This window comes from Vulpes vulpes, chromosome 5 (assembly GCF_048418805.1).
Source record: "Vulpes vulpes isolate BD-2025 chromosome 5, VulVul3, whole genome shotgun sequence".
NCBI lineage: Eukaryota > Metazoa > Chordata > Mammalia > Carnivora > Canidae > Vulpes > Vulpes vulpes.
In genome coordinates, this window is record NC_132784.1 from 53,159,086 (window position 1) to 53,303,264 (window position 144,179).

Below are 144,179 nucleotides of genomic sequence, written 5' to 3' on the forward strand. Positions count from 1 at the left end.
GAAAGATCCTATGATTTGTACTTTCTAGAGTGTGATTGTGTTAAGCCCACTCACAGATGGATGAGGAAGACAGAATGATAAATTCAGAATTGAGCATTTTAGGGACCTCATGCTCATGCGTGGCCTTTACATGGAGGTGTGTGGTCCAAAAATCGTGTTCGTCGGTTCAAGAGAGATGAAGACCATAAATGGAAATTTGGAGATTGTATGTATTAAGATGCAAGATGAAACAATGAGGGTCATTCTGACAAGTAGTAGACATCAGGAAGAAAGTCAAAGAAGAGGGAAGTTTGGGATAAAATTGGCTTAGAAGAAGTTGAGGCAGAGAAGGAGAATGGGAACATCAGGGTGGGTGTTGGCATGTACAAAAAAGGATGTAATAGTGAAAATCACTGTGAGCAACTGTATTGAAGAGTTAGCTGCCATAGCGTTTGGGAATTAGGAAGTAATTGAAGTACTTTTCTCCCCCTAGCTTTATTGAGATATAATCCACGTGGCTTTATTGAGATATACCTGACATAACTTATGTAAGCTTAAGGTATCCAATGTGATGGTTCAATACTCATATGTTGCAAACTGTTTACCAATTGAGGTCACTTAGCATGTCATTTACATGATATAATTATAACCATGAGGTCCCTTGATCCTCAAAACTTACTAACCTTATAACTGGGAGTCTGTGCTTTTCGACAAATATCTCCTTATTTCTCATGCTCCCTCTCACCAGCTGATGGTAACCCCTGTTCTACTCTCTGTTTCTGAGGTTGATGTTTTTAGATTCCATATATAACATACAGTGTTCGTCTTTGTCTGACTTATTTCACTTGAAGTTCTGTGGCTGTGATAAATGTTGGTGCTTTTTCCCTACTCAGAATCGGTCCCCTTTCTTCAGGCACTACCTCGATGATGTTCCTTTAGATAAGCTTATTTCTAACTAATTATTGGTGATATTGCCAGTGGCAGTGTTGAATGCTGGACTCGTAACAAAAGCTAATCTATCAGAATTTCTCTGAAATGTGACTCCTGAGTGAGAGAGATTGCACATGATTGGAGATGATTCCTCCTTAGAAAGATCCCATGTTAAAAAAGAAGAAAGAAGAAGAAGAAGAAGAAGAAGAAGAAGAAGAAGAAGAAGAAGAAGAAGAAAGATCCTATGCTCAGAGTGTCTCTTAATTATTGCTGCTTAGTCCCCCAAATCACCCTTTTCTATCTTTTCTGACATGATAAGGCCAGTTACCTCATTTTCTTCCAGTGAAGTCTCTCGATAACTTTGTCAGGTTTCATTTCTGTTACTTACAGTCCTAAAATGCTAAGTGACATAGAAACTAATATAAGCTGGCTGATATGTAGCAGAACAGAGATGTTAAAACGTCTGAGCTGAGCTGGGTAAACAATAAATGAGGATGGTTCTGTGCTGATCTGAAGGCAAGACAGCCGCTGCCTTTTGTGTACTAAAAGGCTGTGCAACTACCAGGGTCTTAGACATGAAAATTCAACATGTGGAACTGGATGGGTTAAATACCTGAGCTCGAGAAAGGCCCAGCATCCAAGAGACAAGATGCTATTGAAGCTGGCCAGTCTGGTAACAAATACAAAAGTTTTTCTTTCTCTTTTTTTTTTTAAGATTTTATTCATTTATTTATTTAGAGCATGTGTGCTAGCGGGGGAAGGGATAAGGAAGAGGGAGCATCTCAAACATTCCCCTGCCAGGGCTTAATCTCACATCCCTGAGATCATGACCTGAGCAGAAATCAAGAGTTAGGCTCCCAACCAACTGAGCCACCCAGGTACCCCAGAAAGTACTTTTATTCAAAGTTAGGAATTTCTGCTTATGGTCAAAGATCCAAGATTCCTGGGCATCAGATATAAAAACTTAGAGAGTAGGAAAAATGACTTCTTTGTTCCAAGCTAAAGTTAGAGATAGAAAAGCAGGGATGCGGGACATAGGTGCCAAACCCCGACAGAGCCATTCCTGCTTGCACTCTGCTCTGGACATCTGTGCAGGTCAGGAAGAGATGACCTCACCGAGGTGCAGGTGTCCTGGAAGCGACACCATCTCTCTGCTTTCTGAGGAGCAAAAGGAATAGGTGTGAATGAAGAAGAAAAAAGTGAAGCTAGTGGTCCGCAAAGCCAGAAGTTCATGGGAACAGAAAGGGGAAGAGAAATGGGCTCATTAACTAAGTGTTTGCTGAGACCCAGAGGAATGTTCAGGTAGGTCGTGGGAGCTTCCCTCACCCTCTCTCATCATATGTGTCAGTGCCTAAAGCCAACCCTACTTAACACCATGCTTTATATTCTAGTGTCTCTCCTGGACAAGCTGATGGCTTTCTGCTTTCAAAAACACAATCCATTTAATCCTCCCTTATGCAGCAGTTCTGGAGCTTCTGCTACTGAGTGGCTGCTCTGGGGTCTCTTCAGGGAAGGCTCCACCTCTCCCCAGACCCCTGCCAACTGTGGGCCTGGGAGGGTGGTTGGTATGTGCACTCATGAGTGCAGAATCGTACTGCAGTATGATGTGGTCCGATATGTAACCCAGTCCTGGGGGAAATAAAAAATCTCTTGGAAAAAGTGACATCTGAGGTGAGATGTAAAGGACGCATTGGAATTGTTCAAGGAAGGGATTTAGGAGAAGAGGAACGTGTTGGAGGCAAAAGAATGGCAGGTACGCAATGGAAACTCATAAAGACCACGCTGAGAAAACCAGAACACACCTGTATGATGTAACAGCATGTGATCTAAATGTCAAAATAAAAAAAGAATCTGCTTTCCTAAGTATGGCAAGTTTATACGAGACTACCAAATAATGTAAGAAACATAATATGATCAAGTACAACAGTTCAACTGGAAAGTTTACCTTATTAGAAAATGTTAAATTATTTTTTGGGGGGCAGCCCAGGTGGCTCAGCGGTTTAGCGCCACCTTCAGCCCAGGGTGTGATCCTGGCGACCCAGGATGGAGTCCCACATCAGGCTCCCTGCATGGAGCCTGCTTCTCCCTCTTCCTGTGTCTCTGCCTCTCTCTCTCTCTCTCTCTCTCTCTCTCTCTCTCTCTCTCTGTGTGTGTGTATGTGTGTGTCTCATGAATTAATAAATAAAAATCTTTAAAAAAATAAATAAATCACTTTTTTTTAAAGTAACAAAATAAGTTATGTTTACCCTACAAGAAAGTGTTATTTAATTTTGTGTAAAGTAATACAATTCCCTCACTAGAGACAATTATTCTGTGACATAAAATGATAAAATTCTGTGTTCACATAGCTATTTATATTATTTTTCTTCTTGCCTATTTTACTTTATATTTTATATGTTCATTATTGTGTCTTACTCTTATATTTTATAGTAATGATCATGTGAACGGGATTTAGAATATAGACAGAAGTACAGTTTGCATTTTATTGTGCTAAAATAAAGGCATTTATCACTCATTGCTAGATTAGAATTCTACATTTTATTTAGGTACTAGTCATTCTTTTGTTTGGAAACTCTATTTATCAATACATTTCCTAGTGTGCTACTTCATTTTTGTTTTCCAGTCAGCCTTTAGTATTTTCAGTTTTTTTCTCTTTCAGATTCTTGGTGTCTCCTGAGTCTATGCACACATTGTATCTCCTTCGCCTTTCAGAGAGAATCTCTTGACTTCATGGAAAAGAGCAGCAACTTTGGAGCTAGAGAGACACAGGTCCCTTTTTGGTCTCCACCTTTTTTTGGGTGATCCTAGAGAATAACACTTCAGTTATCTCAAGTTTACTTTCCTCATTTCCCATAGGGAAATACTTTTCCCTTCACATAAGTGGACACCTTCTGCTGGGATTAAAAGTTTGTACACCCTATTGAGAAAATCAACTTTGGAGAAGATAACTCGCAGAAATAAAAGCACCAAGAGATCATAAGTATGTGAAAATAGATTTACTTCCAAATTTTGCAAATAACAAGAAACAGAAATAATGTAAATGTTTATCAATAGTGGAATGACTGAAAAATATATTTCATGTGCACGATGTAGTTGTCGTTACACATGCATGCTGTTAAAAGCAATTGGTCAGACTCATTGATGTAGAGGACAGTTTTAATAACACATTGAGGTGAAAACAGTAAAGGAAAGCCATTGTCAAATAATAGTTCATTAAAATAGCCACCAAAAAGGAATACATTCATGGACTGAGGTGTGTGTGCACAGCCTCTAGGAGCCAGACCCAGGAGGGGTCACAAGGGTCAGGGGCACGGTGGTCCTTCTCAGGGATGGGAGATGCGATTTCCCATAAGTGTGGTGGGATGGAGGAGAAATATGAAATATGAATCCACCACCCAGGGCAGTGATTCCTGAATATATGGATGGCATGTCCAGTCAAGTTTAGATGAATATTGCACATCATCACAAAATTTCGTTTTATTTTCAATGATCCTAGAGATAAAAACCACTCTGCAACCTCCTCTCACAGCAAAGCACACAAGAAATAATATTTTACTTCAAAATTAGCTAGAATCGTGGAATGCAGGGTGATCCTACAAATTGTATATTAAATATACTGTGTGAAAACTCACCTGTTTTGTTCTGATTTTTGTCTTTTGGACCCAGACTGGTGAGCACACTGTCATAACCCCAAGATTCCTTCCACCTTCAGTGTTTTATAACAACATGACTTATCTTATCTGCTCATAGTAGATTATTTGAACCAAAGGAGATAAGAGGAAGAATCCAGAAAATAAGCCCAGTTTCTGGAATCAGACTGAAATAATCAACAAAGCTATAGATTCTTAGCTGATCAATGAAATAGTCTATGTTCTTTATGTGACTCTAACCCAAAGAAAGACCCAGGGTCAGAGGATGATACAGGCTGAACTAAAAGGAGAGGAATTGCCTTAGCAGTAAAAATAATGCATCCAGGAACAAGAATGCAAGCAGGTTATTTTACTATAGCCCAATTCAAGCACTAAAACAAAATGAAACACCTCCCCCAGCACAACACATATCCAAGAGGACATAAAGCAGGTGTCCTTGCCTAAGGGCATAGTGCACACTGTATGAATGGGCCACATGGAAATCAGATGGCAATGAACACTTGACATTTGCTAAAAATAACCAAGAACAAGGTAATTAATTTTTCCTAAATTTAATTGTGAGCTGACTACTTTAGAGGGAAACACATTCTTCAAATACACTACTGCATCTCTGTTCATGATTTTGGGGATATTGTTAATAGTCTTTACTTTCTAATTAACTTCTGATTTGGTAGCTGAAAATGAAAATAATATATTGGTCTTTAGAATCTCAGGTCAGACTTGTTTTGATTTTATCTTTATCAATTTGTTTCCTTGATTTACCCTTTTCCTTGGGTAGTTGACACACTTGCTTTTACAATATCAACAATATTAAGAAGCAAGAAAGAATATTCTCTCTCTTTTCATAATTCAAGAGTATTTACTAGCTGTCATATTACCTTGGGCATCATAGCAAAATACTGCAGCCTGAGTGGCTTTAACAATGGATTTTTTGTCCACAATTCTAGTCTGTAACTCCAAGACAAAGATGCCAACATATTCTGTTTTTGATGAGGGATGTCTTCTTGGCTTGCAGATGGTCACCTTTCCCCTGCGTTCTCACAGGCTCCTGTGGAGAGAGAGTGCTGGTGTCTCTTCTTAGTAGGATACCAAGTCTATGGGATTGGAAACCTACACTTGTGATCTCATTTAACCTTAATTAACTCCATAAGGCCCAACTCTAAATACAGTGTCACTGGAACTTGGAGCTTAAACATATGAATCTTAGGGAGACATAACTCAGTCCACAACAACTCTGTAATGAGATATTTATGTTATTCAAACTTTTCAAAATTCAGTGAAAACTTGTGAGATCTCTGGTTTGGGCAAATGGGTTGAAAATTCCTAAGGCTAGAACTTTGGGTCCAAATCCCCTTATATTCAACCTATAAACCTGATGTGATATGTTGTATATTTGATGGCATTAAAATATTTTTTTAAAAAAAAAGCAAGCTAGTACAATCAATACATCCATCTTATACAATGACAGGATCATTCACCATAAAGAAGGAGAATACTGACTGTATGAATTTGGAATCAAATAACAGACAGATGTATACAATAGTTAGGTTAGTCCCTAAGAAGAGCCCTAAATGGCTTTGGTGAAGAGAAATGAAGAGCTGATTGAGCAGATAAAGTGAAAGTGAGGAGACCGACCACTACCACCACCCCGCCCCAGAGTCAACTTGGTCTCTTTACATAGTGAAAGAATAAAAAACAGGGGCACCTGGGTGGCTCAGTGGTGGAATGTCTGCCTTTGTTTCAGATCATGATCCCAGAATCCCGGGATCGAGTCTTGCATCATGGAGCTCCCTCCAAGGAGCCTACTTCTCCCTCTGCCTGTGTCTCTACCTCTCTGTGTGTCTCTCATGAGTAAATAAATAACAACAACAATAACAACAACAACAACAACAAAAGATTAGAAAACAGATCAGTGTAACAGAATGAGCACCCAGAAATAGGCTACTACAAATACAATCAACTGATCTTTAACAAAAGAACCAAGGCAATACAATGGAGCAAAGATAGTGGTTTCGACAACTGGTGTTGGAACAACTGGATATCCACATTCAATCCATCCATCCATCCATCCATCAATCAATCAATCAATCAATTGATGCAAATACAGACCTTATACCTTTCACAAAAATTAACTCCAATGGGTCATAGACTGAAATGTAAAACCCAAAACTAAAATTTCTAGAGGATAAGATAGGAGAAAACCTATATGACCTTGCATATGGTGGCTGACATTTTTACATACAACAAAGTCATGATTCATTAATGAAAGAAATCAAAAGTGGCATTTCATTAAAATAAAACTTCTGTTCTTTGAGGAAAAAAAAACTGAGAGAATGAGAAAACAAACCATCAATGGAGAGAAAATATTGCAAAAGACACATCTAATAGAAGTCTGTCATCTAAAATATATGATGAACTCTTAAAACTAAACAATAAGAAAACAAACAACTTGGTTAAGAAAATACACAAATGGCTTGAATAGACTCCTTACCAAAGATATTAGACGGGGAGGAAATATATGAAAAAATGCTCCATATCATATGTCATTATGGAATTACAAATTGAAGCAGCAATAAGATATCACTATATGCCTTAATTAGAATGACCAAATCTGGAACACTGACAACACCAAATGCTGGCCAATATGTAGAGCAACAGGAATTCTCATTTATTGCTGGTGGGGATATAAAAATGTACAGGCACCTTGGAGGACAGTTTGATAGTTTCTTACAAAACTGAATGTACTCTTACTATGAAATCCAGCAATCCTGCTCCTGGGTGTTTACCCAAATGAATTGAAAACTTATGTCTACACAAATACCTTCACACAGATGCTCAGAGCAGCTCTATTAATAATTGACAAAACTAAGACGAATGCAAGATGCCTTTCAGTAGGTGAATGGATAAACAGATTGTGGTCCATCCAGACAATGCAGTATTTTTAGCACTAAAAGGAAATGAGCCAGTAAGCTGTGAAAAGACATGAAGGAAGTTTATTATTTTTTTTACATTTTAAAAAATGTTATTTAAATTCAATTAAGTAACATAGAATGCATTATTGGTTTCAATAATAAAGAGATAAAGGTCAATGATTCATAGATCTTATATAATACCCAGTTCTCATTACATCATGTGCCCTCCTTAATGCCCATCACCCAGTTACCTCATCCCCCCAACTACCTCCCCCTCCAGCAACCCTCAGTTTGTTTCCTATGATTAACAGTCTCTTATGGTTTGTCTCCCTCTGATTTCATATTGTTTTATGTTTTCCTCTCTTCCCCTAAGACCTTCTGTTTTGTTTCTTAAATTCCACAGATGAGTGAGATCAGATGATAATTATCTTTCTCTGATTGACTTATTTTGGTTAGCATAGTACCTTCTAGTTCCATCCATGTCATTGCAAATGGCAAGATTTTTTTGATGGCTACATAGTATTCCAACTACTTTAATACAAATTATCACTAAGTAAAAGGAGCCAATCTGAAAAGGCTACCTCCTGTATAATTCCAACTCTATGACATTCTGCAAAAAGCAAAACTATTATTCATTCACATTTGGGGGCTTTTGGGATCACTTACCCTTAGTTTATGGAAGATGCCATTAGCTCTTTCTTTTTACTATATATTTTTTTTGTCTTGAATAACAAAAAAAGTAAAAAATATACATTAATGCTAAGATTTGTTGTTTAACGACTGCAGATCTCAGAAATGTCACACTTTTTCTGTAGCGTGTGACTCAGAGACAGAGGATGGCACTGTAGGCAAGGTCAGTAAGAAGGCTGGACTCCTGCCTCAGCCTCAGTATATTTTGCAAGGGCGTTCTTCCCAAATCAGCCCAGAATTCCCTTTTCTTGGAGCATTTCCTTTGGAAAATTTGAGATTGCACATTCTTTGCCCTCTTGAGATGTAAATCTTCTCCCAGCCTCTTATCATTTGTATAATCCAGGAATGTCATGCTCAAGGACCTGGGAGCAATCCTTTGAGATGAATTATTTTTCAAAATAATCCCTGATTTCCCAGTCTCAGTGGAAGGACAGGAAGCTGACTAGCCATGAGTACCAGTTAGCAGAGGCAGCTGCCAGCACCCTCCAGCCTCCCCTACAAGTTCTGCACTACTGTCCCCCTGGGGATCCTGAGCTTTCATGGACCCACTTTCTCCTTCAGGGGACTGGAGTTTAGTCTCTCTCCCCTGTTGTAGTAGACTTGAATAAAGTCTTCCTTGCCCATTTAACTTGTCCAGAACAATTTTCCTTTGACAAAGAAGATCTTTCACAGGTTTAAAAAGCATAACAAGGAAGAATTTTATCTCTGCCTGGCCCTAAAGGGATGATTTTTGCTTTCATGAATTTCTAATTCATAAGGTCATTTTAAAAAGATTAAAGAAAAGTTTTCCTTCCATTTGGGAGCTTGTATTTATATCCCTTGGATAAAGACCACACCAAAGTCCATTACATCTCAGACTCTTAAGTACATACTGTATCATGCTGAATCATGTGCCAAAGCAACTAAGAACTACACTAGATAGACCACAATTTCATATTTTTGAAAATGAAATATCTTAATGAGATTGAGTTGAACTATGGATCAGGAAACAAAGTGATTCAATAATCTAAATCGTTCTGCCCACACCTAGGAACCCTAGGAAGAATCCCTTTCATGTATGCCTCATATTCTTGATGCATTGACAGGATGAGCCAACAATACCATTGATAGTAAACGCGCACACACACACACACACACACACGCACACACACACACTAAAATAAAAAGACAAGTGTGCTTTCAGAGTTTCTAAGTTTTGGAAATCTTTTGTGAATACCAATCACAAGATCACACCTGGCAGGCAGTTTTATTTAAATTAACTTTCCAAGCCTATCTTAACTACCTCATAGCTTTAGAAGGAGATAGATTGCAATTTTTATTTTGATGTTGAAAATAATAGAAGCTCCATTTGGAAGGCAGGAGCTAGGTAAAGCAGGAAGTGATCTGATTTTCTCTTTTTCTTCTTACTTTCCAGAACCTTCTCGGCATAGCTACTTCGTTTTTCTACTACTCCATATATTTGGACAAGTGAGTTCTTTCAAATTGGGCGTGAGTGTATATGATTCCAGGGCCAACTTTGTACAGCAGCTAGAACTTCCCTCAATTTATTTATGATATGGTCAGACAATTGTTTCCTTTTAAATGGGAAGCAGTAGGGGTAATACAGCTAGCAGCTACTTTCATTTGGGGAATGTAATAAAAGAGACTGTAGAAGGGCTTTTGCATCTCATTATCAAACATTCTACTAAAGTACTTCTTTATAATGGAAAAAAAAGGAGTCTTTCTCCTGAGACTATCCAAAGCGCCATGCTGTTCATTAAAAGGGCTGAACAGAGAGGTCTCACATCTTCATTCAAAACCAACATTAGACAAGTCTTTAAAAAAATTATTAGAGCCCTCTTTGTTACCAGTGCTACCTCGTTTCTTTAACCTCGTCCTCTGGCTGTGCACAGATCCCTCCAAAGTGAGCACATTCAATTCCCTTTACTACAAATGAAGATGGACTTTCTACTGTGCCACATGAATATTAACCAGTCAGTGAGCCCTGGCAATCTGGAAGTGTATGCTGAGTTTATTTCTTTTCACTTCTAAAAGAAGTAAATCCATTAAAAAAAAAATCCAAACAAACCCAACCTTCTCGGCATAGCTAGACCGGGCATCTGGGCCCAGGAACACCAATTATGAGAGAATTGTAAAGAGAGAATTCAAATAAATTGAGGGGTGAAACATATTCTAATCCTGCCTGGCTGTGGTGAGAACAAGGTGGCAGGTGGCAGGACAGGTCAAGCCAAACCCATCACTCAGAACAAAGTAAGGCCGTTCTTTTTCAGTTCTGATGAGGAGACATTTTCTTCATAAACAGCTGAAACTAACAATGCCATTTTCAGACTCATTGGAGAGTGGATCATCAAGTTCATTTTCTCCCAGGTGAAGCACTCCCCCTGGCCTTTTCCCTTATGCCTAGCACAACAATCCATGCCCATGAATATAAAAGCAGCTGAAGATAACATATTTCATGTAATTACCATTGAAACTGCTGAAAACCCCACCTGGGAAAGGTTCTAAACCCATAAAAAGACTACAAAGTGTTCACATGCTGCTGGCAGCAATAATCTGAAGCTCTGCTATTAAATTTAGAGAATGCCCAGGCACAGGGTCCATGCATAATGAGAGAAAAATCTGACAAAAAGCTGGTTTGTTTTTAAAACTCCATGTTAATGTGGACACACATGGGGCAGGGATTTGTCTTTCAAATTCTGCTGGCTTGTAGGCTATGCACCAGGGTGGTACAGCACAGGCCCTAAAACACAGCATGCCCAGGATCAGAGCCTGACTACCACTGCCACCCCTACCCCCCAGCCCCATTCACTGAATAAACAACTTACTTAACCTTTCTATGAATCAGTTTCCCTGTCTAGAAGTGGGGCATGCTAACAGTTCGTGCCTCACAGGACTGCTGAGATAAAAGGAGTTCCCAAAAGATGCCTGAAACGTTTCAGCACTCCATAAACTGCAGATATTATTTCTATTAGCTTGGTTGCACAAGGGCACTTTTTCTTGCCCTCTTCTTTACTTTTTTATTCTATAATCACTGGAAAAATAAATAAATAGGGACACCCGGGTGGCTCAGCGGTTGGGTGCCTGCCTTTGGCCCTGGGCATGATCCTGGGGTCCTGGGATCAGGTCCCACATTGGGCTCCCTGCATGGAGCCTGCTTTTCTCTCTGCCTTTGTCTCTGCCTCTCTCTTTGTCTTTCTCATGAATGAATAAACCTATAAATAAATAAATAAATAAATAAATAAATAAATAAATAAATCATACATACATACATACATACATACCAGTGAGTAAAAAGAAAATAAAATCACCTGAGTTCTCACCAGCCAGAATAGACATTATTGTGAAATATCCCTGCCACCATATACTTTCATTGATTTGACATCTACTGGGGGAGGGGGAGGGGTATATATGCATCGTTCTACACGATGTTCTATGAAGGAAAGCAAGCAAATATCCTGCCTTCAAAGACTCCGAAATGTTAGTGGATAAGAAATACTGCTTACTGCATACTATACGTGTGAGCATGAATACATACATACATACAGGAAATATGAAGGAAGAGTGTCATGGAGAAAAACACCCAGAAAGTGAACAGCGAATGATGAGCAATGTTATCTTAGATAAGGTGATCAGGGAAATGCTCTCTGTGTTGATACTGGAATGCAGACCACAATGAAATGAGAAGAAACAACATGTGGACAATACAAAGAAATAATTCTCTAAGCAGACGAAGGTCAAGGTGGAAAAGTGTGTTTTCATGCTTTGATTTTGGGTGCGGCACTGGAATTCTGTGACAGGGTGAAAGGAGAGCTGCCCCTCAGAAGGGTTGGTTATCAGATCACGTATAGATTGCAGCCCTTTGTAGGGACGTTGAATTTTATTTAAGCAGAAGAGGTAGGATTGGAGGGTTTAGAATGGGAGAATATGAATATTTGTAAATATTTAAGAATAATATCCTGTATTGTCCTGTAACAGATACGTGCAATTTTGCAACTTCCTTTATTTTATGCTCTAATGGTGTGCATAAACACGCTCACCATCGTTGAAACTGAGGCAGTATTGAGAAAAGCAGTGCTCTTAGTAATTATCCTTGGACAAGGCATGAGGTGGAAGTTTCCTGAGCATAGAATTTCCTTTCTTGAACTTGTAACAATTGGAGTGAGAAGAAAGGCAATGTGGCCTGATAGGTATGTATTTTGTTTACTTGACTAAGCCTGAGGGAGAAGAGGTAGCAAGGGACTATGACCTGGAGGCCCTCCAGCACACAAGCTCAAGATATATATATAGACATAGAAATTTCACCCTTCAGGAAAAATGAGTCCATGTGTTGTCATTCTCTTCATGATTCCTTTTATTATATTATTATTTATTCACTATTTTGTTTGGTAAGCAACATAGTTTTGTTAATCTTACCAGGTTGCTTTGTTGCTCATAGAAGTCTACACTTATTATTGTGATAAACACTGCCAAGTTGATGATTTTCACTCCTACTTCATTTCCTACTCCTTCTATTGTAGATATTTTTGATTGTTACCAGTCAATGAGAAATATATTACATTTTTAATTACGCATTTCCCATTTATTTTAAGTTTTAGCCGAGTCAATGTGCCACTGGAGAATGTGTTTTTGTTCACTTCTGAAGGGTTTGTTCCTTTCCTATTGACATTTTAAAAATGTTGTTTACTTACTTCTTTTTGATTTCTCAGGGACCACTTGTTTCTTGTAGATAGTATTCTATATGTTCATGGCATTAATGTTGAATTATACTCAGAAAGCCTGCCCTCCATCTCAGGATGATACAAATACATATTCTTTCCTATCTTAAAATCTTTCTCTCAAGTTACCCTTGCATTTAGGTCTTGAACCTAAGTTCAAGTTGGAATTCTTTCATCATATGGTTTAATATTAGGATTTGGCTTTTTCTTAGTTAACATCTTAAAACGCCCGGTTTCCTGCGTTCATGGTGTTTCTGGGGCGTCCTCATGCCACCTCTCTGCAGTAACCCTCTCCAGGCAAGAGGAAGGGAAGCGGGCAACAGGGCTCCCCAGGTCCTTTGTCACCTGCCTTCCTCAAGGCTGTGTCCTCAGAGGCATAGGCAGGACGTAGAAGCTGGGAGATGGAAGAAGCCATGTGTTCTTCTGATCTGATTGAGTTGGAGACAAACAGGGACAGGCAGGGCTGGGTAGGAGGCCACGGAAGCAGGCTCACAGAAATCCCCAAAATGCTGAGGTGTGAGGAAACCGAAGATAAAGGAACAAGCCAGACCACCCTGCCCTAAGTGTGAGCAGGGACGGTGTCTTGTTAAAACAGCTACTTGTGACCAAAAGAAGTAAGCCGTTAAAGATGTTATCACTAGGGGAGCCCCGGTGGCCCAGCGATTTGGGGCCACCTTCCACCCACATCAGGCTGCATGGAGCCTGCTTCGCTCCCTCTCCCTCTGCCTGTGTCTCTGCCTCTCTCTGTCTGTCATAAATAATTAAAAGCTTAAAAAAAAAAAAGTTATCACTAGTCCTTACTCAAAGGTGCCGTCAATAGTCAATAGATAATGTTAAAAGGATTTAGGTTCCCTGATTAGGCTTTCAATAAAAGACCAACCCTACAAGCCCTTTGGGGAAACCCTGTGGGGACCCCTCTCTTTCCTGAGAGCTTTCTCTGCATCTTTACTTAATAAACTTCTTTCCCTTCACTCACAATCCTGCTTCTGCGAGATTCATTCCTCTACTTCGTGAGACAAGAATCAAGCTCTCCCGTATCATGGTCAGCTCCCCCCACCCCCCAGAGCAGCCACAGATCGGGGGGGAGGACTAAGAAAGTGTTTCTGAGGCCACATGGCTCCATAGGTGGAGCACAGTGACTTCCTGATCCATTTTGCTCCCCCAGTACCTCCTTGAAGCTCTTCCATCTGCACTAATAATAGCTTTTAATCAGTTTTTTATATTATATATATATATGTCCCAAATAGCCAAAGTGGTTTCTGTTTTCTTGCCTGGAAACTGATGAGTTCTGCCAATGATTTCCCAGGCTGCCATCTTGGTCTGGTACTGAGTCACCTCCACTCTCCCTTACAGCCCTTCCCAGAACTTCCAGCCTTTCAGTGTCCTGCTGTAAACAACCTCCGTCTCAAAACCTCTAAATGACCCTTCTGCAGCCAAAAGGATCTTTCTTCCCCAAGGATGAATCTCAAATTGTCATTCCCAGCTTTGCTGAAAGCTTTCAGTGAGTAACCATCTTTTTGGCAAGAAGACAAAGTCTTTGTCTACATGATGCTAAGGGATTGGCTGTTGTATTCCACTTCCTGGTTCATCAGGGTTCACACAAAGCAGAGCTCCTCCTTCTACTTTCAGGCTGCCCATTCCTCTCCACACCAGCACCTGGTTTGCTTGCTGTTTCCTGTCCCTTGAAATTTTTTTTTTCCCTTTGTTCTTTTTCACTGTCCTGCAAAATGCCTCACTTATTAAATCAAGACTCTAAAAAAAAAAAAAAAAAAAAAAAGACTGCTACCTCTCTGATTAGTCAAATCCCCTATTAGAGATCATACTGTGTGCATCTCCTACATTATACCTGGCAAAATTACAAATTTATATTTGCTGTGAATATTACCTGATTAATATCTGCTTTCCCTCAGTCAAACCAGATTCAAAACCCTATGCTTGGAAAAGTTGTCTGCTTCTGCTCATTCTTCGATCCCAGAAACTAGCACATTGCCTGGCCTAGTGAGTTCTATGATTACTTATTGTATGTTATTATTCCTAGATATGCTCCGGCCCTCAGGTGTTGTTCCCTCTCTACATGAAGATGCTTTTATATACTTAGAAGAGAATTATAACATCTTTGGCTACGTGGTACGGCAAGCCTTCCTACAATACTCCTCTTTTTCAGGATTTTATTGATCAGTCTTGCATAGTTTTTCCAGGTGAACTTTATAGTTTTTTTCTGGTAGGAAAACAAAAATTAAAGCAATAATCACATTGAGAGAAATGTTAATCATTAGGATTTGAGAGCTGAATTTCTTAGTATATTAATTTAGGAAAGACAATATTTTTAAATCATCCTTTAGTATTGGGCATTTGACGTGTTTGCAGTTATTAAATAACTGGTGTCCATACACATGCATTTTTGCAGCTTATATTTCTTAAAATTCCAAGAAGTCTAATTGCTAGTAAAATTTGAGGTTTTGTATTCAGATTACCAAAACTAGTAAAACAAGAGAATCTGAAATATAGTACTTCAACTAGGATGGTATATCCTAGACATAATGTAGTTTTTGAACAAGTATTTGAGTTACATCTTTCATTGTCATGTATTAATGAGGAATCTATTTCCCTAGTGGACATAAGAATTACCAGTGATGGGATGCCTGCATGGCTCAGTGGTTGAGCATCTGCCTTAGGCTCAGGGCATGATCCCAGGGTCCTGGGATCAAGTCCTGTATCAGGCTCCCTGCAGAGAGCCTGCTTCTCCCTCTGCTTATGTCTCTGCCTCTGTCTCTGTGTCTCTCATGAATAAATAAATAAAATCATTAAAAAAAAAGAATTACCAATGACATAACTTCTTTATATCTCTTCCTCTGAATGATATGACTATATCAATAAAATTTTAGAGCACCTGAAGGTCATGTCAGTGAATACAAATGTAATTCTATAGAGAGGGAGTGGCTATAAATCAGATTTTTGTACCTCATTCTTACTTGTTTTTTGCCACTTCTGAGAAATTGTACAACTGTTGTCATTATCAGTCCCATAGTTATGTGGAAAACAAGATCTTCTTTACTCTTCAGGGATTCATGATGATTTTACCAAATCTGTCTCTCTGTACTTGGTATGGTACTTTTGCATCATGTTCTTCCAATAAAGCTGCAAATTCCAAACTCCAATTCTAAGCCTAGCTTAAGTCTTCATACTGAAGAGTGCTCTTGAAGTTCAAGGAAAATCAGGGATACATCTGATGAGCCTCACTTCCCTGTCTTCCAACTGTCTGCATCTTTGTGGTTCTGGTGGTCAGTAGGCCTCTCTGCCCACAGCTCCCCGAGGGCCTTCATTCCCAGGTAATGGAGAATTTCATGGAATGTGCAACATCATTTGTATCCTACGCTAACCCTAGTCATCAAGTATTCACAAAATGCAGGTGATGATATCTCCAGTTTACTGATGAAGAAGCTGAGAGTCTGAATGTGCAAGAAACTTACCTAAGTTTTAAAAATAAATGTGGATCATTGTCTGGATTTGGAACCATATCTGTCTGGGTCAAAATTCTATACTCTTTTTTTTTTTTTTTTTTTACTGGATTACTCTGCTAATTCATTATCTGTAAATGGTCGTCTGGCACACTGCCCATTGCATCACCTAATGATACCTATGAGACCATGTGTGGCCAGCAAAAGGGCAGTGCTTCTGAAGAAACAAGCATGCTGTTTCCTTTCTGATGAGGTTTGGGCACCTTATGTAGCCTCTCTTTCTGATCTATCTGTTGAGGACCTTTGAGTCATATTTCATGTTTACCAGGGCAACTGAATTAACCTTTACTTGAAGCATATTTAGTTTCTCTTTCTTTCCTTGATTGAAATTTCTGTTTCCATTTAATTTTTAATATGTTAATGTTTATGCACAGGAGCTTTGCTCTGAATTACCTCCCTCTTGGAGAGTGGAATGATGGAAGTACCTTTGGTGAAGAAAGCAAACACTATTCATTTTTGTTTTTCTCAGAGTGCAATGCAACAACAACAAAACTCATACCAAGTCTCGTAATAAATCAGTAAGGCAAAGGAAATTAAAAATCTTCCTGCGTTAAAAATATAAAATTGTCATATGATAAATAGCAAATATGCTTTGCACTATATGCACAAGCTCAAAACAAAGGGGAAAAAGCATTTCTTGGAGTCAGACTGAAGAGAAAACACATAGAGAAAGAGGAAAACTGATGAAGTAGAAGCATGGGGCTGAGGAATACAGGGATGGGTGTACGTGCATGTGTGTGTGCACATGTACATGTGTGTGCACATGATGCATGTGTTTGTCTGTAGGTGTGTGTTTGCATGTTTGTACATGCATTTGTGTGTGTGCATGTGCATGTATTCATTCATGAGTGTGCACACATTTATACATGTGTGCATGTGTGTATACATGCATGTGTGCGTGCATGTCTGCACATTGGGTTTGTTCTTAGTTCTCTAGATCACTGATTGTTAATATTTGCTACAACACAAGAAGAGGTCTTGGATTCACATGAGGTCAGGATTTGAAATAAAACATTCAAAAACGTTTGTTTTCCATGAAGGTAAATATTGGAAAACCAGTGCAGTGATGTTTAACATATGTTCCAAGAAAGCCTGTGAGTAGATACTGGGGTTAGACAAGAAAATTAAGTATTGTTTTTTTAATGTAAACAAACACGAAGTGCACTTAAATTTGAGACTTTGACTAAACTATTAAATAGAACAAATTTTCTAGTTCACTAAATCTGAATTTTTAAAAAATTTGCTATTTTTAAAATTCATTACCAGTGTGATTACAGAAACCCTAAGCTGAGAAATTAACACAAAAATCAAGCTAATATTGATAATATCTCTGAAGTAATTAGATGAAACCAATTTGGTGGTACAGGCTTTCAGTCCATGCTGCTGAATGCTTCATGCATAAACCATGCTGACAATGAAGCTACAATCTAAATTATAATTCACATAAAGGGGCAATGCCCCAATAATTCTGAGCAGCAGGCACATTAAAAGGTAGAATCAAGGCCAAAGAATAAAAATCAATATCCAGATTATAAAAGGAGGTACTGCTAATAGAGACATACCCAGAAGTACTATTTGTTATAATCATATAGCAAAATATAATGCTGACAACAACTTGGTCCTATAAAGGGAAAAATAGTAAATATTTTAGATTTTGTAAGCCTTAAAGCTTCTCCCACAACTACCTGATTCTGCTTTGAGGAGCCTGCTTCTCCCTTTCCCTCTGTCTGTCCTTCCTCTGTTCATGCTATCTCTCTCTCTCTCTCTCTCTCTCTCTCTGTCTCTCTCATAAATATATAAAATCCTTAAACAAACAAACAATAAAAGAGTCCATCAATGGTAGGATGAGTAAACACAATGTGATACATTCATATCACAGAATTGCATTATCCAGTAAGAAGAAATAAACCACAACATGAATAAATGTCAAAATAATTTTGGTAAATAATAGAAGCCTCATAAAACTATGCTATGTATACCACATACTTTTGTTCATGTAAAGTTCTAGAATAAGCATCACTAACTTATGATAGACAAAGATGGGAGTCGTGGCTGTATCTGGTGGGTGAGTGTGGACATTGACGAGAAGTACCTTTCTAGGGTGATAGAGATGTTCTTTTTAAAATTTTTAAATGTATTTTGTCTTTTTTTCTTTATTAAAGATTTTATTTTTAAATATTCTCTACACCTAACATTGAGCTTGAAATTACAACCCTGAGATTAAGAGTAGCGTGCCCCACCTATTGAGCCAGCCAGGAACCCCTATAGGGAAGTTCTTTATCTGAATAGGGGTTTGGCCATATGATCCTCTCAATAGATGCAAAGAAAGCATTTGACAAAATACAGCATCTTTTCCTGATCAAAACTCTTCAGAGTGTAGGGATGGAGGGAACATTCCTCAGCATCTTAAAAGCCATCTACAAAAAGCCCACAGCAAATATCATTCTCAAAGGGGAAACACTGAGAGCCTTTCCCCTAAGATCAGGAACACCACAGGGATGTCCACTCTTACCACATAGTACTAGAAAAATATTCCGTGCTCATGGATTGGAAGAATTAATATTGTGAAAATGTCAATGCTGCCCAGGGCAACTTACACGTTCAATGCAATCCCTATCAAAATACCATGGACTTTCTTCAGAGAGTTGGAACAAATAATCTTAAGATTTGTGTGGAATCATAAAAGACCCCGAATAGCCAGGGGAATATTGAAAAAGAAAACGAGAGCTGAGGCATCACAATGCCAGATTTTAAGTTGTACTACAAATCTGTAGTACTGTCATCAAGACTGTGTGGTACGGCACAAAAACAGACACACAGATCAATAGAACATAATAGAGAACACAGAAATGGGTCCTCAACTTTATGGTCAACTAATATTTGACAAAGCAGGAAAGACTATCCACTGGAAAAAGGATAGTCTCTTCAATAAATGGTCCTGGGAAAATTAGCCACCTGCAGAAGAATGAAACTAGACCATTCTCTTACACCATACACAAAGATAAACTCAAAATGGATGAAAGGTCTAAATTTGAGACAAGAATCCATCAAAATCCTAGAGAAGAATACAGGCAACACCCTTTTTTGAACTTGGCCACAGTAACTTCTTGCAAGATACATCCATGAAGGCAAGAGAAACAAAAGCAAAAATGAACTATTGGGACTTCATCAAGATAAAAGCTTCTGCACAGCAAAGGATACAGTCAACAAAACTAAAAGACAACCTATAGAATGGGAGAAGAGATTTGCAAATGACATATCAGATAAAAGGCTAGTACCCAAGATCTATAAAGAACTTATTAAACTCAACAGTAAAGAAACACACAATCCAATCATGAAATTGGCAAAAGACATGAACAGAAATTTCACCAAAGAAGATATACACATGGCCAACAAGCACATGAGAAAATGCTCTGCATCGCTTGCCATCAGGGAAATACAAATCAAAACCACAACGAGATACCACCTCACACCAGTGAGAATGGTGAAAATTAACAAGACAGGAAACAACAAATGTTGGAGAGGATGCGGAGAAAAGGGAACCCTCCTGCACTGTTGGTGGGAATGTGAACTGGTGCAGCCACTCTGGAAAACTGTGTGGAGGTTCCTCAAAGAGTTAAAAATAGACCTGCCCTACGACCCAGCAATTGCACTGTTGGGGATTTACCTCAAAGATCCAGATCCAGTGAAAAACTGAGACACCTGCACCCCAATGTTTATAGCAGCAATGTCTACAATAGCCAAACTGTGGAAGGAGCCTCAGTGTCCACTGAAAGATGAATGGATAAAAAAGATGTGGTCTATATATACAATCGAATGTTACTCAGCCATTAGAAATGATGAATACCCACCATTGGCTTCAATGTGGATGGAACTGGAGGGTATTATGCTGAGTGAAGTAAGTCAATTGGAGAAGGACAGACATTATATGGTTTCATTCATTCAGGGAATATAAAAAAAATACTCAAAGGGATTAAAGGGGAAATGGGGGAAAAATACTCAAAGGAGATTAAAGAGAGAAAATGAGTGGGAAAAAACATGAGAGACTCCTAACTCTGAGAAACGAACAAGGGGTAGTGGAAGGGGAGGTGGGCGGGGGGATGGGGTGACTGGGTGACGGGCACTGAGGGTGGCACTTGACGGGATGCGCACTGAGTGTTATACTACATGTTGGCAAATTGAACTTCAATAAAAAGTATTTTAAAAAATACAAAAAAAATTAAAATAATAAAAATTAAAAATGATTTGAGTTACACAGATATATATATCATCAAAACTCATCAAAAGGCAAATTTAAACTTTGTGCATTTTATTGTTTTTCCCTTCAAAAGGATAAAAAAGTGTACATACATATTGAACCTAGATTATATGCTCGCTAAAAAGTATTTAAGGGGGTGTATCAAAGTCTGCAACTTACTTTGAAACACATCAGAAAATACAAAAAAGTCAATAATTGGGTAGAGGGATGTATAGTTGGATACATACATAATAAAGCAAGTTTTAGAAAAAGAGTTGTAAAATATAGATGGTTGGTATATGGGCATTCACTGTAAAATTATTGTAATGTTTTGTGCGTTTGAAATGTTCATAATAAAATATTAGATGAAAATAAATAAGAACTATGAATATCATATTCAAGATAATGGTATTTGTCATCATTATTTTGTTTCTGTTTCCTAAATTATAGTTTTGAGAAAGTTTTAACGAATCACAGTGAATTTATAGAGAAATGAAATAAGGGGTGCTTGGATGGCTCAGTTGGTTGAGCTTCTGCCCTCAGCTCAGGTCATGATCCCAGGATTCTGGGATTGAACTCCATGTCAGGCTCTCTGTTAGATGGGGAGCCTGCTTCTCCCTCTCCCTCTCCTGCCTGCCTTTCCTCCTGTTCCTGTGCTCACTCTCTCTCTCTTTCTGTCAAATAAATAAATAAAATCCTTAAAAAAAAAAAAAAGAAAAATGGACATGAAGCTATAATTATACATTTTGCTCAATTTCCATTAATATATTCAAATAAAACTTGCTTACTATTTATTTTCCACTGACTATCAATCTCTTATTCATGGGTTATTCATAGATCCCAGCAAGATTCTGTTAATTCATGTGTATTTTTAAGTATTTTCCTTAGTAAGTAAAAGCATTGTATATTTTCTTATAATCATTTATTCCTGTATTGACCTCCAACATAATTTGTTGCTTTACTATAGTAAATTTGCTCATGTTTTCCCTGTAAAGTATATAATAGATTCTACAATGGCCTTTAATAAATGCATTTATCCAAATATGACTTACTAAACCACTCACATAACTTTAGTAATCAAAGTTGTAATGTAAACATTTCTGGCAATAAGGTTGATATATGTTTAAAGCAATTGCAATCAATTACTTATAATTTGGGTAAACTATTCTCTCTTTTCCTTCTTTTTTTTCTTGATACTGAAATTCTCCATATTAGAAGCTCTAGAATTTAAAACTTCAAATTTTCTAACTTTAAATATATCTAGATCATTTTAAAATAACAGGAGAGGGACTGGTTTTATAACAACATACGGAAAGATCATTAATCTAACCTTAAATTAATGTTGTTTATTTTAATATTATCCATTAGTTTATGTTCTGGAGGTTTTTAAACTCTTCATGTAATATTGGAATTTGATAATTTTATAGTAATTACTATGTCTTTTCCACTGAATTAGTCCCCCTTCCAAAATCGTACGTTGAAGTCCTAACCCTGAGTTCTGACTATACTTGTAGTAGGGTTTCTAAACAAGGAATAAATTAAATGAGGTGATTCAGGTGGGCTCTGATGCCACTTGTGTCCTTATAGGAAGAGGAGCTTAGGACACAGGCACACAGCAAGAGAAGACCATGTACAGACAGAGGGAGAGAAGGGCCGACTAGCAACCAGAGAGAAGCCTGGGAAGAAACCAATCTTGACAACACCTTGATGTGAGACTTCCAGCCTCCAGAAGTGTGAGAAAATAAATTTCTGTTAACTCTCCCAGTCCACGGTACTTTGTTCTGACAGCCCTGGAAGACTAATATAATGATTAGCATTTCTTAAAGTATCCTGAAGAATGAAAAGTTCTTAAAATGCTTTAGATTTTTCCCAAATTTGCATATATATCTTTTATTTTGAAGAAGATGGAGCTACTATCTGGAGAAAATATATTTTTGAAATGGCATCAATATGAGGTCATTTCAGATGCTCACATAGGACTACTGATAGAATGAGTTAAAACAGGACAAAGAACCCCAATCTAGATTTTTTTTTATTCTTTGTATGACATTTCAGTGGTAAAATAGTAAAGATTAATTTTACAAATAGAACAGTAAGTAGCAATATTGTGTAAACTCCTACTATATTAGTGGGTGTTGTGTCTGGATGTCAAAATATCCAGCGACAACATCATGCACAAATTAGAAAAGTGCAGTAAATCAAACAACTTAGATAGGATGGAAGAAAATGTACTCTGAGAAAAAGGTGTTTAATTACTCCCAGTGATGCTATAGATGCAATGTGATAGCTTGCATAAAATTATTTTATGTTAAGAGTGGACATATGTTATATATTTAAATTAAAATTCCATTTACATAATATGATAATTAATACATATAACAAAATCAGTGAATCTTAAAATCAAACATTTTAACTATTTCATCTGCACCCTTAGAATTTAGATACCCAAGTTCACCAAAGACCTCCCATGTGTTAATGTATGTATGGTTCAAGCATTTGAAATAATGCCAAAAAACATATACATGTATATTTATGCTAAACATCTGTCATTCTAAATATCTGATGCATTCTTTTCATCTTTGTAACCAAGCAAATTGTTCTGGGTATTTTTAATAAGATATTTCAGGAAAAAATTTAAAAAGTGCTTAAAAACAGCTTAACTTGTGTTGTAAATCCTTGCCTCTGCATCATGTTTGCAATTCCCATGAGCTTTGCAGTAGCAACAAGCAGCGCTAGCTTTTCCCCTTGTGCCAGTCTAGACAGAAGTGACTTCACTTTCTGCTCCTCGCTTGCTAGTGTAGCACAAAGGTAATGGGAAGAATTAATGGATGGATAGTCTGTTGTTTCTGCAGTCTATTTGCTTTGCTCATCACACTTTTCCCTCCCCACCTAGACTTTGAAATCCGCTGACTCAGGAAAGAGAGGCATGGCAGGAATGAAACAGAAGTTAGTGCTCATTTTTAGATTTCAAAAGTCACAGACCTGACCTAAACAACAGCTCTGAGAGCCAACTATTTTAGACCCCTGGGCCCTTGCCTAACAAACAGGGGTAAGTGATCAAATGCTCTCTGCTGGGGAGAACAAGTGTGAATAGACATCAAAGAAGCCAAGGAGGTTGCTCCTCTGAGAAGGGAACTTGTGTCCTAAGTGTCATGCGTCGGGATGAGCTGAGAAGGAATGATGAAACTACCTGAGAAAGTTGGTAATCTAAGGTCACTGAAGATTTATCACTTTTCTTTGCTGACATTTGGTAGAGGGACTGTCCTTCACATCACCCCCGTATCCTGCAGCAATAGTGACATTCAAGGGGTATCCCTTGGCTATTGCCAGCAAGACTCCAAGAGTGACACAAGTCTGGCTTGGGTTCAAGGTAGAGCCCACATGGCCACGCAGGAGGCAGACACAGGCTCTATGGATCTGGCGGGGGAACAGAGGGCTAGCTGAGGACAAAGCACAAGCCCAGGGCAGCACATTAACAAGTTATCAAAACAGGTCGAGGGACATTCCTCTAGGGACTCAACTGCCTGGATGTTCATACTTTGCTAAGGGCAAAAGGCAATCTTAGCCCAATCCCCAGGACCCTGTGAGTCTGCTACATTAAAAAAAAATTCCTTTAGAAATGTCCTTTATCTCTAAACCCCCAAAATATATGTTGGCAATCATCACCCCCCCCCCCCCCCCAGCCTATGGCCCACCGATATACATCTGAAGGGTCTCATGACTCAGGTTTTATTAGACGGTAATAAGTGACCTTTTCCCAGCAATAGCTAGCCCCCTCAAGGTCCTGGGAACCTTGCTTCCAAAATTCCTTAAAGAGTACACTATCTCCAAGCCCCTCCCAACTCCCAGGTACATAATCAGACCACCCCTCACAGGCCCGGGGCACCTGCTCTTCCTGCCCACAGGTTCTGTCCCCGTGCTTTCATAAAACCATCATTTTGCACCAAAGATGTCTCAGGAATTCTTTCTTGGTCATCAGCTCTGCACCTCACCTATATTCCAAAAATTTATCAGATCCATGAGTGGAAAATTATGGGATGCAACAATGCTACAGGTGGAGTGGAGGAGAGAATTACCACCACAACAGCAAATGGACAGTAAGACAAACTCCAGTTTGGTCTGCCCAAAAGAAAGGAAAAACAGGTTGGACTTAAACCATAACACTGACCAAGCCGAGATCATGTGGAAGTTATCAGAACCAAGAACCACAGACCTAAGTGCCAGTCCATCATCACACCAGTCTTCTGGACTTCTTTTCCTCGACTAACTCCTTAGTAGCTGCACGCAGATGGTGTGGTGCAGGTGGGAGGGGCGTTCACACAGAACATCACCCGCAGGAAGTCACCACCAACTGGGACTCGTCCCTACTGAGACTTCCCTCAAGTCTGCTCTGATAATTTCTCATTGCTTAAGTCACACAGCTCTTGTTTAAGTGAAATATCAGAATTATTACTCTTATAGCAAAACTCTGAGTAAAATTGGATTGAGCAGTTGTTCAGATGCTAATGTTTGGTCTTAATTATTTAGCAGCCAGGCTACAAACAAAGGCAATTTATAAATGTACAAGTGTTAAGTAGCAAGGTTATGTATAAACTCAGTCCAGCTAAACACACATCAATCAGACAATTTATTAAAACAGCTATTTGGTAGACTTAAAAAGAAATCCATTTGTTAGTGAGCCAAATGTGTTTATGTTACAGATACAATAGGGATCCTATTCTGTCCTCCAAACATAACTTTCATCCTTTAAACTTATATGCAAACTTTTATGTAGTAGGAAAACCACATATGCTACTTATAAAAGTCATAAAAAAATCGTTTTCTTTTTATTTTATGACTAATGAACAGACTCCGGAGGCAGTTAAAACTGTAGAAGAAAAATTTGAACAGTGCTTCTTCCTACATATTCTCTCCCTAATGTACCAAATGGGCAAGATCCCAGAAGTATTTAAACAACAGATTAGAAATGCCCACCATGGCTACTAAGCCTCATGTGCTCTGCCTGTTACCCCTTGTCTGGCTGGTGTAGGAAAAGACGTTACGGGGTTTGAAACCGATGACCAAAGAAATTCTTGAGCTATCTTTTGTGCAAAAAGGTGATTTTATTAAAGCACAGGGACAGGACCCATGGGCAGAAGGAGTTGCACCAGGGTCAGGACTAGTGGCACATTATATACTGTCAAGTTGGGAACAGGTTAGGGATGGTATAAGTCTGTAAGGAAATTGGAAGCAAGGTTCCCAGGACCCTGAGGGGACTAGCTATTGTTGGGAAGAGGTCACTTATTACTGTCTAATAAAACCTTAGTTATGGGACCCTTCAGATGTATATCAGTGGGCCCTAGGCTGGGGGGATGATTGCCAACATATCTTGGGGGTTTAGAGATAAAGGAAATTTCTAAAGGAATTTTTATATGTTAAAGTAGACTTATAGGATCCTGGGGGTCAGGCTAGGAATGTCTTTTGCCCTCAGCAAAGTATTAACATCGAGGCATTTGAGTCCCTAGAAGAATGTCACTCTGCCTAATTCGAGGACGTGTCAGTGGGTTGCAGGTAGGAAAGAAATTTAATAATTTCTCTTCTTTCTTTGTTTCCCACATCATGGCTAAAGCTCAGACCACCTGCTCCCAGGTCCCTGTTCTTCCCAAAATATAGGCCTTTTTTTTTTTAAAGTTCCTCCCAAAATGCCATGTTCTCTCCCATTTGCATGTTTTTGCATGTGTTATTCTATCTACCAGAATCACTGAATCCTTTCCCACCTTCACAGCTGGCTCCTTTTCCTTTTGTAGATCCTAGATGAACCTCTCTTGTGTCTTCTCTTTGTTTCTCCATTTCCCCATCCCTGACTGACTCATGCTCCACTTCCATTTCACTCCTTCCCCAACAGCTGACCAATTCACTCATTCCCAGTATGTGTAATGTTCTTCTAGCACTTACCTGATTTTGAGATTATTGCGTTTGCAGAAAAATTATTTGTTTAATTAACATCTACTATCTTCCCCCTAATTTGTGAGATTCTTCATGGATCTTAGTGTATATTTTGTTATCATTGTGTCTAAGTATTGAACATATGGGAGATGCTCATCAAATATTTTTCTATATGGTCTTAGTTTGGGCTTCTATCATAAATTACCATAGACTAGGTAGTTTGAAAAACAAACACTTGCTTCTCACAGTTCTGGAGGCTGGAAGTCCAGACCCAGGTGCTGGCAAATCCATTGCCTGATGAGGGCTTTCTCCCTGGCATGTAGACAATCATCTTCTCCTTGTGCCCCCACCTAGTCAGGGTCAGAAAGAGACTGTCTCTCTCATGTCTCATCTTATAAGGGAACTATTCTTATACATGAGGGGTCTTTCCTCAGATTCTAATCACCTCTGAAAGTCCCCATCTCCAAAAACCACCTCATTAGGCATTTAGGCTTCAATATATGGATTTTGGAGGGACAACACAATACTCCAAAGCACATATCTTCAAACATGGTCAAATGGCAAATAATAATAATCTTAGATGATTCCATAAATCTCTGAGTTCATTATCACACCTTGGAAAGGCACCTTGGAAGGGCAACATAGATGATTATTCCAAAACCACTTTGAACTGTTAAAATCTGCCCAAGTAATTTGTGGAGACAACAAAGCATGAGTGGAAATTATAGGAGTTTCCCCCCTACAGTGTTGTGCCCAAGATTGCCAATCCCAAAAACCACCAAGGAGCTGACACTGAGGTAAGTACATGAGGGTTTATTAACAAGCTTCAGCTTGGATCCAAGTATACCCGACACAGCGGAGCTGGGACTTGGACCGCGAGGCTAAGAGGCGTAGCAGCTTTATAGGGGCCAGTGGCCAATGAGATTGTAACACACGCAGAAAGTTGCACAGTCATGTCGGTCCACACGCAGGTGGCCAATTGATTTACAATTTACCCTATAGTGACCGTTTGAACTAGCCTATCACTCTGGTCAGAATTGGCGTGCAGGTTTGGCGGGCAAAAGGCGGGCTTTACATTCTTTGGCAGGTAGGGGTTCCGCATTCCTACCTGAGCCGGTTTTCATGAGGGTGTGCCCGGGGCCTTGACTAGGGTGGGGCAGCGCCTTAAGCAATAAGCAGGTCATGTGGGGGTCATACATGAGTTGGCGGGTGTAGCACAAAAGGAGTTAGTCCTGCTCAGCTTGTCCTGGGGTAGGGGATTTTTTTTTTTTAAGATTTTTTATTTATTTATTTTTTATTTATTCATGATAGAGAGAGAGAAAGAGAGAGAGAGGCAGAGACACAGGTACAGGGAGAAGCAGGCTCCATGCCGGGAGTGTGGAGGCCGAGAAAAATTAAGGCCATTCCACCTCAAGTTTAGCATTAGCACAAGTACAGCCATCTTAGGCCCCTGTGAATAAGAGCTGAACTTTACAGGAAAGACTGCAGAATGTCCTCCGCAGGAAGCCCCATAGCAGAAAGACAACAGAGTCCACGACCGTGGTTGAAAGTCCCATATTAGAATGAGAACAGAGCTCAATGCCCTTGAAAGCCCCATATCAGAATGTAAACAGAACTTGAGAAATTCCTCCACCTCTTCTGAAAATCCCCTAGACCAGCCCATAAAAAAATCAGTTGTAACCCACTTCGGGGTCCAAGTGCCTGCTCCCCTGTGTCAGGTATACTTGGACCCAAGCTCGAGCTTGTAAATAAACCTTTTTGTGCTTGCGTCAGTGGCAGTTCCTTGGTGGCTTCTCGGATTCACAATCTTGGGCACAACAGGGAGCCGGATGGGGGACTTGATCCCTGGACTCCAGGATCGCACCCTGGGCCAAAGGCAGGCGCCAAACCACTGAACCACCCAGGGATATCCGGGGATTTTTGTTAAATTCCTTGGGTCCCACATGCAGGGCCTCTTAACTTCTCCAGGACTAAAAATTCTGGACAGTCAGAGAACCTGAACTCCCACCACCCAGGGTCAATGAAAGAGATAGTAGGTTTATCCTACCTTTGAGTATTGGGAAGGACGATGACTTTCATTTTTACCACGGGGAAACCCTAGCACTACAAAAAGACCTGAATCCCATACTCAGATGAGGAAAAGAGAAATATGTAACATTCTTGAAATGTTATTTAACATGAAGTCACTTGCCTTAGATCATCATAGGAAAGAACTACATTTTTACAATTTAAGTCTTAGAAATTCATTCTGTCATCTAATTTTTGCCAATTTTTTTTCCCTCAAAAACAAGGATCATTCTGTTCTTACTTTCTGAAGAGCTAACATTGTTCATGTGTTAATCCATGTTTACATGAGTTTTCCCTTCCTATAGTCCACTCTCAATCATCCACAGGATTGGCCTATCACATTAGGTTTATAGCTGCAGATAAATTGAAATAACGCTTTCAAAAAAAAAAAACAAAACAAAACAAAACCACACACACACACAAAACACAACACTGAAGCAGCAGATTGTGGTTTCATATCAAGGAACAATTTGCATTTTACCTCTCACCCATACCTTGCTCATTTTAAAGAAGTTGCAAGTGAAGGAGGGCCCAAAATAGGAGGGAAAAATGAGAAGAAACAACCTTCTGTGTTTAAAACAAACATATAAGCAATATATAGACAATGCATGGTTTTCTGTGACTCTATTTTGTGCTCTTTTTGCTTTTCCTTTTTAACAGTTTTAACATTGCTGTCTTTCATTTCAGAATGTTTTCCCTAGCCTTCATGACGATTCTTGCCACCCTATGGCCCAAGGTCACCTTTTCTGGAACTATAATCTAATGTTCTTAGTGTCTCATCAATTTATTAATTCACAGAAATCAGCCCAGCTTTCAGACCACCATTCTTGTAATAAGGCAATAGATCATTGTGTGCCAGGACGAGTTGTCCTATGATTCAACATCAAGGGCAGCAAGGAGAAGTCAAATTGGTGGGTGGCAAGATGACCCCCCGAGCACTTCAGCTAAATTCTCTCTCCTGGAAGGACACCCATTTCTGTTTAACAAAAGAGCATTTCTTAGGTCATAAGGATATTTAAAAGAAGTCCATTATCATCTTGTTTGTTGTTTATTTCACTTATAAATTGAGTCTCTGGAAGGGACTTACCTCAGAGGGTGTCATTGAGAGCATCATAGTCTGATGCATGCTAAAAGGATTTCTGAACACCTAACTGACTATAGAAATGTGGCCTATTATTCTTGTAAAGCCATTTCTCTTTTTCCACACTATCTGTAAAGGTAACCACGGAAGGCAGACTAATGCCACAGGACAAGATAAACAGCACTGGAACAGGCAAGAGTTTCTGCATGAAGGACAAATTGGAAAAGCCAACAAATCAAATACCCAGGCAGACAGGAGACAACCCAAGAAAGAGAAAAAGGGCCAGGAAGAGAGATTAAGAGATTAAGTCAAAGGGGAAAAATGGTTAAATGTTGCTCAGGGGAAAACCATCCACTCCCTTGTGTGTATGAGTGCCAAAAGGGTTTTTATATATAAGGGAATGGATAATTGGAGGCTTAGTTTTATGTGTCATTTGACTTAGTTTTGTGTGCCGCATGTTGGTTGGCATTGGTCCTTTGGGCCCATGGTCAAGAGGAACCACGCTGCCATGATCCAGTCAGGACCAGCCTAGACACTTGTGTGGCGTGTCTCTACATTTCTCCAAGAAAGAACACACAATTATTACTACCTTTACCTCCCAGAGATCTGGCGGGGGGTGAGAAGTGCCTTCTTCACACTTGGACTTAAACTCTTAGTGAAAATACCATCTCTTATGTTTTGAGCAGCCACATATACAATGGAACTTAGCAAATAATAACTAAAAATGAAATATGAACAATTCTGTTTGTGTTACACAGTGATAACAAAATGTGCCTGGAAAAAGAAAGTGGTAAATGCCTCATGACAGCAGAGCATTTCTTTGTAAACCTTGAATTGACTTTTTTTTTTTTTTTTGTCTCATTCCAAGAACGGGAAAAGTAAAAATGCTGTGATTAAGGGCTCAGCAGTGGGCGGTGGATAAATAACATCCAGAAGGATGTACTAATGATGGTGTCTTAAAATAAGTAAAGGCAATTTTTTTGTTGGCCACAAGCCATACCCTATAATTTATTACGTTCTATCAAAACACCGTGTGGCGTGATTCATTAAGAGCAGGGAGAGCAAGATGTGACGTCGGAAAGTATTCATGCTGAACATCAAACCTGAAGCTGAATATTTGACAGAAAAATCACTCAGGGAATAGCCCAACCTTTTCTATTTGAAGCCACTAATTAAATTCAGAGCAAAGCTTCTGTCATTTCCTTGCTCCTTAAATAGGAATAAAAAGACACATTCAAACATTAACTCTAGAAAACATTCTGTCACAATAAGTATGATTATCACACACACAGTTTCTGGTCATTAACTGTCAGATATTATGCTGACTTGTAAATGTAAGTTTTTTAAGGTTTTTTTTGTTTGTTTGTTTGTTTTTCCGTGTTAGTTGTGTAAAATGTCTTACACTGAAGTTTTAGAAAGACTGTAGGAGGACAACATATATATTTGTCTCAGCTGCATGTGGTGGCGGTGCCCTAATGTCACCGAATGCTCAACACTGAAATCCCAACTTGTTTTTTTACGTGTGTTCTCTTTCAATTTGCAATCAAGCTTATCAAATGCATACACTTATTTTTTCAGCATCCGTGTTCTAAATAAGAGACAACCCAAATATAAGTGTCTAAGAATATTACATGAATGTTAATACTATGATTACTGCTAATAATAAATAAATCATATTATTTTTGACTCAAATTTTAAAAATAATTTCAGCATTACCAAAGTAAAAGGGAGCTTTTCATCTTATCATTCCTGTTGACTAGGTACCCTAAGAATCGCATAAGGTGTTCTTGACCTTCCAGCTTTCAGAAATCCTTTCTTTTTAGTTCTTTTCTGGCAAAAGTAATCCCAATAAGTAAGGGACAGGTGGGGCTAGGTAGGAAGAAATAGATAGGGGGTCACAAGAATGAGGCTCACAAAAATCCTTAAAATGTGGATGCGAATGGAAACCTGAGATAAAGAAACAAACCAGACCATGCTGTCCTAGGTATCAGAGGTGGGCCCTTGTTATAACAGCTACTGATGGCCAACAAAGAATTACCAGACCCTAAAAAGGAAAAAAGCCATTGAAGTTGATATCACCAGTCCTTAAAGGTGATATCAATAGAGATATTAAAAAGATTTAGGTTCCCTGGTAAGCTATTTGTTTTCTTTCTTTCTTTTTTCTTAAGATTTTATTTACTTATTTGAGAGAGAGATAGAGCTTGAGCAGGAGGAGAGGGAGAAGAGACAGAGAGAGAGATAACAAGGAGGGGAGGTGGGGTAGAGGGAGAAGCAGACTCCTCAGGGAACCAGTTGTGGGGCTTGATCCCAAGACCTGGGGATCATGACCTGAGCTGAAGGCAGATGCTTTACCAACTGAGCCACACAGGCCACCCCCTGGTTAGCTTTCAATAAAAGACCGACCAACCCTACAAGCCCCCAGTGGCAACCCTGTTGGGACCCCTCTCACTCTTGAGAGCTTTTTCTGTGTCTTCACTTAGTAAAACTATTGGTCTTCTCACTCTCCTTTGTCCACGGGATTCATTCTTTGACCCCATGAGACAAGAACCTTGCTCTCCCACTTCACCTAGAGTTTTTATGGATTGGATAATCCTAGAAAACAGTTTTGCTTAGATTTGTCATCTTAGATATAAACAATATTTTCTTAGCACTGCTAACTGTGACTTCTCTATTCTTAAAAGTTTTCTACTTAGATATGTGAAATACACAGGGTAGAAAATGTTGTTTTGATAATATTTAATTCAGCCTGTCAGTCAACTGAGGTGCAGGTGGGAGCAGAGGCTGAGCAACTTCAGAATCTTTTGGAACGTGGACTGTTGATCATTCAGACCTAAATTATGAACATCGGTATCCATTCATTCATTCATTTAGAAACTATTTCTTGGGGGCCCAGGAATCATATCATTGTACAATGCACATAGACACAGACAATACCAAACTATTATTTTATTTATTTCCATCTTTCTTTATTGGGGCTACTATATGTTAGTTATTTTGTCTGAAATGACATGCTTAGAAATAGGCAAGATGAGGGGGATAGCATGGTTTATACAGGTAAAAATCATAACCAGTGGCTTTAACTGGTCTATAAAGGTTCTTAGGTGTTTAGGGGAAAAAAAAATCTCAATATGAGGAATAAAATAACAGATTTGAAGGAAATTCTCAATGTCTTACTTATAAAATGGCAATGATTATTTCACTAAAGTTTGACAGTCTTTTTTAAAGAAACATATCTTGAATGAAGTAATACCAGTTAGCAAAACAAAACAAAAAAATATTTGTACTATTTAGTACTTACTTATACTTGGTTGTAATAGTATAGTATAGTAATTTTGAAATAATTGAATTATTTTTCAACAGATCTTTTTATTAGATCCTGTACTGGAACATGTAAAAAATCAACTTAAAAATTCTCAGCTACCAAAAATACCTTGATTCTTTGTTAACTGCCTACTTAAAATATAACAGACTATTTGCAAATACTTTAAAGAAAGAAATTATATGTTCTGGGTAACATTTCTCCTGTTGTTAAATTTTCTGTTATTTTCTGGGAAGCACCAAACTCTATTTAAAGGAAGTAATTACAGCCTGTATTTTTTTAAAAAAAGGATTAGGGAATGTTTCAACTTATACTTTAAGATTTCAGAGTAATGTTCAAAAAGTGAGATTGGCCTATAAGCTTCATATGTCAAGTAATCTTAAGTCTGATGATGAAAATATGAAATCATTCACTCACAGCCACATCACATAAATGGAGCCTGGGCAAAATATAAAGAGAATGTGAGCAAAGAGTAAGACCTGTGCACATTGACAGCTGTGATTTGAGTCTTGATATGTATAGGAGGTGCTCACAGTGGATGAAAATCCATAATAAGAAAAAAAAATTGGAGTTTCTAAGCACCTTAGCATTGTTGACAGATGAGCTAGTTTGACTCATGACAGACATCATTACTGAAAAGTTATTATAGTGCTATGGTCTCCATGTTTGTGTCCCTTCCCTAATTCCTATGGTGAAAGCCTAAAGTAATGGTGTTGGGAGGTGGGGTCTTTGAGAGTCAGTTACACTGTGCTCAAGTAAAGCCACCATGGTGGGACTTTGTCCTTATGAAAAGAGAACGAGCCTTATGTGTCTTCCATGTAAGGACATGACTAGAAGATGGCCATCTGCAAACCAGAAACTGGCTCTCATCACACACAGAAGATGTCAACACCTTGATCTTAGACTTCTGAGCCTCCAGAACCATGAAAAATAAATGTTCATTGTTTAAGCTACCAAGTCTGTGGTATCTTGTTATAAGAGTCCAAACTAAGGCATGTAGTTTGGCCAAACTGTTCATATCATCAATTATTCTTATATCTCCATAACATTTAGCCTTCCTGTTCTTCTGATTCTGGGCAGACTTCAAGTGTCTCCTCTTACAGCTACACTGGATTCCTTTTGTGCCATAATCAGTGATTCCATTTTCTGAAATTTCTTAAGCTCTTTTTATTCAATAAAAAATTGTGAAGGGCTCCTGGGAGGTTCAGTTGGTTAATTGTCTGCCTTCGGTCCCAGGGTTATGGGATGGAGTCCCACATAGGGCTCCCCGCTCAGTAAGGAATTTGGTTTTCCCTCTCCCTCTGCTGCTCCCCTGCATGTGTGTTCTCTATGTCAAATAAATAAATAAAATCTTAAAAAAAAAAACAATATGTGAAATGGAGACTGAAACACTTTCATATTTCTGATATCAAGGACAATAAGAATAAAGGTATTTTTATAAGTCAGAGAAATTCTTAAGATGGGAAGTGTACCTATACTGAAAGGTTAATGCACTCTTACATAACTGGGATAAATTATGCTTAATTCATGAAAGATAAAAAGACTCACACTTTGTCCACATGAATTTAACACCATTGATTTATTTAGCACCTTTGTGAAAATCATTAGCCTTTCAATGAAAAGTCATGGAGTGTTTGTTTTATTCAGAGTAACAATTATGACAAAGAGAAGATTATTGTATCATTTTATAAATAAAAATATATAACTAATATAAATGTCATATATGTATTATATATATAAACTTATATGTTTTCTTTGTGTTACTTTTATTGTTATAATTTATATAAATCATATAATAATATGTATTATTATATAAATTACTATAGGTTTAACAAGGCCATTGGTGAGTGCTCAGCCAGTCCATTAGCAGTGGGTAGGCCTGGTAACCCTGCCAGGTTCAGTCACTGGCTGACAGCACATCTAGCACAGACATGGTGGCAGAAACGAAAGCACCAAAGGTGGCATTTGGTCAACTTAGCTGTCTGTCATTGGAGGTCTTGAGAAGTGCATTCTTATGTGTCATGTGTAAAATGATGTCATTGGAGGTCTTGAGAAGTGCATTCTTATGTCTCATGTGTAAAATGATATTACCATAGGTTTTCATTTGTCTAGCAATATATGAGGGCTCCAATTAATTTTCCCATATCCTCACTGCCCCCTGGTATGTTTGCCTTTTTAACTTTCCCCATTCTTACTGGTTTGTAGATAGAGGTGCCTGATTGTGGGTTTGATTTTCATTTCTCTAATTATTCCTTATGTTGGACATCTTTGCATAAGTTTCCTGGATAGTTGTATAACTTCTTCTATTAAGTGTCTGGCCAGTTTTTATTGGCATGCCTGTCATTGTTTTGGTAAGAATTTTTTTTTTTTTTTAGATTTAATGAAATTTAATAGAGTATAATAGTTTGCATATACAATGAAACCTCTTTCATAATTCATTAAAATAACTCACTGACATTTTATAAATTTGAATAAAATTCACAATCTGAGTCTTATATAACTATGGGAAAGCAAGAAGAGAAATTTTCTGTGGTTTTGCCTCACTATGATACATGACATGGCAGGGATTCCTATTTCCAGAATTTATAATAACCAAAAACAGGACCATCCTCGTAGTATCAACAGTGGGAATGAGTAGAAATAAAAATCTATCACACTTGAAGAATTCTTTGTATATTCTAGAAACACTCTATTGTCAGACAAATTTAAATGAATCACTAAACACATATTTTTAGAATTTCTATTTTACCAATATCAATAAATGTAAAACTCATTTGTATCACTATGATACTTTAGACTGTAAAGAAAAGTAGATCTCAAGGCAAAAATTTGAGACCCACCAAATTAAGCTGATGTGATAATTAGACATGTGAAGAAAAGTTGTAAGCTTCTGGGAGTATTTTCTAAAAATAGTTGATAGTTTTTTGTTTTTGTTTGTTTGTTTGTTTTACCTCTTAGATTGGGGATAGGAAAGAAGGAAAAGCCTTGAAGAATAACCCCATAAATTTGGTTGGAGTCATGAAAAAGGAGTGTGTCTTCCTAAGACTGTAGAACAAGTGGGGTCGATGTGTGTGAGAAGTATTGTTCTTTTTTGACATGTTAAATTTAAGAAAAATATTTGATATCCAAGTGGGGAATTTCAGTAAACATTTGGATATAATAGTCTGAAGTTCAGGGAAGTAATTTGTACTGACATATAATTTGAAAATTGTCAGCATATTGGCATTTAAATATAGAGTAACTTCATTCATTTTGGGGGATGTAGTTGAAATCCATAAGCACGGAAATACAGTCTCCCCACCTTCACATTGTGGATTGCTTACATATGCTTTGTCTACAACATTCCAGTGTCAAATTCTCTCTCTGTCTCTCTCCCTCTCTGAGATGCCATTAGTAGGAAACTAAAAGACTGTCTTAGAAAAACAGAAAACCCATTCTTTTTTTTTTTTTTTTAAGATTTTATTTATTTATTCATGAGAGACACAGAAAGAGGCAGAGACACAGGCAGAGGGAGAAGCAGACTCCCTGCAGGGATCCTGATGTGGGACCTGGTCCCAGGACTCAGGGATTATGCCCTGAGCCAAAGGCAGACACTCAACCACTGAGCCACCCGGGTGCCCTGAAAACCTGAGTTTTTCTATCATGATAACTCTTTGAAAACATAACCATTGAAAGTTAAGAGTCAAGGTTATTTTCATTTTTCCACAAGTGTCAAGTTCTGTTTTTCTGGCTTCTGGGTTCTAAGGCAAATCACAGAACTGGATCACATCTGTGGGTAAGCTCAGTCTTAGATTTTTATCAGAATAAGGTAATTATATACACATATATATTCACACAGATAACATATTAACATGTATATTTATTATATGAACAAACACACTGTATGTATTTGTAAAAACATATTTTATATGTATGTACATTTTTTAATGTAGCTGGTTAGCCACTAAAACTTCTAATTTACATGGAAGAGTTTGCATGAGAAGAAGAAAAGATTCTCTTTCTCTATGCTCCAATCTTTCCGTATAAATATACTTTTAATTATTCCAGGCATGAAATTTAAGGTTTTCAGAGGTGTTTAAGAAACATTTCTAAAACCCCTTCTAATGTTTAATGAAGTTCATTTTCTGCAGTCTTTAGACTTTGATTTAAGCTAATTTTCCCTTATTCTCTCAAAGAATATCAATAATGTTAAAACTGTTATTAACAAATATGTAATTATATTTAATAACCTTAAAATTGTACCTTTTTTTCATTTCTTATCTGGGCTGAATAGCTCTATTTTTTATTACTCTTCGTAAGTGTGATTCTAAGATAAGACTTTCTTCAGTGTCTCCTTGAAGCCTATCCATCTTCTTTAGTATATCTTTGTCTATAAAGTTCACAATTGCAGAGCTGCTATCTGCTGAGCCCAAAGAAATTGCATTTCTCCTACAGCAATAGGGATTCTTTACAATGTAATTTTCTGCTCATTGTAATTCACAAGGAATTCTGTAAATTTAAAACACTTAACGTCCTTTTGGAAATATGCAAGATTAGCACTATTGTAAGAGTTTCAGAATTAAAATATATATATATATATATATATATCATGAAACAAAATTCATGCTTAGTTAGGCTGGTCTTTCATGAGAAGTTGCTCTCCCACTTTTGTCCTAGACTAAAAACCATGAGGTTTTTTTTTTGTTTTTCAAGCAAAGGGGTTGGATTATAGACTTAAATGTGAGAAAGACCTGAAACTGTAAAAATCCTGCAAGAAAATATAGAGAAAAAGTTTCTTGACATTGGTCTCATCAATGATTTCTTGGATATGCCACAGAAAGCACAAACCATAGAAGCAAACATAGACAGTTGGGATTACTTCAAACTAAAAAACTTCTGCAAAAGAAAACAATTAACAACATGAAAAGGCAGCCCACAGAATGGTAGAGAATATTTGTAAACCATATATCAGATCAGATGGTTAACATCAAAACAACTTACTTACTGACTTTTTGTTACTTACAATTCAGTAGCCAAATAAATAAATAAATAAAGCAATTAAAAAATGTACAAAGTACTTGAATAGACACTTCTCCAAAGAAAAGATACAATGGCCAACAGATATATGAAAAGATAATCAACATCACTCATCATCAGAGAAATGCAAATCTAAGCCACAATGATAGATCACCTTACAGCTGTTAGAATGGCTATCATCAAGAAGACAAAAGATAAAAGCATCAGTAAGGTTGTGGAGAAATTGGATTCCTACACTGTTGGTAGAAATGTAAATTGAGGAAGCTACTGTCAAAATTGTATGGTGGTTCTTCAAGACATTAAAAGTATAACTACCATATAATCTAGCAATTCCCCTTCTGGGTACATAGCCCAAAGAATTGAAATCAGGATCTTGGAGAGTTATCTCTACTTCTGTGTTCATTGTAGCATTATTCATAATGGCCGCGTTATAATTAACCTGAATGCTCGCTGACAGGAAGGTAGATAAGGGAAACATGGTGTATACACACTACGGAATATCATTCAGCCTTTGAAGATAAGGAAATTCTGCTTGAGACAACACAGATGAACGTGGGGGACATTTCAGTAAATGAAATAAGCCAGTCACAGAAAGGCAAGTACTGCATGTTTCCACTTGTATAAGGTACTTAAAATAGTCAAACTCATGGAAGCCAAGAATGGAATGGTGGTTATTAGCAGAGGGTGAGAATAGGGGAAATGAAAAGTTGTTATTCAGTAGGTATAAAGTTTCAGTTATACAAGATGAATTAGTTCTAGAGATCTAATGAATAGCACAGCACCTTCCCTGAAAAATACTGTATTGTGCACTTCAAATTTTGTGAAGAGGGTAGATGCCATGTTACATGGTTTTAGCACAGACACAAAGAAGCAAGCAAACAAACAAAAGACCCCAGAGACACATGAGGAAGCTTTTGGCAGTGATGGATATGTCGATTACTTTGATAGAGATGATGATTTCACGAGTGTGTGCATGTGTCCAAACTCGTCAAGTTGTACACATTAAATATATGACTTTGCGTATCAATTATACTTCAGTAAAAAGGTCATTAACAGGGGCATCTGGGTGGTTCTGTCAGTTAAGTGTCCAACTTGTGATTTCGGCTCAGGTCATGATCTCAGGGTCATAAGATTGAGCCTTGCATTGGCTCCACACTGGGCATGGAGACTGCTTAAGATTCTTGCCCTCTCCCTCTGCTTCTCTTCCCCTCTAAAAAAAAAAAAGAAAAAAAAAAAAAAGATTACTAGCAACAACATACAAAAATCCAGAGTGTCAGTATACACAATTCACAATCCATTCTTTCTTCTTTATAATTTTGATATATATATTAGTAAATGAATTATATATACCTATGTAACTTTTTATTATTTTTTAAAATTTAATTTTTAGATTTTTTCAATGTTTTATTTAAATTCAATTTGCCAACATATAGTATAACACCCAGTGCTCATCCCATCAAGTGCCCACTTGGGTGCCCATCACCCAGTTACCCATCCCCCCCACCTCCCCTTCTGCAACTTTTGTTTGTTTCCCAGAGATAGGAGTCTCTCATGGTTTGTCTTCCTCTCTAATTTTTTGCCACTCAGTTTCTCTCCTTTCCCTTAAAGTCCATTTCACTATTTCTTATATTCCACATATAAGTGAAGCGATATGATAATTGCCTATCTCCAATTGACTTATTTTACTCAGCATAATACCCTCCAGTTTCATCCACATCAAAGCAAATGGTAGGTATTCATCCTTTCTGATGGTTGAGTAATATTCCATTTATATATATATGGTGTCTTCTTTATCCAGTCATTCTTTGGAGGATATTGTGGCTCCTTCCACAGTCTGGCTATTGTGGACATTGCTGTTACGAACATTCACTTTCCATTCTTAACAGAGCCACATCCTCCTCCATAGCTCTAAAACTCTTCAGGCTGACCATGCTGTATCCATGCCTCATTGGGCCCTCAGAAAACAAGACAACACTCTGACACTGTCCCAAGCTGGGGTCTGTATATAGGTGGCTGGTCTGGGGGTAGGTATAAGTCTCTTTGCCTAGCCCTTCCATAAAACAAACTACATGTAACCCACCTCCAGTAAATACAATCCAATTTAGATCTAGATGGTGATTTAAATGTTAATTAATTAATTAATTAATTAATTAATTTTACCATTTAGGTTTTATTTTTCTGTTGAAATACTGTTAAAGAAAATGATTGGCTCCCCCAACTAGAATAGAACAGTTACCATGTAACATATCCTTGTCAATCCTGATGACAATACCAGCTTGCCCGGCCCACATAGTTGAAGAGTAAAAAGGTAGAGCTTGCATCAAGGATTACTAAATCTATAAATGGTTTGAAGATTTGGAGTGCTCTTAAATTTTCCTCCCCATGCCAACACTAGTTTTATGATAGCTCCACACAATCTCCTAGTGTGATGTTTCTACGGGAAGAATGGATTCTTCTGTTGAGCCAGGTAGTCTTGTTGTCAGTGCTCAAGTGCCCTTATACTGTAAACCCACCCCAAGACCGAAGAATTCCAATGTTTAAATGTGATTTAGGCTAAGATTTCAAACTTCTCCCCTTAATGAGAACATATGCAGATACAAATTTTCTGCAAATCTTTAAAGGAAAGCATAGATAAAATGTACAGAAGTGACTGCTGACAGGTGGGGAGGCACCCAGATGCACCTACATATTCATAATATCGTGTCTTGGATTTGTTCCGATTCAATCCCACTGCATTTTATAACTTTTTTTTTTTGGAGTGGGGGGAGGGAATCTCAAACTGCTACCAGGCAGGGTTTCATAAGCAGTTTTGACTTGTTATTGGTTGTTATTCCTATCAACAACAGGCATCTCTTTTTCAAGACTCCCAATGTTCTTGGCTGTGGTTCATCTTTCTCACGGGACCCTAATCTTCCTGCCCTAGACACTGGAAAAAATAAAACCTGATGCCTGGCTTTGTTTACTTACAATTTCAGTTAGTTTAAAAAAAAAAAAGGAAGAAGAAGAGTGGAATCCTTTATGTTAATGCTCAGACTAATTATTTGACTCAAGGATTCAATGTGCATTTGCGGGTGAGGCTTTCAGAGATGTGAGCAGCTGCGAAAAAACTCAGGAGATTCCAAGTGGGAAAGGCAATTGGGGAATTTTCTCCCTTTAGGAGCTTTGGAATCAGCAAACGGGCCAGTCAAGTCCAACTGTGAACACACTGGATGTCGTTCTCTGGTCTTCTACACGTGTGAAACCCAGGCCCTGCTCAAGCATCAGCTGACGGCAACCAATGCGCTTTGATGCACCCCTGATGCAAAGACCCCTTATGCACAGATAACATGGCTTGAGTAAAATGTAAAATATCAAGCCGACTGCAGTAAAAAATAGACTTAGGTAAATTTTCAATAATGATAGATCCTTAAAATAATAAATTTTTTTTTTTTAGTTTAAATACTTTTCTTTTCTTCTAAAATGTATCTCGTGGATATTGCATACTCTATTACCCAGAGCATGTCCAGACTTTTTTCACTTTCTTGGCTTTCTGATATTTTCCCCTAGAGAGGTTTGTACAAACCTTTGTAATAAAAATAATCAATCAATTGTGGCCAAGGCAATTACAGAACATGGAGGAGATCGATCAAAAGCTTAGTAGCAGTGTGTGTGTGTGTGTGTGTGTGTGTTTTGTGCAAGCACAGATGCATGTTAATTAGCTAAATGGCTGTAGAGCTCAATGATAAAATGAAATGAGTGCCATTTAAATTTGGTGCGTTTCAAGGACAGGAGAGCCCTTATTTTCCCACACCCAACCCCAGCATCTTACCCACTGTAATACCTGTACCTCGATATCTGCCTGTTTTGCTGATATGATGGGAGGGTTCCTGCTCTCATCTTCAGCAAACCACTACTTCTGAGATCCGAATTCTATCTTTTCCTACTTTCTCAAGAATGTCTTCACCACCATTCTTTTCCTTCTCTTGGAACTTCACTATCTGCATGTGAAACATGCTCTAACATCTACTCTTTTAAAACTGCCCATCATGGGCAGCCCAGGTGGCTCAGTGGTTTAGTGCTGCCTTTAGCCCAGGGCCTGATCCTGGAGACCCAGGATCTAGTCCCACATCAGGCTCCCTGCATGGAGCCTGCTTCTCCCTCTGCCTGTGTCTGTGCCTGTCTCTCTCTCTCCCTCTCTCTCCCTCTCTCTCCCTCTTTCTCTCTCTCTCTCTCTCTCTCTCTGTGTCTCTCATGAATAAATGAATAAAATCTTAAAAAAAAAAACTGCCCATGACCCCACATTTCTCTCAACTCCTAACCTGTGTCTCTGCTCCCCTTACAGGAAAGTTTGTCCATACAGGCTGTGCTTCTTTCCATTCTCTCTCCAAACCTCTCAGATCTGGTAACTCACCTTTGAGTTGCACAGATACTCTGTCATCAGAGGCATAAGTTCCCTCCCTGCTGCCCATACCATGGCCCCTTGGTACTGGGTACTCCTCCTGTGTCAGACTCCCAGCATCTTCTCCTTGACCAGTTCCTCCTTCTTGAAATGTTTTTCCTTCTGAGAGAAGCATTACCTTTTACTGTGTTTCTTTTCCTTTTGAATTTTCTCTAGTACACTGCTTTTGGTCTCTTTGAAGACTTCCATCAATCCAGTTTAAGCAAACTCTAAATATTAGCATCTCCCCCACTTTTTCCTGAGGTTTTTCCTCTTTTCTACATTTTTTTTTTAAAGCAAGTGAGAGCATCAAGCTGCCTGGCTTTAAAGACTATGAGACTATGTGCTAAATATTCCCAAAATATCTACTTGGCATTTCCATTTCAGTGTAAAAAAGGAGTCTCACATTTAATCTATCCAAAACAGAACTCGTGGCGTCTACTCCTCTGAATCCCTGTACCCTCTTCTGCTCCAGGCACCCCCCATTTTAATGTGTCAGCACCATTCAGCTCATGCCCAGAACATGAATTTTTCCCTTCTTTTCCATTTCCCTTGTGGCCAACCAGGTAAGAATTTTACCCCATTTTCTCTGCTAACCACCATAGTGAGAGCTACCATGTTCCTCCTCAAGGACTGTTACATTATTACCTTTGCTGCCATTCTACCCATTTTAAACAATTCTCCACATAATAACCTGTAGACTTTGCTACTTGAACGTTTCCTGGAAACTCAGACTCCATTCCTAGCCTTTGCACGCCTCCCTCTGTTGTCACAATCTTGTTCTTTCCTTATTGTTCTCTAGACTCCAGCCACCCCTGGAAATCTTTTCATTCCTCAAAGAAACTAACATGTTTTTTTTTTTCTTTTCCTTACTCTGAGATTTTGCATTTGCTGTTGTTAGCTTTTTCCTTTTCCCCAAATCTTTCCGCAATCTGGTATTTGAATAGGTCTTACTTCCTCTTTTGTCTCTGGGTCCTGTGCAATCCTTTTCCTCAGATGCAGCTTCTCTTTGTCTGACAACATAGATTCCAAAGGACAAGTCATTCTGACCTGCAGACACCTGAGAGACAGTGGCAGAAAGCCAGGAGCACCATAATAAAAACTAGCTTTCAGAAGATGGAATATGCAGGTCACACATCAGTCCACAGCACCTGTCAAATCTCATTGGACTGATGTCTGGAAGACTCCCTGCCCCATTAGCCCATCTGTGCTCCTCATCAAAACTCCTTTCTTATTGTTTCCTGTGGTTCTGGCCATGCACACCAGCTGATTCTTCTTAGCCCATTGCTTCACTCAGCCCACAGCACAGGAGGGCACCCCTGAGGGTATTGTTTTGGGGCCCTGCTTGCCTTTGAGTCCTCTTGGTTCAGGTTTAGGGATTTGGGAATTATTTTAGGAATTAAGAGCCTCAAGCAGTCACAAAGCAGGCTTAGAGTTGCTTTGGCAAAACTCCTTCAAGAATTTAGTAGGCTTTGGTCTGATTGGTTTTAGCCCATTTCAGATACAATTAATTATAACAAAACATCTTCACTAGACCTGATGACTCAGGGCTTAAACTTGGCTTCTGAGGTCAGTTTTATCTCTGTCTCTCTGTTTCTGTCTCTGTCTCAAAGTTAAACTTGTTACTGATTGGGTAGTTAAACAATGGGTTTGAGTGCAAAGACAATACCCTTAATCTGAATTTTTTCGGAGACAAGCTTTCCGCTCTTACTACCTGTGACCACTTTATAGCCTGCTTTTATTGGGTGACTAAAACACATTTTTTCTTATAGTGTTCCAAGTTGTATGAACCTCAATCAACCTGTATTATTATGCGAAATAGTCCTTTGAAGGTAAATTTCATGAGTATAGGAAGTTTTTTTTTCCTGGTTTGCTTATTGTTTTATACCAACTACTTAGAATAACACCTGATACAAAGGAGACATACAATATATATGTTGACTAAAGGAGTGAAAAAATAAATAAAAATGTAATTTTTAATTTATTAAATTATATCATACAGTATACGGGTATATTTATGTGTAACAATGTTACAAAGTATATGCTGGAATAATAAGCAGCAGCTTCAGGAGTAATGACCACTTTGCAAGATGGGAGAATGGATCTAGGTCAGTAAGAGACAGGTGAGGCTAGGTTGGGGGAGATGGGTAGGGAGCTATGGGATCAGGCACAAAAATCCCAAAAATGTGGAAGTGTAAGGAAAGCAGAGATAAAGAAACCTGACCACTCAGTCCTGGGTGTAAGAGGTGAGGTTTCCTTCTAACAGCTATTTGTGACCAACAAAGAATTCCCAGACTAAATAGGAAGTAAGCCATTGAAGGTGTTAATCACCAGTCCTTAATCAAAGGTGATCTCAATAGAGATGTTAAACGGATTTAGGTTCCCTGGTTAGCTTTCAATGAGACCAACCTGAAGGCCCTCAGCAGCAACCCTGGTGGGACTCCTCTCACTCTGGAGAGCTTTTCTCTATCCTCATTTAATAAAACAGTGGCTTTTTTCACTTTCCTTCATTCTTCAACTCCTTAAGACAAAAACCTTGTTTTCCCACTTCCTAGGGAGATGGAATTTTAACTGTGTTTTATTATTTCCAATTTATTGAAAATCCCAGTTTCAAAGCTAATATTTCAATTTACTACAAAGCTAACATTTCAAGTTATTAAAATGCATTAAAGGAAACATGGCGAAATGTGAACATACTAATACCTGTAATGTGTAGAAACCTGGTTATTTCATGTATCATTTGCTTTCTTTTCCTTTTTTTTTTTTGAGATAGTCCCAATGTAATCGTTTTTAAGCCATGTTATTGAGAGTTAATGGACAGAACTGTACCTATTTAAAGTATACAACTTGATAAGCTTTGACTTAGGATTATACTTGTAAAACTATTACTGCAACCAAGATAATGAACATTTACATCAACTGCAAAAGTTAGCTCATGCCCTTTTTTAAATGTCATTTTCTATAATGTTAAAATAATTTGAAGCAGCAGAACAGAAGTCATAGGTAATATGAAATTAGTGCTGGAAACACACTTTACTGAACATCTGCACCACCTCAACAGCAATGAACAGAGCTGCTCAGGCTCACTGAGGACCTGAGAGGTGATGGAGGATTTGATGGGCCATGGGGGTGAGGATGTGGATCCTGAGAGCTTATTGGATCACTTTCTTCACTTCACTTAAATCTCTCACTGTTTTCTTTCTTCTGATCTGCTGCCTTCTGCAAATAGGAGGGACAGCTGCCCATCTATCACCCCATCTGGAGGAAACTACAGACCTGACCCTCCATACAAAACCCACTGTCTGCTCAGACCCTAGTATTCTGTATTTCAGCTTCATAAAATGTCATCACTTGTTTACTCTCTGAAATGTTTTAGGCATATATCACTTCTCCATTTGATATTTGCTTAGCTTGGTTTTCCTACAAGCGAAGCTGAGACACGTATGTTAGTAGGAAATGAGGCAGAGGGGAGTCAGGAAGGAGAGAGCCTATGCAGGTGCCGTTGAGCACAGGTTGGGGGCTCAGGGCTGCTGAGTTTCTGCTAAGCCCCCACAAGAGCTCACTCCCCCACTCCTAGAGGCATGCAATTGGCAACGTGGCTGAAATGCTGTTCCAGGCATCTCATCCAAACTAGTTGGAAGTAGAGAAGAGTTAGGTTAGAGACCAGGAGACATGCAATGCACTTGAACCAGGTGTCCTGGCAGCAATGGCCAGTAAAAAGGGTTGAGTGGGCTATAAACATTGTCTAGCAAGAGTTTTAAGCTCCCTTAAGAATATGGTTTTATTTAATTTATTCCATAAACAAATAAGGTTGGACATTTACTAAATGATGGTGTAGTCTTTTTTTATTGTCTTCTGGAAACTAGTATGTTATTTTGCTTCAAAGGCACTCAATATTAGATTCTAATCATTCCTTCTTACATGAAAATCATCATGTCTAGCTAATATAATTCTCCCTAATATGTGGTAAAATATCCATTTATTAAAATATTCATTTATTGGATAGTCTGATTAATTACAATTATATTGTCAACTGAGAAAAGAAGTTGAGCTAACATAAAAACAAGAGCATTTATTTGGATGTCAGAATTGCAATTTGAAGAACACAGATTTGAGCAGCAATCCAAACAGTACCCCTTCCCAGGAGCAAACTCAAAGCTTTGTGGGGTTTTTTTGTGTGTTTGTGTGTGTGTTTTTGTTTTTTAAAAAGATTTTATTTATTTATTTGACAGAGAGAGAGAGCATAAGCAGGGGGAGTAGCAGGCAGAGGGAGAAGGAAGCAGGCTCCCCAGTGAGCAGGGCTCAATCCCAGGACCCTGGAATCAAGACCTGAGCTGAAGACAGACATTTAACTGACTGAGCCACCCAGGCAGACCTCAAAGCTTTGTTTTTAAAGACAAAATGGTATGCTTTATATGCTGTTTTCAAAGAATTTTAATTGGAGTTGGTGACAGAGAACTAATCTTGACTGAATATAATTGGTTCTTAAGGCTGTCGCTTAACAGAGCCTCTTGCTGTAGCAAGCTGAGGATATTTGGGCTGAGTCCTCTGGGTATTTGAGGTTTGGCCCCATTGAAAAATTCATGGTTCCTCCTGGTGAATACATGCACAAGGCATACTCCCAATGGCCTCCTGGCACCATTTTAAAACTCTTTCACATACATGATCCCATTTTATTTCCCCTGTCACAATATTAATTAAAATATCTATAAAATATTAGTGACTAGAGATTCACTAGATAAAACATTTGGTAGTAATCACTCATCATCAATAAGGAACCATAGCAAAAAAGTAAATAGATTTTTCAAGAGACAGTAGTAATTACAACAATAACACTAATGTTGATGAACACCAATGCAACATTTAACCTGTGCTGTTATAAGAACTTTACATAGATTTAATTTAATACTAATAACAACATGAGCTAACTAGTGTTGGTATTACTATTTTAAGGATTAGTAAACTGAAGTATGGAAAGATTAGTAACTAACATTTCAGGAAAAATGAAATATTTTATAAACCATGACAGTATCTTTTTTCCTTTCTTTTTCTTGTGGGACAGCAGATCCTGGCGGTTAGAGGTATACACAGGAGCCCATCTGTCTAGTGGCTCAATTCATATCCTAACTCTGGCCCTTACTAGCTCTGCAACTTTGGACAAATTGCTATTGATTTCTTAAAAAGAAGTATTAAAAAATTGTGTGCGAATGAATAACATTTTATGAAAAATATTTCCCAAAACAAAGAAATTAGCAAGAAAATTGACATTATTTTGTAGTTTTTGCAAATATGCTTAATGTCAGCCTCAAAGAAGAAATCTGTAATCTTCTGTTGGCTCCTGTACCCAACTTGTTGTGATATTACATGTTACTGGCCTCTAGAAAAGGCCACTGTACGCACATGAAAGAATAAGGAGAACGACAACTGAAGTCTCATAGTAACCATAAAAATAACTTTGACTTTGTGAACCCCTAAGTGTCTCAGAGATCTCTTGGGGATCCTAAGGACCCACTCAGAATATTGCTGCTAAAACACACACACACACACGCATATATGATCAATTTAGACAATTTACTCCAAAGTAAGATTCCCCAGAGGAAAACCATCAAACACTCATAAGATATTATCTAGAACAAATCCAACAACTAATTGGCTACATTTTTCAATTTTCTAGTGACTCTTTCTTATTTATGCATATGTATTGAAATTTTTTATGAAGATAATATGGCCCATCTGGTTTTCAAAAATTAATCTGGAAGATTAGTAATATTTCTTTTTTTAAAAAAAGATTTTATTTATTTATTTGAGAGAGAGAGAGAACAGAGGGAGAGTGAGAGAAGCAGATGCCCTACAGATCAGGGAGCCAGATGTGGGGCTCGATGCCAGGACCCTGAGATCATGACCAGAACTGCTTAACTGGCTGAGCCACCCAGGGCCCCAGATTAGTAATATTACTAAAAGCAAATCATCTTCCCATGGGATACTGAGATACAAAACAAGACAGTTTCAAATACTTCTGAATTCTGTAATACTCAGCTTACCAAAAAAAAAAAAAAAAAGCAACTTATCTATTTCTCTTGCTGTGAAGCAGATGGGATGTGGGTGTCAGGATTCCATGTCTCATAATACTTGTGCAATAGTTCATTAGGTTGTACATATGAGAACCAATTAAATACTTATTATTAAAGGTCAACAGCCGGGTACAAGCTGCAGATTTGCCTTCCTGCTCTTCAGACAGAACATAAAGAGCGTCATTTATAAGCTCATATTATTATCCAAGTACCATATATTCTTTGAAAATCTAGTTTATTTTCTTTTAAAATAACAGATGATATCAATTCACCTTTTTTGTGTATATTTATTTCTCTTAGTATGTTTTAGATTTTAGAATAAAAACATTTCCCAAATGAGCCTACATAGAGGTCACAGTGTTTTGGGTTGATAGCAGTATCAATCCTCTCTCACCCTCAATTTTCAACTTCTGTGAATTCAGAGAAGTTAAACTTCTCTTACCATGTTTAATTCAATGGATTGATTATTAAATTGTATTAATTAATCAATTCCCGCTATTATTGCTGAACTTGTATTAGTTCTGAATCAGCTTAAGCCCAGAAACTGCTCTCCGTGCTGTGTTGCCTGCATTCTAAAAAAATGGAAGTCTTACTAGTTCTGCTTTCTACCATATTCATACCCTATAGAACCAATTACACATGGAAGCAAATTTTATTTTATTTTTTTTATTTTTTATTTTTTTAATTTTTATTTATTTATGATAGTCACAGAGAGACAGAGAGAGAGGCAGAGACATAGGCAGAGGGAGAAACAGGCTCCATGCACCGGGAGCCTGATGTGGGATTCGATCCCGGGTCTCCAGGATCACGCCCTAGGCCAAAGGCAAGTGCCAAACCACTGCCACCCAGGGATCCCTGGAAGCAAATTTTGATTGCAGTCTCATTTCCGCTGAAGATTCTTGCCATTTTTGTTATTTTTAAAAATATTTATTTATTTATTTTGGAGAGACAGAGAGAGAGAGAGAGAGCATGGGGTGGGGAGGGGCAGAGGGAGAGGGAGAGAGAGAATCTCAAGCAGACTCCCTGCTGAGCTGGGAGCCCGATGTACAGTTCGATCCCACAACCCTGAGATCATGACCTGAGCCAAAACCAAGAGTCAGATGCTTAACCAACTGAGCCACCCAGGGGCCCCTCATTTTTATTATTAATCTAACATCCTGCAAATCATAATTCTGGGGTACAGTCCTAGACCACTTCCCTTCTTTCTTTATCTCTCAGCTTCCTCTAAACATTCTTAAGCCATTCCATTGAAAAAAAGGTTGGAATGAATGTTCAAATGGGAAACATTTGACAAGCTGTCACATAGGCTGAACCATACCATATCTACTCTTGTCCTTCCTATCTCTTTGTATTCATATTCCAAATTGACAATAGTTTTCCAAGAAAAAAAAAACATTTTAAAACTATGATTAAAAAGTCAAAGTAAGAAAAGATTATAAATATAATTATGAGTTTTAAAAGATATGAGATGATTCACCATTGATTTCTCTAAGAATTGTAAATTTAAAATTGAAATATGAATTAGGAAACCTAAAAAACAAGTTGAAAATACTGTTAAATAATGACCACCAGTCAAGAAATAAGACAAATATAATTATATAGATAAGTTTTTTTCAACCTTTAGGAAATCGTAGTACCATCACTTTTCAGCTGTGCTTGAGTGTAGAAACTATTAATGTCTTCAAAATTTGCTGCTAGCATGAGGTCAACAGGAAAATCTTTATATCCTAGTAACATTAATAGGTTTTAAATCTATTTTTTTTAATTTTAAAAAGATTTTATTTATTTGACAGAGAATATGTGTTATTTATGTATTTGACAAATAGGGGATTATGGCAGAGGGAGAGGGAGAAGCAGACTCCTGCTGAGCAGGTAGCCTGACTCAAGGCTCAATCCCAGAACCCCAGGATCATGACATAAGCCGAAGGCAGATACATAGCTGACTGAGCCTCCCAGCACCCCCCTTAAGTCTCTTTTTAAAAGTAGATACAAAACCACCAAATCTATTACCATCAAATCAAAAACAGGACTGCCTTACAAGAACTTCTAGTTCAAAGACACCTTGAGTATCAGTGATGATAAAATTTTAAGAAATCTTTAAAGCATGAAAACTCTTTGATCCTAAGTAGAAGAAATGGAATTTAGTGAAATATAATATATATTACTGATGGAAATAAATATTTTAATAAAGTTGGAAGAAACACATTCTTCCTTAAGTCATAGTGCTATCTGGCTGAAACAAGCTGCCAGCATGATACCTCCTAGCAAAAAGCTAGCAGCAGTCTGGTCACGTTAAAAAAGAGATATCGTTGCTGGTATTATTTCTGCTACTATTCATAAATTATGAAAAATAATAATAGATATTAATATCCTTCTTGAAATTTCTATTTTACAGGCATCATGCTAAGCATTTCTGTAGATTCATTCAACGAATATTCATTATCACTGGTGCTGGTGCCGCGGATTCATCAGTTAAAAAGAGAGAAAAAAATCACAGCCCTGTGGAGTTGACAATAGGCCTATTAGAGAGTTATTATGCAGTGGCCACATTTTACAGATGAAGAGACAGTCTTGAAGAGGCTAATTAATTTTTCCAGTTACACAGTAAGTGGCAGGATAGATACTCAAACCCAAGGCTATTTCACTCCAGAGTCCAATCTCTTGTTTATCTCTCTTTATCCAGTTTCCTCCATTCTTTGCAAATTTCTAGTAAATTTGGCAATCAAAAGAAGAAAAGCATGCATAGACCTTATAAAGCAGTCTGTAAAAACAAGAATGTGACCTTTAATACTTCATATCCTCCCCTGGGAGAAAAGGAAAACAAAAAGATCCCGAATTTCACAGAGGGCCTGGCTGTAGAACAAAACATTTGCCCAGGGACACTTTTGAAGGAAAGACCACCACTCGTACCATCTCTGCTACTTTACTCCTGAGAAAGACTTCTAGATGGTCCTATATGACAATATATATTTTTAAAAGATTTTATTTATTTATTCATGAGAGACACACAGAGAGGCAGAGACATAGGCAGGGGGAGAAGCAGGCTCCTCACAGGGATCCTGACATGGGACTTGATCCCTAAACTGGGATATCGCCCTGAGCCAAAGGCAGATGCTCAACTGCTGAGCCACTCAGTTGTCCCAATCTGACAATATTTTTAAGGTCATAGTAATAGAATTTCTTTCTCAGGAAAGAGAGTAATTTATCTCCAGATCGCTGCTCTTCCCTCTCTTTGAACCCATTTCCTTTGAAGCAGATGTCAATGTGAACTTTATTTACCTTTGGCCAAGAAGGTCCAGGCCAACCTGATGATGAATGGACATATTTTCTCTAATGGTACCCAACCTCCACAGGTCAGTTTTAGGGCAAAGACTACTCCTGGTTTGAACTAAAGACTTAGGTAGGAGGCAGACGCTAGTCTGGACCACTAAGTTTCTATGTGATGGTCAAGTCCTAATAGCAAAGAAGAGTATGAGCTGGATCTTCTCATCTGCTTATATGGTTCATTTCCCGAACTTTCAGAGGTAAATAAAGAACTAAGGACAGGATTCTGATCTTGCTGAGGGTCTTGTTGAGATGAATATTATCATTATGTCAACTCATTTGTTTCCAAAAAAATAATAATGATCACATTCAGAAATTTGAATGTTTTAGATAAGACAATATTTCATTTGATTTGATTTGGATGTTTCAATTACCTTTGACTGAATCCAAAGTCAGCAACCAAACCTGTGCTTCTACCTCCACAAGCTCCCCAAGTGCCATATCTTCAATTACTTTATATTGACTACAGAATTGCTTTCCAAATCCTTAGTCTGATATTTGTGGCCATTCCCAATCTGGTTTTGACCCAGCTTTATTTCCTTCTGTAACTTTAATTCATCAAAAATAATTTCACTTCTGTTTCTTAACCATGTCTGATGTATACAGAACTTTGTTTCTTTGCTTAAATTGTTATCGTGATTTGGTGTGTTTGTTCTTCATTTCTTCTCTTCTCATTCTGCTCATACTCCAAGACTCAGTTTTAACACTCTGATAGTCAAACTAGAAAGCCTCATGCACTATTTCCCCAATTTTTAAAAACTTATTTGCTGTCTAACCATGCATTTTCTAGATCTACTTGTATTCCCTGAATGTGGGGTAGTGTTTTGACTATATTAGGGACTTATAATTTTTTAATTAAAAATAATAATTATATATATATGATATTATGTGAAATATGACATTGATAAATACAAAATGTAAATCAAATGTTTCTTCTAAATACCCAGAAACTGCTATTACACTTAGACAAAGAACAATTTATGGTGGTTTTAACAGTGGTTTCAGGGAAAGAGATTTCCATTCAAGTGATCCACATTGTCACAGAAAATTCATCTTGTAAAGACCAAAGTGATGAGATATCAAAAAAAACAAATGCCATTCGTCCAGAAGGTGACTGAATTTAAAAGTTTGGGTTGCCAAGCAGAATGTGGTATTTTCACAGAAATTTCACCAAGCATGTCCTTCATGATGCATGCCGCTAATTAGGCATCTGTGAGCACCTTATGGTTGATGAATTAAGCAAAAAACAACTTCTCCTTCATACGGAAAATACACCCACAACTTCCAAAGAAAAATGATCCACCTCTGAAGGTTTCAAGACTGTCCCCAGGAGTGAATTTTATTTCTTATATTTAAACTGCTAAAGATTGTCCATGTTTCTGTAAATGATTAAAACCCATTATAATAAGTAATGATACCTAACATGTACTGAATGCCTCGTATTGTTCTCAGCATGAGAACAAACTTTTCAAAAGCTTAGATGGATGAAGATATTAATTTTACAACGTGCCAAAGCTAGTAGTATATGACAGAGTTAGGGTTTGAACCCAGCAATCTATTTGCAGATTCTGTGTCTTCAGCATTGTATTATAATATTCAACATAAAGAGTCTATATTAATTCAATAGAGAATGTATAGCAGAGTGATGAATCACAGATCTGAACACTAAATTACCACGGACAATATAAAGAAAATGTATTAAAACCAGTAGGGCCCAATGAGCTGCAAACACTAAGTAGGTGACTAATAAAATTTGAGTAAGCAAGACAGCATTTTTCTTTATGTAGGAAGTATAATATTTTGTGAAAGATAGTAGTGAAATATTTGGAGTTCTCATATTTTATATTAGAAAATCATCATATAATAAAGCTGAAAATTTGAGACAACTGGAAGGATAACAAGGGTATTACATTTTATTGAGTACTTATATAGAACACCAAGCTAATTATTTTGTAGACAATTTTGCCTAATTCTTTCCAAACTTTAAGAGGTAGGTATGATGTTGAACGCATATTTTATGCAAATTTTATGTTTTTAAAAACTTTTCACTGAGTTAAAACACTTGACATGCAACAGCATTATGGTTGACAGCAACCATAATGTACACTTCAAAGATTTTGATAAAATGAATGCAACCCATGTAGCCAGAAGTGATACAAGGAAATGGAACATAAACCACCTATCATGAGACTATCCTGTGACCACACTTACTAAACATCTGCCTTTCAATGTAACTATGCTGTTTTTCAGCATCACAGGTGAGCTTTACCTGCTTTTTAATGTTATGTTATATCATTAGAATTATTTTGTATACTCATACATTATATATTTTGCTTACCATGAAGTTAAGCTCATCCATATTTCTAATGAGTAGTAGTATTTCACTGTTTCTCATTTTAGAATGTTTCACTTAATGAGTTCACTATACTCTCTTTCTTTCTGTCTTTCTTTCTTTCTTTCTTTCTTTCTTTCTTTTCTTTCTTTCTTTCTTTCTTTCTTTCTTTCTTTCTTTCTTTCTTTCTTTCTTTCTTTCTTTCTTTCTTTCTTTCTTTCTTTCTTTCTTTCTTTCTTTTTCTTTCTTCTTTCTTTTTCTTTTTTCTTTCTTTCAGATTTTACTTATTGGGACCCCTGGGTGGCTCCACGGTTGAGCATCTGCCTTTGGCTCAGGGTGTGATCCCAGGTCTGGGTTGAGTCCCACATCTGGCTCCTTGCAGGATGCCTGCTTCTCCCTCTGTCTCTGTCTCTGTCTCTGTCTCTCTCTCTCTCTCTCTCTGTCTCTCATGAATACATAAATTTAAAATATTTTTTTAAAAATATTTACTTATTTGACAGAGTGAGAGTGTACAAGCAGGGGGAGCAACAGACAGAGGCAGAGGGAAAAGCAGACTCTCCATTCAGCAGGGAGCCTGACTTGGGACTGGTTCCTATGACCCTGGGATTATGACCTGAGCTGAAGGCAGATGCTTAACCAACTGAGTTACCCAGGCACTGTTCATTCTAATCTTGATGATGTAGTTGTTTTTAGTTGGGGGCTATTATGAATAATGCTTCTGTGAGGTCTGTTGTTCATATCTTTTAGAGCACATATGTGAGCATTTATCAAGGATAGCATACACCTAGCCCCAGAACTGCTGACTTATGTGGCTTATGTCTGGCTCAGTTCTGGAGATTTTTGACAACTAGTCTACCAAAGTGACTGCATCAATTTACAGCCCCAACATCAGTGAATGGTACTTCACATGTTCTGTATCCTTGCCAAATGCTTACTACTTTCCATCTTGTTTTCAAGTACTGTGTCTCTTAAGTGCAGCATTCCTTGGTTTAGATTCAGATGTTGAGCGATAGCTTCTTTGAAGAACAGAGTTTCCATCAAGATTTTTCTACAGACTTTCCTTTGGCAGTATTTGTTGGGACCCACAGACCAGTAGGTGCATTCTTCAGGTCCCTTGTTCCCACAATTCAAATATCCTGCCAACCTGTTGCCAGACAAATCTCTTAGAGACAATGCAAGTTCTGCCTTATTGAATTGAATTCTAGTTTTTGAATTTATTTTATTATCTGGGAATTTGTTCATTGCACTCTTTGATTTGAAGGTGACCATGTAGTAAATACTCTTGCTGTTATCTCATTGAGCCTCTGTCATTCACTCTGTTCTTACTGTATGATTGTCTATTTTTATTGTCTGGTCTCATGTATTTTGTTTTCTCCTTGAAGGTCTTGAGTGTGTTGAATATATAAAGCAGTATTCCATAAGGAACAAATAGCAGCACGGGCTTCTAAATTTTCTATTCAAACCAACCCAAAGAATTATTTGGCCCATTAGGTAGACAATCAGATTATGCAGAGGTGATTGTTCAGAGATTGGGTTGGAACTCTCATATAATCTATGATTTTTTTTTTTTCCTTTTCTCTCTGGTTGCCTCTAAGATTTCCTCTTTATCATTGACTTGCAACATTTTGATTATGACATACGTTAATCAACTTAGATTTCTTAAAGCTCCTTTTAACTGCGGTTTGCTGTTTTTGCTACATTCAAAAATTATCACCTGTCACATCTTCAGATATGTCTTCTGATCCATTCCTTTTTTCTTCTCAGTTTTCGATTTATATGTATGTTTACTCATTTGATATTGTCTCATGGCTCATGAATACTCTGCCTTTCCCCCCTCTTATTCTCTTTTTAGTTTATTATTAGCTTTGGGTAATTTCTGTAGATCTATCTTTACCTTCACTCATCTTTTTCCTAATTGTGTCTTGTCTAATAATGTTAGACACATGGAGTAAATAATTCAAAAACATTTTTTTTGCTGTTACTGTATTTTTGAATTTTGTTTCTAGATTATCCATTTGGCTCTTCTTTTATCATTTCAGTACTTCTGCTGAAATCTGTTAATGCACGGTCCCATTTTCCACTATAGTGATTAACATACAATGCTTAAAAGCATAGTTATTTAAAATCTCTGTTTCCAAGACTTGAGTCATCACTCAGTCTAGTTTTGTTGATTGCTTTGTCTTATTACAGTGGTTGTTTTTGTTTTGTTTTTCCCTCTAAACTAGAATAGTATACTTGACCTGATTTAAGGCTAAGTGACAGTTTAGGTAATTTTAACTTAAGCTGAACTTACCTCTGTAGCAAAGGTGCACCCCACCAAGGAGTTGAGTTGAGTTTTCAATTCAGAGCCAGTTGTGATCAATATGGTCCCTATCTGTGCAGAGTTATGAGCACTAATCTTTTCCTTCTTGCCACAATTAGACTGATGAAAACTTCCCTCTGTACTTTAGGAGTTTTTGGCAGAACTCTTTGGGCTATCACCTCTGACAGCTTCAGAATTCAGTAAATTCTTGAAAGGTAAACTGATCATGTTTCTGGTGCCTCTTTTGCCATTCTGATATTTAAATATTGGAAACATTATGTGGGTTTCTCTGTCCTCCAGCAGCAGTTTTTTTCTCAAGTTGAGACAAGAATTGCAGCCACTTGCTCATGCCCAGAATTGTCAAATACCCACAAGGACAAATCAGTTGCAAGATGTCAGCTTAATCCTACCAATTCTCTCTTCTCTGGATTTTTGCATCTTCTTGCATTTGTTATTTTAGCTACTCTCTAATGCCTTTAAACAAAGAATTTGTGTTTTTTGCAAAGTTTTCAAGTTTTTGTTGGTGGAAACTTTGGTCTTCCATAAAGTACTCAATTCTCTCTTGAAGCAGAACACTATAGTGCTAGGTTGAAATAGGGTGGCATTAATGGTCTAATTTTTATGAGAAAATGGCTTTAATGATAATTTCATCTCCCAAATTGTAAAGTTTTAATAAATCATAATTTATAAGGTATGTCTTCCTTGGAAGTCATAATTTGTGTTTATATCTTTACAATATAATTGTGCTTCTTTAACTATTAGACGTAAATCATTTGGTGACCAGCTACTATTTGCTTCAAATCTTTTGTCAGGATTTTGGTTTTTATGACAACACGAGTATTTAAATTATTATAACTTGTATGAAATGTTATACAAATATTTTCATTGTTTATAATTCTAGTATAATTTATGCTCCAAAGTTGGCAACATTGAAGAAGAAACTGTACGTGATAAAATAAACAATATGGTCAAACAACCTCTGTATTATTTTTTACTATTGTTTTTTAAGAGTGAACTCAAAAATCTATTAAAGATAATGTCAAGAAAATAGAAAGCAGCATTAAAATAAGATATGTACCACTGATAGATTTTTGCACTCTGTTAATTTTCTTTTTTACAACAAACTCATTCCTTCTGAAAGACTGATAGAGAGCTACATGCAGTTTGAACTACATAATAGTTTTAGAAATGTGTACCTTGAAGAGATCAGTAACTTAGATATTTTCTTTCTTTTATAGGTAAGAAACATAATGTTCGTTGAAATTAAATAACTTGCCAAAAAATACCTAGCTATTAAATGAAAGATCTATTTGACTTCAATGTCCATGCTTTTAATCATTATGATGTTCATGGTTATGCATGCTCCCTTGGCATGTGCAGCAGAAATTTACTGAGCAGCTACAAAGTTCCAGAAGCTATGATATATCTGGGGATACAAAGATGACTAAGACACATTTTCTGCCTGTATTGAGCCAAGAGGCTATTAGAGAAATTCAAAGTCTAATAAGATGTCAAGATTTGATACTGCTCAAAGGACCATTAAATAAAAAGAGGGATAATTGGATTTTTTCCCAGAAATTATTCTTTGGGACTTGGAAATCGACCAACACTGCTGCAAAGGTGAAAGTTGTTACATTTATGTAATGATTAAAATTATTTAAAAGATTAAACATATCATTGCTCATTTTTAGCATTAAAATGGATTATTTTCCAGAATACAAATAAAAATATTTTCTACTTCAATTTAATTTTTTTTTATCACCCAAATCCAGGCTCTTTACATTGAATTCATGTCAAAATCTCTGGAGTTCATTCAGTATACTGACTTAATTCAAACTTCTGTGCACAAGTTCCTTCTTTTTCTTCCAGGAATGCATTTTATGTTTTGCGCATCTGTAAAATAGCTACCCATCTTTCAAGAATCAGCCCAAAGGTCATTTCCAGGAAGACCTTGACTCAATTTCATGTTATTGCCAATGAAACACAATTGAATCTTTGCTATTTTAGTATATCTACTACTTTATTGCACTAATTTGTTTTCAAGTTTCTGTGTATGAGTGTGCAAACTCCTTGAGGGAATGAGCAATAACTCTTCTGTTTGTATATTTCTCAACACATACTACAGTTACATTTCCCATATGAGGAAATTAATATTTTTTAAAAAGTAAATTATTTGTTTTCTAGGTATATATATTCTAGAATTCCTCTTTAATGTTTCTCCAAGTTTATTATGTTAAGAAGACCTTCACAGAAATGTTCCTAGTAGCATTGTATATGGCTTGAATGGAATCAGTATAAATTGATAGCAAGAGGAGAATTGATAAATAAATGTTGGTAGAATTGTACAACAGACTTCTATGTAGCACAAAGTAGAAATGGATTAGGTATAAATGAGTCAACAGGAATAAAAATAATAAACATAATGTTAAAAATCAAAAGCAAGTAACAGAAAACAAAAACCTGACAAGATCATATATCTGAAGTATAAATAGGTTTATACATATATGGTAGAAACATAAATGAGAGAATGATAAATCCCAACAATGGGGTAATAGTTGCCTCTTGGTGTTTCAAGGACAAGTGGATGAAGGTGACTGTGATATAAGAGGGAAAACAGAAGGATTCCATTAGCAGGTAGGTATGCAGAAATTTGTTATATTTTATAGTTTTACAATTTTTTTCATGAGTACTTTATATGATGTATTTTGCAGCAGATTCACTATTTATTATGAGCTTAACTAAGAAATCCAAAACTTACCAAGAATTAATTCTCCCTTTCCTTCTTTGGTCATCCATAATCAGCCATGAGACCAGAATTAAGAAAGTAGTACTAAGATGTATAGAAAAGCAGAAAGTTTAAAGACTGTACCTTCTGGTCTGGGTTTCTGGGCAACATAATTTGGGCTGAAGCCTGTGGAAGTTTTAAGGAGGGAAAAGATAAAAACACAGAAAAAACAGAGGTCAAAGCACTCAATTCCAGATATTCCTTTCCTAGGGTTTAAGCAGGAGATAAATATGCCCACCATACACAGTGAGGGAAACACTATCAGAATGATAAGTTGCCCCAAATCATTTTTAGGATTCTGGAAGTCTTTAAGACTGTCTACAATATTAATCTTTAGCCATTGGACTAAAAAAATATATGTATAGAATGGGATAATAAACCATAGAGAAAAATAGAAGGAATGAAGCATGCCCTTTCTGGTCTAGGGGGACCAGGTATGGACTTCAAATATTGATTTTAAGATAATTAAGATCTGTGCTATGTTGAGGTTTCCAATCCATGAACATGGTATGTCTCTACATTTATTTAGGTCTTTTTGATTCCATTCACCAGTGCTGTGCAGTTTTCAGCATATAAATCTAGAATAGATTTTATTGGTTTATGATCAAGTATTTCATTTTTTGAATGATTGAAAATGGTATTGTGGCTTTAATCTCAGTGTACATGTGTTCATTACTAGTTTAGAGAAATACATTTGATTTTTTTTTTTGTCTCTGAGTAAAGTAAGTTTCATTAAATAAATTGGGATGTGTTCTCTCTTCTATTTGAGGGGGAAGATATTGTGTGGAATTGGTATTAATCCTTCTTTAAATATTTGGTAAAATTCTACAGTGAAAGTATCTGAGCCTGAATATTTCTTTTGGGGGTTTTAAAATTATGAATTGAATTTCCTTAATAGCTTTGAGATGGTTAAGATGATCTACTTCATATTGGATGAACTGTGGTAGTTTGTGTTTTTTAAGGAACTGGTACCTTGAATATGAGTTGACAAATTTGTATGTGTATGAGTAGTTTTGCATAGCATTATTTTTTTTGCATTATTATTTTTTTTAATCCTTTTGATGACTGCAGGGTCTACAGTGATATCCATTCTTTTACTTCTGACATTGGAAATTGTGTTTTTTTTCTTCTTTTTTTCTTTTGTCTGTATTGTTAGAGGTTTACCAATCTGATTTATCTTTTCAAAGAACCAACTCTCTTTCACTGAATTTCTCTGTTATTTCTTTTTTTAGTTATATTGATTTTACTTATATATTTATTATTCTTTCCCTTTGCTTCCTTTGTGTTTATTTTTCTCTTCTTATTTTAGGTTCTTTTTTTTTTAATTTTTATTTATTTATGATAGTCACACAGAGAGAGAGAGAGAGAGGCAGAGATACAGGCAGAGGGAGAAGCAGGCTCCATGCACCGGGAGCCCGACGTGGGATTCGATCCCGGGTCTCCAGGATCGCGCCCTGGGCCAAAGGCAGGCGCTAAACCGCCGCGCCACCCAGGGATCCCTTATTTTAGGTTCTTGAGGTGAAAACTTAGATTACTGATTTGAGACTGTTTTCCTAATGTACTCATTTAGAGTTATAAATGTCCTTAGCACTACTTTGCCATACAGATTTTCATATACTACATTTTCTTTTTCATTTACTTCAATGTGTTTTTTTTCCTTGAGGTTTTCTCTTTGACCCATGGTATGCTTAGAAGTATATTATTTAGTTTCCAAGTACTCAAGCTTTTATGATACCTTTCTGTTATTGATTTTTAGATTGATTCCATCATGGTCAGAGAAAACAAATTGCATGATTTGTTTAAATTTAAATTTATTGAGGTTTGTATATATCCCAGGACATGGTCTGACTTGATACCTGACTCATAGGCACTTTAAAAGAATGTGTTTTCTGTTGATTTTTGATGGAGCTTTCTGAAAATGCTGATTAGATTCTGTTGGTTGATGGTGCTGTTGAGTTCATCTATATCCTTGCTGGTTTTCTCTCTAGTTTTCCTATCAATTGCTGAGAGATGGTTGTTTGTGTCATTCACTGTTATTGCAGGCTTGTGAGTTTTTTGGCACATACATACTTAGAATTACTATATCTTCTTGATGGGTCAATTGCTTTATAATTATTTATAACTTTATTTTTGGCCCTGAAATCTACTTTATCTGATTGATATAGCCACTTCCTTCTTTTTTTTATTTTAAATATTTTATTTATTTATTTATTTATTTATTTATTTATTTATTTATGAGAGAGAGAGAGAGAGAGAGAGGCAGAGACACAAGCAGAGAGAGAAGCAGGCTCCATGCAGGGAGCCCCATGTGGGACTCGATCCTGGGTCTCCAGGACAATGTCCTGGGCCAAAGGCAGACACTAAACTGCTGAGTGACCCAGGGATCTCCACCACTTCTTCCTTTTGATTAATATTTGCATGATGTAATTTTTCATCTTTCTCTGTTCAACTTACTTATATCTCCATTTTCCAAGTGATTTCTTATATACAGTATATTTTTGGGTTGTTTTCTTTATTCTATCCTGCCAATCTCTGTCATTTAATCTCTGCATTTGGATCATTTACCTTTAATGTGATTATTAATACACTAATGCTTAAGTCTATCATTTTATTTTATTTTTACTCTCTGTTTATTTCTTACTGTTTTCATTTTCTTTTTCCTGCCTTTCTGTTGGTTCCTTGAGTCATTTTTATAATTCCATCTTACTTTTTTATAGGTTTTGGAGTGTATTTTCCTTAAAAAGCTCATTTTGCAGTTGCCTTACGTATTGCATTATATACAAATAGCTTCTTACAGTCTATTGGAATCATTATTTTATAATACCGGTTCTAGAAGGGAAGTGTAAAAACTGTGGTGAGCAGAAATTATTTTAAAAATTAATGTTGAGAATTTGATAGAATTAAAGAAAGTTAAAGTTCCCATTTGGTTTACAGCAGTAAAACTAAAACTGCTACTGTCAGACACAATGGTAAAAATGCAAAGTATACAAAACAAACACGAAGTCTGAAAGGCATCTGAGTGAAAGGACCTCAGGGGTACAATATTTAGCTTGGTGGACATTTCATCAGCAGTGGCATATGCAATAAGAGGATGAAATACATAGATAAAATGCTGAGGAAACATAACTGTCAATCTAGAAATCAATATCCAGCCAAATTATAATTAAAGAGTAAGGGTGAGATAAGGACATTGAAAAGCATAGAGATGAAGAAAGGTCTGTGTGTTTAGGTTACAGTGATTACAGTTTAAATTGTGTAGAAGAAATTTCTGAGGGATGAAACTAGGAAGTATGGAAGTTAAATAAAAGCTTAGTTGTTTTAGATGATGTAAGATCTTTCAACTATCTTGTTGAAATACACATTAAAAAATTTGAAAAACATGTATCTCTTCACCTTTATTTAAGTTTCCATATAACCTTTCTGATCTTAAATTTAAATAATGGCAATGCATATTATTCATGGAGGACTGTATAGATTGTCATTTTAAAAACATTTTATTTATTTATTTGATAGAGGGTGTGCACCCAAACAGGAGAGAGAGGCAGAGGGGAAGGGAGAAACAGACTTCCTGCTGAGCATGGAGCCCAATGCAGGGCTTGATCCCAGGACTCTGAGAATATGACCTGAGTGAAAGGCAGACACTTTACCAACTGAGCCACCCAGGTGCCACTATATTGTTATTTTAAAGTGAAACTGTTATGATAGGATGGGAAATGATGCAATGTGTCCTTAATACCATGAGAATTTTAGAACTTTCAAGAACTGTGAAGAGTCTGCAGTTTTGCCATACTTTAAAGCTGACACATTAGCTCATTACTGTTTTGGGAATGCTGATGAAGATGTGGTGCTACTGATCAGAAACAAAGGGCTTTATAACTCACAGCAGGCACACAACATGAGCTTCGTGTTTGTATAAGTTTCCCTTGTCTCTCAAGTCCCAAGAAGTTGATGTAGAGGCAGGCTCAGCTGGGTAGCTCTATTGTAAGTGGCTATGTGTTACTGCTGAGGAACCCTAAAGTTAATATATCCTTTATCTTCTAAAGAAACTGCTGGTATTCCTGCTTAACCTTTGGCCTGAAGGGAGGCATTAGCTTTCCTGGTCAAGAATCTACCCTCTGTATTGGAGGGAGACAGTGTCTACCATCTAAGGCTATTTGCCATATGTATATTGAACAGATGATTTGGGACATGTATCTTCATGATAACGTATTTCCAATCTTTACCATCTGGTCCATGCCTACTTCTTCAGCTTCATCTCTAGTTGTTATTCAACATGCAGGTAATACATGCCTGCTTGAAATTCCTTAAATAAGCCATGCTCATGATAATAGAGAGTAGTTACTGAGTTTAAAGAATCTTAATAGTGCTTTCCATTCTCTGGTAATTTTCATAAAACTTAGTCAGGAGTCACTACCTTAAAAGACACTTGAGACAATTGTGACTTTAGGAAATCAAACTGCATCCTTAAATGGCTTGAGTAGGAGATTCTTTCTGCATAGAAGTCCCTACCCATTTCAACTCTCTCTTGACTCCTTTATTTAATTAATCTGTACTCTCACTTTAAGCCTCAGTTTGTATGTCATTTCCTTAGGGACTTTTTTTGAATATCTAGGCTAGTGAGGTATGCCTCTAATGAGCTCCCATCAAGCACTCTTACACTTATCACACTGTTTACATCTGTCGTAGCATTTGCCTGTTTTCTTCATTTTAATCTCCTCGGTGGCAGGAGAAATGTTTGGCTCATCTTTGTATACTTTGTATACTATGGCCTTATGTTCTACAGGCCATAGTAAGAATTTTATAATAGTTTGCTGGTTGAAGGTGCGTGTATCAGCCCACACTTATTTTTTGATGAGTCGTCAGTTCCCTTTTAGGGCAGAGGACTCTCAGTTTGTCCTTCTTTAAGGTAAGACATAACATAGTATAGAGGTTTTATAACAAAAACACCTATATAGATGTTCTGTGTAACACAAAATGAATTGAATGGCTTTGATCTGAACATATATTTGATCTCCTATTTGATGGTACTATTTGATCTCTAGTCTGAGGCTTTTTGAATAGAGAACCAGAATATGTTTAGCTCTGTATATATTTGTATCTAAATATAATCATCACATGATTTTTTTCATCATTAAATATGAAATCATTTGATTTTCTTGAAGTGTTATATCCCATTTAGTGTTTTTCCTTTTATTTCTTTAAGTCCATATATTATCTTTGGGATAGATCCAGGAAATACTAAATATTAAATAAAGCAAATCAAGACCCATGAATTTTATTTCTATTTTTTCACTTCCTATGCTACTGAACAGAACATTGATGCTTCTTTTCTCTTCTTATCTTCTTATTATAAAGCTATTTCTTCAGCTTTTGTAATTTGTGTTATGAAGAGAAGAACTATAGTTGCAGTTTCTATTAAGCCTGGTTTCAATAAAACTTGTAGAAATTCACTGCAGCACTGTCTCCAAATAGTGAAACATGCCTTTTGATGTTAATTTGGCACGATTTTCAGAAATACATTAACCATTCTTTGTCCTAAAGTTATGCTTTGTAGTTTAATTTTTCTTAATTGATATAATTATCCTTAAATAAAATTAAACTTAAATTAAATTTTATTTAAGGATTAGGAAATTGGTATAGCCTACAGACGCTGTCACACATCACCTTTCTTTTTTCTTTTTTTCCCTTCTTTAAGTATCCATGTGTCACAGGATGTGACATTAAAGTTGGTTAGAAAGTGTCAGTCAGCCTTGGTGGTGTGCATATGTGTGTGGGTATAATCAAGAGAAATAGTGTTTATTCTAAGTACACAGATCCTAGGGCCAGACCTCTTGGGTTCAGAACTGAGCTATGCCACCTACCTGCTGCTTGACTTTATAAAAATTGCTTTTATTTGTTTTAAGTGACTCAGCTTTTTTCTTTCTTAAATGGAAAATAAAATTAGTATTTGTCTTGAATACACATATATATACACATGTATGATGTATATACGGAAACCATACTCAGCACATTATCAATATTAGAAATATTATTTACTATCATTAAAACATACCATGACTATATACATCAAGAACACATAGAGAAAAATGAAATATGTCTTCGAGCTTTTCAACTAGCTTCTGTCCCCTTGTGTATCAACACAGGAAGTGTTCTCCATGTTATTTCCTGAAGCAAGCCTTCTCGCAGACCAACATTCTGTCCCATGACTGAAACTTTTAATGGAGGCATCAGACAGTGGGTTTATTATTGCAAGTTGGCATCCACCCTTTGGCTTAAGCAGAGAGCATAACCTGCACAGAAGAAGGGTCAGGTGGGCAACTGTAAAGAGAAACCCAAATCGAATAATGTTGTAGACTAAAAATCAGACATGAAGTGTATCCCAATCCACTTCATGTCCACTCTTGACATCCATCTTCCATGGCCATCTCCCACGTGTTTGGAAAGAGTCCCTAATGCTTTCCTTTTTCCATTAGGAGGTCCATCGGCACTTAACTGTCATCACATCTACATTAGTTCAGTGGTGCATTTTCAAAATGCTTAGTTAATAGATTCAACTCTCAGTACAGCTGAGATGTGTTAATTTGATTCTGGTGACTGCTGGTTGGCCCTCGTCTTTCCTTTGGCATTCAGGTTGCTCTCAGGTCATAGTCGGGATCTCCATCTCAGAAGAGTTCAATTTCTCATTTTGCAATCACTGCTGAAGTGATTCAGGGCCCTAACAATTTTCCTCTTTAGCATGAGGTACCATTAACAGAGGCACTCAGTTTGTTCTCTGCCAGGAACTGAGGGTAGGATTAGTTGTATAGTGTATTCTATATGGCTTATACTTCAGGCTTCCATGAAACAAAGTCACCACTCAACAGAACTTTAAATTAGCATACTCAGGAAATCGAGAGCTCCCAATGCAATTAGCATACAGCTGCTAATTATCAAGTGAAATGCTGCACTGAAGAGGGAAGGGAGTTTACTGTTGACTTGGGTGTTAACATGAAGACATAATTATTTCAAGCACTTTACTTCAACATTTTGGTTATTAAACGTATGTTTCTGATTTTCTAATGCAAAATTTTATTGGAAAGATATACAAGGCAACTATTTCTTAAAGTACATTTCAATAGTATTCAATACGTTCATTTGAATTGTGTACTGTGTTATATACCTACGCTTGCAGACAGAAATATGCAAAAATTGTTCTCTCATAAAAATTAATGATCACCTTTAACAGGTGCTTTATAAGTTACAAAATGCTTTACTATGTGTAGTAACACACATAAATAAATAACTCTAATGATAACTTTATAATAGAACCGGTTTCCCCAAATAGGTGGCCAAGATTTGTATCTATTTCTTTTTTCCTATTCATTACTGTGACACACATCACGTTTTGTCCTGGAACTTGGGTATTTCCCTTTGCAGTTCTCCTACCTGGCTCTTCCAAACAGCAAATGTTCAACTATTTCTAGGGCTTATTCTATGAAAAGGATGATAAACTAATTTCCAAATTACATTTTTCAGAAAACTTACAATTCTGATCAGTTGAGGGTTGCCTTTGATCCATCCTGCCCATTCTGTGGCTGTTGATGGTCCTCCATCACGTAACTTCCCACACTGCCTCTATGCCTTTTAGATTAGGCCCATCCCTGTGTGGGTTTCGGAGGTACTCCAAGCTTGGGTTCTAAGCCACACCTGTCTTTTTCATATTCACCTGCTCAGCCACTGTTTACAGAAGCATGATTCTCCAGATGGGGTGTTTGGAATATGAAAAATATGGGAAAAAGAAAGAATTGTCCATGTCAGGTATGGCAGAAATATAAAGTTTAAAAGTAAAGTTTATGAAAATCTATGAGTCTAAACATATGAACCTGTGAGGTTTTACTTTGTGACTAATTCTTTTAAGCCATGTATACAGTTTTGCATTTCTTTGAGTAAAAAGGGAAATTTGAAATGTTTTAAATAGTGGAGTGGCACTTTCAATTTTTACTTAATAAAATCAGTGCAAACTGCTGGGTGGAAAATAGATTACAAAAGGAGAGACTACAGTAAAAATTCCAGACAGGGAGCTATTGCAGTAATTCATATGGAAGGTAATGGTGGAGAAAGAGATGTGTTTGGGCAGATGGGTAAGTGCTGTTCACTGAAGTGGGGACCACAGGAGAAAGAGTAAGTTATTTTTCTCAATAAGTTAACCTACAGAATCCTTTCTTATTGAGTTATGGACAAGAAGGCAACAAATTCCATATTCATGCATAATCGTCTCATTTTTAGTCTAGCGTGATGAAGTAGCCTCTTTGCTATGCCAGTTTGGAGTACAATTGAATAATTATATTGAATATTTCAAGGGCTCCAATTATATTTTTGATCTTCAAAACAAGTCGATAAGGTCAACTGCACATTCTATTTGCATGTTTTACAAATATCTTTACTTTACCTGAGGCAGGTTAATTCACATGCTCCAAATCGTACCTCTAGTAAATACCAACATGCCAAAGCTGGGATTAGAACCCAAATTTTTGGACACAAATGATCCTATTCTTTTTGCTCCCTAATATCACATAGCATCTCAAGCAGAAAGCCTGCCCCAACATCACATATTTTGTGACTCCATCAAAGAATTAAACGGTTCTACTTAAAAGCTCACATTTGACATTGACATCAATCTAATGTTTTATTATCTTTTATTCCAAACCTTCTCTATATTTTAATCTTTATATGAAAATGTAACCTTATTAATATTAACATTTATTAACTTTTAATTGTACAGTTAATGTTAGTTATCGCTCTTATTCTAAGTTGGCAAGAGGAGAAAAGATAAATCTCAAAAGGTTTCAAAAATGGAGAAAAGAATAAGAGGTTATAGGGCTCAGGGACAGCACAAATAAAATTGATGGAGGAGAGATCAGAGTAAATATGAGTTCAATATTTCTTTAAAATTTTAAAATTTAAGTTCAATTTATTTAACATATAGTGTATTATTGGTTTCTGGGGTAGAATTTAGCAATTCATCAATTGCATATAACACCCAGTGCTCATTTTATCAATTCTTCTTAATGCCCATCATCCAGTTACTCCATCTCCCATCAATAATTTTAAAAACCACAAAGATGGCATGCCATTAACAAAAACAAGAGTACCAGAAGGACAGACTGCCTTCACAGTGAGACAGGGCATTTGATTTTATACCTGTGGAAATGAATAAAATCCAAAGTTGGGAAGAATCATCAAGTGGAAAGATCACTAGAATTAAAGACATTTGAGTCAACTGTTCAAAAAGGAAAGAAAGTTTAATTGAGTGACCCGATACCTGGTATTATACCAATTGCTCCATTTGACTTTATTCAAGTTTATTGTCACAAAAACCTTATAGATGGTTATTGCTACATCCCATTTTCAAAGGTAAACATAGTAAGGATAATAACAACAATGTGGATTATAGGTTACAATATTCTCAGCATTTTATGTTATTAATTCATTTAATACTTAAGAAAGCTTTAGAGATGGGTTAAATTATAATCTCACTTTATAGATGAGGACATTGAGGCACATAGACCCTAGTTCTTACCCAAGATTACCCACCAGGGATTGCTTGTCACAAGATTCAATTTTACATGATAAAGCCTCTTCACTTAACCAATGAGCTTAACTACCTTTTTATCATAAATGTACTAGAGTGATGATTGTAGTGGCTTCATGTTTAGTCAAAAATAAAGTATCTATGTACAGGAGAGTCAAGATCTAAAGCTAGTCTTCTTATATGTAAATTTCCTTGTTTTCATTCCTCCATATTTGCTCATAAGAACACTTTAAACTCAGAACATCAGTATGGTCATGTACATGGACATGTATTGAAAGCAAATACTATGGTAATAAGGGTAACACATTGTAGATATTTAAGATAAAGGAATAGGAGGATCACCAAAGGAAAAGAAAGAATAGCTAAGAAGTCATGAGAGATCAAGAAAGTAGCATCGACAAGAATTCATAAAGAAAGTCGCCTTGGGATGCCTGGGTGGCTCAGCATTTGAGCGGCTGCCTTTGGTTCAGGACGTGATCCCGGGGTTCCCAGATGGAGTCCCACATCAGCTCCTGCATGGAGCCTGCTTCTCCCTCTGCCTGTGTCTCTGCCTCTTTCTGTGTCTTTCATGAATAAATATATAAAATCTTAAAAAGAAAAGTCCCCTGCAGAGAGTAAATAGAAAACAGTTGACCATGTCAGAGAGACAGTACTACATCTCAGACTGGGCACCTGCAACGTGCTTCTATATCCTCGAGACAGTATCACTTTAGGAGGACCAAGCTTACATTAACATCAAACTACAACATAAAATGTAAGTATTTCCCACACTCAAGATCTTTCCAAGCTCCAAATACTATTTTTGGACAAAGATATCCTTGACTTCTAAAGTGTTTTTAATTATTCAGAAAACCAAAGGACCACAGAATTTAGAAACTTAATAAAATCAGCAGAAGCTGTGTTCTTTGTACACGTTTAATAGTTATACATTATTTTTACCAACAGCAAATAGAACTATTCTGTATAATAATATAACCACAGCTTTTAAAATCATACTTCTGATTACCCTATTTTTAGAATGAAGACCTTTAAGAACACTTTTTTTCCCTTTTATTCTAGCTCCTCCAATGTCACTACCAAAAGTAGCAATTACTGTCATCAGTTAATTGGATTAATCCAGTCACGGTGATAGAGCACACCCAGGAGAGGGCTGTATTGCCTGCCAACATGAGCCTCGTGGGTGGTGCCTCAAAGTGTTGGGTTGAGAAGGATTTCTGTAATCATCTTTCAGTTCAGAAAGAAGAAATTGTTAATTGGTTAGTGGCATCATCTGGAGGGAAGAAAGAGTGGAGACACATGGGTCATGAATTTACCATTCTAAGATTAGGTACTGCTATGCACTGAACATGTCGCCTTAAATTCATACATTGAAGCCCTACTCTCCAACATGATGGTATTTGGAGGTGGGATCTTTGAGAAGTGATCCCAGTTAGATTAGGTCATGAGAGCAGGCCCTCTTGGTGTGATTAATGCCTTTGTAAAAAGAAGAGACCCATAATATACCTCTCACATTCCCTCGCCATGCTCACACCAAGGGAGGGCCATGTGAGGATATAAGAAAAAGAAGGCTGATGTTGACTGCAAAGCAGAAAGAGGGCTCTCATCAGCATGAAATTTGCTGGCACCTTGATCTTGGGTTCCTTAGCCTACAGGCCCGCAAGAAATAAATGTTTGCTGTTGGGGTGTCTGGTGGCTCAGTCGGTCAAATGTCTGCCTTCCCCTCGTCATGACCCCAGGGTCCTAGAATCGAGCTCCACATCAGGCTCCCTGCTCAGCGGGGAGCCTACTTCTCCCTCGCCCTCTGCTGTTCCTCCTGCTTGTGCTCTCTCTCTGTCAAATAAATAAATAAAATCTTAAAAAAAATTAAACATTTGTTTTTATGTTGCCTAGTCTATGACATTTTGTTATAGCCCAAGCTGACTAAAATAGGTACTTAGGGCCTAAAATTTAATGACAATAGTTTCCTTCTAGGTCTAATTAAAGGCTTCTTCAATATAAAGTAAGTAGCAGAGGAAGGTCTGTAGTGCTTAGCCGAATGAGAACTGGTTGCATGCATGACCGACCCTATAATCACAGCAGATTTGAGGTGAAGGGTCTGGACAATGGACTTAGGATAAATCAGAGGCTTGTGAGAGTGGTAACATGTAATTAGAATTACTGAGCCATCCTGGAAAGTGAGCTGATTCCTGTGAGAAGGTGGAGATCTCCAGTCCCTTTAGTGGGGTGCTTGACACACAGGTTCACAGCAGGGAAGGGATTTTTTACAGATCAGAAAAGAAGCTTGAGTATGTGGTACATTCATAAAAGAGGATTAAATCCAAGCAATGGTGATAACTAATAGAAAATAACTGCAATGAAAACTATTATTATAAATATCAAGTCGAGCTAATATATATTGGTATTTATAGCATACCAGGTGTTGTGTTAAGTTTACGTATACCTGTTCATTTATTCATTTGACAATTACTCAACGCTTGCTATGTGCCCAGCACCACTGCAACTGACATTGGTTATTCAATGTTGACAGATAAGAACTACAGTTCCTCTACCTTTATCTGAGTCTACTTTGATGTTGTCTAAAAGAGCAATATAACTAGAAAGTTCACTCAACTTTCTTAGTGGAGCAACACAATTGCCTCAGGCCATGATGGAAATAATCCTATAATTTTCATGTTTTTCTGAAGTTGTAGGGATGCCAAATCCTATCAATATCTATGTGATATCCGTACTCTGGGACAGTTAGATCAGAAGGAAGGAAAGAGGGCATGTAAAGTGCTAAGTCAGTTTATGCTGCACAAAGTTTTCTAATTAGATTTGTTTTGGTTTTCCAGGCATCTTAAAAGGCAAAGTGTTTCTGAGCAGTTAACTTCAAGAGTAGGTTCTAAATATTACACAGTTTGAGTTCAAATAGAGAATCAAGAGACATTTAATTTTTATTTTTTTTAAAGATTTTATTTACTTGAGACCGAAATAGTGAGAGAGAGCATAAGAGTAGCACAGGAGGAGAGAGGCACAGGGAGAGGGAGATGCAGACTTCCCCTGAGTAGGGAGCCCGATGCAGGGCTTGATCCCAGGACCCTGGGGCATTTAATCTTTAAACAGTTCTTGATAATTTTAATTTTCTTCTTTATCTATTTAAAGCTCCTTCTTTCTATTGCACCATGCTATCTGAGAGTCAAAGACTGAAATGTACATTCAGTTTCCCTTAAAACTCATATTTGTGCTTTTGCAAAATATCTTGCAAGTTGAGCTAGAAACCACAGACAGAAATGAAATACGAGGAAGAAAGTAGCTGCTCTAATGAGCGTTGTTTTCACTTGCAATAGTTTATTTTGGTTTTGATAAAGTGAAAATGAAGTGGATCAACGGTCTAAAAAAGTTATTTACATTTTCTTTTGGAAAGGGGTAAAAATTTGTCTCTCATTCTCATTATTTAATATGTGAAAGAGGAGGAGGGTGAAAAGAGAAGGAGAAAGGACCATGTCTCGAAGGAAAGAGACAAAGCTTCTGCTGGTGACAGCCCACAAGGATGCATGCTGATGGGGGTGGGGAAAACAGTGCTGACCTACCTTTGGAAATGGATGGAGTCCGTGAGACTAGAGACAAAAGGAACTGCACAAAAACAATGCATTGTTGGGATGGTTGTTTCTGTGGGAATATAAACTAATAATTCTGAGTTCACTGTACCTGCATGCTGAAATTTTAACAATTCAGTAAACCAATAGCTGCAATGGGAGCTGGGTTTCTCACCACTGGAATAGGAATTATAGATAAGCAAACAAGGGAGGTTAGAGTGACCCATGAGATGATGAACTAGAGTTGGGGACATCGGCATGGACATGTGTGGAGCTAAAGAGACAGATGGTCACAAACAGAAATGCAGAAAGATGTGTGCATAGATAGGGCTTACTGCAAACACACATATATGTATTTTTTCTGCCATCTGACAGAGCCCAGAACCAATGATACGCTGTGACATAAATTATTTCTGACATCCCTTATCTCAGAATGTGCTGTATAATTTGCATACAATTTTTTTGTTTAATTTCCACGTAGAATCTATCTGAAAAAAATTACATCAACGCAGTTGATTTTTTGGATCATGAAAGACTTCTTATAATGTTACCATTCTTTTTCAGTGCCAAAATGTATATGAGGATTTAGGGAATTGTTTGAGATATAAATACGACTTCAGCATATTTGTGCACCATGAGTTAGAGGTGTGTGCGTGTATGAGTGAGTGTGTGTGTGACCTTAATGAGCTTGTTTGCATTTATAGGATTCAATCTTGTGAATGGCTCAATCCAGGAACTTTGATTACTCTTGGAAGGTTGATCGAAACATGAAACAATGTACAATAAAAGTCAACACCTCCTAGAGTCATTGTTCAGGGATGATTAAATCCTGAAAAAAATGTCAAAGTAAGCAGTAGTCTGTTTAATAAGTTATCATATCTATAAAACCTAAATAAAGGTTGAGGGAAATACGATTTCAATTGTAGCTGAACAGCTCTGGAAGCAATGGAATTGTCTTGTGATTGTGTAAATGTATGGGAGAGAGCCACTCTTATACCACCAGTGGTGGCCCAATATATGCAAAATGTTTTTCGAGAGCTATTCGATCCTGTTTCATGTAAGAAAAATATTTTAAGATAGAATTCAATATTGCCATGCCTTATATTTGTCACCTCCCCTTTGTATGCATTTACAAAAAATACCTCACGGGTATGTTGTCTTGCTTTAAAATGAGCACTGTACTCGTATTTCTTGTCTCAGTAGACTTCTCTTCAAGTCTGCAGCCCACTCCTAGGTAATTCTGCAATCGCAGCCCTCTGAGGTTTGCCCAATAGTGAGCATATACTCAAAATGTCAGCAATTTCCAGTCTGTAGACTGCAAATGTAATTATAATGTGGAAGATGGTCTGGAGTGGGACTTTTTTAAGGGGAATTATGGTATGAGAGAGAGGAGAATTTGGCTCCCTAATTAATTGGTCCTGTTTATAAGGCAGTGAGTTCAGAATGCCAGGAGACAGACAACTGTCAAGAAATATTTTCCATAAAAGCCTCTCCTTTTTTCCACTCAAGCTAATATTAAATAAGCAACTGCTAAGTACTTTGGTTTTGCAGGCCTCTGGGGTTCTTCGAAATATTTCAAAAGTACAAGCAAAGAGAGACTCCCCTATACTTTCCTCCATCTCTGTTTTAAGAAGTATATTTAAAGAAAAACCTCATTTCCAATCAAACTCTAGGTACCTGTCATAGCCACCCTTGCCACTAGAAGGTGGATAATCAGTCTCATCTTTAAAATAATTGTATTGATACTGACATATTATAATTCCAATGATTCCCGTCTCATTTTGGGGTTCTTTAGGGCACAGAATCTCTCCATTCACAGTCATAATGAAGATATGAATCAGCATGCACAATTTACCTAGGGATAAAGCATGCTATAAAGATGTTTGCACAACTACTCTTGTTTGTTTTTTTTTTTTCTTCTATAGCTTAAAACATTTTTTTCCCCTGGGTAATGGAAGAGTCTACATCCAACATGACTGTATAAATGTTTATCAAATCATCCCTTCCCCTAGATAAAGAACTGGTTGCCTACAGCATATACTAAAGAAACTGGCTTCCAAGGTAGAATTTTCCAGAAATCCCCTGGATAAGTATTTTAATTAATCCTGAAATCTATATAAAGCTAAATGAACATGCTAAAATGAAAAAAAAATGCTAAAACGGTCTCCCCCAATTTTAGCTACTTGTATTTTAAGACTTTATTTCCTTATGCCAATCCCCAAATCATATTTCATCATCCTCTCTAGAGCTAGTCACTTGTTTAAATTGCTACCAAGACATGATCACAAATGCCCACATACGGGGTTTTACAACAGTTAAAATTGATATTCCAACATTGCAAGGTCTGCTTTAGATATGTCTTTAATGGAGACAATAAACTTACAAGAATGCACTGTTCTCCTTGAAAGATATTAGCGAGTTGCATTCTTAATCAGAAGTAACTACCACACCAGACGTCACGGTTAAGAAAAATTATTTACACATTGAGAAATGAAAAGAGACAAATGTAAAGGGTTTTGACAGTATTAAAAATAGGCATAAAATTGTCATAATACAAAATTTCTCTTTCTTATCATTTTTGGGGGGTTGCAAATAAAAATTTCAAACTATGGCTTTATGATTTTGCAATAATATTATAAAAGCCCCTTCTATTTTCTGCTCCCTCTTTTCCTTAGAACAAAAGCTAAAATTCGTATTTATTGCTCCTTCTATACAAGACCATGTCATCTATCGATAAACATCCTATTCCATACAACATTGCCTGTAATGGAGGAATATATTCACAGGTCAAATAATAGCAATTCTTTGGGAATTAGCTTTAAAAGAACTTCAGCTCCATGCTACTCTCTCCAGGACCCAAGATAGACTCTTATTTTATTTTACTTTTATTTAAGAGTATTACCGAGGAGCAAGGCATGGCACTTGACGTTAAGATACCAACAAACTTCATTTTCCTTACTGACATGCAGCCGTTTTTCTTAAATCAATGTTCCCTGGGTTGCTGCAAGCCTTTAGTTAATTTCTGGAGTTCTAAAATAATTGATATTGACAACGTATGCCAGTTTTTCTTTGCCTTTATGGCAGTCAATGTTCAGAAGTCCATAATCTGTCCTTTGGCTGATGTTCCCTGGATGAAGTTCTTAGCACACAAGGAACCAGCTCCCATCTGGGGTGCGGTGGGAATAACAGCTTCCCACTTTGCTCGGTTTCCTAATGCTTCACTTTTTCATGATGGTTTTCTCAACCCAACACACACCTCTGTAAATAATCTCTTTTACAAATTGTTTTTACTTCAATCCTTTTGAATATGTCATCTCTTTGCTAACTGAATCATGGACTGATATAGTATAAAATTTCAAAGAATCCAAACATTTCAAATAACAACTATGTACAAGATAGAGTGCTAAATTCTAGAGTAATTTTAAAGAAGGTCACAAGAGATTTTCTATGATAATTTTGTAAATTCGCCTTCTTATAAAATATTTCCTTTAAATCCACTTTGCTTTGGAAATAATCCATTTAACAAACATTTACTTTCCCTTAAAATATTGTTACATATTTAAAAAATAAATATACCAAAACAAAGAAAAAAAGGATGATATGTATTTCTGTACTGATTATTGAGATTAATATTTTTCATTAATATTTTTTTAAAGATTTTCTTTATTTATTCATGAGAGACACAGAGAGAGAGAAAGAGGCAGAGGGAGAAGCAAGCTCCATGCAGGGAGCCTGATGCAGGAATCCATCCCAAGACTCCAGAATCATGCCCTGGGTGGAAAGCAGGCGCGAAATCACTGAGCCACTCAGGGATCCCCGTTTTCATTAGTATTTTGAAGGAAATGTCTATATTTACTTGGGAAATGCCAATTATAAGTGTTATTCTAATTTCCTCAAGCTCTTTTACTTTTGTGATACAAAATTTAGATAATAAATATTGTTTTATTTTTCTTAACTGAATACTGTTTATGTACAGAAACATTTTGTTTAGGGATTTAATTTAGATGAAATAAACTTTTTTGAAAGATGCAGAGATTCCCATGTAAACAAACTTGAAAGGATTTTTTAATTGCTACATTGTGTGTACATGACATTATATAATGGAAGTCTGGTTCTACAAGTACATAGAAATATATGGATCTTAATATGCCATTTAAATAAATTATTTTCACAATATAATAATTTAAACCTAATAGTATAACTATGTGGGATAATAATATGTAATTTTTCCTTTGGCAACTTTCATTAAGTCATTTAGTTTCACCATGCCTCAGTTTTTCATCTAAAGTAACAAGAAGCCATATACTGCATATATGCCATCCTAAAATAGGGTGTTGATTTTTCGAATATTTTGAAATGATTGTAGATTTACTGAAAGTTGCAAATACAGCGCAGAGATGTCCTTGTATCCTTAGAAAAGTTTCCTCAAATGGTTACATTTTTTTTCTTTTTAAAATATTTTATTTATTCACAAGAGACATACACAGAGGCAGAGACATAGGCATAGGGAGGAGAGGCATCACGCCCTGAGCCAAAGGCAGACACTCAGCCACTGAACCACCCCAGCATCCCAAATGGTTACGTCTAATATTAGTATAGTATCATATCAAAATCAGGCATTTTATGTAGTTACAATGCATGAGTAGAGTTGTATGCCACTTCATCACACAGGTAGATTTGTGTAACTACCACACACTCAAGATTTGGAACTCTCTTGTCACTATAAAGACCTCCCCTGCACTGTATCTTTCTTTTCTTTTTAAGTCAGATTTCTTTTTTTCTTTCTTTTCTTTTTTTTTCTTTTTCTTTTTTTTTTAGATTTTATTGATTGATTAGTGAGAGAGCATGAGCATAGTGAGAGGGGCATGGGGGGGTGCAGAAAAAGAGGGAGAAGCAGACTTCCTGCTGAGCAGAGAGCCCCATACAGGGCTCCATCCGAGGGCTCCAGAACCCCAGAATCATGACCAGAGCTGAAGGCAAATGCCCAACTAACTGAGCCACCCAGGTGCCCCCCTTGGACTGCATCTTTATGTCTCACTCACCTTTCCCTTCCCCTGCCCCCCACATTACCTAGCACTTGGCAAGGGCAAATATATTTTCCATGTCCTGTTATCCTTTTGAGAATAATATACAAATGGGATCATACTGTATATGATATTTTGAGATTGACAATTTTCACTCAGCGTGATACCCTAGACACCAATCCAGGTTGTGTGTTTCCATAGACAATTCTCTTTCATTGCTGAGTACTATTCCACAGTATGGATGCACCACAGTTTGTATAATTTACTTATTAAGTGACATTTTTGTTGTTTCTAGTTTTTGGCTATTGCAAATAAAACTGCTGATAAGCATTCATATGCAGGTTATTGTGCAAACATAAGTTTTCATTTCTTTGAGATAAATGTCCAAGAATGCAATAACTTGTATGATAAGTACATGTTTTGTTTTGTTTTAAACTTCCAAATTATTTTCCAGAACATTTGTATTATTTTACATTCCCACCAACAATATATAAGAGAGCCACTTTTCTCACATCATTACTAGTACTCGGTATTGTCACTATATTTTATATTTTATTTTAGATGTCCTAATAATTCTGCAGTGATGTTTCATTCTGGTCTTAATTTGCATGTTATTAATGGCTCATGATTTTTTAAAAGATTTTATATATGTATTCATGAGAGACACACAGAGAGAGGCAGAGACACAGTTCAGAGGGAAAAGCAGGCTCCCCACGGGGATCCTAATGTGGGGCTTGATCCCAGAACCCCGGGATCACAACCTGAGCCAAAGGCAGATGCTCAACCACTGAGCCACCCAGGTGCCTCTAATGGCTCATAATTTTGAACACTTTTACCTGCTTATTTTCTATCCATATATCCTTTCAACATAAATTCTGAATAATCTTGCCTATATTAATAAATATCATTCTAGGACTTTGGCAGAAATTGTATTAAATATGCATATCAATTTGAGAGCATTAGCATTTCACTGTTTAGTTTTCCAATCTATAAAACGCATATGTGCCATCTAAATCATTATGAATGCAACATTTGAAAATACATTCATTCCTTCATTTTCCAGATCACCATTTGACTTTTCCTGTTTGATTCCCTATGCCTCTTAAATCACTGCTATGATGACAATATAAATATAAACACAAAATGAAAAAGACTGAGGACCAGAAATCTAAGGAAGTTTGCAGATAAGATTTTACTTAGGAAAAGATTGGCACCTCACTTGGGATGTAGTAAAAAAAAAGTTTTCATGTGACTCAAATGGACACAAAATCCAAAGGAATCTCATAAAAACCCACAAATTACAAATGACAGTGATAGAGGTTGAGTCAGGGATAAATACAATCTGTCAGGAAGCAAAGGTCTTCAGCAAAAGCAATGAGTGCTTCTGGGCAAATCCTGAAGCTTGCAGTTTTTATTTGCAATTAGGAGTATTTTTTTTTCTTAACACTATATCCTATATTTGGCTTGTTATTAAAAAGTCATGAAAAAAGAAAATCTACATAGATCTATAGTTAGTAAAAGATTAAATCAATAATCTAAAACTCTTTTTTTTTTAAGATTTTATTTATTTATTCATGAGAGACACAGAGAGCGAAAGGTACAGACACAGGCAGAGGGAGAAGCAGGCTCCATGCAGGGAGCCTGACATGGGACTCGATCCCAGGTCTCCAGGATCACACCCTGTGCTGAAGGTGGTGCTAAACCACCGAGCCACCCAGGCTGCCCAGTAATCTAAAACTCTTGACAAAGAACCTGAACCTGTTGGCTTCCCTGGTGACTTCTATGAAATATTTAAAGAATGCATGCCAATTTTCTCAAGCTTTTCCAAAATTTGAACAGGAAGGACCTCTTCCTAATTTGTTTTGTGAGGTCAGCATTACCCTGAAACCAAAACCAGACAAAGACACTACAAGAAAAGAAAACTGCAGACCAATATCTCTTGGTGCAACATTGATGCAAAATCCTCAACAAAATACCAGCAAGTGGAATTCAATATCATATTATAAGGATTATACAATGTGACCAATGGAGATTATTCCTGGAATTAGGGTATTTTAACATAAGAAAATTAACCAGTGTAATACACCACATTATTATAGAATGAAGGACAAAACCCACACAATCATTTCAATGATGCATTAAAAAGTATTTGACAAATTTAATACTCTTTCATGATAAAAACACTCAACAAAGTAGAAGTAAAAGAAATCTCAACATAATAAGAACCATATATGAAGAATCCACAGCTAGCATAATCAGCGGTAAAACTAGAAGCTTTCTTCTAAGGTCAGGATTAAGGCAAAGGTAAGCACTTTATGACTTCTATTGAACATAGAACTGGAAGTTCTAATCAGCAATTAGGGCAAGAGAAAGACATAAAAGACATCCAAATTGGAAAGGAAGGAGTGCAATTATCTTTTTATAGATAATATTATCACACATGTAAAAAAAAAAAAAAACAACTTTGAAGAATCCACAAAAGGAATTGTTAGAACTAATAAATGCATCAGCAAGCAAAGCAATGGGATGTGAAGTCAATACCCCAAAATCAGTTGCACTTCCGTATTCTAACAACGAACAATCTGAAACAGGAATTACATAAGTAATTCCATTTATAATAGCATCAAAAAGAAAAAATACTTAGGAGGTAACCAAGAAAGTGAAAACTACAAAACACTGATGAATGAAATTAAGAAAGACGTAAATAAATAGAAACACATCTGATGATCACATATTGAAAGACTTAATATTGTTAAGATGTCAATAGTACTCAAAGATATCTATAGATTCAATAGAATCCTTATCAAATCCCACTGATATTTCAGAATTTAAAAATCCCATCCTTATTCACGAGGAATCTCACAGAACCCTTAGGCAGAACAAGTTTAAAAGAGAACAAAGCTAGAAGACTCACATGTTCTGATTTCAAAACTTAACACAAAGCTATAATATTCGAAAGAGTATGGTACTGGCATAAAGACAGACATACAGACCAATGGAATAGAATGGAGAACCCAGCAATAAACCCTGGCAGATATGGTCAAATGATTTTTGACAAGAACGTCAAGGCAATTCAATGGAGAAAGGACAGTCTTTACAACAAATGGTGCTGGGAACGCTGGATATCCACAAGTAAAATAATGAAGTTGCACTTTAATTTAGACTGTATACAAAAATCAACTCAAAAACAATGAAAGATCTAATTGTAAGGCCTAAAACAACAAAATTCTTAAAGGAAAACATAAGGCAAAAATTTTATGACATTGAGTTTGGCACTGGTTTCTTTTTTTTTAATTTTTTTATTTATTTATGATAGTCACAGAGAGAGAGAGGCAGAGACACAGGCAGAGGAAGAAGCAGGCTCCATGTACCGGGAGCCCGACATGGGATTCAATCCTGGGTCTCCAGGATGGCGCCCTGGGCCAAAGGCAGGTGCCAAACCGCTGTACCACCCAGGGATCCCGGCACTGGTTTCTTGAATATGACACCAAAGGTTCAGACAATAACTATAGAAATATAGATAATTGGCCTTCATGAAATAATTTTAAATGTTTGCATCAAAAGACAATATCAATGGAGTAAAAAAGTGAGCCAAAGAATGGGAGAAAATATTTGCAAATCATAAATCTGATAAGGGATTAATGTCCAGAATACATAGAGAACACTTTAAACTCAAGAAAAAACAAAACAAAGAACAACCTGACTCAAAAATGATCAAAGAACTTGAATAGAAATCTCTTCAAAGAAGATGTAAAACTGGCCAATAAACACATGAAAGATACACAACAGCATTAATCATTAGGGAAATGCAAATCAAAACTATAGTGAGATGCCACTTCTCACCGATTAGAATGGTTACTATTAAAGAAAAAGAATGTTGGTGAGGATGTAGAGAAATTGAAATGCTTGTGTATGCTTGGTGGGAATGGTAATGGTACAATTGCTATGGAAACAAGTTTGGTAGTTTTCCAGAAAATTAGAAATAGAATTACCATATGATCAAGCAATACCACTCCTAAGTATACATTCAAAAGAACTGAAAGTAGGATCTCAAAGAGATATCTGTACTCCTATGGTCATAGCAGTACATTTCCAATAGCTAAAATGTGGAAGCAAGATCTACTGAAATGTGAATGGATAAACAAAATGTATTTGGAATGGAATATTACTCAGCTTTAAAAGAAGGGAAATTTTGCTTCACCCTAGAAAAGCCTCGAGGACACTAGACAGAGTGAAATAAGCCAGTATCAAAAAGACAAACATTGATAATTCCACTTACATGAAGTACTTAAAAGAATCAAAATCATAGAGAGAGGAAGTAGAGTAATGGTGCCAATGGCAGAGGAGTTACTTTTTGGTGGTTATGAAATTTAGTTTTGTAAGATAAAGAGTTCAGGAGATGGGTAGTGTTGATGGTTGCACAACATACTAAATGCATTTAATACCCCTGACCTGTACATTTAAAAATGGTTAACATGGTAGATTTTATGTGTAGCTTACAATAATAAAAAAATAAAGGGAAATAATTCATTGGAAAACTGCATGAACAAAAAAGAATAAAATATTCAGAAAGGGAGATTTCCAATAAAAACTAAAATTATCAAAATATAAAATTTAGTAGAGGGATAAACTAATAGTCACTAAACTTATAATATAAAGATCAGCATAAGGAATTTTATGAGAACTACATGAAAATAAAGAGAAACAATACAATAGTGCTTCTTTATCTGTAGGAGACAAATTCTAAGGCCCACAGAGAGGGCTGAACCCTATATGTACTGTTTTTTCCTATACCTACATACCTATGATAAAGTTTAATTTATATTTTAGGCACATAATATATACAACAGCTAGTAATAAAAATAGAACACTTATAACAATATACTGTAATAAAGTTATATGAGCAAAGTCTCTTTCTCTATCAAAATATTTTGTACTATAGTCACCTTTCTTGTGATAAGGTGAGATGATAAGATGCTCACGTGATGAGATGAAGGGAGGGGGATGACGTAGGTGTTGTAGATGGAGTGTTAGCTACTACCATTCCTTCCTTCTCAAGGAATGTCAGAAGGAAGATCATCAGTTTCTGGAGGCAGCTGATTACAGATAACTGAAATAACAAAAAGCCAAACAATGGATGAAGGGGGCACTACAGTATAAGAAGTATGTATGTATTATAGATCCTCAAGGCTCAATTTGCCTATAATCAAAATACCATAAGGAAAATATGGAAACAAAAATCAAGGAAATTAAAGTAGATAATCTGAAGAATAACTTGACTCTTGCAATGCAAATGATTCACCAAATACCTGAGTAACATCTTATAAAATAGATTCACATGTAGACATTTTTAGTACCTTTTTAAAATTCAAGACTGTATCAGCAAAGAACATATATGTACAGATGAACAAAACATATACATACAAATAGACAAAAGGCTGCCTGCATTGGAAAAAGAAAAAGCTGGAATGTCATCTTCCCTTTAATTTCTGGATACCCCTTTATATCCTTCAAGAGATACATACAATCTCTGAATCTTACATACTGGACGTTCTTTCAGTACAATGTAGTGGCAAAATGCATGACTTGTGCATCAGACAGTCCTGCACTTGTTTCTAGTGTTGCTACTAATAGGGCCCTAGACAAGTTCTATATTCCTCAGGAGCTTCAGTTTGTTCACATCAAACTGTGTGGACAAATGGCTTAGATATCATCAAGTTGTTAACAAAATTAAATGAGATGACACATGTTAGGAGTTTAGATGAGCTGGAGATGGAGAGTTGAGCTGTCATGCATCAGAGTAACCCATTAAAACAACAAACCAAAAATGAAGTTAAGCCTTTAATTGATTATGGTAATAGTCTAAGCACACAAGAGGCAAAAACTAGAGAAAGTGCCTAATCCACCTATTCCATTTTCCTTCTCCTAATGATACACTGGTTGAAGGTCACATTGGGTGGATCAGCACCGACATGGAGGTTGATTTCACTGTTGAAGGAGCCTCAAACAAAAAAGTCTTTTGAAGTGTCATGGACTCTGGGTTTGGAGGGGAGGAAAGTTGGATGGCTATGAGTGGACAATACTGGTACCAGGTCAAAGTGAGGAAAAATGACTTCTGGTTATTTTTTTCAGAAAATTGATTCATAGTTTTGCCTTAACAAGCAGACCTCGTGTAGATGAACCTTATTAGTCAGGCTATCCAGAGAGCCTAGATGCCTTTCAAACCTTGGTGCTTTCCATTTCAATGTGGGTATTTTCTTAGTCACCTGAAATCAGGTGTAATGTAAATGTTTCTCCACTAGTTCATGGACTTCTCTTAGGGGGAACAGATCTGTGTGTAGCTGTATAGTTGGTCTGTGTGGGAAGAAGGAAAGTCAGGAGTTTCCTATTCCACCACTTGTTAATGTCACTCTGTCCCCCTCCTAAAAGCACCAACTGATTGGATAAGCCCCACCCACATTATGGAGGATTGTGTGTTTTACCCAAAGTCAGCTGATTTAAATGCTAATCATATCTAAAAAAATACTTTCACAGCACATCTCCTGGTATTTGACCAAATATCTGGGTACTGTGGCTTTAGCCAAGTTAACACTCAAAATCAAGCAGCACAGTGAGCAACTCTATATTGGAGCATTGCTTATTAGTAGAGAGTAATTATTACTCTCATTGCTTATTAGAGAGCAATATCTGTTATTTCTTAAATTTATTACATTTCCATCAACAAAGAAGTCTTACATACTGTCTGTTAAAGACATAGATGAAATTATCGGAATGTACATATTGATGAGAATGATGATACTATAAGGAGAAAATGTTTCTTGTAATAATAGGAAGGTAGCATCTTTATAGCTATATTGTTACTAAGTCAAATAACTGTGAGGTCATCTGTGAGCACCACTGGCAAGGAGTATTAACACATCGCAAATCATGCAAAATTGAGCACAAATTTTGAGGAAAAGAAGCAATTGAAATGCCAATTCTTTTTATCCCAAGTTTCTCAAGACTAAAATGTAGGATATTCTTTTGCCTTTGTTAATTCGAGTGACATGCATATATATAAGCCTTAGAAGTCGAGCAGCCCATATTAAATAGAATTTTAAGCTATTTCATGGTATTCGCCAGTTACAATTATTTTTCAATTTCTACATTGAAATCTACTTTGTAAAATAGGCTGGGACACCTGCAGTTACCAAATAGAAGCCTTTGCTTGGCTGATTTTAGGAACATCACAGTAAACTGGAGGTGGTACCTTTGCTTTTCTCCCCTCTCAACTCTAGCGTGGGTATGGAGTTACGATCAACTCTGTTTGGCTGTCACTTGGACAGGCTGTTGAACACTAGCAGCCCTCCTCTGGCAAGTGGCTCACAGGATGAGCTATACGGTATGCAGAGCCACAGGGGGAGGAAGCAAGGTCAGAGTTGTCCTGAGTCGACCCCAAACACTTTCAATGTCATAACCCAAATGATACTTTTTAACTCCTGCACTTCTTATTAAAAGACACTGAGCTCCTCTGGAAAGGATGGTTCCCATTCTGGTGTCTTTCTTGATGGGCTTTCTTGTCAGCCCGGGCTCATCCTCCTTCTAATTCTGCAGGAGACTTTTGAACACTGTAAACTGCTACTGGCTCCTTTGTTATATTCACATCACATTGTGGCTTTATTATGTCCTCTATCTTTGTTTCTTTTTTCTCTTTCTTTCTGTGTCCCTCATTCTACACACACACACACACACACACACACACACACACACACACACTTCAATGTGAGTTTTGTAAAGGAAAAAGGGACATAGTGCCAAGTTCTCAACCTGCTACCTCGAACCATGCAATTTTAGTTTTGACTTATTCAAATATATAACATAAAGATATATTCATTTCTTATTGACTAAATCAAAATCAATGTGCCAACCCTGTTTGCATTTCTTGACCTAAAAAAATTCTTTAGACACTGTTAACAAATTCTGGTCTCATTTATGTTAGAATGAGTCTATGTCACATGATGTGTACTTGGCTGGAATTGAACAATATCACCTAAACATGTTAATCAAAGCAGCAAGAGAGAGCAACAGAGGGAGAGGATGATTTTTGTAGTGTATATCAGTTGGCCTGCTCTGTTGATCCTAAATATTTCTCCATAGAGAATGATGGTCTCTAAGATCGAAACAGTCAAGGTTTTTTGGCAAAACCTAAGAAGGAAGTGTGAATAGTCTAAGAGCTTCTTGTTATTGGCAAGGAGATGAAGCATGCCATCAGGAGCGCAGATAAGTAGATAATACCAGCTTCAGCCTGGAAACCAAAGAAGCATCATAAATTTGAAGATTTTAATTGTAGTAGTCTTCTAAGGAATCACAAAATATACATTTCTTTGTATGTTGAATACTACATGTACATGTTTGCTATATTGGACTTACGTGGTCCAGTGAAGTGTATACTATACTTATGGGATAAAATGATAAGCATAATTTTAAACTCGTGCAGTTTTCCTGATATGTATATTTCAGCACCGGATCTAATGATGCCTTAACACTGTTCTAGCTCTGATGGCAGTGGTATTCTTAGGACCAATTGGTGAGGGGGAGATATTGATTTCTTCTGATTCTCATGATAATGAAAAATAAAAATTACTTTGAAGGAAGAGTTGATAATGGATGATAGCAATTCAGTTCTGTACCAAATGAGACATAACTACTAATAACCATAAATTAGAAACCTGTATCTTTGTTAATAATATTTCAAACCAAGGCTCTATCTGTCTCATGCCATGCTGTGATAAATTAAGCCAAGTAATTTATGTTAAACATTTTAATTAGTCAAATCATTCACAGATCAGTTCAACTGTAGTAGTTGATTTTGTGATTCCAAATGGAGAAAAAAAAATTAGCCTCCAAGAGGTTTCTTCAGTTTTTCTTACTGACATATTTAAATTTTGCATGATTTTTTTAAGGGAAGAGAAAAACCATTTTAGAAAATTAAAATAGTATTTTTTGACAGATGAAACTTTGGGTTTTTATATTTGTTCTATATCAATTACTCATCAACTAATTATGATCATTTTATAAAAGCACCATTAAATCAGTAGAGATTATAAATTGATATTTTACATAAATATTTCTATCAATAGTTAGCCACAATAAGTTCTTCTGACAGCTACATTCCCAATGTCATTCATTAGCACTTCTAAGTTGATTTATGTTGCTCTTTGGTGGGGGGGGGGGGACTTATTTCATTTTATTTTAAATGCCTCTAACCTTTGGGGCTCCTGGATGGCTTTGTCAGTTGAGCTTCCGAATCTTTGTTTCAGCTGTGGTCATGATCTCAGGGTGGTGGGATGAAGTTTCATGTTGGCCTCATGCTCACTGTGGAGTCTGCTTTAGTTTTCATGCTTTCCCTCTCCCCCTCTCCCCATTCATACTCTCTCTTACTATAAAGAAACAAACAAATAAATGAATGAATAAATTCTTTTAAAAAATAGCTCTAACCTTTTATTTAAATACCCTGAATATAGCAGAATAAGAATACAGATATAGAGTTTTGACCTAGTGCTCATTGGGGCCCATTGAAATGTGCATCCTCTAGGACCAGACAAATGTAAGTGTAATTAAATGTTATCCTAATTGATTTCTCTTTATTAAAGTCTTATACATAAAAGGGGGTTTTATAAATATTTTTCTCTCTTGGAAATGAATGATACTCTTATTAATAAGGATTGATGAGTTTTGTTGTTGTTTCTCCTCTGCCCATTTATTGTCAATTTCTTGGTAAGAGGATAATGAATGTGAATTTTTATTTTCTTCCATCAAATAACTAATTTTTCTGGGATTCATGAATCCAAAATGCCCTCATTGAAACTAATTACTGCCTAACAGATTTAAAATTTCAGAGTGATCATAAGGAGGGACTGAAAATGGGGGTGGAAGTCTGCTTTGAACTCTTTCCTCCTCCTGTTGTCTAAGTATGCAGACCCTGCTGAAATGAGGGGCCAGCCAGAAACCTAGAATGTCCAATTTAAACAGTGGTGCCCATATGCTAACTGGATGATCAGATCTGGGATCCATGGAGTTAGGGGTTAGTACTGATGTGTTAAATGCTACCTGGGAAATAATTAAAAATAAATCAATTCACATAATAACTCAATGTTTATCTGAAGATTGAGTCAGTCACTGTTTTCTCAATTTTATTACTGCATGAGTTCTTTTTAGTTTGATTTTACACATTCTGGTAAAGGGAATTGAAAGGATAATGAAAAATATACATTTAGGTACATATCAAAGAATAAGGTAGAAAAGGTCTGTAATGAATCATGTTTCTAGGGCTATGAAAATGTCTAATATTTTTAAAAAATAGGATCGAGCAGATATTCTGAAACTATATGCAAAGGAAAACTTTCATAAAAACAGAAGTGTGTTTAGAGCAGCTGGGTGGTACAGTTGGTTGGGCATTCTACTCTTGTTTTTGGCTCAGGTTGTGTTCTCAGGGTGGTGAAATCAAGCCTCTCAACGGGCTCTGTGCTCAGTGAGCAGTCTGCTTGAAGATTCTCTCCCTCTGCCCCTCCTGCTCATGCTTTCTCTAAAATAAATAAATAAAATCTTTAAAAAAAAAGAAGTGTGTTCAATGATACACATGCATTCATGAAATTTGTTTACTCCAGTGAACTTTGATATTGTACAGATGCATCAAATTTATAGATAATTGCCTTTTATATAGAATCCTCTAATTATTGCCTTTTTAAACTTAGTCCTGCAATCCAATCACTTCAGAATCTGTAAAGATATTAATTCCCCCCATTAATATGCAATCTATTGTGTATCCATTAAGTATACAGGTAAAAAAATCTTTAGTACAAAAAAAAAGTAGAAAATTCAGGCCAAACCATCTATATGGTTTGGAGCTTAATTATGTTCATGAAAGAAGAATCCTATACACAAATGCTGTCTTTCAGAAGTATTACAGTGAAAAAGCATTCTCAAAATTTTTAAGAGTTCATACACAACAAAAATAGGTTATATTTTTTCCCTTATAAAAAAGGCATCAGTACATATACCTCAAAAAACCAAAAGTTCATCTGATTTAAGAACAAAAGGGCAATGAAAACTGGAATTTAAATTAAATGATTAAATCTAAATGGATTTTTCCAAATTTGAGAAATACCCTGCAACAAGATAAAATTAATTTTTTTCTATTAAAAAAATAAAAAATGGCACCTGGATGGTTCAGTCAGTGGAGCATCTGCCTTCGGCTCAAGTCTTGATCTCGGGAGTCCTGGGATTGAGCCCTGTGGGGGGTTCTACATGCAGCAGGGAGTCTGCTTGTCCCTCTCCCTCTGGTCCTCCCTCCCACCCTCATCATGTTCTCTCTCTCAAATAAATAAAATTATTTTAAAATTTTTTTTAAAAATTCAAAAAAATAAGGAAAAAGGAGTATTTCCACAATATGAAAATCTTTAAAGAATGCAAACCCTACCTCAGTCCCTCTGCTCTGTTCTACTCTTTTCCTTCTTTTGGGAGCAGTGTATCCTTCTAGATCCTCTACTGTACATTTACACTCAGAGATGATAAGTTCAAAAATATGACTGAGATACTCTATAATTTTTTTCATTTGCATAAATAAAGTTACACCTTCAATGTATCTCTGAAACCCTCCATTCTTCACTTAATACATTTTGAAGATTTTTTTTTTTTTTTGGTCTGGTTAAAAGAACTCCATTCTTTTTAATCTCAGCAAAGTGACTTACCCATGATTTATAAAACTGTCCCTCTACTGATGGATATTTTTGCTATTGATGTTGCATCAGTAGAAAAATGCTGCAAATATCCCCATAATTATCTCAGCCTATACGTAAATTAATATTTCTATGATACCCCACACAGATGTGTAGTCGTTGAGCAAATTTTTATAAATACAACCAAATTGCTCTTCCAAAAGGCTTTGGCAATGTTCATTCCAAAATAATTTTTGAATATAGCCTTCTCCCACATTTTTTTCAACATTTTATAACATCAGTAGGATGGGTAAAATATGGCAAATTTAAATTTTTGTATTTCCTGGTTACTAGTGAGTGAACATCAAATTATGTGTTTCTTAGCCAACTGTGAATTTGGTGAATTGCCTGAAATTCATTCACTTTGTCTAGTTTTCCATTAGTTGGCATTTTTCCCCCCTGTGGTTAAATGTTGGAACTATTTACAAGTAAGGATGTTAAAATTTTGTCTGAAAAAACATTTTCATAGTCTGACAAGTGATTTGAATATTTATGTCATTAGATCTTCACTCTTTTTCGTTGCCTGATAGACTGTTTCCTAGCCTCCAGATTGGGCATGAAAAGTTCAACTTTTGTTGTTATAGAATAGTTTTTAGACCACATTTATGCTTAGGGAAGTGATGCAGACAGCCTGTCTGGAGTGGTTTTGAACCAGAATCTTCTCGGAAGGCAGCCCTGCCCTAATAGAACTTTGACTAACTTTCCCTTTGTAATCACAACTGGTTTATATTGAAGAACTTTCTGAGTACTCTATAAATGTAAGAGTCTGTATGTTGGTGTGGTATTTCAACTATATCATTAAAATATTTTCATTGACCAGTAAACTACATGATTTTCTACATTACTTCTGTAAGAAAATGAATTCTAAGTTCTGAGTAAACTCATTTTTAATGCATCCTAATTATTAATTAATACTTGGAAAGGTTAATGTAAATTAAATGCATTTTTTTCAATAAACAGCTTCATCGGCTATGCAATTTTATTTATGTGTTTTGTCTTAACAGGGACAATAAGGCTGTTGCAACTTTTTATCCCCATCTAGTGGTAGAGCATATACTCTTAGATGAAGACATAGAAAATTCAAACAATGGAAGTGGGGATTTCATAAGAGTCTGCTGTATCTTATTTGAAAGGAATTTTTCAAATATCAGACATATGTATGTTCAGAAATGGAAACTGGGGGTTGGTTATGCTTATGGTTTAGGCTTTTTTTTCAGCACTGAGAATAAAAAGCAGATCCCCCAAAAATGCATTCTGCTTAATTTATTTTACATTTACAATCCATAATACCTTAAGCTTCAACATCTAAAGGACTTTAAAAAAAATAATAATGCTCAGGGTGTCTGGGTGGCTCAGAACATTCTTGATTTGGCCACAGGTCATGATCTCAGGGTCATGAGATCCAACCCTCTGTGGGCTCTGTGCTCAGCTGGGAGTCTGCTTGAGATTCTTTCTCTCCCTTTCCCTCTAACTGCCCACCCCCACATTCTCTCTCTCTCTCTTTAAAATAAATAAATATAATTTAAAAAAGAAATGATAATGTTCTATGAACAGTTAAAAACTATTTGTACTATTTACTTGACTTTGGAATTCCTCAGATGACAATTTAAAACATTTTCTCTCGTGGAGTTATGCTAATCCAGTGTTTCCTTCCCAATAATATTGCTGGAAGCCTTAGAAGGAAAGAAAGTAAACATAATAAGCTGATCAGTTATACTCATAATTACATTTACAGTATATTTTAGGAATGAAGAGAAAAAAATTAAGTTTTAAATATAATTTTTTTCCCACAAAATACAACAGAATTATTTGAAAACTGATGTTCTCATGTTTGCTTCCAATTCTGGTGTCTGACATTCGCTCATGATCACATGCTAACCTCTTGATTCTCTTCTACCAACCTTGAGTTATCTCGCTATTTGATGAAAAATAGAGCAGATTTACCCAAGGTTTTTTTTTTTAATTTTTTTAAAATTTATTTATGATAGTCAGAGAGAGAGAGAGAGAGAGAGAGAGAGGCAGAGACATAGGCAGAGGGAGAAGCAGGCTCCATGCACTGGGAGCTTGATGTGGGATTTGATCCCGGGTCTCCAGGATCGCACCCTGGGCCAAAGGCAGGTGCTAAACTGCTGTGCCACCCAGGGATCCCCAGATTTACCCAAGGTTTATTTGTTTTGTTTGTTTTAATTTTGGGAACTCTCTCTGCAACGTATTATTTTATGGTTCATAGTGGCATCATAATGTGATTCTAGAAACATTCTGCTCTAGAGTTCCTTGGATGCCATCTTTCTTTCTTTCTTTCTTTCTTTCTTTCTTTCTTTCTTTCTTTCTTTTTTGTTTCTTTGTTTCTTTCTTCTTTCTTTCTTTTTTTAAAGATTTTATATATTTATTCATGAGAGACAGAGAGAGAGAGAGAGAAAGAGACAGAGACATAGGCAGAGGGAGTAGCAGGCTTCATGCAGGAAGCCTGATGTGGGACTCTATCCCAGAGTCCTGGGATTATGCCTTGAGCCAAAGGCAGATGCTCAAGTGTCCCCCTTTATTTCTTTCTTATGTGGGAAGTACAAGCTGCTAAAACAATGTCACCCAATATGCAACATGGAAAGCTCCTCTCTGGATGCAATGGGAAGTCCTCCTTGCAAAGGTGGCAGGGCAGTGACACATCCTGGAGCAAATTATTATAACATGAAAAAATTGGCAGGTTTGGAAAGCCTTCAAGGAGTGACATCAAATTAACGAAGCAATGTATGCTGTGATTTGCTAATGACTCCTTGCCGCGATAGACACTTTGAGGTGAAGCTCAAATAGCTATTTTGAAAGTGGAATTTTATTAAACAGACTTAAGTTGCAATTATGCTAACATTATAATTATTCTACTTGCTAATTCACTTTTGAATATAAATACAATATAATCATCTGTAAGAACCAGATTCAGAAATCATAGGACCCAGTAGGCTCCATAGACAAATGTGCACTTTAGTAAGAAAAATGCTCTGGAAGTAAAGTAACTTTTGTGGTGCAGCCAGTAAAGGAATGACAGACCTAGCTGAAAAAGGAGACTTGTCACAGCAAACTCTATAAAGACAATAGGAAAGCACTAGGCATAATAAGAGTATGAATTTGGAAGAAAAGTGAAATCCTAAGGCACGATCACTGCCTTGTCCTATAAAGTCTACAGGCAATACATCAGCAGACTAAAATCTATTGGATGGCCTTTTTTATATGCCTTCCTGCCTTGATAAAATATATTTAGGTATTATTTAAATAGCTATATTATTTTAATCTTATGGAAATAACTTGGCAAAACAGTATTTAAATATTAGCATAGTTTTTCTCATGTTCTTTACATGTTTGTTTTCTATTTTCTGATCAATTCTAATCTTTGTAATCATCATATTTGGATTATTTCATAAAATTAATATCAGTAGTATTTGAGTAGAATATTACCTATAATATGGTTCATGCACCATATATAAGTAATATATATACTCATAGTTATTTATTTAAATAAAATGTACTTTTAAACTTTTATTATATATGCATTAGAATTAGTACATGTTATTATAAGCACATGGGTACATAAATTATTATTGTTATTATTATTATTATTTTGAGAGAAAAAGCATGGGTGAGGGAAGGGGCAGGGTGTGGAGGGGTGGGAGAGACAGAATCTTAATCAGGCTTCACGCTGGGAGCCCAACACAGGGTTCGACCTCACAGCCGAACGAGATCATGACCTGAGCCGAAACCAAGAGTTGAAGGCTTAACTGACTAAGCCACCCATGTGCTCCTGGATGCATCAACTCTTTTGACAGCATTTTGTGTATTTATATATCTAATATATGAAAGGCGTGTTCTGAGTATTAGAGACCCAGTGGAAAATGAGATGAAGTTTCTGTCCTTAAATAATATATGTTTTGCTGTAACTAAGTAGATAATCCAGTTAGTTTCAGATTGTGATGGTAATAAGGAAAAGTTAAAGTGATATAAGATAGTAAGAATGCTGAGCAAAGTCCTTTCTCTTGTGGTGACCTTTGAGCTGATGGATGAAGACGAGATGGATGTCCTTGTGGGAGAAAGGACAGATCATAGACTGAGCCTGCTCTGTGGGAACTGGAAGGAGGATGGTGGTGGGCATAACATCCTATGAGTGATGAAGACACAGAGGCAGGTGTGAAGGAAGGCAGAGATCAGACTGGATATGCCAGTAGCTCTAAGTTTTGGTTTTGTTCCAAATGAAATGGAAAGGTATCATGGAAGCGTCTTAGGATGATGAGGAAAATAATTCCCATTGAATAAATGTTTTTTGAAGATGACTTTATGGTTTCACAGAAAAGGATGGTAGTGTATACCTGAAACCAAAACTGGCCCGAGGGAAATTTTAAGATTCTAGCCTTATGGGGATGACATTTCTTTTCTTTTTAAAGATTGTATTGATTTGGGAGAGAGAGAATGAGCAGTGGGGACAGAGGGAGAGAGAATGAGAAGCAGAGTCCCTGCTGAGGGGGAAGCCTGAGTCGGGGCTCAACTGCAGGATCCTGAGATCATGGCCTGAGCTGAAGGCAGATGCTTAACCAACTGAGCCACCCAGGTGCCCCAGGGATGCCATTTCTTTCTTGACTCAAAGCTGAGGAGAAATACGTGTTCTCTGTCAGGAGTGTTTAGGGTTAATCTTTTCACTGAAGGCAGAGTTCTTTATTAAGCAGATCAGCTCCAAATACCAACACATGGCGGCCTCAAGACCTTATCTCATGTCCCCTTGATACCATGACATCAAGTACCTTCGTTGTTTTAGTTATATATCTCTGTGTAACAAATTAGTCCAAATTTAGCAGCTTAAAACAATCACCATTATCTCACACTGTGTCTGAGTGTCAGGAATCTGGGAGCAGTTTAGCCGCATGTTCCTGGCTGGTCACCTGTGACATTGCAGTTGAGAAGTCAGAGGAGGCTACAGGAGCTGGGGAATGCGGAGAATGCCTCTCCTCACTGCACAGACCTCCCCTTTAGGGTTGCTTGAGTAACCTCATAACATGGTGGCTCCTTCTAGAGTGAGCAAGCCGAGAGAGATCAAGGAAAAAGCAATGGCTTTTATGACTTATGCTCACTTCCACCTTATTCTACTGACCAGAGGGAATGATGAAATTCAGCTCACAGTCCTGGGAAGACTTCTTGAAAAAAGCATCAAAGAATTTTTGGTCAAATTATAAATCACTGTAGTTAACAAGACTGGCAAAAGCCCCCATGGCAGCTAAAGTTTTAAAGGATATTATCCCACCAATTGTCAGCTTCCTTTTTATTTTTGGTTCCTTGCTAGCTCTCCTTTTTCTTAGGGCTTAGTCATATATTCACAGAATCAAAAAATAAAATCCTCATTGAACATCTCTTAGAATTTTTAATTAGAAGATTTTGTTTGTTTTAATCTAACAATGTGATGTTTTCAGAAATACTATGCAGTCTTGTAGTATTCTCTTCTTTGCTCCCCAAGGCTTTTCAAATGTACTCTTGAAATATTCAAATTTTACATGAGACTAAAAATAGAAGAAATTCATGAATTAAAATTATTTTAAATTAATTAATTAGATAAAACTTCTATTCGAATACCATTATAATGCCCATCTGTCCCAAAATTGAAATGTTCACAGAAATTTATAACTTTTTTTCTTTCATTCTATAAACTCAGTAAAGAAAGATTCTTTGCTTAGTAGAATTTTTATTGAATTAAATATCACTTAAACTGCTTTTACTCAATAGTAACACTGCGCATATAATTTATTCTCTGAACATTTGAGCATAATGAAAAAACATACAGTGCTCTCTTAAAGAGATTTGTATTGAGATTTTAAGATTTTACAAATGGTTCAATACAAAATAGTTTCTAAAGGAAACTACATATTTGTATTTTGCAATATTTAAATTCTCAGAATCAAAGACATCAGACTTTAGATTAAGAAATAAAGTCTAGGGACGCCTGGGTGGCTCAGCGGTTGAGTGTCTGCCTTTGGCTCAGGGCATGAGTCCCACATCAGGCTCCCTGTGAGGAGCCTGCTTCTCCCTCTACCTATGTCTCTGCCTTTCTCTGTGTCTCTCATGAATAAATAAATAAAATCTTAAAAAAAAAAAGAAAGTCTACGACTCATCATTTCTTAATAATCTATCATCTTATTATAAAGTAACAATGTTTTGCAACTGTTATCATTTTCATATTTAGGTTAGAATATGTTATAAAACTTATGATAGCCATTAATTTTGTTTTGTTTTTTAAAGATTTTATTTATTTATTAGAGACACACACACACAGAGACAGAGATAGATAGAGAAAGCAGGAGAGAAGCAGACTCCATGCAGGGAGCCCGACTTGGGACACCATCGTGGGTCTCTAGGGTCAGCCCTGAGCTGAAGGCAGCACTGAACCGCCGAGCCACCAGGGCTGCTCAACACAGCCATTAATTCTGAACTCTGTATTTGCACTCTCCAATCCTAATGGCTACTGACCAGTTGAAATAGAGCTAGGACAACCGAGGAGCTTATACTTTAACCTTACCTAAACTTAAATAAAAACCAAACCAAACCCTGATGCTTCTTTAAGTGTTTGGGAAACTCTTAAGTGTGTTTGGAACAAATTTGGTGTATAAATCAACTAATTTGACTAGAAATCTCACGAAATCCAAATATCTATCAAGTCTTTCTAGTGAATATTTAACATGTATGCAGTAAGTGTAAAATGCACTTTGGGCTTTGCAAACTTACCACGAAAAAAGTTAAATATCTCATCATTAATATGTTATATTAATTAAGTTTTAAATGGTAATAATTTTGGTATATTGGATTAAAAATATTGTTAAAATTAAGTTCACCTGTTACTTTTTATTTATTTATTTATTTTTCTCATTAAACTTTTGTTTTAATGGGTCTCAAAATTCTGTGACAGATTTTTGGTCAAGTTGTTTCCATTAAAAAGTACCTATTTTAAAAACTAATAACTTAAAACTGCCACACACGCACAAAAAAAAAAAAAATGGTCCTCCACAAAACATTCTCCTTTCCTTCTGAAGGTTTTACGATGCATTGTTATCATTTACCAGTCTTTTACTATTAAACTTAAATGGCCAATTGACACAAACAGTTCTGAGACGGTTCTTCCACCACTGATTAAGACTGGGGTGGCAGGTGTTGGGGATAATATTCATTTAGCCTTCTGAGCTTTCTGGGCAGACTTGGTGACTTTGCCAGCTCCAGCTGCCTTCTTGTCCACTGCTTTGATGACACCCACAGCAACCGTCTGTCTCATGTCATGAACAGAAAAACGACCCAGAGGAGGATAGTCAGAGAAGCTCTCAACACACATAGGTTTGCCAGGAACCATATCAACAATGGCAGCATCCCCAGATTTCAAGAACTTGGGACCATCTTCCAGCTTCTTTCCAGAACGACGATCTATCTTTTCCTTCAGCTCAGCAAACTTGCAAGCAGTGTGAGCTGTGTGACAATCCAGCACAGGTGCATATCCAGCACTGATTTGGCCTGGATGGTTCAGGATAATCACCTGAGCTGTGAAGCCAGCTGCTTCCATGGTGGGTCATTTTTGCTGTCAGCAGCCACGTTGCCACGACGAACATCTTTGACAGATACGTTCTTGACATTGAAGCCCACATTGTCCCCAGGAAGAGCCTCACTCAAAGCTTCATGGTGCATTTCAACAGACTTTACTTCATTTGTAACATTGACTGGAGCAAAGGTGACCATCATACCAGGCTTAAGAACACCAGTCTCCACTCGACCCACTGGGGCAGTACCAATACCACCAATTTTGTAGACGTCTTGGAGAGGCAGACGCAAGGGCTTATCAGTTGGACGAGTTGGTGGCAGAATGCAATCCAGGGCTTCAAGCAGTGTGGTTCCGCTGGCATTCCCATCTTTACGGGTGACTTTCCATCCCTTGAACCAAGGCATATTAGCACTTGGCTCCGGCATGTTGTCACCATTCCAACCAGAAATTGGCACAAATGCTACTGTGTCGGGGTTGTAGCCAATTTTCTTAATGTAGTGCTGACTTCCTTAACGATTTCCTCGTATCTCTTCTGGCTGTAGGGTGGTTCAGTGGAATCCATTTTGTTAACACCAACAATTAGTTGTTTTACACCCAGTGTGTAAGCCAGAAGGGCATGCTCACGGGTCTGCCCATTCTTGGAGATACCTGCTTCAAATTCACCAACACCAGCCGCAACCATCAGGACAGCACAGTCAGCCTGAGATGTGCCTATAATCATGTTTTTGATAAAGTCTCTGTGTCTTGGGGCATCAATGATGGTCACATAATACTTGCTGGTCTTGAATTTCCACAGGGAGATATCAATGGTGATACCACATTCACGTTCAGCTTTCAGTTTATCCAAGACCCAGGCATACTTGAAGCAGCCTTTTCCCATCTCAGTAGCCTCCTTCTCAAATTTCTCGATAGTTCTTTTGTCGATCCCACCACATTTGTAGATCAGATGGCCAGTAGTGGTAGACTTGCCCGAATCTACGTGTCCAATGACGTCGATGTTGATGTGAGTCTTCTCCTTTCCCATTTTGGTTTAGGTTTAGTGGTGGTTTTCATGACACCTGTGTTCTGGCGGCAAACCCGTTGCGGGGGGGGGGGGGGGGGGGAACAACTCACCTGTTACTTTTTAATGCTTAAAAGGGAAATTAGAAAGTTTCACATTATATATGTGACTCATATTGTATTTTCATCAGAGAGAGCTACTGTAAGTTATAATTTAGAAATTAAAGTATTTGGCAGATTCTTCTATTCTGTAGATATCTAAGTATAATTCTTCATGTTACTGACTTACAATGCTTTACATTATACTATTACATTTTGGAGTCCAAAAGCTGAAGTATTTTCCTTTTGCTTCTTCATGGAGAGACTTCCTTTATATATTTATCTTATGTTTTTCTCATGATTAAAATAGGAGTATGGCCTTAAGGAGGCAAGACCACAGAGGTAGTAGTGTTCCATTCATCCTGTCAAGGGTGCCTACGGTCATCATGACTTGTCACCATTGATGTTGACTCATCACCTAGCTAATTGTTTCCATGGTGAAGTTATCTTTTCCATGTTCCTAATTCCTTGAGAATAGAATATCTACATAAATTACCTGGAATTCTTCAACAAGGAGGATTTAATTCTTCTTCTTTATTCATTAATTCATCCAATCACTTATTTATAATCACTATGGACTCATGGGTATTTATTTTCTATATTGGGTACAGACAGCAATCCTGCATTTATTTATTAGATTGCTCAAATTTTATTCCAGTTTTAGCCAATGAAAGCTCTTACGGCTGGCTCCTGTGTGTCTTTGATGTATCCATTTCAATGCAGTATTTTTTTTATACTTTCTTTCTGGCACTACACTGCAATGCACCAGACTCATCTTTTCATATTTTTTGTCCCAGTCCTAGAATCAGCCATTTCTCCCAGGAGCTCTGATTCTTTGTGTTGAAAAATTGTTTGAAACTAAGATCTGGGCACTAGCTGTGCTTGTTGCTACTACAAATTTCTTGCTTCTATTCCCTCTCAGGTGGCAGAACAAGGAGAAATACCTGAATTTACAAACCCATGTAGACACATATATGTATAAATATTTTATATGTAACCACTTGTATCTGTGTTACGCCAACTTTGACTTCATAGTGATATCTCCAAGTATACATATCATGCTAAGCTCCTCACCATGGGAACACGTAAACTCCCACTCCTACGACAGGAAATCCAGCTTCCACCATCCCTGGTCTTTTAATTAATTGCTTAATTGTACTATATATGTGCAGCAGTGTTAGAATTGCTGACTCACACCCTCATAGGAGATCATGTTTTCAACCAGAATACAGCACTTATGTGCCATTCTTTGACTTTGGTCTTAAAGACTTCTCATTTCCAAAGTTAATTAGATAAGCACCTTTCTCTCCCCTGCCTTTGGGAAGCTTGTTTCATAAATTCATAATATGGTTACACTTGTAATACCATATACAGACTATAACCTGAAAGTTTACAAAAACATATATGTATATATGTATTTATACATATATACAATGTATTATTTATTAAAGTATTCCTGAACTACTGAATCCAGGCCAATTCAGTTTGTAGCTACTGAAATTTCTTTAACACATGGACAAAAATGTACGCCAATGCAGAAAACTGAAGCATTTAGATGAATTGATCACCAATTAATGAACTACTATAGACAATTACCACAACTCCCTGTATGGGATCTATTGACAGTGAAGTCATGATGGAAGAAACTGAAAGCGTTCTACAATAGAATGCTAACCCACTATCAAACTTTCATAATGTGTATTGGTTTGGCTACTACAGTATAATTGCAATACATATTTTAATCAAACTTGATTACATACAAATTATTTTATTTGAAGCCAGCCTTATAAAATCAATCTGCCAAGTAAATAAAACCAAATTAAAATCTAGAAGGAAGAAGAGATTTGACAGTGTGGCATCTCTTTTCATTTTGGACAAATATTGGGAGGAGAAAAAAAAGCGTTTGAGAAAATGACTAAAAATATAGTGTACCTTAGTCTTGTGCTCTCCTATCTTGCCTTTTTCCTATGGGCAGTGACCACAGTCCTTCAAGCAGAGATGTCTGAGAAACTAATTCCAATAATATAGGAATAATTATTGAGATTTCAAAGGGAACATAGTACTAGAGATAGTAAAACAGCAACAAAATTAATTTAATATGTTAGTAGTTATTTTATTCACTGGAAGCTCAAAGCAACTTCTTCAAGCTGATAAGCTACATTCTTGGTATTATTAAAATGCAAAACAATTCTCCTCTGATTGCATTTGCAACAGGAAATGCTGCATTCTTTTCACCCCATAGACAGGTGTGAAAAAAAAAAAAAACTTTGTAGCCCCAAATCCAAAGCCTGGGATATTGTCATGCCATGCTAAGCACACATTACATTTTTATTTAAAATGCCTCAGAGTCCAATGTGTGTTTTCCTTCCTTTTGCATTTCCTAAAATCTATAGAAGGAGTATTAACAAGTTAATCTCAAATTGTAATTGAAATACTTTTTAGAATAGATATATGACTGGATATGCAAGCACATTCACTTCCAAGATTTTGGGTGAGAAAGCTTTAAAATTTCATATCTTGAGCCTTTTGAAAATTTCCAACCCCAAACATACTTTCATCATACCAGTTCTTATTCATTATAGCAAAACTTCTTCACTATTTTGATGACAAGATCATCATCAAGGGCCTCGTTTATCACCAGTCAAACCTCAGTGAGCCAACCCTTTTTTAACTGACATTTTGGATCAATTGAGGCCTTCCTTTTTCAAATGCAGAACTCTCAAGATTCACAGAATTAACTCTAGAACACTGCACACCTCTGTTCCTAAAGATATATTAGCAGCTTACTAATGGCTGTTGTATTTGTTCCTCTAGCTGTCTATGCCAACTATACTTAGTATTTCAATTTTAATTGTTTTATGCAGTGATAAAATACAAGTGCCAAAAATTTGTTTTATCAAAATTAAGTTGGTCTGGAAAATACTTATGAAATCAAGTTGATCATTTTGTTTTTAAATTTACTGTAAAGAAAAAAAGGTATTCAGATTGTTTCATTAAAAAAACCCTGAAGTTCCCACTCCTCTTTGAATAAGCTGAAGTTAGAAATCACTGCTGATAATACTTTCTGCAAAAAATAAAAAAGAAAGAAAGAAAACAAACAAACAAAAAAACCAACAATCTAGAACTTGTGTTTACTAGTAAATAAAACCTCTAAAATTTTAACTTGATATATCCTACTTTTTATAACTTTACTTGGCATGCAATATCATTTATTTCTTTATATGTATATCTTTTATTTTCAACAATATTACTGATATTGATTACATTCTAGCAATTTTTCATGGTATTAGAACAAGTAAAGGTAAGTAAAAAATTCCTGATATCCAGGAGCTCAAAGTGACAGGAGATACAGACAATTCCATACACTGTCAGTTCTTCAATAGAAAATGAGTACGAGCTTTGGAAAAACAAAGAGAAAGCTATATAAACTCTCTTTGTTCTTTTTCTTGGTTTAAAACCACAGGGAGATAAGTCATCAGTATCTTTCGAACAATTGGTAAATTGTCATACAGCAAATGAATACTTAACAGCGTTTCATGCTTTAGGCATAATTTGAAGAATCACTGATTTCTGGAGAAGTATAATTGAGATATTATGCGTGGATCATTTCTAATTGTTACTAAATTATATACTAAAAGTGTTAGTATATAATCTAAGTAAACATGGCCTTGATATTTATTCCACAGACTGACTAAATGATGATGAGATGAGCTTTGCAATTTCTAAAAATAACACATTAGCAAAAAAAAGTTTGAACTTAGTGTGGGCATATTTTTAGGATTAATGAGATACATCCTTAGAAGCAGTTTGTAAAACAACAATGAGAAAAACTACATAAACAAAGTTGTCACTATTATTCTAAATCAAGCTATTTGATAAATCTGGAAGAGATTTAATTATGTAGTTGGCTCCTGCTTAGACATGGGATACTTCATTACTCACCACTGCATCAAAGGGATGAAATTGACTCCAAATGTTTCCCTTCAGGGCCTGGAGAGTAGCCAAAAATACACAGTCAGTCCTAAATGCAAAGCAGAGTTCATCACCCAAGGAATTTTCAAAAGAAGAAATAGCGAGGAGAAGAGAGCATGTGAATAACATCCGGGAACCTTTGATGGATGATCCCATGGCTTTTCCCCCCATGACACTTGTCATCTTCAGTCGTCCAGGTACAACAGGGAAGGTACAACACAGTAACAGTGGAGAGAACATAGGTCACAAATTCTCAGATTTTTTTGTTTGTTTGTTTGCTGATTCTTGTTTGTTTTTTTTATTTCAAAAGTTACAGTCTGATATAAGATACAAAGATTTGGGAGAATATATCGAAACCTGCTTTCCTCTCAGGGGATGATGTCCGAGTCTTCTATCTTCCTCACACTAGGCAAATACAGCTCAAGGACCAAACCCAGTGTGCAGACTGTTTCTGTAAATAAAGTTAGATTGAAAAACTTGTATTCCTTTATGAGTTGTCCATACAACTTTTTTGGTTGTGACAGGGACTGTATGACCCACAAGGCTGAAAATATTTACTAGCTGGCCTTTGACAGTAATATTTTGCCATCTGCTGAGCTAGATAGACTGAGATGGGCCTTTGAGAAATGTCTTGATGCCCTTTCTGCCCTTTGTGTGCCCTCTGCCAAATCCCAAAGGGAAGGCTGTGGGTGGAAGCCTCCAATGGGTTTGGAGAAATAAGAGTCAAGGCGCCAGAAGAGGTACACAATATCAGAAGAGGTTATACACATATGTATCTCCTTCATATACCTGGCTGTCTAGGTTGTTGGTCATGAAACTGACATTGAGATTTTGCCATCTGTAGCAAGTACAGGGATCTGTAGTAAATTTCCTGCACATGTACTAGCACTGTAAACATAGGAAACATGTCATGTTTCTCTGACATATAAAGTGTTACAGGAAAGCAGTTACTCATCTAAGAAGGATACAAATGTATTTAAGATGAAATCTTATTGGAGAGAAATAGAAAGAAAGGGCCAGTAAGTTGAATGTGTTTAAGACCAACATCCATTGGGTGTAGGTGTCCATATAATATAAATTCAAGCAGCTGACATCCAATGACCTCTTGTCTTGGTAATTGGACAGCTCTCATCTGTTCACACCCCCCCCCCCTTTCAGGGACCTTATATGCAAATGCAAGGGAATGTAAGACCCATAAGTGACTGAAGAGACCCTAACTAAGTTAGTTGAAATAACCAAGAAATATGCCTATCATTTAGGAGATAATTTAGTTTTAATCAAGGCTCAGTGGCACTTTCAGAGTTTGGGGAACTTTAAGTCATCTTAAAAATGGCTTCTGTATGTCTGTTCCAATTCTCAGGTTCATACTCTTTCTAAAGTTATGTCCTATTTTCATATGAGACCAAATAAAGCTGTGATGTGAACCTATACGGTAGCATGGCAACCCACAGGATGAACTTTTGTGTTTGATTATCTGCCATCCAAACTGTGTTCTAGAATGGATAGTTTGTTTAATACAAACATCCAGACATCATTGTTGTTTCCTCTGTGTGCCTTGAGCAAAGAAAAGGAATTTGAGCTTGTCATTCTTTTTCTTCAAGTTGTCCATTCAAAGTCAGAATTAACAAGGCAAGAAACCTTTAATACTCTAGTGATGAGTGCCTAACTACTGCACTAAGGCAGTACCACGGAGATGGAAAAGAAGAGAGATGAAAAAAAAATATTTTGAAGATAAAATCTATTAAACATGGGGATAATTGAAAGTATGAATGTGTGCTAGAGAAATTGTCCAGGACGGTGCCAAGGTTTCTCTGGCTTTGAGTCACCAGTGGCATGGTCTTCACATCAATGGAGACTCTGCAAAAGTAAATCAGCACTGAATGATGGTATACAAAAATGATTTCGGTTTTGGAAATGTTAAGAGAGGGAGTCTGTGAGACACACAGACAGAATTTGATTTATTCCTGTATATGTAGATGTGAACTTTAAGGCAACTCTTAAGTCTAGAGCTATAGATTTGGTAATTATCATTAAACTAGAAGCTAAGTCACTGTAATGAGAGATGAATCGATCTATAAAGTTCTGATGTTACCAATTGTGCACTGATTATTACTTTCACTCTTCATGGATAAACTTATCTCAGATTTCCTTTTTGGGCTCATTATTGCTCCCATGCTCTAATAGCAATGATGGATACCTCATTGAACACAGGTTATTTATGCTGTTATACCTTGTATGAATGGGTAATGGATCTTAAATGTGTCTCAATAAAAATGATTTTCAACAAATTTATGTAGTTTTAAATTCTCCTTAATCAGAGAGACAATGGGATAAAATGGAAAAGTCAAATAGATGGATTCAGAAATGAGGTAGATTAGTGATTTCTATTAATTTAGAGCCTTCTTCAATTTCTTGTAAATGGCTGGCAGGATGACTGTTCCTGCATACTGAAAGGACTTGAGAGAAAGAAATAAAGAATTGATAAGACTTCCCAAGCTATGACATCTTATAATAGTGAAGGCAGTATAATTATTCTAAACATGTCGGATCTCTGACATTTGGTATCTTTATTCATTTGGGCCATTCTAACAAAGTACCATGGTCTGTGACTTCTAAACATTTCTCACAGCCTAGAAGTTAGAAGTCTGAGATTGGGGGCTCAGTGTGGTCAGATGAGGAGTCTATTCCTGGTCCTAGCTTCACATGATGGAAAGGGGTCAGGAATATCTGTGGAGCCTCTTGCATAAGGGCACAAATCCCATTACTAGGGGCTCCACCCTCATGACCCAGTCACCTCCCAAAGACCCTACCCCCAATACTATCATCCTAGGCATTAAGATTTCAACATAATTTAAGGACACACATTCAGACTCTAGCATTTGGGTAACAATCTTATAATTTATATTTAGCAAATCTTACATCTTATAATTTAATATTTAGCAGAATACATCATTCTTCAAAGACTTAAGGGAAAGAACAAAGCAAGAGGTCTTTGGACATAGGCCAACATGTTCCCAGGTTTGCCACTCTATTGGGTATAAATAAAGAGTCGAAATACATAGCATTAATTGCAGTTTCATTATTAAAACATTTATATCTGGTTTGCTTTGTGATATTATAATAGCTTAAAACATTTTTACTTCTCGTTTCAATTCTGATACAACAACGTGTTTGTTCCTCACAAAGTAGTTATCTATAATAATGTTGGGAGTTTTGTTTGGTTTTATTATCAAAGCAATACGGAATCAAAATCATTAGTCTTGTTAATGTAAGTCAGGCATTCACATGCATAATCCTGATAGCACAGCTTAATATGACCATTCATTTCAACACAATGGGAGTGAGAGAAATAAAATGCCAGATGGATAAAAAGGCAGTAACAAATTAAATTTACAATAATTTGACAATGGTTTGAAGCAAGAGGGAAGAAAAATACATTTTTAACATAGCATATCTCAAAAAGTTATTCAGTTCTTATGGTATGTTAAACCAGTGTTTATGACCAGGGAAATTTAAATTCATCCTCTGTAACAAAATACATTTGTTAATGTATTTATGATGACAAAACTGCTACCAAAATAAAGTACTGCAAGGAACAGTAAAATGTTAAAATTAACATCTAAACTCAATTGAATATGTAATTTGTGCCAGGCACAATACTAAATGATTTACACGCATTATCTCACTTAATGCTATTAAAAACTCAGTATTGATGCTATTTTCATTTTAAAGATGAGGACCCCATGGCTCAGAAAGGTTGATTAACTTGCCAGAAGTCAAACAGCTATTACACAATGGATTCAGGATTCAAATCCCATCTGTGAGACTGTAGTCCCAGCTCTCGAAACACTGCTTTTCAAAATCTATAGAAAATTCTTCTTGCTTTCTTTTAAAAGTCATTTCTTAAATGTAAAGCACTACAGAAGCTTTACAGAGCAGAACATTAACATTGGACTGTATAAATATTGAAGACCACAAATACTTCATTGATTAGGATCTACCTTTGTGAGCAGAGACAGGTGATGGGATGGTCTCAGTATATATTTTGATCTATTGATGTGCATTTATTTCATTAATCAGTCCTTCACCATATATTTCTTCAGTGTTTGCTATAAAGCAAGCATTGCCCTTAGCAAATTTATTGAAACTGCTTTTGAATAACACTTGAAAATTCAGAAGAATTCCCTGGTAGGTCTAAACACTGATAATTTGGTTTTATTATCACAGGCAAAATATGTCCTTAATAGACAATAAGGCTTGGTATTTAATTATTGTCTCAAAAATGGCTTCATGTGAATTATTCTAAAACTAAAATTATCATCGTTGGCAGAAAAATAACAAAATGTAATTGGTTCCTATCAAATAATTCCATACAATATGCTAATTTGTTTAGGTATCTTTGGGGTATGCTTTGTTTCTAATGTCTCCTGGCAGGTTCACCAGGAAACCATGTTGATCTGTATTAGATGCTTCATGGGAAAATTAGTGAGGAATTTGACATCTGCTGTGATAATTTTCCAGGCTCAAGACTCTTCTACTTTACTCTATGGTAAAAAACTTCAGACATTCAAGCAAGCAGCTATTTTCATATTGGAACAACTCAGAATTATTCCAAAGCAAAATTCTAGTTTTAACCTGCAGGCAACATTCATGTAAATAGTGAGTTTCTGCCTTGTGTGATCCCTGAAAAAAAAAAAAAAAAAGAAAAAAAAGAAAAATAAACTAATGCACCTCTATTTAGTTTTAAATTTCCTTTATGATTTTCTTGAAATAGCAAACTCAAGCTGGTTAAAAGGAATACATTGCCTGCCTATGGTGATGTAGAAGAGAAAGTGGCATGAAATGATTATATCATGAATTTTCTCAAACATATTCAATGCATATTCTACTAAACTGGCATGTGGTACTTACTGATCTTCACAAGGCAAAATTCTTTATACATCTTTGAAAACATTTGTATATTTGTGCATTTGAAAATAAAACCACAATTTTGAATTCTGGAAGTGTAGATATTTAGCCTGACTTCTCGTGATTGAGAAATAAAGGAAGGAATCAAAATACAAAAGAGGAATAATAATAATTATAAAAATTAGATTCTGAAATGAAAGGATTTCATGTTTATGTAACTTCCAGATACCTTCTGATGACTTAATAATGTCAATTTGAAGCAGTATTGGGGAATGATGGATTTCCTTGGCCACTTGAAAGTCTCCTCCTAGGATGCAGTCTATTCCACCCAAATTGCATTTGACCAGGCCACTTTTTAAAATTAAAACATGTATAGAGCCTCCGTAGGGGATATCAGTAAATATAAGTGCCTAGTCTAGGGTTTAAAAAAATTCCCCCCTAAATTTACCTACTCATGTCATTTGTTTTCCTATACATACAAATATTTCAATATGGCAAATGTCACCTAACATCATTATCTCATTCCCATATTTAAGCCTAGCCAAGAAAATCTTCCCTTCCTTTGGAAAGTTCTATCTAATTCAGGTTTCTTACCTTCTTTCTGACCTCCCAAGTTTATATTTAAGGAAAGAAAGAACTTCTTTAAGAAAGCTTAAGAAAGCTTTTCTTTGCCAACACATGTGATTGCATTCTGCCTATTATTCCTTTTGTCTCTAGTTATCTTTACTTATCATGTGGAAATTAAAACCTATTTATCAGCTATATATTCTGTATGCATTTTTTTCCATGTATCTCCAGGTTATACACCTTATAAAAGTAGAGTCTAAATCTTGTGGATTTACACCACTGTTTGATGCCACCGTCATCAATGCACCTGCCTCTTGAGATACACAGCAGTGTGGTTACACGATTCCTGAATATCAAAGAGATTGTGAACAAAGAGTTTACATTTCAAGCTGAAGAGCATGGCCAACTATTATTTCTGTCAATTTATTTTTCAAAATGGTTCACTGAGATTTTAATGGTGACTTCAGTGCCTTAACCATCTCTTTTGTCAATCAAAGTGTGCAAACACCACCTGCTATTTTCTCTCGTTGTACCTGCCCCCCCCAACCTTCCTCTTGAGGGTTTTCTAAAAAAAAAAATAAAAACAGGTTAATTTACACAATTAATCAAGCAAGTGAATCATTAGAATGACAAATGTTTATAAAGTTTGAATTATAATTTTCAGTCATTGATTTTATTATCTTAAATAATTATGATCAAAAGTGAATTGAACTTATTAAAGAGATTTAATAATTAGAGAACCCTTTTACAGGTGTCCCAATATCCCAAACCATATTTCTAATCAAATGTTAACTTTACTCTTTGACATCTCTGGAAATGTAGCTCAAGTTTTTATTACTTTGTGTGACCTATTATATTTTATCTTGATTCTCTATTACAACTTTGCTTGATTCTCTATTGTTCCTTGAATAAGGAACATCCTTGAAATAATATCCTTGAAAGATTCCGCTACAAAAAAAGTAAATGATCATTTGTATCTTACGGAAAAAAAAATATGTAAAGGGCAGCTAATGACATATAGAAGAAATACATGAAACACATGAAAAGAAGGTTTGATGTATGCAGGGCTTGAAAAAAAGTTGAATTTAAGTGTGAGAAAACTGATATAGAAAAGGGAGTAATCAATTTTATCCTTTTCTGAAAATATTGAATGTCATTTTAGATAGTAACCTTAATCTCTTTGCCTCTTATCCCTGGACCTGGCTCATTGCCTTTATAGATATAATGTCAGCACCAAATTACTAATATTTTATGCTATATCATAACTGATACTAATAAAATGTCACTCTGTTTTTTTTTTTTGCATACAACACTAATGTTGTGTGTGCTTACCCTATTAAAAATGATCGTATTATTGTCATCCAGGTGTTTTCATATTAACCATTCTTATACTGGCATCTCTAAGTTGCAAAATCAAAGCCTCCTTACTTATAAAAGTTTTCCCTCAGCATAGCCTCTTAGAATAAATGTGTCAATCTAACAAATGTCTGCATTCATTGACGTAGTGTAAAGCATTCTGGAAAAAGAGGTGATCTCGGTGTGTTGGGTGTGCTATATCAATTAGTCAAAGCCACAGATTAGTCAATGTCACCATGTTTTCCACCCAGAGTTTACCCCAATCAGAAACCCGTCTTCTTGATAATGCAATTCTAATTGATGTCCCAGGCAAGACCATAAATATTAAGTAATCAATGTAGATAAAGGGGATATTTAGCATCTGTTACTAGCATCGTCCCACAGTTCAAATGACATCCCCTAATGCTGACAAGAATATGAGAAAGCAGTGTCAATAATGCTGCCAGAAACGACACTCTAACGTAACACTTTCTATTCATGATTTTGGGAGGTCTTGTACCCATAAACATTTGGCTCCTTTAATAAATATTGGCTATCTATATTGGTCCTTACTGATTCTGTGAGGTTCTCAACACTCTTTCAATTAGCCAAAGTATTTCTCTTGCTTACAACTAAGAAAGTGTCTAATATTAATACAATTATTAAATTGTGTTGGGGTCTTTAGTGAATACAAAAGAAGAGGGATATAAAGTAATAGATATAAGTATTGAAAATATTTATACATGACACATATATTTTAAAACTTATTTTTTAGGATGGTTTTAGCTTCACAGCAAAATTTAGAGGGAAGTACAGAGATTTTCCATATACTGCTAATCCCACACACGCCCCTCCTTAGGTCAACATTCTTCACCAGAGTGATACATTTATTATAACTGATGAAATTACATTGCCACATCATTACCAACCAAAGTCCATAGTTTATCTTAGAGTTCATTCATTCTATGGGTTAGACAAGTGTATAATGACGTCTATCCATCATTATGGTATCTTGAAGAATATTTTCACTGCCCTAAAAATCTTATGTTCTATGTATTCCTCCATCCCCTCCTCCAACCCCTGGCATCACTGATCTTTTTACTATGTCCATAGTTGTGCCTCTTCCACAATGTCATCTAATTGGAATTATGCAGTACATAGTCTTTTTATTTTTTAAGAGATTTTATTTATTTATTTTAGAGAGAGAGGGAGAAAGAGCACAAATGGTGGGAGGAGGAAGGACAAGAAGACTCCATGCTCAGCGCTGAGCCCAATGCAGGGCTCAATGTCATGACCCTGAGATCATAACCTGAACAGATATCAAGAGTCAGACTCTTAACTTACTGAGAGACCCAGGTGTCCCAGTGGTCATTTTTTTTTAAGATGTCATTTATCTATTTGACAGAGAACAAGAGAGGACAAGCAGGAGGAACAGCAGAGGGAGAGGGAGAAGAAGGCTCCCCACTGAGCAAGGAGGCTGATTAGAGGCTTCATCCCAGGACTCTGGGATCACAGGCTGAGGGCAGATGCTCAACCAACTGAGCCACACAGACGCCACCCACCTTGTAGTCTTTTTAGATCGACTTCTCAACAAGAGAACAAGGAACCTGATTTAAAAAATGGTCCAAAGACCTTAACAGACACCTCAGCAATGAAGGTATACAGATGGAAAGTAAGCATATGAAAAGATACTCCACACCATATGTCAGCAGGGAAATGCAAACTAAAACAACAGTGAGACACTGCTGCACCTTTATTAGAATGGTCAAAATCCAGAATACTGACCACACCAGATGCTGATGGGGATGTGGTGCAATAGGACCTCTCATTCTTCGTTGCAGGATGCAAAACAGTACAGCTGCTTCGCAAGACAGGCGGTTTCTTGCTAAACTTAACATGCTCTTCCAATAAAACCCAGTAATCCTGCTCCTTGGCATTTCCCAAAAGGACCTAAAAACTTATGTGCACACAAATACTTAGAGCACTTTTATTCATAATTGACAAAACTGGTAAGCAACCAAGATGTCCTTTGACAGGTGGGTGGATAAGTACAATGTCATACCTTAGACAACCGGATGTCACTCAATTCTAAAAAGAAATGAGCTATAAAACCATGAAGAGACATGGTCAAACATTAACTGCATATTGTTCTATGTTCTAAAATTAAAAACTCACGTCTCTAAAAATGCAATGAGGGCTTTCTGCTGTAATATGTGGAGACCTTGGAAATTGTTTTTCCTGCCCTCATCATGAAGCAAATAATACCTACATAAGTTGAAAATCAATGACTTTACTTATACCCATCAGACAATTGAGGTTAAAGAACAAAACATAACCCCCAAAAAGGGGAGAGACAGATTTCAAAGAATACAGATGGGTTTACATAAAGCAAGGAGCCATAAGAATCAGAAGCTGGTAGGAGCCCTTAGCAAATTGCTGGAGCCTGGTGTAGACTTGTTTGAGAATTATGGCTCCTGGGGAGCTCGGTACAAGCATCTCCCTCACCCTTTTTAGAAAGATGTGAGAGATACTCTTGCTTCACACAGAGATCTGAATAACTCTTTTCATGAGCAATGTTTACTATAAAAAGTTTACAAAATTTGTCTATGTGCCTACATGGACTGAGTTGATTCACTGGGTATTTGTAATCATTCAGATGATGGGGCTTCTGGAGGTTCATGATATGATTGTGTGGAACTTTAAGATGATGTAATTGCAAATATTACTCAGCCATCAAAAAGAATGAAACCTCACCATTTGCAATGGCATGGATGGACTAGAAGGTGTTATGCTAAGTGAAATAAGTCAGTCAGAGAAAGACAAATACCATATGATCTTAGTTATATGTGGAATTTAAGAAACAAAACAGATGAACATAGGGAAAGGGAAGGAAAAAATAAGATAAAAACAGAGGAGACAAACCATAGGAGACTCTGAAGTCTAGGAAACAAACTGAGGGTTGCTGGAGGGGAGATGGGTAGGGGTGGGGTAACTGAGTGATGGGCATTAAGGATGGCACTGATATAATGAGCACTGGGTGTTAAAATGCAAATGATGAATCACTAAATTTTAACCTTGAAACTAATAATAAAACAAACAAACAAACAAACAAACAAAAAATAAACCCTGGTCAGCATGTCACCAAAATGAAAATATCTAGCTGTTCTGTTAGTCTGATTGCGATATATACCAAGTTGCTTTCCAGAAATGGTACTATTTTCTGAACAAATTACCAGGCCTGTGTCTTGGAGGAACAAGGCTTGGACTGCCTAACAAGAATAAATGTCACATAAATTATCTTTATCTCTATCACCATGAAAAAATTTGATAAGATATGTCTTATAAAGCCTCAGGTAACAAAAAGATTCAAAAAGGAGAACTATAAAATGTTGGGTAGGAACATGATCCTAATTAGACATTGTCCCCATCCTAAGGCAACAATCTAAAATGGTTGAGACTTGGTGAATGAAAATCTCTAGGAAATATATAATTAAAAATAATTGGTAGCAGAGAAGGATTCTACAAATTTTAGAAATGTGGTTACTCTTCACTCCTTATGTGACTACAATTTCTTCTCAACCACCTACGCATCTATCGGTATCAGAAATGTTTTTTATTTATTCTAGGTAAATGTAACTTTAAAAATCATGTGAAATACTATAAAGGCAAGTGTATGAACCAACTATAGAGAACACCAGTGATAAAGACAGATGGCTACACTTTATTATCTTCAGGAGCAGAGCTTTCTAATGGTCTTTAAATTTTTCATTCATTTAACCAAGAGATTCTCATTCAACCTTGATTTTCTCCACATAGGCTTATTTTTTTATAAGGATACTTAAGTAATGAAGAGTCACCTCACATAAGAATACCAGTCATACAGCTGTTTTAGGGCCAGTAATTGAGTTGCTAATGACATCAGCTAAAATACAATCTTTCTATCCTTCTGCTTTGCCAGCCTCAGTACATTGTATCTCTGGCCAGAAGTCTTGCTTTCTCAGTCAGAATGTGATCACTACCCTCTCAAACGATATATACTCTCTTACAACTCCCCAAAATCAGAAAAGGGCATATCACCACTTTCTACCCATTATTTTTTAAAAAGTAAAATGCTACAGAATCAACCCTAAAATCCAATGGTCAGACATGTTTTTCTTCATGTAACATTCACCAAAACTGTGGCACAAGGTCATTCAAATGATCACTGGCAATGTGATTTCAATATCCACGGGTAGCTTAGGCTAATCAAGATTTATGCCACTGGGCTGAAGGAGGGTCTTAGGCTCTCTGGAAGCAGCTGGCCTTTTGAAACCAACACACTGAATCAGGATTGTTAGCAAGGGAACAAGAGGAGAGGCTGCTGCCACTTCTTGACAGACACAAGAAGCACCATGGTCATCGCCACTCACAAGCAAAATGGAGCCCATCATTTCTCAGTGCAGAAGACCACTCATCTTATTACCTGCTTGCATTAGAAAAATAATTTTATGAGTTAGTTATCTGCATAGACTATTGTGCTTATACTTTTAATAATGTATTTTTTTAAAGATTTTATTTATTTATTCATGAGAGGGAGAGAGAGAGAGAGAGGCAGAGACATAGGCAGAGGGAGAAGCAGGCTCCATGCAGGAAGTCCAATGTGGGACTCAATCCCAGAACCCCAGGATCACACCCTGAGCCAAAGGCAGACACTCAACCACTGAGCCACCCAGGTGTCCCAATAATATATATATTTTTAATGCTGCAGTCCCTTGTGCCTGAAACCTAGACGCCCTTTCCAGTGCAGCTAATGTCCTAAGTGCTAACAGAAATGGGAAGAGTAATAATGACAATACAATTGAGTCATCAAATAATATCACTGAGAGATAAATATATAACAATAACTGTGTTAGGTCCTTCATATTTATTATTTTATTTTATTTTATTTTCATGGTAACAGTATAATGTATGGAAAATTTTACAGAAGGTGGTAGGACTGAGGTTTAGGAATATTATCAAGTCTGTTGCTCCAGGCCCTACAATTTCTTCCCCTGAAAGACTGTCCTGGTCAATGTTGAAGCTTTGTGTGGAACACCTTGGAGTCTCTTTGTGCCAGCAGCCATTCTGCATACACACACATATATCACTTGGCTAGGGAGAAACTTTTAGAGGGGATACATATACTAATTATCTTGATTGAGTGATGGTTTCATGGGTGAATGCATTGTCTCTAAACTCATAAAATTTGATGTGTAGTGAATAAGTTCAGGTTTTTAAAATTTCAATTATACTTCAATTGAAGCTGTGTTTTAAAAAAACTACCATAACCAAGACAACATGATACTGTTAAAGGAAACAACAAATGGATCAATAGAGTAGAATATAGAGTCCAGAAAGAGGTCCATAAAAATAAGACAGATCTTGGGGCTCCTGGGTGGCTCAGTTTGTTAAGCAACAACTCATGATTTCAGCTCAGGTCATCATCTCTTGGGCTGTGCAATCAAGCCCCCCAGCCCTCTCTCTTGCCACCATTGAGCTCCATGCTCAGTGGGGCAGCTACTTGAGATTCTCTCTATCCTTCCCCCACACATGTGCTTGCTCTCTCTCTCTTTCTCTCTCTCCCTCTTAAATAAGTAAAATCTTTTAAAAAGTTAGATCAGTTTTTTACAAAGGTACATCTAAACAATATTTTTAAGTGGAGAAAGAATATAATTCAACGAATGATGTTGAAACATTTGGATATCCATATCTGCAATTTTTTTTTAAAAAGAACTTGACCTAAACGTTATATCATTACACAAAATTAACTCTAAACAGAGAATATATCTGAATTTAAATTGTAAAATTGTAATTTTTTAGAGGAAAGCATAGGGAAAGATCTTTGTGTTCTGGGTTTTGGCAGAAAAGTACTGAGACAAGACACTGAAAGCACAATCTTTAAAAAGAAAATGATAAATTGGATTTAAAATGTAAACATTTGGGATCCCTGGGTGGCACAGCGGTTTAGCGCCTGCCTTTGGCCCAGGGCGCGATCCTGGAGACCCGGGATCGAATCCCACGTCAGGCTCCAGGTGCATGGAGCCTGCTTCTCCCTCTGCCTATGTCTCTGCCTCTCTCTCTCTCTCTCTCTCTGTGACTTTCATAAATAAATAAAAATTAAAAAAATAATAATAAAATAAAATAAAATGTAAACATTTCAGGGGTTTTTTTTTCTATGTGAAAAACAGTGTTAAAATAATTAAAAGGCTCACTATAATAGATTGAGAAAAAATATTTGGAAATCATATATCTGCCAACAGATTTGTACCCAAAATATATAAATAACTCAACAGGAAAAAACAAATCTATTAACCAAGAAAAAGTTTAAACAAATAGTTCACCAAGGAGGATATATGAAAAACAAAAGAACACCTGAAAGGATGTTTAACATCATTAGCCGGTATGGATATACAAACTAAAATGAGGATCATATACAACCACATACCTATTAGAAGTGCTGAACAAAAAACACACAGACGATACCAAGTGCTCACAAGAACACAGATCTACTAGAACTCTCACACATTGTTGATGAAATGCAAATGTTTACAACGTGGAAAATAATTTTTCTGTTCTTATGAAGTTAAAAAGATCCTTATTATAGTCACCAAAATTTCCACTCCTGAGTATTTGCCCTAAAGAAATTTAAAAAAAAATATGTTCACACCAATACTTATCTTTTATAGAGCTTTGTTCATAATTGTCCAAACTGGAAACAACTTGGAATTTTTTTCTTTTAACTAGGCTTCATGTCCAGCATGGAGCCCAAAGCAGGGCTTGAACTCATGACCCCAAAATCAAGACATGAGCTAAGATCAAGAGTTGGGTGCTCAGTGGACTGCACCATCCAAGCGCCCCAACTTGGATGTATTTCAACAGGTGAATTGGTGCATAAACTATGGTACAGCTATACCCTGGATGACTAATCAAAAATGTAAAGGACTCTGGGGATACAGAACTTGGCTGGATCACTAAGATAATATTCCATGGTAAGGAAGCCAGTTTCAAATGTTTATCTATGTATACTTCTATTAGTACGATACACTCAGAGAGACAAAACTATAATTACAGAGAATATATCTCTGGTTGGCTGGGCTTGGGGGGAGGCTGTAGTCTGTGTGTAAAATTTAGGAAATGGATGGTAGATTTATAATCCAACCAATGCCCGGGTTTAAATAAACACATTCATATGATCTTACATCATTCACTTGATCCTGCTAACATGGACAGTGCAGGGAAGTACAAGACACACTGGAAACTGTTGATATGGAAGTCTTATTAAGATAAGGATATAGACATCAGGAGCTGCTTTGCGGTACATACAATTGAAGGGTGGGCAGAAACTTGCACAAATTTTATGTTCTACATGGAAAAAATTTTAAATCCATACAGTCTGCTCAACCTTTAAACATTCGCATCTTAGATATAGATGACATACTGTTATCTTGTTTATTTAGAGAATCTCAGTGTGCTTGCTGTATACACAAAGATAGTATTTTATGAAAATCAACCAGCTTGGCTAAGTTAGGTTTTTATGGCCCCGGATATTTGAAAATGATCTTAAAAGTTAAATAATGTACACAGTGTTGGGCTTGGAAATGTAAACAAGAAGATGGGAGACAGAGAGGACGCAGTCTTTGGCAAGAAAATATTCTAAGCATGAATTTGAAGTTTCATAGAATTACTTTAATTCATTTTCCAGTTATCTTTGAGGGAATTTTTAAGAATATTTATGCAGGTGGGCTGAATTCTGTGCCTTTACCAGATAAGCTATCATATTCTGAAAAAAAAAAAAGATGTCTTAATCACTGACTAAAATGAAAGATAGGTATTTGGATAACAATTTTAAAGAAATCAAGATGTAGCTATCGATTTGACTTAGGTCAGATCTTCCAGTTTGAAAGGAATATCTTATTTTAGTGGCAACATTAGCCATGTTATGAAAATATGAGAGATTTTAAATTGTTCAAATTGAAAAAAACAAGAGCTTTCTACAAATGAAACCGTTTTTATTTCTTCTCATAGAAAGATGCTTATTTGTGAATAGAGTAGAAAAGCGCACATATTACAAGAATTATAGTATTATGTGCGCTTGTTTTAAAAAAAAAAGCAAAACAGCTCTTTTGTGAAAATGTAAGTCTATGCAGCACTGAAAAAAAAAAGGAACAAAATGAAGTTTAAGTAATGGAGGGACCAGGGTCAGGCGAGAGTAAAACAGAAGGAACCCTGGGTATTGGGAATCAATTTTTATTAAGTGAATTTTGTTTCTCTGTCCTCACCATGAATATTTTATTATCTTTTCACTCCCTAATAATGGAAGCATATTCTTAGAATAACTGCATTGGCTTTGTTTCAAAAGTAAAATATACATTTATATTTTTAGTGGTGATCAGTGCTATCTTAGTACTGTTGAATCATTAAGATGAACGTACCATGTAAAGAGATACAGTCCCAACATATAGAAAGCAAATGCTATATATACGCATTTACTTAAATGTTATAACTAGATGCCTTCACACTGATATTTTTTAGCATCTTTAAACCCATATATGCACTGTATTCTCCCAAAGATTTTCTTGTGAGATAAAGTAAGTATATGTGATGTTAAAAGTAATGTTTATCAAGCATTTACTTTGCACCTCATACTTATATCAGCCCTTCATATGCCTTTAATGTTATAATAGCAGCCTTATTATTTAATTATCCCTATTAAGTATGTTTTTGCAGAGAAGGGCACTAAGGCGCTAAGAACTTAACTCACGAAGAAGTGACTAAGGAATGGGAAAGGCAACATTGCACCCCAGGAGTTGGGCCTGGTTCTGTCTACAGCTGGTTCTCAAACACAGAGGCTTAGAGAGTCCAGACGGTTCAGAAGAACTGGAGTTATAGTCGCTGAAAAGCTAACAGCTTCTCAGTAGAGGAAAACCAATATTAAAGAGGAAAATGCCAAAATAAAACTTATTACCAATTTTCTTTATTAATCGGTATTAGGTATTTAGAAGTATATTAAAAGAATAATGATTTAAAGCTTCCAATATGATCTGATGATCCGATCTGATTAAATTGGAAACATCACTAAAAAGCTGATTGGGGGATGCCTGGGTGGCTCAGTGGTTGAGCGTCTATCTTCGGCTCAGGTCGTGATCTCGGGGTCCTGGTATCGAGTCCCGCATTAGGCTCCCTGCAGGGAGCCTGCTTCTCTCTCTGTCTGTGTCTCTGCCTCTCTCTCTGTGTCTCTCATGATTACATAAATAAAATCTTGAAAAAAATTTTGATTTAAAGAGTAGAAGCATACATGGCTGGTAATGTTGATTTTGTCAGTATGTATTACATACAGGAAAGTTTATAATGTCATCTTTTTGTAAGTGCCGTGTCTTCAACTGTAGTTATGAAAAATAGGGGAATTAAATAGAGTATCTGATAAGCCTAATACTATTTTGGTAAGTTTATAATAAACAAACTGATTATTTACACGCAGGACAAGTCATAAGTTTTAATCCAATCTTTCTCAAGGAATAGAAATTGTGCATTGTGTGGCATTTACCTCTTTAGCTTAATTGAGCCATCTTTGAACAATGGGGCACTATTGTAGCATTCATGGCACCTTGACTTGCCCCTAATTTTGAAGTCCCTATAAGGTCGCTTCACAACTTTTACATAGGAGTCTAAGGAGTTCCTAATATTTGAGGAAACACAATTAATATGAAATAATTGGACAGCCATTTGAAGTAGTAGTACTAAGCATTAGCATTTACATTACAATTACTATGTATTAGAAAAAATTCTGTATTTAAGTATCTTAGCTTATTTCATATATGCCTTCTAGACAACAATTTTATTTATTTTAGACAAAAATTCTAGTATGAATTTGGCTATACAGGACTTCTGAAGGACTCAGTTTAAGGGATTTAAGAATATATCAATTATTAAATTCCTAAAATAATTCTTTTTTATATCAAATCCTCCTGACACTCACAATTGTTCTGCCTGCCTTCCCATCACACAAATCCCTTGTGTCTGAGTACCTGGGTCTCTGTTAGGAATGGAGTAGAAGAGCTGGTAAGCAAGCAGAGCTTCTGAAATTAGAGCACCAAGTCTAGTTGGGAAAAGAACTTTGTAAAAATAATTGAAATGCAATTCATTCAATGAATATGTAGGTACTATTATTTTTCAGGTAGTCTTTCAGGTGTGGTACACATAGATTGGAAGTAAGCAATGATTTCTCTACCCTCATGGAACTAACATCTTAGAGGAAGAGGCCATAAAGTAAAAAAATAGGCAAATTAGAGATAAAAATCATGTCAGGCAGTGACAAATGTTGTAAGTAAATTAACACAGAGTCATATAGTGTCTAGGAGAAGGTTCCACTTCTGTTGCTTATAGTGGAAATCTCCCTAACCGATATAGACTCTTGCATCCATCACTAAATTAATGTTGCATTATCAAGGTCATCTGAAAATACAAAGGTTATTGAGCACCATCACTTCTTCCTATAAGAATGGGTACTGTCAGTGTTTGGCACGGAGATTCCTTTTACTTATTTATTTGCTTACTTGTTTATTTATTTGAGGGGGTAGGGGAGGTGCAGAGAAAGAGAGACTCTTTTTTTTTTTAAAGATTTTATTTATTTATTCATGAGAGACACACAGAGAGAGGCAGAGACATAGGCAGAGGGAGAAGCAGGCCCCCTGCAGAAAGCCCAACATAAGACTCAATCCCAGGACCCCAGGATCATGCCCTGAGCCAAAGGCAGATGCTCAACCACTGAGCCACCCAGGTGCCCTAAAAAAGATTTCCTTATGTGGGTTGTGTGGATTGTGAATACAATGACTGCTCACTGTTCTCTGTTACTCATTTTCCAATTGCATTTGGTAATAGAATTCTGATTTTGAACTACGTGTGTGATGCCCAAGAGGAAGATAGTATTTACCACACTTCCTTCTCATTAAGTGTGGACATGCATCTAACTTCTGGCCATTGACTTTCAAGAATAATGTCCTTTAAGTCATAAAGTCATCCCACATGTAAAGGCATGTGCATGTCTGTACTCTTTCTTTACTTTCTGTTGGATAACATGCAGATGTAATGGCTGGATCTAGAGCAGCCATCCTAGGCCATGAGGTGACATTGCAAAAGGAGGATTGAACAGAGATGAATAAAATGGAGAGGTGGAGTCATTGACACCATGTGGTTCCATCTCAGCACTGGATCATCTAATTCTGAAATTCTTTGTCAGTGAGAAATAAGTTTCTATTCTTATATGAACTACTTCTGCTTTATTTTTGTTTTCTTTTATTTACAGCTAATCCTAAACCAAATAATGCATTATTTTATCATCATCTCTTACAGATAAAGGCTATGGCATATCTTTCTATTTATTTCATATATTGATGTTTTAATCCACTGTATATAAGTGGTATACTCTAAATTATATTGTTATATAATTAATTATATTAACTCTAAATTATATTGTTATTAATTTATATATAGATTTTTCTGGCCAAGGATGAATAAATCTACTTTTTAGTAGGCATTCTTCTAGACTCAACTGATAATAGGTAGATGTAAAGAAAGAGGTAGAGATACCTGGGTGTCTCAGTTAAACATCTGCCTTTGGTTCAGGTCATGATCCCAGGGTCCTGCGATTGAGCCATACGTTGAGCTCCCTATTCTCCCTCTCTCTCTGCCCTTCCCCCTCTTTGTTCTTGCTCTTTCTCAAATAAATAAATAAATAAAATATTTTAAAAAAAGAAAGAAGCAGCTTATGCTCTGTACATGGCTTTTATTGGGTTCTTCTTGTATTCCTTATGCTTTACCTACATTATCCTTACAGCAAGAAAAACTCTACAAGATTTTATTTTCCCCATTTGTTCAATGAGAAAACTGAGGCCGGAGATTCGAAGTAAATCAGCTAAGAATTTTAACTTATGTCTCTTTGTAGTGGATATTGTAGACTATTAATTGCAAGCATTCTTTTAAGACATAAGACATAAGAATAAATTCCTCTAGTTGAAGGGTTAGATTAGTATGTGCTACAAGAAAAGTACCAAGTGCTATGGGAATTCAAAAATGTAAAAGATCTAGTCTCAAGAAACCACTATTAACTTCTAACCATTCTGTAATTAATTTTCTTCCTTGGAACTAGTTCAACTGATTATCTTTTTTTTGTTTTGTTTTGTTTTTAGTTCAACTGATATACACAAAACACTTTTAGATATTTTGGTCTTGCTTTAATCATATTTTTTTACAAAATTTTTTTGACACAATGTTTCCTTTCTTTAAAAAAGACATTTTTAATGTTTGAAATGATTGATGCATATTTTCATTCTTCACGCTTCTAATGTTTCAGAGGTTGGTGACTAGAAATATGGACACAATATACATGATGCATCCTTAGCTAATTGTCAGTATATTGCTAAATCATATTGCTTCCTGCATGGCTCTCTAAATTTTGTTAAATCATGAAATTCTCTACATAATTAATAATATTAGATTGAACGGGTTGTAGTCAAGCAATTTCCTCTTCTCATTCTAGAGAAAGAACATTTATCATTGTTTCTTAAGAGTGGAACTGCTATTTGGGCAAGTGCATAAGTGTCTTTCCTTTTAGCAGAGGTGTGTAATACATTTGCTTGACTATAGAAAACAAGAAACAGCAGTTTTAATTTATATCATACTTAACAGGCCTAAAACTACCAAAAAAAAAAAAAAAAGCAAATTTTTTTACTCTTTTGGAGGCTCATTAACTCTTTCCTGGCAATAATTTAGGATAGGAAAGATCTCTTCATTGGTATAGTGGCCCCAAAATAATTTCTATTACTCTGGACACATTAGGAAACATTTCAACATATGAACTGCATTTATTCTTCAGTTCTCACTTCTTTTAAAAGAGATACAGGTTCTTTGGCTTGATTAGTTTTGGAAAGTCAATTTAAATTTGCAGTCTGAACTACCAATTGAAAGAGAATTGGCTTACTCAGAGATAGTAACTCTGATGATACTAAAATTCAAATTATTTGCTTTGACACCCAGCATCAAAGAAAACTCAGTAAAGTCCATCTCAGTAGGAGAGGCAATGAGCTCCAAAACCACAGAATTAGTGAAATAACCTTTTAAATTTACAAAGCTGTAGATTATTCAAGAACATGAATTCCACCCAGAAGCAAACACTATTACATTTTAATGCATGTTCTCACAGGCCAATTTCAATGTGCTTTTAAAGTGTTCACATTATATTAATTGTTTAAAACTACCAGCTCAATTTGTAGCCCCTGCAGAGTCAATAATGAAAACATTGATACTTCTTCTTGCTTGACTCTTCTTCTTGCCAAATGAGATTGGTAGAGGAAAACTGTTCATATAATGCAGATATCAACTCTCTACCACTCAGAGAACTGGATTCAATTGATATGAAACCTAATTGTGTATCTTCAAACATTCTAAAATTTCCTTAAATGGCGATAAATTCCTGCGGAACATTTCCATGTCTGTCTGCTTCCAGATGTCTGAATCCTTGTTGTTTATCTCTGTTTTGCAATCTTATTCCCTTTGGGTCTTACTTTCTGTTCCCAAGGATTTACCAAGTTTGGTACCAAACAAATGTTTATAACTACAACAGAAATTCATCACCTATTAATATAACTTTTCCCAAATTGCTTCCTTTACATTCTACATTTTATTTCACTAGTCAATTAACAATTCAGTTTTATTGATCATGTGCAGTACATTCTGGGGTCACTGGTAAGGGTCTTAATAAGATATTTAAATAATCATTTAACATTTTAAGATTTGGGGGTTACTATTTGGAGGCAAGTACCATTTATTGCTACCTAAAGACAAGTTCAAAGTGAAAGGAAGCTACCAATGCAAACAACACAGTTCCCTCCTAGCCTGGCTTATGGTCTGCCTCTGTTCTCCACTCACTATGATAGCAGTTGCAACAATACTTGGTTATATCACCCCTTGATTGGTATTCTCAACTGTGGCAGTACATTCAGTCAGGGACAAAAGAATAATTTGAGATAGAAATTTGGACTTGGATACTGTATAACAAGAAGCTCACAATCCCTCTGAGTGCTACCCATCCTTCCACTTCTGAGTGACCCCAATGTCAATGCTACTTTATCCCTCCCATGCAATGGCTCTCCATTAACCTGCAGTCCCCTGCAGCGTCTTTGTGGTGGATCACTCAGATGTCCTTCAAAAAAACCAGCTGCCAGGAACATGGCTGACTGCAATTCCTGCCCCTTTGGACCCACCTCCAAATTTCCTTGGAAACCACACATCCCCCAGGCTGTTCCTAGACAATATGGAAGAATGGAGAAGGTACTAATACTAGCTCATCCTTGTCTGCTGGGGACTCTTCAAATGTGAATCCTTGGTTCAGGTCATTCCCATGAGTGTGTTCAACACTTCTCAGAACTGTCATGTGTTCTGCAATTCTAAGTACACAACCTTTTCTTTTTCCTCTCTGTTGACAATTGCAAGACCTGCACTGCTGTCTGAAGACACTCAGTGTCCAAACATGTGAGGTCTATTACTCATGTCTTAGGATCTATATTGTAGACACAACCATGCATATCTCCTCCAGCACCAACATGGCCATCTCAGATAATTTTGTACATGGCAGTGAATTTCCCCCAAGTGAGGATCTGGGGAAACAAGATAGAAACTGCATTGTCCTTGATAAATTAGCAAGAGTTTTAGGACATCATTTCTAAACTTTTTTTTTTTTTTAAAGATTTTATTGATTTATTTGAGAGAGAGCAGAAAGAGAGAGAACAGCATGAGTGGGGGAGGGGCAGAAGGAGAAACAGAGTCCCTGCTGAGAGGGGAGCCTGACATGGGGCTCGATCCAGGACCCTGGAATCATGACCTGAGCCGAAGGCAGACACTTAACTAACTGAACCCCCCAGGTGCCCCAACATCATTTCTATTCTGATCCATGGGTTGAATTAGTCACAGCTCACTCAAATTCACCCTAAGAATTCCAAAGTATTTGTAGTTCCAAAGAATTAGCTACTACAATTGTTTTTTTTTTAATTTATCTTAAAGATTTTATTTATTTATTCATGAGAGACACAGAGAGAGAAGCAGAGATGCAGGCAGAGGGAGAAGCTGGCTCCCTGCAGGGAGCCTGACGTGGGACTTGATTCCAGGACCCCAGGATCATTACCAGAGCCAAAAGCAGACACTCAACCACTGAACCACCCAGGTGTCCCTTACAATTGTTTTCTTCTGTTTTTAAACAATTTTTACTTGCTTTTTACTTTTGTCTCTAAACCATAATTGAAATAATAGTCATTTAAAACGTTTAAAAATGTTATACCTTTGACATTAAGTTTTACTTATTTCACATGTGGTCAGAAAACACAAATTATAGAATATATTTAGTGAAAATTTAGAAGTAAATCTGGAAGTAAATACACCACCAATTTTCAAATGTTTCATGGGAACTTGAAGTTGTATTTTTGCTTTCTTTAGCTATCATTGATTGGCTAATGTAGTCGATAGCATTTTAATAATTTAAAGTTTTTTTTTTTTTTTTGCCAGGCTTTCATTTCTTCTGTTTTATCTGATATTCACTGGGACATAGTATGTAAAATGTTCATGCTAGAATGACATTTCTAATACTACGATTCAATACTATGTAATTTGGCCTATGAACATTCATTCATATTTTAACATGCTAAATACTTAAACTTTTATTAGTATAATAATACTAATAATAACATGTGTCAATGGTTATTTCTTAAATTGTATATATAGTTCGAAATTAATATTACTATTTAAATTTTCCTTTGTTCTGAGTTTGCCAATCAGTTGAAAAACTTGGGATATATCTGATGCATGGAAGACAGCTTGACGAAGAAGACACGGAATTTAGAAGACTGTTCTCTAGCAGCTAATGGGTTTAGCAAACAAAAGGGAATATGGGCAGCAGAGTGAAGGACTTAAAAGGCTGTAGATTTAACTGGGTCCTGCTGGGTGCAATGGTAAAATAATGTGCAAGCCAGAGAAGGCCAGGGATGTAGGTGATCAGGAAACACCTCCTTCCTGAAGGTGGAAGCACAGAGGGGAACAGGGTTGGAAGGTGCAGACTATTTGAATTGGAGATGCTAAGACTAGGGAAGGATATTCTGTTCTCACTGATAACTGAGGATGTGCCTGCCCACAGGACTTCTATAAGAACCAACCACCAGTGTCAGCATGACTGGCTGCTTGTTATAAGAAAGCATTACCTGGGAAAGATAAAACCGGATACCCATCCATAACTTTATTGTTTGATTCAGGAAATTCCCACCAATCCATTTGTCAAAGATGATGTAGTCTGCTGACTTGGCCAAACAGTCCTCTTACCAAGACCATCTTCAGGACCCTTTGCTTGGCAGTTTCCACAAATCCTGAATTATATACTATAAATTCTAATTAGTTCCCTGCCTAGATCAAAATGCCTTAAGCCACTTTCTTCCCACCTGCAACACTGGTAACACTGTCAAGGTGGTATTCTCACTAATAGCAATAGGTTCTAATAAGTTTAGCTTTGATGGATTAACAGTTTTCCAAGTCACATTTTGGTGAATTGAATAATCTAGTGATTTTGCCAATGTCTACTAAGGACCCCTGGCCGCCAGGACCCAAGATTGGAAACTTGTAAAGGGCATGTTCCATCCAGGCCCCTACAGCTTCTGCGTGGAGCTTTCTGAGGGCGAGATGAGTCGGTCATCAGATCTGAGTGTCAATCTCTCTTCATTGATCCGTGACTTCCTAAATTTAGTTTGTCTTCTGGAAAATAAAAGCTCTTTGGGGAATCCTTTTATTGTCAGATCAGATTTGAAAGCTTTATTCTCAGTAGAAATCTGTCTGCTATTTTCATCTATTTTCTATTTATTTATTAAGCGGGGAGGGGCAGAGGGAAAGAGAGAATCTTAAGCAAGATCCACATCCAGCATGGAACCGAGTTGGGGCTGGATCTCATGACCCTGAGATCATAACCTAACCCAAAATCAAGAGTCAATCCACTTAACCAACTGAGCCAGCCAGGCACCCCTATTTGCATCTATTGATCCCCATTATGATTTGGAAACCTAGGAAAGGATTTTCATTTAGAAGAGAATGGGGACATAGGAATTGATCATTCTGACCCTTGATTTTGTCCCAGGAGCTACAAAGCTCAGGAAGTTTCTCTTCCATCTGGCATCCTTTTCCCAAATTGCACTTTAGGCCAATCAACAAATTTCATGCAAGCTTTTTTAGTATTGTTGTATTTTGGTCAGAAGAGTCTGGGAGAGAAATCCTTCCTATCCTTCCTTGTTTTCTGGCAAACACAGACAGTAGACTAAGGACCTAAGACACAAGGTACAGAAGGAAACTCTACTGACTTACCATACTCGTGAGCTTTTCTCTCTGAACCAAAGTTCATGCCTTCTCTGCCAAACTCTTGTCCCTTGCCTATATTCATACTACAACTCAAGTTCAGATGACAGTCTGCCACTTTGGGTAATTTTCAATACAAACAAAATCATTCATTTGAGAGGATCCTTAGAATAGAAAGTAAAATTTCAAATATTGAGTGGTCTGCAAAGCCAAAGTACCCTAAATTTAAATTCTCCCTTAAAATTAAATTCCCTTAAGGATCTGACAAAACCCTTAATGTTGATTTTAATAAGCTCAGTCCTATTCTGAGCTGAGAAACATTGTCAAATACCTAATGAATTCTGTACAAGATAGACTAAAACTTATATAATAATTTAAAATAACTCTAAGAATGCCTGGGTGGCTTAGTCAGTTAAAGCAGCTGCCTCTTGATTTCGGCTAAGGTCATGACCTCAGGGTTTGTAGACCGATCTAGACCCACGTTGGCTTTGCACTGGGCATGGCCTGCTTAAGATTCTATCTCCCTCTCCTTTTGCCTCTGTGCCCCCCCTTAAAAAAAGCACATTGATAGATAGAATAAAACAAATAGCAGCATATATAATTCAGAGCTTACAAATCCATATGTTTAGTCATATGTTGGTAGAAACCTACAATGATGCAACAAAAAGACAAATTGAAAGGGACTGGTGGAGCAGGAGTTTTTTCCATGGGAAGGTGATGATTAGTTTTCAAAAGAAGCAAATTGCTAATGGGATTAATTAAGCTGTTTATTTATATGTCTTTTAAACATAATATTTGTTGCCTTGAGATTGTTATTTAATTTTCTGAAAATCAGTTTCTGCATCTGTAAAATGTATATACCTCATTATGGCACAGTGAGCATTAGATATCAATGAATGTAAATTCCTCCCAGCATTGCTCTAGGAGAAGTAAAATCATCGATAAATATTCACCACTTCTTTACTGCTACTATCTCCTCTATGAAATCTTCATTAAAGATTAATTTTTGCACGATGAAAGGGAGCAGATCTTTAGACTACATTGTATATCAGGGTGAAGTAAACAGAGATGAGTGGGATGATTGAGTACAATAACTGAAATAAAGGCAAAACTACAGAAGAGAATAAGAATGGAAAATTGTTATATGATCAAATTCTAGAAATGAAATCTGCTTGGCACATTGGTTCTTTATTAAGTCCTTGAAGCTACTAGGGATTTATAAATAGTTTCCGTCTGTAAAGTTTGTGCAGAATTTCCTATTCATTTTAAAACCAACACTTTCACTCAAACCACAGAATGCAATTTCAGTAAGTGCTGAACTTCATTATTTTGAGATCACTTGAGAGCCTTTATGATTTCCTGGAACTGTCCCTTCATGCAACGCCTCATGATCTGCTGTTCTTAGAAAGTATACTTTTCATAAATACACACTTGATTTTTATGTTCAGTCACTGAAGAAGCTACCCACCTACTTTTATACCTTCCATTTCCTTCTCTTGAAAAAAATCTGTTTACTGCATTAGCAACATCTGTATAAAAGGATGTTCTACTAGAGCATGCTTCACACTAATCCACTGAGGGTTTGCCATGGTCAGAAAAAGGGGAGGACAGTGGGATCACTAAATACTTCTAATTTTACATGCATGCTAATAACACAGGTTAACCAACTGAATAAAATATATTTGCCTAACAAGTAAGGACTCAAAAATGCTTAAGGGTATGTGGTAAAGTGCTCATTAAAACTAAAGAATTATTTACAATAATAATTATAAAGCTTATTGATACAGATTCATATAAAGTTTCACATTTGGAAATGTAGAAAAACTTTCCAAAGTTTGATAAGGTTTTTTCAATAAAATTGGCATCTCTGTGATCTGGTGATTTGTATTCAGTTCTCCTAATGAACAAAAATTACGCTGAGAATTGACGTGTAACATTGACAACCTCCTTTTATCAGCTTCCTTGTCACTATCTTGGTTTTTATTTGCTATTCAATGTTTCTGATATCCTTAAAAACGTGTTTCTCGCTGAATAATCATTTACAGATGCTCTTGCTCCAAACAAAAGACATTTTAGTTAATCCATTCATTCATGAATCAATTCATTAGATATTGAATGCCTACTATGTGCTGACACTAGGCCAGATGCTGATAATCGCAAAGAGAAAATGAAGCCTTTTGTCATTTTGTTGCACATATTCTAAGGGAAAAGGAAGAGTACAATTAATGGAGAATGACAATATAGTACGTGAAGTAGTACAAGAACTGGAAAAAAAAAAAAAGAACTGGAAACAAAATAGTTTGAGTTTATTCTTACCAAGTTCTTCCTGTGTAGATAAATCATATGGTTCTTTGAAAGTCCAACATTTTCATAGTGACTATGGAAATTGTTGACATCCTTTCTAAAATGTGAGAAGCTGATGTCATTTTGAGTTTCTTCCAGCATAACATAATGGGGCAATTAGTACTAAAACATATCAAAATAACTATCGAGTAACTATCACATGACTTTTTAAAATGCTTAAATACAAATAGAAGAAATATACTTAGATAATGTAATTTCCTGATAAAGTTAATGAAATGTTTTACCCTTTTTCATTTTTGTAAGCAGTCTTACCCTCCTTTAACTTTAAGTAAGTTGACTTGCATTATTCAGTCGTTAACCACAGACTGTTCACCTTTGGTTAGCAGATAAAACAATACGACTTTGATTTTCTAAAGTTAATTTCAAGTCATGCTATTTGACTAGAAATTAGAAATAATTACAGGTGTCTGTTAGCTACTTACTCACATAGAGGAGAAGGTTTGCCTTTCTTGTATAAAATTGTGTTGGTGGTGGTGGTGGTTTGTGGTGAAGTGAGTATAATTGCAAGTTAAAAAGAGAGCATATGTGGTACCTTTTATTTAACCAGGTTGAGTTTTATTATCTGTTCAGAAATTCTTGCCATAGAATTTATAAGAAATTATTAATAGATTACATTGATAGGAAGAGTGACAAAAATTCTATGTCACATAAAGTTTAATTAATATCAGATTTTGATCCACTGGAGCAACAAGAAAGAACATTTGCAGACCATCTTATATTTATCCTAACATATTTCTGTCTTTCTTTTTTTAAAACATATTTCTTAATAAGACAATTAGTGACTAATTGCAGTAAGTCACACCCAAGCCTTAACTGAAATTTTTTCTTTCTATAGAGGATTGTTCTGAGAAGCTTGAACTGATAATATTTCAAAAGAAACTTGGCAAAAATTTAAAAGGCATACCTAATAAGGTAAAGCATGAAAACATGCCCATAATGTCAATAAATGTAAACAGTTTTATAGGTGGAGGACTAGCAAGTTCAGGAAAGTTCTTTCATTCTACTTCAGTATTTAATCACTGTATGCTATCAAGGTGTGTCATCAAGAATCCTTCAGATTTAGGGTAGACTCCATCAAAATCCAGTTGATTCTGGTTGCCAAGATAGAATCTGGCTGGCAACCAGAATGTGAGCTTCCATAGGCTAACTTAGCAATTTCACGTCTTGAAACAACTGCAATGGGAAATGTGATTTATTGCTTGACCTAATAGCAAACAGTGGTCTTACATAACATCAACAGCAACAATAATATGTAACAATGGAGAGCTTAGAAGGATCAGGAATGTTCTCTATATTATGCATTTAATTTATTTAATCCTCACAGAGAGCCTGGAATAAATAAATACTTTTTTTCCCCATTTCACAATTGGTAAAACAGAATAAAAAGGGGGTAATTTGGCCAATATCACACAGTAAGCTGTGGAACTAGAATTCAGACTCTAGCAGCCAGGATTCAAGTCTTGCTCTCCACCACTGTGCAATTTTTAAAATTAAATTTATTACATATGGATTCTCTTTCCTTCCTTTCCCTTACCTACCCTCTTTGGGAAAAAATAAAAGTGTGTATTTCCATTTAGCATTCTCTCTTAATCCAGACACTATGCAACAATGCAAGTTAGTCATAGATGTTCTAAAACACAGTATACAAAAATGCATTAAAAATACATGTTGGAAGTGAGCTTGTTGAATATTCTGATTTTCTACTTTCAAATGTAAAGTCAAGGTATGGAAAAATATTTAGATACTTAAAAATATATTTTAAAATATCAAAATCAGAAAAATAAACCTTTAAGGAAGAAACAATCAGAAGAGAAAAAGTGAATCTCTTTATCATAAAAACATGAGCAAGTACCAGTCTCAAACTCTAGGCCTTCAGTGACAGAACAACATAAAATTTGGGGGGAAAATAATGTCGTTTCTATTTTCTGGTTCACTGACTTATTCCTCAGCTAAGTGTAAACAGTTGTTTAGGGGTTTCTGTGGACTTTCATTTCCATTACTGTATTTTAAAATTATTTGGTAGTTGTATTTGGTTGACTTCTAAACTGCCTGCTTATCTCTCTCTCTCTCTCTCTCTCTCTCTCTCTCTCTCTCTTTTGCCTGCTTATCTCTTGTTCACATTTTTAAATTATGGACACAGCTTTTAAAAGTGGACAGCTCACAAAAAAGGGAAATTTACTAAAAGTTCATCCTGGATTTCCAATTAAATTAAAAGTGATCAAAATAGATGTGTTTGCTGTCAAGAGGCTCTTTGGCTTATCAGTTACTTCTACTTCTTGTGCCTTTTACTGTTCTCTTATGATATTCATCTTACATATTATTCTATTTCATAAGAATTGTAGAAATCATCAAAACTGTGTAACGTAATTATGGGCTCTCCTGATCTTTTCCCAACCTCTTAGTTTTTCATTCCTAGTAATGGACCTTGGTATTTTTCCTATCTAGCCTGTAGGTTAGGATTCCCACTGGGGGGCAGAAGGCATTATTACTGGAACAGTCTCAGGATGCTACCAATCTAGTCTAATGTCCCAGCTTTGAACATAATAGTCTTGAGGGTCCAGCATAACTTACCCCTGGAACATTTATGTGTGCATTTAGCTCTGTGTAAGAGAAGTTTGACCCACTGAACTTGACTAAACATTGGTTTTCGAAACAAACAAACAAACAAACAAACAACATTGGTTTTCCAAAATAAAGAACCTAGAAGTCAATTTTTCAGAGATGATAAGTTGTCACTGCTTCTTCCATATCATTCCTGCTTAGGCTCCTTCTATTATTTTATTTTGCTATACTTATTATATGGGTTTCCTCACCATGCTGACCCTGCAAGTTATTTGCACTGTCTCCAGCTTCCTCTGTAGATCACAGGCAAATAGAGATAGGGGAGAAAGAAGAGGCTGTAGGAGAAAAAAGTATAAAGGATCTTTTGTTTGATACTACTTTTTTTCTTAATAAAACAGATCTCTATATAAAGAGTGATTCCTTTTGTTTCAATATTAATCAACTAGGATGCTTAATTTACATATGTGGTTTGCAGAAAGAGAAAAATGCACTTAACCATCTTTTTAAAAAATTTAGATGGTGAGACTTAATTCCTAAACAAAGTGACGTAAGTGTATTTTATTCCTTTTCTTTTTCCCCTTTGTAGAAGCCATATGAAGTGATGTCTAAATTCCGTCAAGTACATTCTTTTCAGCATGTAAAATGATTTGGTAATGTCTGAGAAAATGATGAAAAAGTAATTTATTATACTATTGCAATAGTCATCCTGCTCAGGAAAATACTATGAATACTTTTATCAAGTCTTTCAAGTACTTCCTATTAATATTAAAACTATTCTCAGTATGCTTGAAACCAGTTGTCCAGAATGCCAAAGTAGTTGGACTCAACATTATTAATCTATTCTCATAATGCCAGGTTCTCGATCATCATCTACATGGTCTTGCAAAGGGAATGATGATGGAAGCTTGCTTTTCAAAGATAGATCTAAGCTGCTGAAATGAGCAAATATGACTGCGAAACATGAACATTGGCCCAGGCTGTGTCAATTATGAACTGGATGTCATCAATAGAACCGTCAGCCCGGAGGCATGTGCAGACCCTTTAATACCCAAAAAAGCACATTATTGAAGGGGACACCAGTACCTAGTAGCTTTGTAGTCATTTCAAGTTTTTTGACAGCAGGGAAAATGAAATTTGATACTTTAACAATACGCCTTTAAGATTGTTTTCCTATTTTAAGTGGAGTCTAGTAGTATTGTCTTAAATGATAATGCACATGGCAATTGGTGTGTGCTTTCTTATGTGCTCATCAAAGAATATTTTGTAAGGATGGAACAAGTCCTTTTGTTACAGCAGCCATGACTTTAGGATATACTCCAAGCTGAGGGCACTGTCGGTCCTAAGGTCATCAACAGACTGATCTATATTAGCAATTGACATATCCATATTATCTATATTTTTCAATAGATGTAGTTGAAATGCTTTTGATTTCTGAAGTTTTGTTTTGTTTTATTTTATTTTTTAAGATTTTATTGGTTTGAGAGAGAGAGAGACAGAGCACAAGAATGGGGAGGGGCAGAGGGCAAAAGAGAAACAGGCTCCCCAGTGGGCAGAGCTCAATCCCAAAACTCCAGGATGATGACATGAGCCAAAGGTAGATGCTTAATTGATTGAGCCACCCAGGTGCCCTGGTTTCTGAAGTTTAAAATTTTTCTTTGGCATGTTCATCACAACACTTACTGCTTATGTTATCTGAAAATAAATAGCAATAAGGCTGCTTACTTGAACTCTGGCTTCAAAAACATAAATCTCCAAAATTTTTGGTTGGTAAAGCATAGAAAATCCATATACACTAAGGTTAAAATTTACAATGCATTTAAATTAATTTATGTTAAAATATAAATGCTTTGTGTATCACTCCTGTCTCACATACCACACCATGGGAAAATATGCCATGCTTCGCCAACACTGCCTTGCAAACTCAAGACTCTCAGCAAAATTATCATTCATTCTGTGAAATAGATGATCCACTGTGCTTTTCCTTGAAATATTGCTAGTCATCCTAATTTATACAGAACCTTCTTCAAGTAATTAAATTTATTAATCTTAACAATTTTTCAGATTGTTCAAGAAATCCTTAATGCATGCCGGTGATGTAAAAGGTGTTATGATCATAGATATTTGAATGAGCATTCAGCTGGTAAAATATTTGTATGAAAAAATATATATATTTGTATGACTCATTATTGTAAGTTTCTATTCTGGATATAGAATGTGCTTTGAAGGAATAAGTCAAACAGGTGGAATGAGCAGTGAGTGGTGAAGTCACCAGGCCGGAAGCAAGCTGCAGATTCACAAGCTGTGGTGTTGCCTTCTCTTACCCTCTGCACATGCAATCTGGACCTAGGTTAGGAAGCTAATTAAAACTTCTCCCAGGGCAATCTCCATTGTGAGAGATGAGGTAAAATTACAGACAAGAGTAAAAACGCAAAAAAATAAAATAACAGGGTGATAAAATCTCCCGATTTACCACAGGCATGGGCAAAAGGAAATAAATAGGATACACATAACCAAAATTCATATAAAATTATATTAACAATTAAGATGCAGTGAACACCAAACAACACAAACAACACGTATCTGATTATTTCAACTAAGGCACATAGATATGTTTGACTGAAATCTGGTGAGTGGTCATGTGGAAATGGACCATGGATGCAAGGAAAAGATAACAACAGAAAACTGGGCCTCATCTCTGCGTTTTGGGATATTTCAGCAGATTTTTTTTTCTTAGGCCTGAATTAGAGATCTATCCCAATTTTCAGCTTCAACTATGAATGAATGGAAGAAGTCAATGACATGCAGATTAACTAAGTTATAACTAACTGTAAAGCTACATCAACATTACAAGAAATCATTTTCTAAAGCCCAGATTTGAATATTATGGGATGCTTACCCAATTGTATATGATGTTATTCTTTGGGAATTTAATCAATCATTTTTTATGAGACACATGGAAAACCTTCGTACTCGTCCTTGTCATTTTCACTCAGAATCAATCCCATATCCTCTGTTGTGAATCATAATTAGCAGAAAGGAAAGACATGCAGATAGCATCTCACCCAAGCTGAATGATCCCTCTGCCTAATGTTTGAAACCAATACTAATCTGAAGTGAAGGGGAAAAATAAAATGCACTTGTAATTATATATGCGTTTTGATAAGTTTTGGGGAATTATGAAAATATGATCTCATTTTTCCAATGTTATTTTATGTGCCATAAGTACAGCACATTTTGCAGGAAAATTAAGACTAGTCATTCTTTTGTGTCCTTCAGTTAGTCAACTTTAAATTTTGTAACCCTTTCTGATCATGATCTTTAACACCAAACATCTTTTTTTATAAATTCTTAATGTCTCGTAAGTACATTGTAGAAGTTTTTTGAAAAATAAACCTTTCTCATACTTTTATGAAACTGAGATCCAAGTGTTCAGATCTTAGTGTCATGTAATTAGCAAACACAGTGTCTCCCTCAAATCACAAAGGTTTTCTCTAGTGTATCTATTTTTCCACTATTATTTTTTCAAATTGTAATTCTAAGAAAAAAGTCATGAAAAGTATTACATTCCAAGATGCAATTACATCTACTTAGTAATTGTTCAACCTTTCTAGTACATAATTTAAGTCTTGAGCTAGAGGTTTCATATATATATACTTAGAAGAAGTCCTGACTGTGCAGATATTTCTCTATTTTTAAACCATATCTCTCTGCTGATTACATTTACACCAAATAATTTATACCAAATACCAAATAACGCTGAACTCTATAGGTGAACAAAGCTTACCAGGCAAAATTGGATGACCGTTCATGGAGCTCATTTCTCTTCTTGCGGAGTTCACAACTTGATTCAACACTCTCAATCTCTCCTGCACAGAGCACAGCCAAGAAATAGGAACCATGGTGAGGGGTGAACCTTCCATGCCTGGCTCATTGAGACGCCCCACCCTCCCACTCTTCTTCCTCACTGGCTGGGATTAAAATAACTAGCAAGTGATGTCATGAGTCATTATTGTAGGTGGATGGACTCCCTGGATCACCATGTGGGCTGCCCGCCCATAAAAATGTTCATTGACTTGCAATTGGAATAAAAAAAAAATAAACCTTTTAAGTGTTAAATCACTGAGATTTTCTGGATTTGTCTCTTATAGATGATAGTATTAACTGAACCAATTAAGCACCTTAAAAAAAAAAAACCTCTTTAATCTTCAATAATGACTCCTTTGGCTCCCTAGAGCCTGCTATTCTGATGAATTTAGTAGTAGATATGTTTCCATATAAATTTATGTGTTTGAAGACTATTTTAACTGCCTTCAGTATATCAATCATATGTACAAAATTTTGCTTCTGGTTTTCACTTGACACTTTAAAAAAAACTCTGTCCATGTCACTATACCCAGGGCGAGACCATCTCTCCTGAGCACTGCTTAGGGCTCCACAATAATGGAACCTTTTGCCTTTGCCCGTCCACTCTTCGACCAGACTGCCAGATGGTCGAATAAGTAATTCGTGAATAAGTAAGCTCCAGCTTACTATTCCACAAACAGCCCTGGAGCAAGTATCTCCTATTGCCCCCGTCCTGTGTTAGGGGGAATGCACCCAGAAACAGGATCCTTGGCCATAGGTATGTGAATACTTCATTTAATTGTGTGGGGCCAGACTGCTCTTCAGAAGCGGTAGCTAGAACTTTCTCATTTTAGATTCCCTACATCGCCTAGTTTATAATGTATTTGACAGTGTAATAAGTGTGAAGTGATATTACATTGTTCTTTTAATTTGCATTTTTCTAAATACTAATGAGTTTGAGCATTTTGCATATACTTGCTATTCTTCTGGGGCTTCCCTTGTACAGATTGCCTATTTACATCCTTTGACAACTTTCCATAGAACTTCCTGTGTTTTTATCCCTACGTTTCTGTAATTCTCTTACACTAGATATTTATTCTTATCTGATTTTAGGCAACCCAAGTATCTTTCCCCAAGTTATCCTATGGTTATCAACAGACTCAAAGCATAATTTGAGAATATTACAAACATCATCAATTCTCCTGCCTTAGAACAAACCAAAGTGGTTATAATTATGAACAGAAGCATTGCCTGAACTCACTCCCTTACACTGCTTATATTTTCTTTAATTGAATAGAGATAATTTTTGTTAAACAAATTTTCTTGGTACTTCATGTAGCAAAACAATATCATATAGTATCAACTTGCCAAAACAAAAGTTAAAAAAAGAATTTATGTCAAAAGGTTATTTATATTGGGCAATATTTTATGCATAAGATTTGTGATATGTGGATAATTCTACTTATGGTACTTTCTGTCACATAGATATTGAAATTAAGAGTATCTCACTTTATAAAGGTTATTCTAGTAGAACTAGAGTAACTATATAATATTAGGAAAGTTGTTTCTTGTAAATCCAGAGTTTTCAAACATTTACATTTGATTTGTATCTGAGTTGGTCAACCACTTCATTTTACTTTGTAAACTGTCAGTTGGATTCAAACCAACAATTATTCCATTTCAGGATTGAAATTTACCATTACCTAACTGCTGTCTGAAGTTGTATATTGAGACAAGGCAGGTGAGTCAGTCTAATAATCACCATTTTTAAGAAATAGTTCAAAGTATAAGCCAATGGCCTATTGACAGTAAGCTGTTGCACACCTATTCATGTTCTTACACTCATGCTTTTTCTTTTTGAGACTCCAGCATCATGAGGTAAGAGCCCCAGACACAAACACAAATGTATCTTACCAGCTGTGGGGGCTGTGGCCTCTCTGTTCTCCACTTCTTTCATTTGCTTCACATAATATTTGCAAGAAACCAATTATTGAATGGACGTCATATACTGACAATAGTGTCCAACTCTTGTTAACTGTTCAACGAATGGCAATTATGTTAATACTTTCCAGAAATTTCTCCCATTTCAAGGCCCCCAAATTTCCTACCTCCCTTGATGACTTCAGTTTACAAGAATCTTTCCTTCCTCAAAACTTTTTTTTTTAAATTTTATTTATTTATTCATGAGACACACACACACACAAACACACACACACAGAGAGGCGGAGACATAGGCAGAGGGAGAAGCACCTCCACGCAGGGAGCCCAATGTGGGACTCCATCCCAGAACTCCAGGATCACTCCAGGCAGAAGGCAGGCACTAAACCTCTGAGCCACCCAGGGATTCCTGGAATGTTTTAAGAGAGCTCTTTTTAGTATCAGTATAGTATCAGTATCTCGTGACTCTGACCCAGTATCCCTCAGGTGGCATAGGGGTTTCTTACCCTGACCTAAGGATAGCTAAAAGTGAGACTCTGTGGCCTCTGACCTTCTCCTTAGTTTGCATGACAATCTTCTATGGTGAAGGCACATATTTATGTGCAAATTAAATTATGTGAAATTAAAGGTTCAATAGACTACTCAAGGCTGATTTTGATGCAGAATGTATTTAAGCAAATGTCCTATTGATTTTATTCAATGTAAACCCAGTTACATATTATTGGCTCAGAACTAGTCCTGTAGATGGCTAACACTGCCTACACTAAAGGTATCCAAATCTCTTTCCCTCCTTGGGAAGAGACATTTCTTTCCTTGGAATCCTGGAGATCTGAGGGAGAGGGATACAGAGAGACATGAAAAGGGGAATGGACTCAATTGGAAAGCACAGTTTGATCTTGAAATGACTCAACAATTTCCTATAATTGTGTTTCCCTCCTTATGGCCAATCTTTTTCCTACGTGGGTTTTTGAATTTTGTCTCTAACAGACAGGACAATTACTTCTTTGTTTGAGATCTTTCGAAAGTCCCATGGGCCTGAACATAATGCGTGGAGTAGGAAGACTTAAGTGAGCCACCCCTGCCCACGCTTCCAGTATTGCCTTTTGTTTCTGCCTGGCCGGAACACAGAGGCACCAGGCTGCTCAGCCTACAGCCCCCAAACAGGACGGTCTCTAGGTTTGCTATACTTTCCATATATTTGCTCCTCTGCCTGATATCTTTCCCCCTTTTTTGAAAGATTTATTTTCAGGGGTGCTTGGGTGGCTCAGTCAGTTAAACAACTGACTCTTGGTTTCGGCTCAGGTCATGATCTCGGGGTCATGAGGTGGAGCCTTGCCTGCCTTGGGCAGAGGGTGAGTCAGGGACAAACAGGGCTAGGCAGGGCTAAGTAGGGGGCCCTGGAAGTAGGCTCACAGAAATTCCAAAAATGCTGAGGTGTGAGGAAACCGGAGATGAAGGAACAAGCCAGACCACCCTGCCCTAGATGTGAGCGGGGAGGGTGTCTTGTTATAACAGCTACTTGTGACCAACAAAGAATAATCAGGCCCCAAAGAAGAAGTAAGCCATTAAAAATGTTTTCACTAGCTCTTGCTCAATGGTGATGTCAATAAATATGTTAAAAAAGATTTAGGTTCCCTGGTTGGCTTTCAATAAAAGAGCAACGCTACAAGCTCTCAGGGGCAACCCGGTGGGGACCCCTCTCACAATACAGAACTTTCTCTGTATCTTTACTTAATAAACTTCTATCTCTTCACTCACTCTCCTGTGACCCTGAGATTCATTCTTTGACTCCGTGAGATAAGAACCAAGTTCTCCCGTATCAGGGGAAGTCTGCTCGGAGTCTCTCCCTCTGCCCCTCCCTTGCTTAGGTGCTGTCTCTCTCTCTCTCAAATAAACACATTTTTTTTTTTAAGAGAAAGATTTATTTTCAGTTTGTTTCAGTGATTGGGCATCAGTTCCAGTTGGAATTTTTCTTTATAACCATAACCACCCCTTCCCAAAGACCACCCTCTGCCACCTACACAAGTTTCCTGGCATATTCGCCAATCCTCGGGGTTCCATCACAGCATCTTTCAAACTCAGTTGTAGCTGCTTTCATGTCTTTCCTTTACACTGGGGCTCTCTTCTTTCATATCTCAATTTACAAATCTGACTTGCCTGACTTATATAGTGAATGTTCAAAAACAGTTTGTTGAATGAATGGCTCAATTAAATAGCTTTTGCCTCAAACTGTTGATTTGTATGGAGACTAAGGAGATGGATAATAATACAGTACTTTTATCCCTTTGCTTTGTCTTAAACTATTTCAATCACATTGCAGCAGTAAAAATAGCACCTAGACTTTATAGTCTGAAAAAAAAAAAAAACAAAGAAATATGCAACCCAGATTATATCTGTATAGGAGAGGAAAAATAATTTTCTCTCTACCTTCTTAGGTTCTTGGCTGAGATCCTCCTCCAGTACTCACCCCTCCATAATGAAAGACAGATTGACAGGAGAACCTGGTGAGAAACACCCATAATAAGCTGGTGAGCAAGCATAATTAAAATGTGATAAAAGCTATAAAAAACTAAGAAAGATATAGACAAAATGAAAAGCCTCTTTTAGATAGAGGCTGCAGAAAAGTATTTTCATTACTTTGCTGAAATGGTCCTCTCTGTCTGAGATACTCTCACCATCCACCCCACCTAATTTTCATCTGGCTGCTGTTTGTTTTCCATTTTAATGAATTTTTCTCTCTTTTTTAAAAGATTTTATTTATTTATTCATGAGAGACATACAGAGAGAAGCAGAGACATAAGCAGGCTTCATGCAGGGAGCCCGATATGGGACTTGATCCCAGAACTCCAGGATCACACCCTGGGCTGAAGGCAAACACTCAACCAGTGTCCCCATTATAATGAATCTCAAGATGGGCCTCATTCTTTTTTTTTTTTTTTTTTTTAAGTTCCATGTATTTATTTTAGAGAAAAGGGAGGTGGGGAAAGAGGCAGAGGGAGAGGCAGTGAGAATCCCAAGCCAACTCTGTGCGGAGCATGGAGTCCAACCTGGACCTGAATCCCACAACCTAGAGACCACAACTTGAGCTGAAACCAAGAATGCTCAACTGCCTGCACCATCTAAGCACTCCTCATTCATTTACGTAATACAAAATACTAAGTAGTTATTATGTTTCAGAGATTTTGCTGCAATTAGGAAATAAAAGAGCCATTGATCCTGCTCTCCTGGAGCTTAACATAGAGCAAGAAATGAAGTATGGATGCAAGATGAAATACAAGGATACTGAGCACAAGGAAAATGGAAGCTAGGAGATGAGGATGGCATCAGGCAAACCTTCATGAGTAGGTGATATTTAACCTGAGATTCAAGAATGCACAGAGATTAACCAGGCAGGAGATGTTCCCGTTGGAAGGAGGAGAGGAATTGAAATCTTAGAACAGAGAGAAAGGATAGTAAAAATTAGAAAGTTCAAAATATTTTGTGTCTATGAGTGGGTGTATAAGAGGAAGCTTCTTGAGATGAGGAGCTCTGAGATTCACCTCTTCAGTGCATTCTCATGTTTCTGCATGTCAGTACTTCCAGGACACCATTTTTCCAGACCACTTTTTCAAGGATGCTTGTATAACAAGTGGCCTCAGAAGATAGAGGTAGTGCCTTCTATTGGAGCAAAAGGTGGTCATGCTCGCTCTTCAGTATAAAAGACGAGGGTTCTTGAGAAGGAGAGACAGATGTAGCTAACTTACAGGGCACTTGAAAAATGTGTTAAAGATGTTGGAATTTATTTTAGGACCATGAGAAAGCATTAATACACTTAAATGAGGCATCATAATAAGATTTGTGTTTTTTAAAGGTCATTCTGGTTGATGAGTAAACTTTGAAAAGAAGTTGGGGAAGAGGGAAACTTTGAGGTACTTGCGACATCCACATGGAAACGTTGTATTGGCAAATAGATAAAGACTATCAAGCTGATAGGGGAGATTTAAGGAGATAGAGATTTACGAATCAATATGAATAAAGCTACAGAAGGGGATGCGGTTACCTAGAGAAAGTGAGGCGAAGGCAGATTTGTGAATAATTCTGATATTCTATTTAAAGTTCTTATGAAGGTCATTCTGTTTTGAAATTTCATAGCAACCATGAGTATTTTTTCCCTGGGTTCAGAATGTTACAGTATTTAAGGTATGTGTTAATGTATCTCTTTCTCTATGAATGGACTTCCAAACTTTTCCACCATATTTCACTTACCTTTGTGTCTTGCACAATATCTCATCATAGTAGGTATTCATTTAATTCTTACTGATATTTGCTGAAATAACATCCGTGCTTCTTCTACAGACAAAATCTGGAGATAAAACTTTTCCTGAAATGTGTGCTAAATTGTGGAGGATTTTTTAGCCTGTGTGCTTTGAATCATGTAATCCTAAATATAGACACAATAACCCATTGTACCCACATTTAGGACTACTCTCTTTCAGTTTCCTAAATTTCTTTTGCTTTTATGGTTCCCACTCGATTAGCTAAATAATTCTGTTATGTATTTAGACACAGCCTGTAGTTCTAGGCAGAGATAAAATGTGTCCCGGTGGACCCAATAAAAGAAAAGCTTTGCATATAATAATTAATTAACAAAACACACTCATTCTTAATATTACAATTTATTCATAAATCATTTCTTTTTGTGTGAATTGTACAATTATGATGATGGGAGTGAAATATAGGTATGATACATAGCATTTCATTTACTGGTTTTAGTAAGTCTTTAGTTGTACCTTTTAAATTGACTCCAAATTATATTTTAATATTCAAACCGATTTTCTGAGCTTTACATGTTTTTATTAAGTCTGAAATGGGGTCTTCGTATACTGTTTTCTACCTAGGTACTAGGTTGGGAATGCTAAGTTTTATGTTAGGAGAACTATAGAAAGTAACAATTTTTTCTGTGGTAAAGTACTTGGTAATTTGAAGACTAATAGATGAAGGGAAGGAGGGAGAGATGGGAAAGTGAGAATATCACCAAAGTGACTTTAATTTATCAATAGTAATTTTATCTCTAATAATCCTTAATTTGACCAAGATGGTCTGTTTCACTTCTTAGTGGTTTAACAAACTATCTTCTCTATATTTGATGGATTTCTGTAACCATTCATATCAAAGAGGTTACCAGAACCTCTGCTATGCTTCCACTGAATTGGTGATGCTGCCTTCAAAATGGATAGCTTGCCTTTGTCTCCAATTTGAGCTCACATTTTAATGTTTAATTCTGTAATCTTTTGTAATAATTTATTTATTTTTATTTAGGACCTCGAAATAAATTTTCTTGAATAAGTGTGTATAGAGGAGCTATATTTGCTATGGATTTCATATCAAGATACACATACTTATTTTATCAAGGGGTTGTTGATTCTGATACAGTTGAGGGCCACGACTCTGGGTCTGGGTTTTAAGTTGATCCAGACTCTTACTCATGCTGAGCATCTATTTAATGGCATGCTTTATGATTAGACTTTACAAGATCTCAAAGGTAGATCTCAAATGCTTCTTCCTAGGAAAGTTCCATGTTCCAATGCAAGTTTGGCAGTCTTTTCCCTAGGCACAGGTTTATAAACTGAAAGGCTATAAAAATAATATTTGTAATGCTACACAGAGAGGTTCCTTTAAATTCCTTTCCCCAGGGAATTCATTTACATTTAATAATGAAGATGGTCACTCAAGTGACAAGTCTTCTTCTATTTTTTTATTATTATTATTATTTTAGATTTTATTTATTTATTCATGAGACACACACACACACACACACACACACACACAGAGGCAGAGACACAGGCAGAGGGAGAAGCAGGCTCCATGCAGGGAGCCCGACGTGAGACTCGATCCCAGGTTTCCAGGATCAGGCCCTGGGTGGCAGGCGGCATAAACCACTGAACCACCTGGGCTGCCCTATTTTATTATTTTGATAAAAAATTTTTATGCTGGACTATAGATACGTTATAGTCATCCAAAACTGAGACAATACCTAACCTTATGGAAAGCATGATTTAAAATAGGAATCTGACATCAATAGGTAATTATACATAATTACAAACTGCATTTGTAGTGGAAGCTCAAAAGGAAAGATTCAAATAAAAGCAGGGGACATAAATTGCTGTAGACAAAGTAACGAAAGCTTCCCAGAGAAACTGACATTTGAATTGATAAGGATGAGGTGAAGTTAACAGATGTAGAAACGGATAATAGGGGGTTGGCATAAGGCAGAAGTACATTCCACAGAGGAGAAAGCATATGTAAAGGTCCTGGGGCATAATAGAAACAATTACTCTTATCCTGAATTATTCTACCTTGACAAACAGTTTACTCTGAATTTCTATTCATTTTTGTAGAACAAACATTTCTGTCATAAAGTGTTATAATGATCTTTTATATGACTGCTCCTTTAGGTAAATTCCTGTCTAACTGGAATTACCTGTCTAACTGGCTGAAATTATAATCCCCATTTACCACATTTCTTGACAGGTGAAAGCTTTCTACCAAAAATTTTTAAGAAGGAATGTAGCCTATTATAGACAATTGTATTTATCAGGTAACTACAATCAGTATAATTATGTATGCCATTGTTAATGCCTGAATATTCCTAACCCCCAACTCTGTACTATAACAACAGTAAAAATGGCATCAAGAGAAGCCGGTTATAAGGTAGATACAGACGTTGCATCAGAAGTAGTTAGCAACTGTTTGGAATTCTTCAACTGGCAAGTAATATTTAATCCTTATCAGCAAAATAAGACAAAAGACTCAATAGATTTGCCTTAATATAAATAACAATTATGAATTAAATTATTGAATTTTATGATGTAGAAAGGCCTTCATCATATTTTTATGTATGTTCTAACAATTACCTTTTTAATGAGACCAGATGTTCTGAACATTCTTAGACTATGACATTAAGAGTCAAAATTAAGAATATTTGTTTTTAACACAAAATATCATGACCTGTACCAAGGAAAATAGGATTTTTCTCCTGTCATGTTATCCTCTTGTCTCTGCATACAGGAGATGTATGGTTATGATCACATTCCATTTATACTGAGTATCAATCCCTCTTTCTCTCACTGACTTATAATCTGTTGACTATAGCATATTTTGAAAGGATATAAGGCTACACAACCACCATCTGGCTATTTGAATTTTTCAGCAAAGATATTTTGGGCAATGAATTATTTTACTGTTGAGATTGTCCCGGTTCATGAATAAATATCATCAAGGATTTTTGTCTGCAGAGAAGAGTGACCTCTATCTATTATATGAACTCAATGAGAGTGTTTGACCTTCCTAAATCCTTGACACAAAATACAATATGGATGCAAATGAGTTCTGGATTTCCAAAATAAGTTCCCTCCATGACACCCTCTATTACATTTTAAAAACCCAGCCAAAGATAGACAATTCAAAGCACTCC